The sequence below is a fragment of the Etheostoma spectabile genome, chromosome 12 (assembly GCF_008692095.1).
Source record: "Etheostoma spectabile isolate EspeVRDwgs_2016 chromosome 12, UIUC_Espe_1.0, whole genome shotgun sequence".
NCBI lineage: Eukaryota > Metazoa > Chordata > Actinopteri > Perciformes > Percidae > Etheostoma > Etheostoma spectabile.
In genome coordinates, this window is record NC_045744.1 from 16,996,355 (window position 1) to 17,140,533 (window position 144,179).

The following is a 144,179-nucleotide window of genomic DNA, read 5'->3' on the forward strand; positions in this document are numbered from 1 at the left end:
TGTTAGAGAGGAGAAAGAAACACAAAAGAGAGGGATGGATTAGTGACTGGTCTGAGAGGGAAGTGGTGCTGTGCTGCACTACATGGATCTCCCTTAATCTCTCCTTCATTTCCTCTTTCTCCTCCTCTGCCTCTATCAGTATAAGTAATCACTGTAATACAACATCATTTTTATATTTATGTTATAAAGTTAGTTAAGAGCAATGGAGATAAAATTTGGGTCGCAATTTTAATACAAACATTTGATGTCACGTTTTTAAGTTGGCTAACATGTTAGCAAACAGTTGCTTATTTACTCATGTAGCAGATACCTAGCAACATTAGCATCCATTTGGAGTTATGTTTCTGGTCCCCTGAACGATGTAAGTTCAATAAACACTCTCTTTTAGCTCTTGGTTTGTCTCCAACTTCTGAGGTAAACATCTAGCTCTTTAGCTGCTAAATGCTCCACCATGTTGCAGCTAGACGCTAACTTTCGTCTCTGCTGCTTGATGCGGGGCAATACCAGTATTTAGTACTTGTAGTTGATGATAGAATTATCTATTCTTTAGAAACTTATGAACTCCAACTTGAGCTCTAAACTCCACCTTCTTAACTACTCATTGCCTTGTTTTAATACATGGTGTCCAAACCTCTTTCTTGCAAACCATAATATAACTTATACTGAAATTAATTTCCCTTTAAACATTACATGATGTATTTAAACATAGTGAGTTACTGTGGAGCGTGTCCTATTATTTGACATAGTGGCACATGAAAGTGTGAGCATCAGCGTTAAAATGTTTAGAGAGTCGGGTTGTCATTGGGCTTATGAATGACATTATGTGCATGTTCCCTTCGCCAACCTCCACTCATGGATGTAATTGGATTTTTGGAAGTGCCGATACACGTGCATACACAGACATATTGAACAGAACAGGTGCATATGTGAGATGTTCAATAGTGGCTTAGATGAAGGAAGACTACTAGGAGTGTGATGTTATTACTCTACAGCTGCAGGATGAGAAAAACACATACTTTTCTGCTGCAGACAAAACTGCAAATGCAAATTAAACAGGATGGTTCCATGTACTTGAAAAGTAATAATGCATTAATATAAAGAGGCTTTCATGTTGGCTGTGATGTTGGGTTGAGATGATGCATATGGGTCCCACTTTATTCATATTATTTCCTTGTTGTCAATCATGTTTCTACTGCAAAAATGCATCCCACTAGGCTCCATTATATACAATTGCATTTCCTGTTATTCATTTTTGATAGACAAATAGCCAGCAGAGAACACTCACTTCGGACAAAATGTTTTAACGATAGTGGTGGAGTGTTGCTAGTTATTTTTGGGACATTAAAAATCAATTTCTAAATGCTTAAGACCTGATTTACAAAAACTATGAAACACTATGTCCCTACTTGCAAATCATATGTTGTAATTAGTATCAACAATAAGTAAAAGAGACAAAAACAGTAGTACTGGCAATGCCAACCCACTCTAAGCAGTGGGTTGGCATAGTCAAGGAATTGAAGGAAGAGGAGGCACGGTAGAGAGACAAGAAAGTGGATTGGAAGGAGAGACGAGGGACTGGAGGTATAGGAAGAGCAAGAGGGGAATGGAAGGACTTGACAGCGTAGGGACAACAGGCAGGAGAGGAGGTCAATAGCTGAGACACTGAAGTCAACTGGACCTGCAGTAAATCTGAGGCAGGATGTTACATTTACTCTTATCTTCAAATGAAGAGGCGTGGTTATCCCACCGATTCAGACCACAGCAACAAGCTCTGACTTTCCATCTCTCTCCACCGCCGAGTGACAACTTCACCATGAAGAGAGTGGATACCAGCGCCGGAGATGGACTTTCACTTCACGGCTGCCAATTCAGCCAGAGATTGCCACAGCCCCTTAATATAAGTATAAAAAATGGAAATAAGAAAGTCTCTTTAAATAAATAAATACCTTAGTGCTTGTCAAATAAAAGTCAGTGAAATGAATGAATACATTCCTACTATAAACCATTTTATTTAACTATATTGATTAAATCACATATTTATATTTCCATTTATTGATATGTTATATATTTATTTTACATTTATTTATTTCATGCGTATGTATTATTTATGATTTATTTCATAGACATATTTATTAATTTATTTAATGAAATATCAATCAAATCAAAATCCAAAATACATATTTTCCCTCTTACCTGTATTGCTATTCATCAGTCTAGAGTGTTCTGGTGGGAGTTTCCCAGAGATATTGGCTGTGGAAATGTCTGCCTTCTAGCTTCTTTCTTTGAATGTTCCTGTAGGAAACTGCTCACAACCAGGTCTGTTGTTGAATATTTTAGGAAACTTGGTTATGATTTCTAAAGTAGACATTGTTTTCAAATTGCATTTTTTGAGCACCACAAGCCAAGTACTATCTAGTTCTGTTGTATTGTTAGAAAGCAGACATCTCTAAGGTAGATACATCCAACACTGGGCAATTCACGTAAAATCAATCTATACTGAAACACAGCACAACAGGTAAGATGAAAAATATGTATTTTGGATTTTGAGGTGAACTTCTTTTTAATGTTGCTGGGCTAGTGGGTGTCTTAAAGGGTGTCTTTTACTGCCACTGAGAAAATAAATCCCTGATGAGTTAAATTTAATGCAAAAGTTGATACGTCATTGCAGAAAAACACTGGGGACCGAATAATATGTCAAGCAGCCAAAAAAGGAATATATTATACAATATAATATATAACTACTTGATCTGTAAAAAAAAAAAATCATGCTTCAAAAGCATAATACCAGCACTTTAATGACCTGTAAAAAATGTTTTATTGGCCATTTCTCGCTGACCTGATGGTTTCTTTCAATGACAGCACTGCAGTTTCGGTGGACTGGCCGCTTTTGATGGACTAGTTTGAAATAAGGTTTCTACTATACACATTCTACAGGGGTACAGTTATGTCGCAGAACATGGTTAATTAGAGGCTGGCTGTCATGGCTTTGGAGCACCAACTTGCATGGTGATGCGTGGAAACTCACTTACATGTTCCCCTGATATAAACAGTGTAGCAAAACACTAAATCCTTATTGCAAATCTTACAATTCTTTTGTATTAAAACCCCTGTTGATTTTTTAGTAGTTTCAAATGGTACACCGTTATAAACACATACTGTATATGTGTGCTCCTCTGCACTAAACTTTGATAACCTCTTTAAATCTTCTGAGAAAAAAAGATGACAAAAACTTTAGAGATACTGTACAAGCACAGAAAGGCAATTTTGGGCATGTGCCAGAAAAGCAATATAAGTTACTGCTCCTATAGGGTAAAAAGAAAAAAGAAATCTTAACTCTAGCAAGAAATTACTTCAGACCTCAGGGATATTAAACCCTGTGGTGAGTTGTGAAGCAATACATATTGGGAGCTAGAGTAAGTTGAAACTTCAGTACAAACACAAACTCCCAAGAAGTTTAAGGTTTGAGGGAGACAGCAGGTCTTACAGAAGCGATACTGTATGACTTCTGCTGTCTTGGTGTGAATATATCCAGTTTTATGACCCAATTGCCAGCTTAAATGCTTCTTCTTCCTCATAAAAAGTTTGCATGTGGCACATTTCTTGAAAGGTTGCTGCCACCAACTCTCAGTGGAATAATGTGAAACCGTTGTGGGGAATGCATGTTATGCAATCTGTGAACACATGCATCTAGATGTGCATTGAAGCATGAAATTCAAACAAAATGGGGCCCCATCTGTAAAATCTTAACCCCAGAGCAAGATCAAGTGGTCAAAAAGCATTTTAGTTGCAATAGAATAAGTTGTAATGGCTTTAGGTTCCTGTCAGAAAGGGCTGTCTGACAAAGTTTAAGTTTTAAGTTTTTTAGGTGGCTAAAATATGTGCTACTGTTTGGCCCTGTCCACAGCAGAAGCATTGCTTAGCTTCCATGTGGGTACGCCTTTCTGCTCCACCAAACTGAGGGCGTGCCGACCGCCATCTTCCGTAGGTATTACACTGAATGTGAATACGTTTACCTCAGGTCTCTAGCTACCAATCTACAGCCCTTTGCTGCATGTCATCCCCCATCTCTCTCCCCCTTTCAGGTCTATTCACTTTAATAATAATATTATATATATACATATATATATATATATAACCCCACTTCAAAATATCCAAACTATCCCTTTACAGTAATGCACTGTATACAATATGCTAACCATTAATAAACATCTTGCATATTGTTGTAAAGTGTTGACTTCTTTACTAAGGTTGCATGCTCTATTAATAAAATATAATCTAAAAGAAGAATGCTCAGACACCTAAATTATGAATCAAACTGACTCACTGATGTTGAAACATTTCAACATGATTTGTATTCCAGTGTTTGCAGGCTGCATTCAGTGCTGTCTGCCAGCAGAGGCAGGCGAGCAAACTTACTTATTGGAAGACTAAATCTGTGTGTGTGTGTGTGAGAGAGAGAGAAAGAGAGAGAGAGAGAGAGAGAGAGAGAGAGAGAGAGAGACAGAGAGAGAGCGAGAGAGAGAGAGAAAGTAACTTCTTTGAAAGAGTTCCAGATCCTGTGTTCCCTTTACTATTTCATCCTTACACTTTCATAGAATCCCTTCTTTTCCTGTCTTACCTCCCATTACTCCCCTCAACTCACATCTGCAATTACTAGTCTCCACACCATCTCTTTCTCATCTGAAAAGAAAACACAATTTAACTTTCTCAAACAATTACACTTTGGGAAACTTCTACAACAGAGCAAAGAACAGACCCCGGGGGTTTGTGCAGCATTTGTTTATCTATGCTGTGCTTATCACAGTTTATCACATTGTTGCAGTGGTATTACACTTTAGTCACCTGCAGCACACATACAGTCTGCAAAAAAATATTGCCCGCTGCAAAGATGCAATCGCTTCACAGCACTCACAGGGTAGAGCATGCACCCCTTGTTGGCTGACTTCTAAGCAGCGGACAGCGGTTCAAATGCAACCCGCGGCCCTTTGCTGGTGTCATCCCCTCTCTCTCTCCCCTCTTTTCTGTCTTATGTACTATCTACTACAAAAAATATATATGTTAAAGCCAAAAAACTAATCTTACAAAAAGATGACCAAGGGAAACTTTGCTAATTTTTAACCAGCTTTGTGTTACTGCAGTGCGGGCAGTGCAAGCTGTTTGAAAATATATAAAATGTTTCCCTTTAATGATTAGTTTTCTTACACAGAGTTAGACAAGAAGATCGATACAACTTTGATATCTGTACGCTAAATATGGAGCTGTAACCAGCTGCCATTTTTGAAACTTAGCTTTAACTGGCTCATTGCACGACATTCCTTTCTATCAGGGTTTCTACTTTTCGGGTCATTGACTGTATTGACACAATCTATATGTATGTACTGCATTAGATTGTGATTTCTTAGGAAATCACTAGTCCTTAGCAAACTGGTCTCCTCTCCCAGACAATTTCACTCCTTAATTTCAGCTGGCATCTGCATTTTATCCTACAGGCAAGAAATTATGAAATGGGATTCTTATCAGAGGGAGACACTGCAGGAGTAGACACCAGACGTTCTAACTCTGCAATCTTCATTCGTGTGGGAAATGGTTACCTTTCCAACCCATGAGGCTTTTTTGTGTGTGTGCATATTTTGCTATATTAAGGTTCCATCTTGCCTAAAGCAGTTATGACCAGGCAGGTACTCAGATTGTGCTGTCAGAATTTCAATCAAGCCAAACAGATGTGGACCTCAGGGGACACTGAGCTCAGAGACTGCAAAGTAGGTAGGCATCGCACAGACTCGCCAGTCTTTCTGTCCTCCCAGGAAAACCTTAATGCGTGATGTAAAATCTTGTGCCGCTGACATCGTATGCAATAGTCCTCCACCGACACTTGCCAGCACTTCAACCTCATAATCACAGAGGAAGGAGAGATCAAGACAGGAACGCTGAAGGCCCCAGAGGCAACACCATCAACATCTCAAGTCTTTCTTGTCCCCAAGCTTCTAGCTGGCCTCAGTTAAAATAAAGACATAGGAGCTCGACAATCTGTCTGGGGATACAGGTGATAGAAAGCTGTTCCTCAATCTCTACAATTTGCAAAAATGGCAACATTGTGAGCAAGTTTTGTAAGAGCAGACAGAGCTGTTTAATTCATTCTTTATACGTAAAGGCAGGATTAGTAATGTTGAAAAGCTAACAAGATGTGAAAGTAGCATCCCCTCAGGGCTCCGTCTAACCCTCAATTCAGTCTGCCCTCAGGGCTCCGACCCAAACACAGACGTACACAAGCACCACAGCGCCACTGCTTCAGAGCAAACTGATAAGCAAAACACCAAATATTATCATACCAAATGTTTCATAACTGTTAGCAATGTGGCTACGATGTGCATTGAGGTCAGGCTTGTATACACAGGAGGGGTAGAGTAGAGCACAGTGGAGTGGGAGGCATTTAATTGATTCTTTTTATAAGCTTATGAGTTATTTATTGCTGTTGTGGTGAAAATAGTCACCAAACCCTGCCTTTAAGCTATTGGGTTTACTGAGTAGTCTACTGTATATTACTACAGTACCACCCCACTAGTAATGCCACACACACACACACACACACACACACACACACACACACACACACACACACACACACACACAAAGTCGCAGCTGCTAAACTATGACTGTACAATCGCTGTTCAGGAAAGAGGTTTCGGGAACGGTCAGTTATTATTAGCCAGCCGTTGTGAATAATTCATGGGTGTGCATGTGCCTCTTGATGATTGCCTAAACAACTTATCATCACTGATGATGATTGAGTGGCAAAGTTGTGAAGCTAGCTAGTCAAAGGCCAGCTTTCTTGTCATTGAGGTTTTAAATTATACTTTGGTTCAGGAATCAAAGACATCCTCCTACTCCAATAACAACTGTTTGTGTGTTTGATTCTATCAACAACACAGCGGCACTGACGTACCACAAATTAGAAGTATTAAAAGGAATAAGTATTAATTAAAAGGCGTTCCTCCTTATTCAAATTATTCCTATGATCATAAGCTGCAAAACAGAAAGCTATGTTTTCAAATTCAGTTATGCCAGAGTGTGTGATAACTATGTAACATTCTTTTTTGATTTGCACTGTGGAGTCGTTTGTGTGAGTTTATGCCCCCTCTGAAAACCTAATTAGATGCTCTCTGCTCTTATCTCTGGGTAAAAGTTGAGCTGCTGAATTGTGAATTTTTGTACACAAAAAGTGTCCTTATTGCAAAAAATATTTTAAGAAGAGAAGGTTAAAGGCTTTATTGTTATTGAAAAGTACTTAAATAGACAGAAAAACTAAATGTGTCCTCAGCATTTAATCCATTGTATACATAGGAGCATATACAGTACATGTCTTCATTCTTCTTCTATGGAAAGCACATTTTTTTTACGCACGCACACATGCACGCACGCACGCACGCACGCACACTTTCGTTTTCTTCAAACTTAATGACTATTACCAAGTAATGGCCAATATAGCCCTCACTAAATAGCTCTTTTCTATTGTTAAATGTGATGTGGAAATTTTTGATAACCCCAACTGACTCTTTTAGCCATTGTATTGCAGTGAATAAAACCACCAAAATGAGAACACAGCTTATAAAGAACTTCTGTAGCTGATCTTCACTGGCCTGGTTTCTGCTCTGCCATGTGTCTATTTATTTCTTTAATGAACAAAGGAGTACAGAACAAAGCAGAACTGTGCAGACTTGCAGACCCAGGCATACCTGGGCCCAGTTTCTGATGTTTAAACCCTAAGATTATCAAAGTTGCTCCAAAATCACCAGATAAAGCAGAATTCAGCTCTCAGTAACAACTAGGGAGGGCAACAGAACAGAAAGTAGTCTTACACATGGCCTGCAGTACGATTTATGGTCATAAACTACTGAAGAGAAAAAAGTCAATGTGACACAAAATAAAAAAATAAAAACCAAGGCACTCTTCTTATCTAAAAAGCCTTTTTTTTTACTGGCTATTTCATAGCAGAAAATTTAAAAGACAAAAGGCAACCCAGGGGCAGCGGTGGCCTGAAGGTTAGAGACGCTTATGACCATTGGTTCAGTCTCCCTCATTTCCACCACTGAGGTGCTCTTGAGCAAGGCCCTTAACCTCCAACCGCTGCAGTGGAGCTGTAGACCAGCAGATCAGACTATGTTTGTACGGGGCAGCTTCCAGGTATGAATGTGGAACTGTGTGATTGTGATCAGGGCATTCCTGCAAAAGAGAGGCTGCCTCTCAGTGAACTTTCAATGAATATTTAAAGGTTCAAAAAATAAATGATTAGTAGCGGCACAGACGTGGGTTGCTTCTCCCATAAAGTTATGATAATTGACCAGTCTCATTTTCCAGTGAGCTTCCAGTGGGTTGTACTACAGCACTTACTTTTAAAATAAGTGTCTATACATACTGAACATATATACTGTATATATAGACCCACCCACCCACACGCACATGCACACACACACACACATGCACACACACACACACACACACACACACACACACACACACACACACACACACACACACACACACACACACACACACACACACACACACACACACACACACATATCTATCTATCTATCTACATCTATAGGTCCTGTAGTAATTATTCGAAATATATGAATATATTTTGAGTAATTGCTACAGGACCTATGGATTCTTTCTGGGTGAGTGAGTAGAGAAAAGTATTCCTCAGCATTGATGCAAGACCATTTATGATTAATACCTGAGTTTGTGTCCACGCGCATGCATGCTCATAATACACGTTTGATGTGTATTCACCTGATCCAAAGTTTTCACCTTTAAACGTTAATCTTTTTTAACTGATATTTCAAATGGAAATGTCCTTTTAGCATTCACTGACTTTCAAATTAAAAAATATAAAAAAACTTGAAAAGGAAATAATTAAATAAACATGACAGAAATGTTATGTCTGACAGGTTTCTTCTCACTCTTTGGCCTTTTGCGTCCTCCCAACATGAAATACTTCCATTTTACCCATGAAAGATCAACAATTTCAAAGAGATAAGGTATTAATTTCCCAATAAGTATTTCAACATTCGGTGCAGACTGCTCACCTTTCTCATCAAAGGGAAAGGGAAGCGTTCCGCCACCTTTTACAGTGTCAGAAGGTTAGTTAGACTGAACACTCAGCACCAAGGAGATATGCTGCACTGTCTGACCAGTAAGCAAAACACCTTGCTGGTTCTTTCCGTAGGGTAATATTTTGATTCCAAGTGTGTTGGCAATGTGAAAAACAAGTTTAATTTCCTTTTAAACAAGTATAATTTACTTTTTTATTTTAATTTAAATGACAAGTAGAAAATCTTGCTCTTAATGTATTAGCAAAATAACAATTCTAAGTTAGTCAGCTGTTACTTTCCTTGCAAAATGATGCCATGGTGCACATTAACATCTAAAAGCTGCAATCAGTCAATGTGGTCTGTTTTCTATGAAAAATGAAACAATAAATCTAATAAACATGTGTGCTGCTGCATTTGGAACTTCAACTGTGATGTGAATTTCACATGTGTACTTTAATTAATATTTCAGTGATTCGTGTCCAGGTGCTCTCCGGTGTAATTCAAATACAGGCAGTCCCTCCGTTAGACCGATGCACTGGAGCAGGAGATCCAGCGTTTAGAGATTTACCACTCTATTTATGTGTCAGAAGCAATACTATCGTTGTAATAATTTCGCTTTATTTAACTTTCCAGTGAGTACAATTTAGCGGTTTACCTAACAAAATATTATTGCATTGTCCTTGTTGCTCTTAAATTCATAAAAATTTAATAATGGCCTATTTAACCATAACGTTCATTAAATAATGTCATTCATAACATTTCTCCTTCCCTCCCTCCTTGAGTACAATCAATCTTTCGTTATACAGATAACTATTGTTATGTTTTATACTATAAATAAACATGAAATGAATTGTGTTGTTATTATTGTACAATAAGGGCCTTTCCATTTGAGACTATCTAAGCTCATGGGCTTTTACACAGGGAGTGTGGTAATAAAAGTAATAAATCCATTTCAGTAAAGAATCTGTTGTAAAAATTGGAAAATAAGATTTGTACTTCAACACTAAATAAGCCCTTGAAAATAAACAAGGGATTTAATTCTGACACAAGGCTGCGTGGGAAAATCTGTGTCATGTATGATCAGTTTATAATATTTCTCTTTGTGCATCAACGCTGGAATCGTTGATGCACATTTTTTTGGGAATCTATCTATCTATCTATCTATCTATCTATCTATCTATCTATCTATCTATCTATCTATCTATCTATCTATTTTTAATGGTGCCATCACATTTACTTTCCAAGTAATTATTTTCACAAAGGCTCAGTTTGTTAATGGTAATGTTTCCTCGACATCTTCAGAAGATTAGCTCTCTGGGCAACTGGACCACATTTCCTTAACTAATGGATGATGCATGGTTTTATAGATTCACACCATATGAGATGTTATTTAAAATCAAGCCATTCTTGAGGGTTATTGATCCCCCTAATGCACCTATAATAAATATATAATACAATACACATTTGGTGTGTCAAGCCATGTAAAGAAGACAATGAAATATGAAGTTTATTGCAGAAGCAGTGACAAATTGTATAATTCTAATCATGTTTCTGCCTCCAAGCATGGAGGTCCTCTTCATCTCTCTCACACACAACAATATTACACGCACACACACACACACACACACACACACACACACACACACACACACACACACACACAGACACACACACAGACACACACACACACACACACACAGTCGTGTCTGGCTATCTTTGTGGGGACCAGTCATTGACATAATGCATTCCCTAGCCCCTTACCCTAACCTTAACCATCAAACCTAAATGCCTAACCTTAACCCTCACCCTCACCCTAACCAAAACCTAACTCTAACCCTACTCCTAAAACCAAGTCCTATTCCTCAAAAAGCCCTTTAACGTTATGGGGACCAGCATTTTGTCCCCACCAAGCTGTCAGGTCCCCATAAGTATACTGTATTTACAGTTTTTGGTCCCCACAAATGTAGCTAAACCTGGTCCACACACACACACACACACACACACACTATTTATGTCAGAGGTCAACCCCTTTGTGAGTGTCTTGCTCAGGGACACATTTTGTTGATGTATCATCACCCCGATCAAGTAATCAATAAATAATAACCAGGGACACATTGGTTGATGTATCATCACAACAATCAAGTAATCAATACATAATAATAATACCTGTGATTCCCTGCTAAACAATGACAGTGGCCTCCACTCGTGCATGAATCAGAAACAAATCTGGCTTGCAGGCCTTACTGCGGCATTGAAACTCTAAGCTTCGCATTGTTAACCTCCCCCCTCCTCACATGTGAAACACTGGTTCTGTTCTTTTTGAGAAATTGTCTTTTTAGGATTGTCTACAGGAAGGACCATGCTAAGACTCAGTCTTAGCAAACAAATTTAAATTATAAAAGGAACGGGTATATGGAAAAAAAAAGAAGACATCAGCCCTTTCAGCCCCCAAACCACATTTATGTTCAGGTGACACAGCGCCCTAGTAGCCATATTAATTGTGCCCCCTGTAAATCAGACATCGTGGGCGCCAGTGCACTGAGCAGCTGAGGGCTGCTGAAATCCACATTTCGCAGCATCTGGCGGATTTTAACCGACCTCGGTGAAGGTGTCTCCCATCATCCAGTAGATTTCCTTAGATATAAACATGTGTCCCACACTGCCATGGCATTGAGCTGGATTTAAATCAATTGAACAAAGAACTTATTTCTAAACCACAATGTTATCTTAAACATAACCATAATGTTTGTGTCTACATTTAAACTAAACATGCCTTAACCTTAGTGTTCATAAAATGGTTTTGGAGGAAGGCACGGCAAATTATGTTGTTCTGTCGATAGTGGAATCATATCAGACATGCTTTTACATGTACAGTATGTATCGTTCTGACAGGCATGGACAAACAACGTGTCCAATGTCACCGTTACTAAACTATGGATCCATTGTGATTCATAATGTTATTGCTGCAATTTTTACACAGGTATATTTTAAATTAATTTCTTAGTAAGACATAACCAAAAAATAATTATTACATACATGCTCTTGGGGGAATTGTTGGGTCTTTGTAAATTTTAGAGTGTGGTCTAGACCACTCTATTTCAGCGTGTACTGAGATAACTTTAAATCCATAAGTGAAAAAGGAATTAAAATAAAATAAAATAATTTGCTTTGGGGCACTCTGCACTGTACTCACTGGTTAGATTGAAAAGGTTTCAAATGTGAGTCCATAGCATGTTCAGGTGATATTCCAATAGTGCCAACCGTAGACTAACCTTCTAGTTCTATTGTGAAGTTTAAAGAATAGCTTTGCTAAAGCTACACGCCTGTTAATTCCAGCTTGGACTGCATTATTGTGCACTTGGCACTCAAATGAATGTAAAAAAGGTACCTATTCCTAAGCTTCCAATTTCTTTTATCAATGACTGGTGATGTCTTGCTCATGCCGTATCTATTTTTGCCCTTTCAGTTGTCAGTTTGAATTGTACAGCATTTAGTTCTCCATGTACAAAACAAATTCTTCATCCAAAACAAGATACTGTATATATTTGTAAAGAGAAGTATCTACAACCTAAAAGAGTGAAAGATCATTCACAAATATAAAGTAGTCCTCTCAGTTATCTGGCTGTACACAATCAAGCCGTTGTGGGAGGAGATTCCAAACTTCTGAACAGTCGTGCATATTACAGAAATTGATCAGAATTAAAGATTCCACAAGCCCACTTCCATTCTCCAATCACAATTCTTGCCATAGCCGAGCCCACCGACCAAAGGTCACAGTGCTGTCACAGACATTTTCTCTTTCTTATCGACTTTCTTGAGATTACATAACAGCCGAGAGAACACAGTGTAAAAAATAAACCAAGTACAGTTCATTATCAATTCCATTACTGTAGGCTCTACAAAAACTATTGACTGAATTTGATCCATAGAGGCCAACATAAGACCACCTCATCAATTCACTTGTCTCAATTGCTCTAAGTGTCTCATACAGAAAAAATCTCCAATGCACTGTAGATTCATCATTGTGACCCCAGACTGTTAATATGGTGTCCATAGGGACAGCTATGCACCTCAGGTACTGTATGTGCTAAAGTGTCCCTCTGTGGCTCTACTGGACTGCATGTTGAATGCACAGCTCCCATGTAAAACCACGAATGTGTCAGCTCTTAGCCACGGCTCCTACTTTTAGGAGAGTGGCTGCAACCAATTAAAAGAAACCTTCAATAGGAGTTGCTCTTAGGGAGGAGTACAGATTAGCGGTGGACAAGGATGCCATATTGGGTTTCATTACATGTGTGTTTTATGGTGGACAATAGCATTAAAGAGAGGTTATTGTGTTGGAGTTTGCACATGGGATCCTATGCTGCATCTGTGCCAGCTATTCAGACAAAAGGAGCATGATCAAAGCCTATGTATCGGTCACTCGCTTTTTGACAGTGAGCGATGAGCTCCATTCACCTCTGCATTTAATTTCCCCCACACACAGACAGAAATGTTTCCTTTGATCATTGTACAATGGTCTTCATCTTAACAGACATTTCTCTCCTATAACGTTAAAAGTGCAAAAAAACAATTGTAATATACTAACAAGTATGTATAAGCAACAGGGTTATGTTAACATGAAAAACAGTATGATCTTAGATTTTCCTTGTCATATTCACAAGAGTAGAGCAAACTAGCCACTTCTTTGACTTAAAAGGATAATTCTCTTTTCTGTGTTGTAGTTTAGTTTTTCTCTCTACTGACAGCACTCCACATCTACAAACAACAGAGCCATGTGTTGGAATCAACCGGGATTCTCCTTTAATAGATCATCAATTTGAGAGGATGATGACTTTTTGCTTGGAACTTCTTAGCTTTAGCTGCATTCCTATAGCACAATGTGTTGTGTGTGCAGCTATAAAGTGTTTTTTTACACCCCATTTTACGGAGTTCTTGTTTTAAAATGAGTCAGCTGGAAAGATAAAAGATACGTTTTTAACCAACTACCAAACCAACTACCAAAGTTAACGTTAGCTAATTAACTACCTATAGTAGCTAAATCTGCCGTGACATTGTTGTAACTACAGGGAGCAGCAGGGCTTAGACAACAGACATACATCTAAGGCTTAGATAGTCAGTCCCATACTAATTCCAAATCCAACCAGCAGGATTTGAGTATGTAGCATTTTCATGCTGAAAATACTTACTACTTACTTACTAGTTTTCCCACTTTTCCAAAGATGTCAGTAAGCACGCTAAATGCAGCAGATGTTTTATATTGCGTGTTGCTGGACAGTCATGTTGCCCAATGCTTCTCAAAGAAAATACAGAAGCTACCAACAGCTGGGAAAAAAGGTAATTGTTGATGAGACATCTCCAGGACCATCTCAGAATACATTAAATGAAGTATTAAATCTTTAACAAAAATGTTGTAGTTGTTTTTTAGAAAAGTTTATTATTTTTCTCGTAAACAGACTTGTAAAAAGGCACTTAACTATGAAGACACTATACTATGTAGTATTAGTAGTGTAAAATAGGACACATCTACAGTGTGCAGTTCTAAAAGTCTCATTATGCTCATGGTCACGTCATGTTCATGTAAATTAGGCGGGGGACTAAATCAGTTGGTCCTCGTGGAGGGAGCTATCAGCACGGACATCCATCTAAAGTACATTATCACACTTCCCATTCCCTTCACCACACATGGATCATGTAGCCTATCAAATCCCCCCGTGACTACCTGCAACTGCCCATTTAACTGAAATATTTGATTTTTTTCCCCCTAGATGGCTAGTATTGCTGGGAGGTGATCCGTATCAGTGGCAATCAATATACTGTAGAATATTGGTCAGAAACATTGGTCCTTCATCTCCTGTTGTAAACGTCTTGTGGGTTGAGGAGTGCACCCTCTGTGGAAGTGAAGTGAAGGCATCCTGAAAGTCAAATGCTTATTATTCCTCATCAGAATTCTTCAAACATCCATATTGACACTCAAAGTAAATGATAAATTTTGTTCTAGGCGTTTAATATGTGAATGTTTTCCAATGTGGCAATGTGTGAGACAAAAAGCTGCACCTCTCTGCCCTCTCTGCTGTATCTCTGCACTACAAGAGGCTTGAGAGATCAGAAACACAAAGGGCCCTATTGTAACGATCTACTTGTTGTCTTCATTAATTAATAGGTGTGTTTTGGGCGTAACATGCAATAAACCAATCAGAGTGTAATCTCCCATTCAATTTAAAAGCCAGGCGTGTTTGTACCTTGGCGCATTGCTATTATGATGGCGGATTTGCACCGTAATATTTTTAATCTTTTGCATGTTTTCTGCGCTTCCCGTGTGTGTGTGTGTGTGTGTGTGTGTGTGTGTGTGTGTGTGTGTGTGTGTGTGTGTGTGTGTGTGTGTGTGCGTGTAACAAGCATAGTGTGTGCACACAGTGCACGAGCCAGCAATAGTTGCTGGATGTGCTAACTGAGAAAGACAAGAGGTTGGCAAGACATCTACGTACATCTACTGTATTTTCTGGAACATCTAACAGAATTCAAAATGATCTGATTGACTCAGTGGCAGACGTGCTCCTTGCGGACATTAGAAGTGACACAAATGCAGCCCCCTTTGTTGTTGTGGAGGTGGACGAGTCGACTGATGTGACACATAAAGGCCAATTATCTGTTGTTGTACGTTGTGTATGTGGAGGTACGGTATGGCTTTGATGATGTCAGCGAACAACTGGAGAGCAGAAGCTATTCCACAGTATGTACTGAGCACATTAGAAAAATACAACTGCTGCAATAAACTGGTTGTGCAACTGGTTGTGACATACGATGGAGCCTCTGTTATGGCCTCAGAGCTAAATGGGGTGCGGGCAAAGGTTAAAGAGAAGGTGCCCGAAGCTACAGTTGTGGTCAGAATAATAGCAGTGTGATTAAAAAGGTGAATGATGCTCAAAATCCTTAAAATAGCTTTTAATTCCACAATATCAATGCACTGGGAACACTCTACAATCAATTCCAAATTAAAACATGACCAACATTGATGAAATTTGTGTTATACGTTTACAGAAAGAGAAGAAAAAGTACTATAAAAGCTGTTAAAAAATATAGCAGTATTTGCATCTTTCTTTACAAACTCAAACATTTACTGTATGAACTGAAAAATGTCTTAAGGGTTTACTTTACTTTGAATCACTGCACTAATATTTAGTCACATCACCATTATTTCTGAAAACTGCTTCCCATCTGTGTTGCATGGAGCCAACCAACTTCTTGCACCTGAGAACAGGTATTTCAGCCAAGGACGATTGAACTACATTCCAAAATTCTTCTGCATTACTGGGTTTTGCCTCAGAAATAGCATTTTGGATGTCACCCTACAAGTGTTCTATGGGATTGAGGTCTGGGGATTGGGCCGACCACTCCATAACATTTATCTTGTTCATCTGGAACCAAGATTTAACTCGCTTACTGGCGTGTTTTGGGTCATTGTCTTGTTGAAAGACCCATTTTAAAGGCAGTTCCTCTTCAGCATAAGGCAACATGACCTCCTTAAGTATTCTGTTGTATTAAAACTGATCCATGATCCCTGGAATGCGATAAATAGGCCCACCACCACAGTATGAGAAATATCTCCATAACATGATTTTTGTACCACCGTGCTTTACTGTCTTCACAGTGTACAGTGGCTTGAATTTAGTGCATGTGGGGCGTTGGATAAATTGTCTGCAGGCCGCAAAATTGTTTTTTTCCCAAAAAAAATTCCTGGAGCTGATCAGTGATTAAGCTTTTTGGCTTTTCTTCGACCCGTTCGAATGGTAGTTTTTCCCATGTCGTTCAGGCTTTGGATGCCATTTCAAGGCATTTGAAGTCATTTGGCTGAGCAACCTATAATTTTCCGCACTTCTTTATATGCTTTCCCCTCTCCAATCAACTTTTTATTCAAAGTCCGCTGTTCCTCAGAGCAATGTCTGAAACGACCCATTTTGCTGAGTATTGCAGTGTGAAATGCACTATACCCAGCATGCACAACATTTGCTTCCTTCCTTAAATATGGGCTTACATACACATAGCCTGTATTGCGAATTCTTGCAATTACAAGGTAACAAATCTATATTACTGCAATAGATATGAATTTAATGAATGTGCACACTTCTAATCAAGACGAGTCACAAAGTGAAGCTGCAACATTCAATCAACACTCATCACTATTATGTTTTTGGTGTTCTTTCACAAACAATTTATTGAAGAGCACATGAAAAAATTGATGCTGATAAAATTAAATTCTAAAGGATGGCAAATGAATGCTGTTTTCCGATGAATAAATATTGGCTGAACCTCCAAGGAAGAGAGAACTGCACATTTGTAAGTCTGATACCTTTTCATTTTACATGTATGAATCAATCACATCTATGAGTCATATAGAGTATTATAGTCAGTCTTTCTCCATCTGTCTCTGACACACAGTCACACACACAGTGTCTCTCACACAGTGTCTCTCACACAGTGTCACACACACACACACACACACACACACACACACACACACACACACACACACACACACACACACACACACACACACACACACACACACACAGTTGTGAGTTGTCTGTAGGCAGCTTTTATTTTCCATGAATATGTGCAGAAAAAGGGTTAAGAAAACAGCTGCTGTGCTCTCATTCAAAACGTGAGCAAGTGTGCACAAAAAGTCTGTTTTCACGCTGAATGTATCCATCACTCAACCTCTAAAAAATGTCACCTCTTCACACATAATGATGCCACTGTAAATCTGGAGGAATGTCAATTCATATTCATATTTCTGCTACATAAACATATCTCTACTCAGCCTCCCAAACATCTCAAAGAATTTTTCTCTCCCCTTTCTCAGAAGATTCTATAGGTGGAAAAGGTGAATATACCTCCTGTTTTTACCCACATTTTCTATCAACATTTCCTTCCCTCACCATGATGCTGGTGATTGAGTTGAGAGGTTTGACATCACAAATGTTTTTTCCTTGATTACTGGTGCATTTAACTGGAGCAATCTGACCTTGCCTGGCATCGACAGGCTTTGTTGTTTTTGCATGAATCACAAGGAGAAATATTCCTGAAAAGAAAGAGGGAAGTATCTAATTATTATTGTTTGTGCACAGACACCTACAAAAAAGCCAAAACACAAAAATAAGGCTTATTTTCTTCCTTTCTAAGACGTTTATAAAAGAATGTTTACTCAAACTTGGAGTAATGGTGTGCAAAGTGGTCCCAAAGCTTTTAAGCATGCAAGTGTGATTACTGTGCAAATACTAACTTGACATAAGAGGAAAAAAATCCCTGTGGTTATCTTTCTAACCATGCATTCCAACACAAAGAAAGCGGAAGGAACTCGTCACATGCAAAAAAACATGCAATGCCGGAAGTGGAACGTTAATGATTTAGATATAATGATGTAGATGCCATTATCTGACCTTCTGTAATAGAAAAATTATGCCACTTTTACATGAAATACCTGGAGAGTGTTTGTATCAGATCACACTCTACTCTTCTTCCTTTTTTCCTGTTTTATTTATAATAATAATAATAATAATAATAATAATAATAATAATCATTTATACTGTTTATTGATCCCCAGTGGGGAAATTACAATTTACTCTGCTTTGTTATTAATCACTACACACAGGCCTGAATTTCACACACATGTTCAGGACATATTCATGCACAAATGGAAAGATGTCAGAGTGAGTGGGCTGCCAGCTGGACCAGCACAGTAAACTAGTTGGGGGGGGGGGGGGGGGTACAGTGCCTTGCTCAAGAGCACCTGGCAGTGCCAAGGAGGGGAAGGGGCTTCTCTCCAGCTACCAATCCACACTCTGTACTTTGGTCCGTGTGGTGACTTGACCTTCCTGTTCCCAACCCAACTCCTTACGAACTGAGCTACTGCCAAAAAAAAATCCAGGGGAGAGTGCAAACGTAGTCCCCCACTACCACAAATTATGCAGTTGAGATTCCCACATGTGGGGAATTCGCAGGGGTCAACATAATCGGAGTGCAATGGTTGAGCCTCGCCCTGGGTAAACCACCTTCTTGATCATGGTACCTCCCTTGCCAGGTAGGTAAAGGGTGTGCCCGATGGTTCCATCCTTTGAATTACTGCAGTGTACCTTTGATGTTGTTGCAGTCCTGTTTAACTCAAGTTAAGCTGTTGTCATAAGTAGAGAAAATACAAAGTCATGCATTTTTCAGAAGAAGATAAATTGAAATTGAGACTGAGAGTCTCAATTTATAAGTATTTAGGTATTATTATTGATAAAGAACTTGACATTCAAATTACACACTGAAAATCTTGTCCCTTAGCTGGAGTTGAAATTAGGTTTTGTCTTCAGGAATAAACCATATTTCTTCTTCCAGGGAATGAAACAACTGATATTGGAAATCTTTTTGCCTTTATTGGATTACAGTGGTCTGCTCTTTATGAATGCACCTGCCAGCCTGTGTCTGAAGATGTTGGACGCTGTATACCACTGTGTTTTGGGTTTTATTACTGGCTGTGTCTACACCATAGTACTATGTACACTACTGGTGAGCTGCTATTAATCTATGAGCCCAGAAGTTCCCATTGATTGACTTTTACATATTAATCTCTCCTCGGGCTGGTTCTTTCTTACCTGTGTACTTACATGTGTAGAAATCAAAACCAATCTGGCCTGCAAGCTTCCCATGTTCTATAGATGTTTGCACCTTTAAGTCAAATCTAAAGAATCTGGAAAATAGTACTCCTGGTTAAATACTTTTAAAAGCATCAGTCTCTTTATTTTGGGTAGTTTTGGAAAATTCTACCGGGTTATGCTTATATTAAAGTAGGTTAGGGAAAAGATTAACGTTTTAACAACTTTCCCAGTTGTAATTTTGACTTGGAAGTTGTCCCAATTTACAAGCCGGAATCTCAAAGTAATAATACTAATTACAATTATAGCTGAGATGTGAGATGAAAGTGGCATGGATGGACGTCCCTGACAGTCTTATCATTGCAAAATAACACATGCAAAGTATTCAGACATACCAACCAGCCTTTTAACATTGTAAATCCACTCCATACATCGTAACACTTGCTGGTTGGTATGTCTCAGGTTAGACCAAACATGCACTGCATTTGTATTTGTATTAGCATTGTGTATGTGTGTGGTAGTCTCTGTGTGTAGGCTTGGTGGAAAGGTAATCAATAAAGTCTATCTCATTTAAGGTGAAACATTTTTCATCCCTTTTTTCACCCTTCCTCATCTTCTTTTCTGACTCGTGAAAAGGCCTTTTGCTGCAATCATATCAAAGAGTCCATATTTGTGCAGTGGACCATGCATTCACTCTAAGCACATAGAGGAACACAAACCAGAGTGAAATAAGGCTTAAATCATGTTTTCAATCAATTATATAGAGTACATGTCCTTATACAGTAAATCTATCAACCCACCCAAACTGAGATGTGTTGTACAGCCTGTGTGCTAGATACTTCTTTCACATGGCCACACTTTTCAGCCAGACACAAATCTAATAAAGTATATATTGAATCACTTTTGAAAAAGTTAATATTTGTCAGACCACTGAAATATGATGTCAAATACAAGACAGGAAAATAAAGTGCCATTACAATTTCTGTTTTTCCTGTTCAGCATCATCGCTCGGGTGTACTCACATCTTTGAGAGAAGATCTTTGAAGTCCTACACACACTCACCACCCCATCCTAACCAAAGCCCAATGGATGATGGTGATGCAAACAGAAATAGGTTATTGATTTCCAAAACCAAACATAGCTAGATGAAGGGGATAAGGAGGATGACTATTGAGCGTGAATAAGGGTTAATAGATTACACCTCACCTCTTTGCCCAACAAGTTGGTATATGCGTTTTTATATTAGCATGACAAAAGATGGTTTTTAACAACCTTTCTACCATCCTTATTCTCGTTTGTCAGCAAACCTCATCAAAAAATCGGAACATCCTGTGAAACCATTTTGTGAAAACAACTCCCACAGTGCACAGTCCCCCTTCTTACTCTCATTTTCTTTCTCTTTCACTCCCACATCGCTTCTCTCCAGGGGAATTTCCGAGAAAGAGAGAAAGAGAGGGAGTTTGATAAATGACTGCAAGCTTCCTTGATGAACTAGGGAATTGCCTACACCAACTACATTGTCTGTATTGTATTCAGAACAGAGCAATTAGCTGACATGTATGGCCTTATCCTCTCTGTGGGAGTACAGCTGAGTGTCCTCTTACTGCTTGAGAAAAAGAGAAACAGACGGATTTGCCTGAGTCCCCTGGTTTTATCATTTGTAACCACTATTATATCCAAGCTATTTGTGAATGAGAGTCACATTCACTGATAAAAAAATCTGTTGACATGATTCACCTATATGTGCACAGCTGCACTGCTGTTACTGATGCTGGTGTTGTAAAACCTCTCACTCATACTATTTAAAAATCACACCACAGAAAAACTCCTCCCAGTGGTAATATCATAAATTTGTACAGAAAGATACAGATCTGCAAGAAGAGAGGATGCAGGTGGCCCACTGAGACCCAAACTAATTTTATAATGATGGATGTCATTCAGAAAGGCACACAGTGTCCAGGTAGGCTGCCCACAGGATGTGTGAGGGACTGATGCAATCCCCTGTATGCTGCTGCAAGCTGCACAAATATCACTATGAAAAACATGTCTTATATTAAAGTGCATTCAAAGCTCTGTATTGTATAATTAAAGTATTGGTGTTGGCGGGATTCAATTTTGGATTAAAAGTTGTAAAACTCCAAAACTGTGACACATTCTCCATCAGTCAGCGACTGCTCATTGTTTTTCTCAGCTGAAGTCTCATCAACATGTGAATGCACCTCATAAGTACTTTTCAAATCAGTCTGTGTGTTTGATGACAAAACCCCACAACAACATCAATTTGACAAACAAAAACTCCTGGCATGTTGCTCACTTAATTGGCTCTAAGGCTCTATTTCACAGTGAAAGACATTTTAGCTGAACCTCGAGTGATGCTTCAGCGTTCGTTGCCAAGGCATAAATACATGTTTACAAAGTGAGGTATGCCATGGTTGAAGAAAACATTTTTTTCTAGGTTCTTGACTTTATCTTTAAAGATGGGAATAATATTAGAAACTGGCGATAAAATCATTAACATTTCAAAGGATATTGTAACATATTATTTTTACAGATTGAAAATGGCATAAGATTCTGGCTTCTCTGTTTTCTGTCTAAGCAGGGGAGTATCAGAAAGACAGTAAATGGGAAAAATACAGGATGGAAAGAGCTCTGATCTGATGAAACAGTTTTATTGGTCTTTCACACATTTGACCAGCGCTCTGCTAGTAACTTGTGTTAATTAACCACCCTGCCACCAAATGACAATTTTTTGACATACTGTGGTCCACTTTGCCATTTGTGAATAGCTGCCACACCATTCCACATGAGAAATCATCTATCAGTTGGGCAACTTACTTTTAAACTCAAATGTGCACAGCATACTGATATCACTCAGGAATGGAAGGTGTTGAGTTTGGAAACCTATTGCCTTTTTATCTGTTTACATTTTAATCTGAGTAGGAAATTTAAACTGGAACAACCCCTAAAGTCAGACTTCCTACTCCTACCCTGGCATCACAATCCAAGATTGCTGCTCAACAGTAGTAAAAGCTGTAGTAATAATAATAATAATAATAATAATATTAATAATAAGTAAATTAGAGTGTGGTCTAGACCAACTCTATCTGTAAAGTGTCTTAAGATACCTTGTGTTATGAATTGACTCTTTAAATAAAATTGAATTGGATCTAGCAATCATAGCCCTGCAAGCAGGCAATGGTCCTGGCCTCTCTGGATTGCCTTAAAGGAGTAGTTCAATGTTTAGGGAAATATGCTTGTCAACTTTCTTTAGTGATAAGAAAAGATTAATGCCAATGTCTAGAGTAAGGGCATGGTCAGCCTAGTCGACTAATCAGTCCCTCCAGGATTTTGCAATGTCGCGATCGTGCCAATTTACGCAAATTCAACCAAACCCCATGAATTTGGTGCAACTTGCAAATTGGACCAATCACCGCAACTATTCTGCAAATGTGAACAGTAACCAGAGTTTCCAGCAACTTCACCCAAACCCAGCAGTCCCACGTGCACTCTGATAGTCACTTAAGCGGGAGTGAGAACGGATCAAATTCTTTTCCTTTTTTCTTACATGAAGATGAGACGTGTGTGACTCGAACATCCCACATTTACCAACAAAACATACTGCGAAAGACCCTCCTGCTAACCTGTACACATTTTAACTTTAACGTGATGATGTTTCACTCTAAAGTTGCTGAAAGCTGCTGCTGTTTCAATCCTGTCGGCTCTCTGCAATGGACGGGAATGATGTTCACTTATTCAATGAATATATTATATACATATTAAATTCACCAGCCATTTTCATATTATACCAACATTTGCAGCATCCTGTGCCTTTTTGGAAAGGTTACAAGGAAATCTTAGCCCAGCGTAATATTATTCTCCCCAAAACAACTTTACTTTTCATGTTTTAAATAAATACACAAAAAAACAACAACAACATACATACAAAAGACATTGCAACACTTATCACAATTATTTTGAAAAGCTCCTGCAAAATCAGGCATTTTGGGCCACAACAAAAAGGCAGCAAAATCCTGTAGGGACTGACTAATTACATGTGTCACAGCAACCACTCAAGGACTGTTCAACATATCCACATAGGAACAGCAACTATCGAGGGCAGAATGATCCCCATGTTGCTGTGGACCGAGGGCAGTCTAGCCCAGAGTCCTAGAGTTAAAGACTGTTCATGACATCAATGTTCTTGTGATGAGATGTGTATCTCAGGTCAAGAATTTTAGTTTACGCACTTTAAGGGGGAGATGTAATGATAAGTGACTGCAAGCCACGGTAGTTGCAGTCGTGACATTATCTGTGCTCGTCTAGACTGATAAAACGTGTATGCTCATCAATAAAGAAGCTGGTTAAACTCCAGTCAGACTAACAAATTCTTTCTCAGTTATTACCATTCATGACAGAGAGTGATAACTATTCCCATCAAACAAGCGTTACATACAGTATCCAATGGCAGTCGTTTAATCAATTGTATGTCTTGGACAGGCACAAGCCGCTGTCTGACCTTTCTAATGCTAGGTAGCTCAGAGAACAAAATATACTAAAGACATAAGATGAATGAAACAAAACCCAGTAATGTACCTGATATGCAGACACAACACTTATGCATGAAGATAATCATCGATTTATGCAATTTATATTTGACAGATTCTGAGTTTGGAACAGACTGTTTCCTCTTATGAAATATTATGCAGCATTGATTAGCTGCAGATGACCACTAATACATAAATATGAGCTTAGTTTGGCAATAGGTACTGTACAGTATAGTGGCATCATCAAAAAAAGATAAGCTCAGCAGTTTAGGTTCCACTGATATTAGGATAGTAATAGTATTAATAGAAATTGTGACCTCTTTCATATCTTGTGTGTGACAGATAATTGGTAAATACCTGCACATATGCAATTTATTTTACAGAAGGAAAGAAAATTGCGGAAAGTGCATATTAATGAACATTGAGTACCAGAATTAGTCAGTAGTAGTATTTATAATGGGCGTTTTAATGGGCTGTGTGCAAAACAAGAGTCATGTATACTGTACATCCCTAAAGCCAATAAACAGTGCTACCCTGGATCTAACTTTGCACTGAGCCAGCAAAACCCCCACAAGCAACTGCAATTACTATTTATGTATCACCCTGACGTGAATCAACAACATCACAACACATTCGCTTAACAACCACCACAAGACAATAAGCTTAGCATCAACAACAACAACTTAAATAACACTTATTACCAATGCAACTACTACACATAGCTATAGGCAGATAGCAGCAGCACAAGAACAGATTCTAGCCTTCAGCAATATCAGCAGTATGATATGGTATGATGTACAAGCACATCTGCAGGACAACAACTCAACAGTGAGCAGTGTTGGCAGCCTCATAGCCTACTGACAAAACAGAACCACAACATCATGTGCATGTTCATAACACAAGCAGCTAGTTCTTACCTTGCTGAAGTGAAGTAGTTCTCCGAGGAGTATCAGCGGGAATGCATCCTTGAGTTGGCTTAGGGCAACAAGAAAAATAGGGAACCAGTATTTTCCTCCATAACGCAGTAGTTTTATAGGTAAGCAGTAAAGCAACTCACATGGCAAAGTGAGCAGAAGATTGAAGGTTAAAGTTCATTTTAAAAACTGCCCAGAAAATGTTGCAGTGGTTGACTGGAAGGTGGGAAATCATCCAACACATTTCTTTTATGCTTTGGAAACGGTCCACAGCAATGTAGAATATATGCAAACTGTAGTTAATTGGCCTAAACCTGCAAAATAGCAGATATGGAGCTTTTCAGTACAATTTATTCATTTCTGTAGCCATTTTTATCGCCAACTATTGGTTGTGTGTGATTGTGATTCAGCCATTTTCAATTGAATTACAATGTTTTAGAATTACACCCAACTGGCACATTGACACTGGCATGATGATTTTTTATTTTTTTTATTTTAAGTGGGCAGGTCTGACAGCTTAACACTATTTTCCATCTTCTGAATGAGCACAATATTTACACAGTTGTTGTGAAAAAGGCCCCGCTGTCACAAAGTTTACACAGCTCCTCACCTCTTCACCTGTCTCCTCCCATCAGTCATCAGAGCTGTCAGCGCCACATTATAGAGGGGCCTGTTCTGTCACCTATCCATCTCCAATCTCTTTATCAAGTAGAAACCTGTGGGGCACAATAAGGACATAAGTCTTTTTCTAAACGCGGCAACCGGGTTGACAATGGAGGTCGCTTTTGCCTTCGGTCAAAGCGCAAGGTACATGCTCACATGTGAACGCACAATTTCACCACCACCTCGCTCCTTCCAGAGAAGCGTCCATTTATGTAATGTACATAAATACGCAAACACAAATTTAACTTGTCCTGCTTCTGTGTCATCTGTCCTGGCACAGCTGATTGGGCAAGTTAAAGCTATGGTGCGTAGTTTCTGCCCGCCTCATGAGGAATTGTAAGTAATGAAAACACTGTCGGTGCGTCCACATGATACAAGCCTTTGCTCTATTTATTTATATATATCTTAAATAAATAAGAAATTGCTCAATTAGGGCTTTCCACTCTTCTGCCCAACAACCAGATAGAAACAATTTAAGACGCCCCAGTGGGAAATTCATCAAGGCTTCCTTTTATTTATTCAGTTCAAGTATATCCAACAACATTGTGGTCCTTACTGTACTGTATATTGTGGTGTGATGGAGTAGTCACACAGACAATTTTCAACCACGTTTTAATACATTTGTTAAATATAACCCCCCCTGCAGGCACTATATATCTCGTGCTTGGTTGTGTTTGAACCACCTATTTACCTAATGGGCTTCTTCAACTTTTTCTCCACCACCGGTCTGTTATTCTTCCCCCTATCCCTATGTCTCCTTGTGTCTCTGAGGATGTGATTACATTAGAAGTGTCTGGGGTCCCAGTGGGAAATCCCTTATGTTGCAGCCGGTACGTCAATAGTAACTGATTTGGCCCAGGACTCACTGGCTGCTAAATTACTCTGCAGGGCTGACCGGGTTGTATGGAAAAGACGAGATGAGCAAGGAGGGGAGATGGATGAGAAGCGAGAGCAGAGGGAGAAGGAACATGAAGCTGATGTGTTGAAAAAGGTGTATGATCAGGGGGGGGGGGGGGAGGACTAGAGGAGTGTGGATAAGGAAAAGCAAAAGGAGATGGTAGAGGAGAGGGAAGGAAGGGGGTAACAAAAGATGTGGGAAAGTGAAATAGTAAATAGGTGTGGAACCACGGATGGGGAAAGAAGAAGCACGAAGAATATAAAAGGAAAAAGAGAAGAAGAGGGAAACGAAAGAAAAAGAAGAACAAATGATAGAAAGCTCTCAGAACCTGCACACCAATATCATAATGTTGTAGAGCAATTCATTAAAACTTCTGTTTCAAGCCTTGTCAAGACTTCTGTTCATGGCACATATGCAGTTTACAATGATGACAGGGGCCGATTAACCTTTAAAATACTGAGCAACTTTGAAAACAATGGTCCTTGAGACAGACAGGTAGACTAAACCAAACTTTATATTACTAAGGAAAAGGCTTTCAAGATAAACTGTATTAATTTTTCTTGATAATCTCATGATACTATTATATCACAGTCAGGGTATTATATGTATTGCAATATGCCTTTTTCTCCAAATCATGCAGCCATAGAATGTGTATGACTATTTTGGTCATAGGTTTTATACATTTTCTGTACTAAAACATTTAAAGGCATAAATACTATCAGATGGAGGACCCTGGGAAAATGTGTTATCAAATGGAGGTCCGTTGTCTAATTTGTGTCTGTTTAGAGTTCCTTGACATGACAAAGTTGGGAACTGGTCTAAGACAAAGGCCATGTCACTGTGGCATCCTGGTTCCACTCCGGCTGTTGACCTTTGTTACTTGTCAGCCTTCTTTCTGTCTTCCCAGGTTTCCTGTTACTCTAATTTTAATTTAAAAGGCAAAGAGTATGAAAATAAAATAGCTGTTCTCAAAGCAGCAACTGAGTAATTCTTGTGGTATCAAAACCTGGAGAAAAAAAACTAATTAGTCCTCCCAAATGATTGCAACACCGCAGAGTGGCACTCACTGCACTTCAGTTTATTACAAAGGTCCTTTTGACAGACTTTGTTTCTGTCCTTTAACAACAACAACGCTGTGTGTACCACTCTGTTATCTTATCACATCATTATTAATCTTAGCACCCAGTTGGATTCACACCTCACCCGACAAATCACTTCATTCCTTAACTGTCAAATGACAGAGCAGCACTCTGTAATTTCACACTCCCCAATAACCCTCATGTTTATAAAATGGCAAAGCAGATCCCTCAGGGAAAATGATATATAATTGCATCAGATTGATGCATCACAGATTTGTGCTTCCTAAGCATGTCACTTTGATGACTTCTGTTGATCTGTGATGTTTGCAGGCACAAACTGAGGGAGCAATCATTGTGAATTTCTTTCATCACTTTCTTGGCTTTTCACATTGCCATTGACAAAGAGTGATAACGGTCAAATGAAAAGATGACACTTCAGGGTGAGGGTGTAACTGAAACATGCTCCTACATGCCAGAAGGCTCACTTGCAAACACACACTCATACACAAGCACACAACCTTAATGAGACATTGAGAGCTGTGCGAGATTTACATCGATTCACTGGTTCCATAATAGCAACATTTCGTTGAAATGGAAAGTATGATTGTATCATTCAATTGTGGTGTGTGTAGTGCTGACTTAGCACAGACATGCAGGCCCCTTGCTGCCAGGTTATTGATGGAGACAAAAAAAGCACATCTTGTAATAATATTACAAGTTAAGTTTGAACTAGGCTGTATCAGCTACCTGTTGACCAGAAAACAATGATTTCATGTTGCAGCCTGTGTGAGGCTTTAACAAACATACACTGAAGCCCGTTCTCCCTCCTCCTGCTTTCCAAGTGAATTACTTTCTCTGAACATTTTCCACTACTTAAAAGCCACCAGGGAGCAACCAGAATCAAAAGGCCTCTTGTTCTTGAGAGATAAAAGCAAAAGCCACCAAAGTAGTATTATTCCACTTAGTACGATAAATAACCTCTAATATCTTTATTTCTTTGGATCTCTGCTGTAATTAGTGAGGATACTCACCTATATAGTAAAAAAGTGAATTGATATGTTTTTTTACATCTGCGTGCTATTCATTTAAGCATCTAGTTTTTCCTGATTTGTTATTCTTTTTTTGGGGCGGGAGACTGTTTTTGCGTTGTCAAGCATTTTTCACATTTTAAAAATGCCAGATAAGAGTAATAATTGTTTCATTTGAGTTAATTGTCCACTGCCATCCCTCCAACCCTCCCTCCCACACACCCACACATACTTAGCAATGGGTTGCAAAATGTTTTTTTTTTTTTTTTTTTTTTTTAATTTTTTGAAATGTGTTTTTTAATTTGCTCTCATTAAGCAATGTCTTACCTCTGCTCAGAGCACTACTGTGCTCCAATTAAACTCGTTCTGTTCTGGCTTCAAGCAGTCCAAGTTGCATTCATTTGCATATAGATTTGGCAGAGAATGCTTCTCTTAACACTACTCAGTTTAATATATATGGAACTGGGTGAACTGGGAGCGATCCTTTTATCTTTGAGGATTTGTTGCTACCATTTTGTCTCATGTTTTAGCAAAAAACAGTTGTCCTATTTTTACTTTAGTTGTAAAGCGAGCCTATATTAATTTTTGTGAGAAGAAAGAACACATTATTTCTCTTACAAGCGAAAAGTTGAATTCATAAGTAATAAAATGCACCATTACATCATACATTAGGGTTTTTTGTTGCTACATTCAGCACTGGACCTGAATGCATCAGAGCAGCCAACAGAAACCCATTCTTCTTCATTTCTGTTTTGGTTAGTTTTGTTTGTTTTAGGTCACTTTCACATAACCTGGTTTGTACAAATCTACAGCCGGACATGCTGCTGTTATACTGGGTTGGTGTATGATGCAGCAAAGACAGGTGCCTTTAGCTGGCAAAATGGGATTCAACTCTGATGATCCAAATTAACTTCAACCCCAAAAGCATTTAGGATTTAGCTACCCTACAGTTAAATCATATTTTTGCTTTTAGTAAGCTTCACAAAATAAAATTAGAAATAGTATGCTTATTTTTGGGTGAATACTTGCATTTTGGGTTTTTAGAATATGTCTACATGCTTAATTATTCAAAAAGCACGTCATTTTTAAGTCTGTCTCTTTAAGCTGCCCTCCCAAAAAAGCTCACTCTGCTCTGATTGGTCAGCATCTCTGGGTCTACACCTAACGGTCTATGGTCTACATTAGGCTCGTTCGAGATGAACTGCGCCTCGCCTACACTGTAGATGATACGTGATCTGCTCAGATTTAGTCTCTCTGACTGCTAGACGTGACTATCAGTCACACAACATGTGTTCTGGACAGAATAAGTCTTTAAATCAGACAAATAGCAATTAAAATCCCTCTGACTCAAAAACAATAAAAAAGTTTATATAAAACGTCATCATGTTGTAAACCAATCAGATTTTAAATCAGCTGAGAAGCCGGCGTTTCCCAGCATGCTCTGGGTCCGCCTGGGTCCGCCTGGCTCTTGCAGTTGGTGAAAAGCAACTGCGCCGTCTGCGTCTCAGAACTGCGGCCGCCTTGCTCTCGTGAGATTTCCGTTGCCCATGTGTGCATGACGTCAGAGAAAGTCGGGATAAAGTTGGACACAAATCTAACCGGCATGCAACGGGCGCCGATCGCCGGTGATCGATTCTGCGCAGACCTGGCTCATCTCGAACGAGCCTAACATCTGTGCTATTCATAGCAGCCGGGGAATAGGCTTGTGCGAGATGAGCCAGGTCTGTGCAGAATCAATCACCGGCGATCACCTCCCAATGCATACCGGTTAGATTTGTGTCCAACTTGATCCCGACTTACTCTGATGTCATGCACACATACTTTAACCACATGAGGTTAAGGCGGCCACAGGTTTAAGACACAGTTGCTTTTAACCATCTGCAAGTACCAGGCGGACCCGGGCACAACGTGAAACGCCTGGCTCTCAGTTGATTGGTTCAGAAGTGACTCAACATGACAAACTCTATAGTTTTTTTGAATTGGAGGGATTTGTCTGATTTAAAGGCATTTTCTGTACAGAACATGTGTGGCTGATAGTTACGTTTAGAATTCTAGAGACTCACTCTGTTCAGGTTACAGATCGTCTTGTCTGTTTATAAACACCGGCAACAAATTGCGTGTAGAGCATTTTGACAGCTACTCTGTCCTGATAAAAACAACTGGAGACTTGTACAAGCTGATATATGGGGCTGATAACATTTTCGACTTTCGACTTTTTGCCCCCTCTCCGGCTGCTGCCACCTGCTCTTGTCTACTTTACAGGCGAGGCGCAGTTCATCTCAGACAAGCCTAATGAGTATGACGACATGGTAGCTGCACTTTCTACATACAAATTATATACTGTTATGGTTTGGTATTTTGTTATACATTTCGTCCTTGTGTTATTTTTTTGGTCTTGTATATGTTTTAGTCCTTGGTTGCTCCCTGGTTTTATTTTGATAGTCTGGTTTTCTGTGCTGTCTTGTCTTTAGATTTACTTCCTGTGTTGTGGTCTGCTGCCTTCCCCAACCTGTTGTGTGTCTCCCCTTTTCTTCCCTATGTGTTGTCTGTTTGCCGTGAGGGCGTTTCCGGGGGATTCAGAGGCGTGGCTTCCATCAGCACTCCGTCTTCCACTCAGCTGTTTCCCATCACTCATCATCCCACTGCCATTCATAAACCCGGGCTGACCGTCTCCTCAGCGCCAGATCGTTACATGCATTACTGTGGTAACTAGGCCCCCAGTCGAATTCACTCGTGTTTTCTTCTACCAGTGTTCTCTTACTTACCTTGTGTTTCCCTCGCAGATCCGTCCGTTGTCCGTCAGTGCTGCCTACCATCCTCTCAACCACCCACCCTCAGTCCGCGTCTGTTTGTCATCTTCCGCTCTCATTAAACCACCTGAACTGTACTCAGTCTTCGTGCATTTGTTATCTCTGTGGTTCTGTCTTACTGAAACGTAACATCCTGTGATTTCCTGCTCCTGTGATTACCTGAAATCTTCCACCTGTTTCCCACCCCTTGTGTCACCTGCCTCTTGTCATCTTGTTACCCTCTGTATTTAGTCTTCTTGTTCCTGTTAGTGTTCTTGTGTTTTCTGTTTTAACTTGGGCTTTATTTTTGGCTCAAGATTTTTCCTGCTTGTTTCCAGGACTCTTTTTTTTTTTTTTTTTTTGTGCATTTCTGGATTCATTAAATCATCAAAACTACCTTCAGTTTCTGCCTCTGCATTTTGGGTCCACCATTCACCAACCTTCCATAACAAAATGTCTAAAATTATCCTACAATTCACCAATAATTGCTCTTCTTGTTATTGGATAATTTTGACAAGATTCATTATTTCTACATCCAGTATATTATAGATGCATAGATGTAGCTACCATGGATTGGCAGAGTTTATGTGAAAACTATCGTAACGAAATATAAAGTGCTCTCATAAAAAGGTGGTGCAGACATCTACGTGTCTTTTGTACGTTTAATAGTTACACAGACAAAGAACTGTTTGCTTTTGACATGGTGCCACATCGTAATGTGATTGTAGCGGTTACAAATGCACTGGAAAAAATATGTGTTGATGTAGCATGAAAAGAGGTTATCCTGTAATTACCTGGTCTCTCTCAGACTGCAAAGCCTTTTTTCATTTAGTTCTTGCGGACATGTAAGGGGATCCACAAAGATGCATTAAACACTTCATAAGGGTGATCTCTAAAAATGTTTTAATGAGAGAAAACAACGTGCTGCCTCCTGGGGTAAAATGTGAGGGGACTATAATTAAGACACCTAAAAGCACAGATTTTTGGAAATAAAAAGAAAACCAAACTTCATTTGCACCGTTAAAATTACGATTATGATGAAAAGTAAGTGTAATGTTTAAAAGCTCAGAACCTACTTTCACGCAATGCTTAAGAGTGGAATATCCTAGTAATTTGCAGTAGTTTGGAATAATAATAATACTTTATTTTCTTCCCCAAAAAGCATGTGATTAAAGACATTAGAACTTCAAATTGGACTTGGGGTATAACTAAGGGGAAATGAAATGTTTTTTTCACTGACTTAGTCCAAACAGTGACCAAGGTTCATGTTCCCGTGATACCGCCACCCATGACATGATACAGCAGCGGATCAATAGTGTGTGAATACACAATGGTCACACCAATGCCTTTATGCCAGCGTTAGGTAATGCTCTCTATGGCCCTTCATTAGTATACCTATAAATATTGGATGGATTAACCTGTCAGGTCGTTTCATAGAATGAATAATGGTGCATATACATCTAAAGCCACACTGGCCCAGCTTTATTGTGTTTGTGTCCTTGCATTTGTAGAATTAATACTCAAAGGGGCTCCTTTTATATACTGAGGAAGTAAAGCCTTTGATATTCCCTGTCCCTGAGTTCCAAGTTTTATTAAGGATAAAGATTTCTACATACTGCACTCCCTGATCCTTCAATCAAAATTATTTAACACACAGTCTTGAAACCACTGGACTGACATTGTAATAGTGCCCGTCATCGTTGTAGCAACTGTAATGTTGCAACTCAGAAACCTATTTTGTTTAAATTTGATAAAAGATATTTTAAATGGTTGGGTAATTAAGTGAAGCCCATCAATGTAATGGTTAATGGCCCTGCACATTGTTACGTTGATAGAGGTGAGCAGTTATGGTTGTGAATATGAATGTGAGTGTGCCTGTACACCCTCAACCTATCCAGGTTTTTCCTCAACTAGTAATTAGCAAGTATAGAAAATGATTAATTGAATGACATTAACACTAATTACTTAAGAAGACCTATCTGCTTATTTTCAGGTAACACTACCACTTACACGTATTACTGTTTGTTTTGTTTCGTTTTCATTCCCCAAGCCCACTTTTCAGCAACGAAGATTTTGATCCTGAATTAAAATGCTTGCTTTGTATATATATCTATATATATATATAGATATATATATATATACCACTGTTTTTTAGAAATCAAAAATTCCAATCCCTTCCTCAACTGTCAACAAGATCCAATGCACAAAAGCAATCAGTCAGTCTGAATGAAGGGAACCACTTCACATTGGGGGAAAGCCATTTCAAATGAATCCGATAGATCTTTTGGTTGGTTTAGGCTTTAAAAAAAAAAAAGAACCAACACCATCAAAGCATAGCATCAGCAATAGAAATAGACAAGAGGTAAAACCCCTTAAAATTCAGGGGAGCAGCTGGACCTGGTGACACCATTCTTCCAAAACTATGCTGGTTGTCCAAACAATACATTAATCATACAGCAAAGGGACACTCAGTTGTTAAGACTCACTGTTGTTTTCATGCTGATTGATGCAGTTAACTTAATGTTGCCCTTTACGACCATTATGAAGAGAAAAATCTAAAAGCCATCCGGCTAATTTGATCAAGACAAGGCAGTCTCATATCATCTGGGCAAATTAATATTAGGGGTGGGGAAAGAAGTGCAACAGAATTGCAGTTTCCTACCTTATGATGATTTTCTCTCAAGATTCCCTGTTTTTGAATCTCAGACATAAAACAAGACTGTCAAGACAAGCAGTTATAGCAGTGTTAAACTAGTGTTAAACTTTGTTTAATGTAATGTAAGAAGAGGGTAAAAAAGAAACGAACACAGGAGCAAAACTGTAATGTATAAGGTAAACTCACTCACTGCAGTCAGTACATTTTTTGTACAAATAATACCAGCTTTTCACAGCAAGTGAGTGTTGATACTGTATATATTTTAAGATGTTTTCAGCCAGAGTGTACAGAGTCAGTGCCATTTTGTCTCATGTTTTGGCAAAAAAACAGTTGTCCTATTTTTGTGTGACTATCAGGCTGCTGGCTGCCCCTCAGGGGTTTACCCCCTCTGGCATGTGTGACCATAGCTGCACACGATTGATTTGAACACATATCCATGTAGAAGTAGACTTGCAGAGAAGCAAACCGTAAAGTCACACAGTTTGCTTGTACACAAACTATTTATGTTTATCTTGCAATTCAGCTTATCTGGGAAGAGTTTTAAGATTGATTGATTTATTTGATCAGGACAATGCAAATTAATCTACATTTCTGTAACTGCGCAAGTGTTAGCCAGTGGGCAAATTTTCAGCTGTAGTCCTAGTTATCTAGTCTTTATGGTGGGAAGAAACCTGAGTACCCGGTGGAAACCCACGCAAACACGGGGAGAACATGCAAACTCCACACAGAAAGGCCCTGCCCGGTCAGGGGATCAAACTCTGCAGGGTCAACTTGCTGTGAGGCAGAGGTGCTAACAACTGAGCCACCGAGCTGCCTAACGTGTTTCAGCTCATTGCTTTGGTTTTACAGCTCGCTATTTTACTGTTGTGGGTTCACCTTGCTCTCAAAGCCCCTGATTTATGAAACGAGCATACGACCTAAAACAGGCGTAGGACAGGCGTCCGTCGATTCCTACGCAAAGCTCGGCATTTATCAATTTGAACGTGAGCGTAGGCTGCAAAGAAATCTCACGTCTGGTCTGACCTTGTGTACACAAGTTTTCAGTCAGTGTGGACTTGAGGTGCAGCATGCACCGGAAGAAGGAGAAGTCATCAGTTGATCACTTATCGGCAATGGCAGATCTGACTCTTTTAGAAGACCTCTATGAGCCGAGCAACAGTGCACACGTAGCCTACACACTCAAGCTACGGTGGAGGGGCCGGGGAGGGCCCCTACTATACACGCCAGAAAACGTCTGCAACATTGTTTTAGCCTGTGGGGTTCTGCACAACATCGCGCAGGAACACAGGGTGCCATAAATGTAGTGAAGGAACCAGATGACCCGACGTCCAGAGAGCAGTGTCCATCACAGCCCCAACTGGAGGCTATACAAAGGTTTCTACATTAGGTTGATACATGAGGGTCTAAGTGTCATTTTTGGTAGCAGCAGGAGGCAGGCTGATTTTTAATAAACCCACTGTACCTTATAGAAAACTGACAAAGTCGGGAACTTGTTGGTGAACATACACAAAGGATCAGATGTTTCTGTCAGGAGTTTGTGAAGACCGAAAACACAGCTAAAAAGAATGTGAATATCAGAAGGCCAAAACACACCATATATTATGTGTACAGTACATATATTTAAAATCTAAATGGGTAAAAAACAAAAGAATTATAACTCAAGGTCCACAAATGAACATTTTGTGGAGTTTTCAAATTCATCTCACAGTCTTACCTCGCGGGAGAAGACACATTTTTCATCATTGTCACAGTTAAATCTTTTAAACCTGAAGTTGGGGACGGACGTGCGGGGACATGCACTGGATTTGACACCTGTCAGTTTACCAAAAGATGATGTGTGGCATCATGAATTCCCTCACAACAGCCTCTCACAATGTATTCTCAGACAGCTTTTCCTGGCTACCCCTCTCCACGCCTCATCTAAGATATATTCTCCTCTCCTTTAACATGTCATGACAGGCTGTGTGCGGAGCATTTAAAGCATTGGCTCGAGTGACACTCGTGTCCAGATAAACTAGGGGGCCGTGGCAGACCTGCGTATTAGACCCGTGGACAATAAATCTATATGATGCATGGCACTGCACCTCATCTCCTCAAAGCCACAGGCGTATTAAGTTGCAGAGCAACAGTGGCCACTCTCCCAAGGTCAATGTGAGAGGGGAGGGCAGCAGTAATGGAGTAGGGGTTGGGGGAGGAGGGTGAGTGAGAGGGCCAGAGTGGAGGAAAGGGAGAAAGGTAGAACAAAATGTGATGAGGGGTTTAAAATACACTTTCACGAGAGAAAAATGTTGAGCATCAAAAACATGCTATAGCAAACCCTTTGACACAGCAGCAAACTCCCTTGTGCTGCTGACCTTTTACTCCTCACGCTACATCCGCTCTCTCCGCTACTTCTTTTGTTTTCTCTCCATTTCCTCTCCTTGACTCCATGACATGTCATTATGTTTTCTATCTGACAATATGGCGTTGGTTGGAGCACCTGCATACAAAGATCTACTGTATATCTACTCTCTCCTTGTGGATTGATTTAATGCACTGCAGCAATACCTGGTGACACCTCAACCTTGAGTTGTGCAACCTTTGGGCCAACATAATAACAACAGAAACAAAGCATCAAAGCCTCCATAATCTGTCTGCAAAGCAGGATGAACAAATCAAATGAACTGATTCCAGACTGGATACTGAAACACTGGCAGTCTGGAAGAGGAAATACAACGAATTAATGAACAACACAAAGATACAAAACCAAATTGAAATTGGCAGTAGTTGTATATTGTTTGAAACTTGCAGCTTTGCTTTAAACTTACCAACCTCAGCCTATTCATTGTCACTTATGTAACCACCAGTATCACAGAATGTTATATGAGGCTGACTATACTTAACAGTCGTTGTCCACATGTACTGTGCATTAAAGCATAGACATTTAGCTGGTCTGGCCCACGTTCATGTAGTTTTATGTTTTTAACATGTCAGCGGTATGTTGCTTATGTATATTCTTAAATCTATTGATGCTACTGTGTGCATCTTTAGTAGATGTCCCTGTCCCTGGGTTATATTTACCTAGGGGTAAGTGATATTCCCAACAGAGAAACAATTAGCGGCATTGCCTATTGTCCTTTGAGAGGCTTAATGAAATGTAATTGGAGCCTGGCTCTGCAGCTGTTTTCTTACTTAAAAGCAGCAGCATCTAGCTGCAAGGTTGCAGACTGCAGCTAACCAAATATCCCACCGCTCAGCCCTCCCTGACAGAACCCATGGTGGCTTTCAGTTAAAGAAAAAACCTGAAAGGCCTTCTCTAGACCTAGTTTTGGTTTGTCGTTCTGGGCCACTATAGAAACATGGAGGGGCAACATGGGGGGTTCAGTGGAAGAGGACTCGCTCCTTAAATAAATATGAAAGGCTCAGTATTATCTAATGAAAATACAACAATTCTAAGTTTCAGGTGATTATGCACTAATGAAAACATAGATATGAATATTGTATACCACCTGCCAAATATATCCTTTTAAAACCTACAAGTTGATCTGTAATTGCTTTGGAAAAAGCACTGGAGAATACATATTCACAATAAACAGGGCAAGAAAAACAGAAACAGTATGCCCTTTAGTTAAAGAAATTGCAAACTTTAGCAAATGTAAGATGGTAACATGGGACCTCTCTGTGTGCACATTTTGACAGGACAGCTCTGGAGGATTGAAAAAATAACCTTTCACTGGTGGTTATTAAGAAGTGCAACAATTGTTCCATCTCAGATTCAGGAAAAGAGAAAGACAGAACAATACCATAACATTATGACAAGAGTCCATAACAAATCAAACACATGGGATAATAACCAATAAACCTCCCTTTTTCTAATTTACATGCAACATACTGTAGGCGGTCTGTCTTGCACTGCTAACAACAATTGTACCTAATTTTCCCAAACATCTCCCTAGAGTCGGCCACCGAGTTGACCTAGAAATCCAACTAAATACCAACTGCCCAGTCCCACTGAGATGATTAGATGGGGGTGGTATTCACAATAGAACCCAAGTGTCTTAATTCAGCCCAATTACAGGTAAGACTGTAGATGGGGAAGATGTCAGAGTAAATGTCACTGTATATTTTTTCACGGGTAATTACCTTGCTTCAGTGTGACAAGGGGGCTGTTTAGTGGGAAGGGATTAGAACAGATCAAGAAGCGGAAGAGTAAGTTTCCCATCTGATTCTGTAACTTTCCAGGGGGCATATTTTTACCCGACGATGTGTAACTAAGAACACTGCTCTAACACCAAATACCAGCACTTGACCATAAAGAATTGCATTTAATGACCAACTAATTGCTGACATTTTGCACCTGTGCTTGACTTTGTCAGTGGATCATATTGTTGGTGTCTGTGCTGTATTTTACAAGTATGGCAGCAACAGAAATGTGAACAGAAAGCATCCAAAAGAGACTTGAACCTCTGTTTTACCTGCTGCCAGACACAAACTGTTCTCTTAGGAAGTAATTAGAGCCTGCATCTGCAAACAGCTACTAACAAGATATTCTTTTTTTTTTAACTTTCCCCAATTAAGATTTGGACACGCTGTCCTTTCACCACCAAAATAAAAAAAAACATATAAATTTGTTGAAACATAGGTTGCCACTTCTCTTAGCCAGTGCTAGAATATATGGACAACATTTGGGTAGATGCCTGACACTTATTGTTTTAGCATTTTGCTGCTGCTCATTATTCCAGTCTGAATCTGCCAAACCCAGAGTATGTGCTTTTAGTGCTGGCAGATGGAAAGAATGATGATTCACAGATAGAATCAACCAAAGCAGAAAAGAAAAAAAAAGTTATTGGACAGCAGAAAATATGCCTGAATTGATTTCCTCTGAGGAGAAAAAGCAGCTCACATGTGAAGGATCCCAAACTCTGGATATCTATGACAGCCCAGAGTCATGCTGAGTTTACTTCTGCTTCACCAAGTATTACACAATTCTCCAAAGTGACCTTCTCACTATCTTCTGGTCTAAAACAACACCAAATGGAGTGGCCTGTAAATCTCGTCTTTGACACAGAAGTGACTGTGTGTGTGAGTAAATCTAGACAATAAGTCAGCGCCTTATTTCCTGGAGCCAAATAATGAAAAATACATTTCATTTTAAAATAAACTGAAGACAAGTGTGGACGCAATGAATTAAAAAAATATCAAGATTTCTAGTTTGACCTGTGAGTCACCTACACATTTTATTAATTAGACTTACTTGTCATTTGTATTGTAAATGATGCTGAGCTAATGTTTTAATAATACATTTATGGCCTGAATCAAATAAGTTACTGCTCACAGCTTTGTACTCTTCAATTAAATAATTAATTTCAAAACTGCAATTAAAATGCAGTCAGACTAGAATAAACAGTAAACAGCTGATCAGTGGAGAAGCCGCTGCTGTTGATTGGCTCTTAGTTCAGCACCACGGACAGCGTCGCGCATCAATACGTGCCCAGGGGACGTTTAAGCAGCACCAGAGGAGAAAGAACAGCTCCTGAATCTTCAAGGTTCACTTTCTCTGAATCGAGCTCTGAGCGGCTTGACTCGAGCGCAGCACTGTCTTTGAGCCGCGTGATGTTCGTCTGATTGGTCTGCCGCTAGATATCCATGCTGCCCTCTTCTCCACTGAACCACCAGCGTGCTCCGCCCCTGCCCTTTACCCAGATGTCAGCTGCTGGAGAGCGGCCAACAGTGATTTAAATACGGTCAGAGAGGAAAGCTGTCTGTGTGAGAGACAGGAGCGTCTCAGGGAAGAGTGAAGTGGGCCACGCGTTTTAGTTGTTTGTTTTTTTAATTTTCGAACACCCCCCTTTCCCCTTGAACTGAACAAAGTGTTGCTATCCCCAACAAAAACACTTTTTGTTGTCCAACATTTCTATTTGGCTCTACTTTTTCCACTTGGCATTTTGTTACAGCAACAAGTGTTGCTGGCTACCAGCGACAGTTTATCTATTTTTACAAACAGAAAAAAAACAGAAATGCCAACGACATATTAGCAGTCTCTCAGTGCGCCTCGGCCACCCAGTGAAGGCTATCACTGCCGTGACACCAGGCTGCGATGATCGTGTCCAACGTGAGCCTGAGCGGCTGCGCAGGGGTCAACAGCGCTCTGTGTGCCGCAGCTGCGGAAGGGCACTTCGAGGGAGGCTCACACCGGACCACCCTCACACCGACAGGGAACCTGATCGTGGCTGTGTGCCTGGGCTTCATCGGCATTTTCGGATTTATGAACAACCTGTTAGTGCTCGTGCTCTACTGCCGCTACAAGATGCTGCGGTCGCCCATCAACCTGCTCCTGATTAACATTGCCATCAGCGACCTGCTGGTGTGCGTACTGGGGACTCCGTTCAGCTTCGCCGCCAGCATGCAGGGAAGGTGGCTCATAGGTGAAGGCGGCTGCGTATGGTACGGCTTCGCCAACTCCCTCTTTGGTGAGTAGAAATGCAGAATCTAAGAGGCAATGTTCATTTGGACGTTTAGATTTTGTGTTTCGGTTGCATTTGTGAACTACTGTATTCTGGTTTTATTTCAGATGTTAGTGGTGGCACGCTTGGATCCTTCGCAGAGCACTGTAATTGTTAGGATGTTTAGCTCAATTCATGGGGTCGCAATTAAGGATCCAGACACATTTGAAAGTTATATGGCTGTTTGCGAAAAACCGTTATTCAGCACTGCACGTAGGAGCGATGTTGCGGATCATAGCCCACTTCGATAGGATGTACATCCACTATCGCGGTCCCGGATGATGCCTGAACATGGGCAGGCTTAGTGTCTAGGTGATGAACTGTAAAAAGTCTTGTGTGGCTCTTCCTGGTGCTGTATTGGTCATTTACTCCGGCTAGGGCTGCATGGCAGACTGTTGAATCACTTCCAGCCAGTTCCTAAGCTGCACGTGCATGCATTGTCATACAACAAGATAGCTGGGGATGTTCGGGAAGCATATGGTGTGCTTAGCACTCCCTTCACAGACTTTTAGTAATTTGTTCAAATGTCATTAGGAACTCTGAAAACCTGTCACACAGGACTGTCAGTAGGTGATTTGGCTGCTGCATGTACTGTTTATGAAGCAATGTGCAATGGCAGCTGAATGCCTGTTCCCATACAGTAGAGTGTCTGAAGCGGAGGTTCATTTAGCTGCCCGTGCAGGTCTGTGGTGGGCTGTGGGGACACGGGCTTGTGAGCAGGCTATGGCAGATGCATCAGCATTTGTTGCAGAAGAAAATCACCCAGGGGTAATCTTTAATGAGAAAAGGGGACTCATGGTCTATTTTTGCTCAGGAGTGCTGTTATTGATGCAAATGGGGCACAATGAAGCAATTGAGAACAATGGACTCACTCTCTCACCTGGAATTGGGCCAGGCTGGGATTCTGAGGGGTGTGTGTGGTGGTGGGGAGGGTGTGGGGGGGGGGGGAGCTTTGTGTTAATTTTTGGAGAGACAGGGGTGCTATGTTAAAGTTGCAAATATACAGAATAATACCCATTTCCCTGAGCAGTCTATCAATCAACGCTTCAAATTGAGTAATTTGAATAAATTAGTTGGATGCAAAATTTGAGAGAAAACTGATTGCCAAATTGAATGCTTTAAACAACAAGGCTCTTCTATCATCAGGAGTTAATAATAATAATAATAATAATAATAATAATAATAATAAATTGTATTTAACAGCACCTTGCTGAGCACTCAAGGTCGTTTCACAGACAATAAAAGACAGATACAGGGAACAAAAAAGTGTAAGCAGTTATAACAAAACAAACAAAAACAAAAACCATAGCCTGACTGAAAGTTATTTAAAGCTTTTTTTGTACATAAATTAACCTGTTACTGGTAAACACAGTTGGTTTCTTTAAAAAAGGAGTTCCTACATTCATTGGTCATTGGAATAAAAATATATCAGCATTGTGAGTGGCTTTCAACAACATAAAAATTAAAGAAGTAGAGCATTTCAGAAACCGAGATATTCCTTTACAAATGCACAATAACTGCACATTGCATGCTGAACGCCCGTAGTCAGCACCCATAGCTTTATTCTGACAAAAGTTAATATAAATGGCTCATAAATCTCACACACAAAAGTTCTCTCTCACTCACTTCAGTGCATCCAATCTCCAGATGTTTAAAACCTAGCTCAGAAGGGGAGCTCCTATTGGTAGCCTGCACCCACAAGTTAAACAACACACAAGTCAACCGTTGCAGCTTCTGATGCAAGTAACTAAACGTTTTGAGTAGGGCTGGACAACTAAGATTTATTGTTATAAAACTAAAATATGACTTTTTTCACAAGACATTTTCATTTCAAGCAATGTGTGCTTTCCTTTCAATTCTAATTCTAATTTTCAATAATTAGCCTTAATAGCTCCCGATTTGTGTGTTTCCTAAATACTAAATCTAAATCTTTAATATTTTAGTGTATTTAGAGTACAAACCTTGCCAATGAACTATGAGGACAAAAAAACTTGAGTTATCGTTGATGTATTGTTATCAAGGTAAAATATGCAATTAATCGTGATTTTGATTTTAGGTCATATCGTGCAGCCCTTGTTTGGAACAATTTGTCCTTATCTAGAGTAGAATTACATGTTGAGCCACCTCCAGCTTATGTTAAAAACTGTGAAAAAGAGGTAAAAACAAAAAGGGTCAAAAGAAGAAAGCTGGGTGTGTTGCTTTCCTTCACCTCTTTGACTCTGGGACTGTGCATTTGCACATCTGACAGCAGAGTATGGGCGGATTGGGAGACAATGTAAGACATGTAAACTGTCCCCCACCTCCTAAGGAGAAGACAACCAGACTGTAAAAGACTCCCTCTTTGTGTCCATTTGTGGTGGTTTCACATCTCGTTAATGTCATTTTATCTTTGTGGTAGTTTTTTGTTTCTTTCCTGGCTCTTCTTACATAGTTGCCCTGTTGCTTTTCTGCTACAATTTTCAGTTCGTTCATCTTGATTAAACTGAATTTTCCTTTGCTTAAGAGCCTCTTGAAACTGTCAAACTTTTAAATTGAAAACAGACTCACAAACGCCACTTCCTCTGGGATAAATTGGCAAATTTCAAAACAGAATTACTTCATTTCAGTCATGTCGCATAGAGTGAAGTGAGCCCCTGACGTTTCTCAATATCTGAAATGTACTCTGATTTTATCTGCTGTCTCGCTAACCCGAGAGCTATGTTGAGATTTAACAGCATCGAAAGATGTGTAACACTGTCATCCACAAGGACCCAATTTATTAAAATCTGTCTGACAGGACTATGGTTTCTACAAGCTAAAACAGAGCAGGGAGTGAGTGAGTGAGTGAGTGAGTGAGTGAGTGAGTGAGTGAGTGTGTGTGTGTGTGTGTGTGTGTGTGTGAGAGAGAAAGAGAGAGAGAGGACTCAAAGACGTCATTAAAACCTCCATTGGTTATGAATGAGTAATTACTCAATGGGCTCAAAACAACAGAGTGAAAGAAAGATAAAGAGGGGGGTTTGGAATAAGGAAAAGTGAAATTGATTGTTTAGATGATAAATCCTGTGTGCTGCCTTGAAAAAGTGACAGTGTCGGTCTTCACCAAAATTCTAAAAAGCATTTCTGAATGATCAATGTTCCTTCAAATTAGAGGGCATCACTGTCAATGACAAAAGACAGTGTTACCTTGGTGTTAACACATTGTATTCTTGCTCCCTTGTGACATGGATTTCTGTTTTCCTCCTGCTTTTAGCCTATAAAGCGTTAAATTTTTGATTAACTAAAAAATAGAAGATGCACCGCTTTGTCTTTTTGCTGAGAGTGCAAACTCAAGACATTTTGTGAACATGTGTGTGTCTCACAAAGTGCATGTAGATCCATTTAGCCGCTTCACCTCTTCTGCCCACCTCCTTGCATTTCCCTCTCTATTTTACTGAACCTCTATTGTCTTCCATTATACTGTGGAGGAACAGGAGAGGATCTTTATTTGTCACCAGGTCGGCATGTTTCTGCATACTGCTGGCTGCCTCCTCCTGCCTCAAGTGGACTCTGCACACAGTCACTGGATTAACCTTGTACCACTGGGCCCACTTACTGCATACTGAAGTTACATTTCCATGCTGCATGCATGCTCCCACATGAACCAGCACAGATGCGGGCATTGACATGGATGAACATGTACTGTAAAGGGGAGAGGAAGCGCATGTACATCACGCAGGCACAGGCAACACCTGGCCTGAGTGATGTTAATTTATTGCGACGGTTCTCAGCGGGGAGAAAGAAAGCAGAACAAAGCTGCTCCTTCATAAAGGTCAGAGTGAGACAGCCAACTAATGAGCCTGTGTAATTAACAGAGTATTAAAGCTGAGAGAACCTTACAGCATACAAAAATATGTTGTGGGTGATGGGTGTCCGGTTTGACATTAGTGTGAAGGATCATCTTTGTACACGCAGAGAGTGATTTGCAAAGGCAGTCATCCTTAATGTAATCCAGACATTTGCAATCCAATCTCTTTTTACCCCTTAGTGCTGTTCCAGCAGTTCTGGTAGTTAATATTTCTGGTTGTTAACATAACACCTGTGATGACTGAAGGAAAACACACTGGGATTTATAGAGCAAACAGCTTTATTTGAACCTGTGTTTTTGATTCAAACTGTCTTTTCCTGGATATATCAGACAAGGGATACTGAACCAGATGCTTTCTAAAAGACAAATGAAACAGAAACAGTGCGGGAACATCACAAAGACGGCAGAACAAAGATGTTCCTTTTTTGTTTCAGACATTATCAGATCATAAGATGTTTCACTGTTAGGTATTAGATTCAGCTGCTGCTTTGATTCTGATGGAGGACGAGAAGACGGGTGGTACTGGTATCTTTCACTATGACATTACATTGCCTCGAGTAAAGATTTTCTTGTCACTCACACTGTGTCACGAGAGAAAGAGCTGTTCTCATCAGGACATGTGATGGGATCAGCTGATATAATCAAATTTTCATAGCAAAAGTGATAAATCATAATCAACTACAACACATTAGTAGAGCTTCAGGGTTTGAAGGTTGCTGTCTGTTGGTGCAGCAACATGATCATTGCCAGAATCAAATATTGATTCCTTGGGAATGTGTCATGGAGGAGAGCTGCTAATCAGCTGCAGTTTTGAGAAATGGTGATTGGATTTGGCTCCATTTATTCCAGATGTTATCAGTCTCTTCTTAAAGATGTGTTACACCACAAGCTCCCAGACTGGATGTTGGGAAGAAATGCCTCACAGAAGTACTCATTACCGTTACATTCTCTTCCTGTTAGTTATTTGATATTTCAGGAAATCTCGGACTGTATTATCCTGGTCATACCATTAGGGATGCACCGATACAATATACTGGATTGGTGAATCCAATACTGGCCTTATTTTTGAAAATACATTAGACTGGTGTAGCCATATACTGTATACGACGGCCATCCATCACAAGAAAACAGACCCGCCTTGTTCAAAGCGTCATCCTTTATTTATGAGATTTTGACACCTTTGAACTAGTAACAAAATAGGTTATTTGTCAATGCCATTCAAAGCAACCCCTTGACTTTGGAACGACCTGCCCGAGGAGATAAGGCTCGCAGAATCAATGACTCTTTTAGCTCACTTCTAAAAATCCATTTTTATAGACTTGCTTTCACGTGATGTTGTTTCTTTCTATTGTCTCTTCTGATCTATCTATAGGTATTTGAGACCAGGCTATTTCCAAGGAAAAAAGGCATTCATTCTGAAAGTTACGTCGATGATGCTTTAAATGTTTGAGTTTGAATTTACTGTAGCGAGTGACGAAGAGTGAGCTGTAACAAGCATACTGTTCTGCAGTGTAAATATATGTCCCCTCTCAGTACACTACACAGTGTGTACATACTGTAAAGCAAAAATAATAGACGTGTCCTGTAGATCTCAAGATCTCCAATCTTGCACTCAACACTGCACTTCCTTGGGTCCTCGGCAATACACAAGCCAAGAGAGAAACTTTAATCTCAGAGCTAAGTTTGTTCCCATCTTGTTTTCTTACGTTTCCCTCTGTTCATTCATTGTCCTGAGTTGTTGTTGCATGGACCACCTATTTAAAGGAATGTCCAGTTCAGCTTTGCTGCATTGCCGCTGATAATAGATGGGCATGAAGGATGGCCTTGTGGATAACAATGGCTTTAAAAAATAACAATAGAAAAAAGGCCGAGGGGTTAGCATGAACTGTGAGCTCCAGGGTCTTGTGCCTCTGTAATACTGAGAAAGAAAAGCAGTGAGAAAAAGTGAGAGAGAGATAAGAAAGCTTCTAAAAAAACAACAACTTCTGTTTCACCGCATTGCTTCTGTCAAGCAGAGACACTACAGGTAGTGCTGCAGTTTATGATATACAGCATTGTGTATCTGCTGCATGTGAACCAAAAGATTTGACGGTTCCACAACCACGTTTGGTATGGTCTAAGGTCAATTTTTTAAAAGTGGTAAACACAAAATGACAATGTTTTTTTTTTTTTTTTAATCAAAACCCATTCTATCTTCAAAGCTAAAAAATAATAAAATAATAAAAATAAATATACTTTCAGCTGCACTTTGGATTTCAGAAAGAGCTTTACATCAATGTGACTGTGCATGTTTTTCCTCACCACAGTAGATAAAAATGTCTGTCTCTATTTGATGGCCCCATTAAATGTGACGTGCAAAAGTCAGGGTAAAAAAAGTATAATCACCCCTGTGCATGCTTTCTACAATGTTACCTCTGTATGTGTGTCCACCCTGTAGGCATCGTCTCTCTGATCTCCCTGGCTGTCCTCTCCTATGAGCGCTACAGCACCATGGTGGCGCCCACCGAGGCGGACTCCTCCAACTACCGTAACATCTCCCTGGGCATCACCCTCTCCTGGGTCTACTCCCTCATCTGGACCATGCCGCCACTTTTCGGCTGGAGCCACTATGGTCTCGAGGGTCCTGGGACCACCTGTTCTGTCAACTGGACGGCCAAGACAGCAAACAACATATCTTACATCATCTGCCTGTTTGTCTTCTGCCTCATTGTGCCGTTCTTGGTGATCGTGTTCTGCTATGGGAAGCTGCTGTGCGCCATCAGACAGGTGAGGAAATATGGGGACGGGGAAGGCTTCCACTTAACCAGCAATACCTGCACAAAGCCTAGGTGCTCCTTCAACATTGGCTGCTGTGTTAAAGGTTGCACATGGTGAGAATTTCAACACTAAAACCATATACTCCACATCCCATTAACCCCGTTACTTAAGGAGACAAAATATATTCCCATAATGTCCTTTACAGCTTCAAAACAGATGGTACCCATTACTGCCAGAAACTGCCAAAAACTAAGCAGATATGCTAAATAAATTGGCTGAATTTATATATTGTTTTTTTTTCCAAAGTGCTTTACAATTTGTCTCTGAATCACCTATTCAAACCCACCCAGTGACACAATACAGTTTGTGTGGTGCTAATGGTAATGATATCTTAAATGTCTCAATACTAGTGGTCTATTGAGGTTAAAATGTGACACATTGCAATTTTATATTTGACAAGCTGGTACACTTTTACCCAGCTCTACATTTCCGCCTTAGCCATAGAGCATTAAGGCATCTTTCAGCTCATTGTTTTGCTTTTACATCCAGCAAATATACATTTTTTTTTATTCACTCTTGCTGCTCCCAATAAACTCATTACCAGCATCAGCTGGTTTTAGTGGATTATATCCACATATTCTACCTGCAAAGCCCCACACTGCAGAGAGACACATTAATCAATTAGCTGGTGAACACAGTGGAGCATTTAGCAGCTGAAGGTCCAGATATTTCTCTCAGGAGTGGGAAGAGACCAAAACAGAGCTAAAAAGAAAGCCAGAGACATAACCCTTATAAATGCTAATGTTAACATAAGTTCTGTGTCTGCTGGAATTGTAAAGCAACTGTTAGCAAACTGCTTTTCCATATCAACCAACAACGTTGCAATAATTATGTTTACAGCCTATTTCTGCTGACCCCAAAACAGTGAATGAAGAATTTACAATTTCCAATTACCCAAAACAGTTTTCATAGTGGGACTGTCAATCTAGAGCAATGGGAGTTTTCCCAGTGCACCTCTCAACTTAAGAACAAAAGCCAGGACAGTGGAAGTTAAATGTAATTCTATTAAAGCCTCTATATGCTGGATACAGCAGTGAATAAATAACCAAAATACATAGAAGTTAAAAACAATATTGACTCCTGCAATTTAACTGTCACAAGAGACAATGTTCTTGTCCTTATTAGGACAGGTGTTTCAGACACCTACCTAACAATGTGTGCCTGTGCAGTGCAGAATGTGTGTCTTGAAACATCTTTTATTAAATCCAAGCACGTCTTAACAGAAACATTAAGTTCAAACAAGAAAAGCAGACCATAATAGTTGTGTGCAAGCGTGCATCCTGATGAGTATTATGTTATACAATTGGATTATTGAATTCTTCAGCTTTAATTGAAATAGATCTGCTGTTGTTATGTCAGTGAATTACAGCTCATAGATTAATTTGCAGAGCTGACTCTTTTGTTGCTGAGTAACTAAATCTAAAAACGTTATCTCGCTGATCTGACATTTTTCAGTTAAAACTACTTTTCTCCCAAAGCTGTGAACTAGTGAACCAAAACCTGCAGCTGCATTTCAAACGGTTGTTTTATCGCAAAGCTAATTGCTGTTATGAATCATAACCTGTGGTTTCATGCACTAAAATGACTAAAATGGGTGCAGTCAGTTTCTGGGTCTTTGTCAGGGGAGCTAAATTCTGATTGGTCACACCACACACGCTATTTGTTTCACACATTTAACTAAATGGATTGATGTATTGAATACACCGGCCTCATATTCAGAATGAGTTATGCCAGGGCCGGAATTTATCAAGCAATATGTAGGGTTATCTTGCTATTTCTCTATTATTCTGCATCAATGGTTTTCACTTTGTTCTTTTTCTTTTGTCCCCTCTCATATTATACAGTATCTATTTGCTGTGTTTCCTCAACGCACACTGCTCTTTGTGTAGATTAGGAAAGAGGCAAAGGAAAGTAATAGCATTTAGTTCTCTCTCTCTGTCTTATTCAGCCCTTTTTTCCCTCTTTTTCATCCTCAAGAACTCTCTCTTATACATCTATAACATGTTGGCTTCAGCTTCATTGCCCTGTTTTCCTGTCCCTTTTTTGTACAAGGTTAAATTTATCTTTGCTCGTTTGGCTCACCGTGCTGTTTGGGCTTGTTAATGATGTGCTGCTCAATGAAGCAGGGTCACATGTGGGAAGACTGAATCAAGTCTGGGTTAGTTCCAAGTTGTTGTAAATTCGCTAGTCAACCAACCATCAGATGTGAGGGAGGACGCAGAGGGGCTAGGACGTCTAGTTTAATAGGATGTGGTTTGCTACATGTATGAAGGACATGATTGGCCTACATACAGTACATCACTTAACTTTAGTTAAATGCTTCATCTTAATAATGTGACGTAATGTGAATATGTGCTCCTTGCTCACTTAATCTATGCATCATCCTCCCAAATAAAATGCTTGCTGGTGGGTTTTTAGTAAAATAAAATGGACACAGACAGGAAAAGAGAAGACAGGTACAGACAGCAATATAGGCAAAGCTAATGCCTGCTTGCTTGAATATGCGTTTTTAGTGTCTGACATCTCTTTTTTTTCCTGTGATGGGAAATTAAAGTTTTTTTTTAGGCAGAAGACAGGAGCTGTGTGAAAGAGAGTAGTTTGTCCTTTCACAGGCACTTCAATCAGGGGACATCTTAAAACAGATGCATGCTTGCGAGCTCTGCTTTGGGTTATTTGTTTGGGAACAAATGAACCCTGTGCCATGTTGGCAATGTCTACACTTCACTACAGTGCTGGTAAGTTAATATGACTTTGAATGATGACAGAAATATTGACTCCATGACGGTAATGCATTTAACTACATGAGTGTATAAGGCTATTTGCTTCACATATACTACGTAAAATGTGTTTTAGTTAATTAAAGTCAGTCTGTACAAATATGCAACATGCCTATATTATGTAATTTACAACTATAGTGCTTATAACTTTCACTGCACTACTGTCGGCAGGGGATCTCACGATACAATAAAATTAAATTGGATTCAACAAATGTATCCATTTTACCACATCTATAGCTTTATTCAACAAATTACACACACAATATCAACATTGAAGTTGAATACATTCATAAAATCAATTAAAAAAAAACTGATTAAATTAGGCCCAATTTGCCAATGTGCTCCCCCTTTTTTTACCTTACTTCACGTGTTGTTTTGTGCACCCAATATAATAAAAATATAGGCATGAACCAATCCATCCAAAACAAGTAAATCAATTACAGCACACTCACATGCTGTGTGTAGGCATTCTATTGCTCCAAATGTAGCAGACTGTGACTTTATTGTTCTTGCAAGCACTTCTGGGCACCTTCACCCTTCACATACTGTCTTACTGATATTGCACAAGTCACTCACAGACTTCCCAAACTGCTTACTGAAGGTGTGAAATCACGTAAAAAAAAAAGTGAGTTTCTGGTTCTATTGATTTCACAAATGCATATTTCATTGTTTTTTTTGGCACTTGCACTGCAACATGCAAATGCGGCAAGAAATCTGGACTGACTGACTGACTAACAGTGACTAATGGGTTGGCATTTTCATCCCTAATAGCTACAAACACAATCCAGAATTGCTACATGTTATCTGGCTAATGAACGATGAATTAATTAAACAACAGCTGTTATCTCCGATTGCCAGAAAAAATTGGCAAAACCTTGAATGCCATTACCAGTACTCTGTGCTCAGTTTAATAAAACTGCAGGACATGGGGACAGCGTTTTGGCATTTTGGTATCAGGGACAGCAGTGTTATGATATTATGCCACAAATGCAGTGCAAAATGATTTTAAGACAGAAAGGGATTGGTTTTTCACCACAAAGTTACTTTTACATAATTTGGTGTCTCACTTGATATTTCAGATTAAATAAAGACAATAATCATCAAATTAGATTATTTTGATTTGGTTAACCACTAATTATTTTGCCTGAGTACAGAAGGCATAACCAAATGGTTGAAGTGATGCCCTTTGGCTCTGTTAAACAGAGTTGGGTTGAATCATCAGAGCCATTAAATTTCCTGATCCAAAGACCATCTGTCCAGATTATTTCCTTCAGTTAGCCTCAGCAACAAAAATGTCATCAAAGTAATAGTAGAAAGCAGCATCTGGTGGATTACTGCTTTGACAGAGGGACATGGATAAACTACAATAACGAAACTTGAAATAATTTGCATTATTTAAGTTCAAGAAAAAAAGACGGCAAAATATGTACATGAACACATACACACACATCTACACGAGTCTTTGGTTAGATCACCAATGGCTTCCCGCCTTGTCCCAACATCTTTACCCTTGGCCTGAATTCATCGTGTGACTCATATGGCCCTGTGTATATCAAGCGACACTCAAGTGCTACAATATTTCTCCAACATGCTGTAGGCTATGTGGCACAGAGGCAGAGCTGGAGAGAGGGAGGGAGATGAAGATATCAAGAGGAAGTGAAGGAGGCAGACATGAAAGGAAGATAAGGAGGGGAGGAAGGGGAGAGCAACAGACTGTGACTGCTGGGGTCCACATTTTGTGCTGGCCCACATCCAATGCACTGACCTTGCACTGGTCAGGAGGTAATTTCATTGGCCACACATTTCTTTCCACTTTTGTGTTTATTTCTTTGTTCACATTAAGGCCCCTGATGTTCCTCACCACAAACACTAGAGTGATGGTACAACTTGACTTGCTCTTTTTTGGTTTTCCATTAGCAAAGGTTGTGCAAAGTAGGCTACCTGGTACTTTTTTTTTTTTTTTTTCACCTGTTCTCACTCACAACTCGTAAAATACAGACACTTGATCAGTGGGTCTCAGCGTCGGACACCGACGCAAAAATCACCCTTTGTATGGAATGCACCGGGTTATAGCAGCAGCATTGGATGACATTGTAATAAGGCGGACAACAGGTGCAAGTAGTATGAAAGACCGAAAATCCACTTAAGGAGTTTAGTTAAAATTCTGCAGACCACATATGGTCAGAGAGAATCTTCACTAGCGCCACGCGGACATCCTGCACAAACCCAGAACCTTCAAAACAACCCTCAATGGCAACTACACATTTCTGTAAACTAGATTTTAGTTCCTCTCTTTGGTTGCTGATGAAAGGATTCAGCAAGTGTCACATTAAAGATGATGTCACAGCATTTTTGCGCTGCATTGCTATGGTGATAATCCCACCTACACTAAGGGGATATAAGTGGAAAACAAAAAGAAAAAAGTTCTGATATTTAAAAAAAGTGAGTTGAGCAGAGCCAAAGCATGCAGTGAGAAAAAAAGGACAGACAGACAGAAAGGCAGAAAGGCAGACAGACAGACAGACAGATGCACAGCTGTGAAAACGCTTCTCAGCGACTCTTGTGGGGGAGTGGCGAGATGCCTGAGGCTGGTGCTCGGCAGAGTACACTGCATGCTTGAAACGTAAATTAATTCTCCATCAGTTTGGCTCCAAGATGAAGCTCTAGTTCTCTTTGTATTACAAATGCCTTGTATCGACTCATTGTCTTGTTGGGTCCTTGATTTTTCACTTGTATTTCTTCTTCTCAGCATTTCCTTTGCCATAATGTAGTATTTTCTCCAACTCGTTCACATCAGTTTTTGGACTTTTCTGTTTTCTTGCTTGTTCTCAGTTACATCTCCACACATTAGGGCTGCAACTAATGATTATTTTGGTAGTCAACTAATCTGTTCTCTCACTCACTCACACACTCACACACTCACACACACACACACACACACACACACACACACACACACACACACACACACACACACACACACACACACACACACACAGACTCATACATACATACCCAGCTTTCTCATTTTCCTTTTTACCATTTTCAAAGCTCTCTTTCAATCTCTTTCTCTGAATCCTCTGCCCTCTTCACGTATTCTTTCCCTTTCGGTGTGCCATCATTATCCATCTCTGTCACCTTGGTTGTCTTGGTTGCTATTATTGCATCCATTCCTTCTCTAGCCCTCATCACCTCTCCACAAAACAAACCAAAGTATGGAATTTTTGTATGGCAAAAAGAAAGATGTTAACACCTGAAAGCAATTTCAGATATGGGTGTGTTTATTTGTGCTTTAGAAGTAACCACTTTTTAACAGGACTAAGAGTCTACAGGGCTCACAGCTCTGTGAGGCTGCACTTAGGCACAGCTGCGCTTTGAGCTAAATGCTAATTGTAGGATGCCAAGGCTTGGTAATTAACACTAAACACCAAGTACAGTTGGTAGCTGATGGGAATATTAGTTTCCAGGTAATTAAATAAACCAAAGTATTGGACACATTTACATTTGAATTGATGATGGCACTAGACGAAAGTCAAGGAATCACCAAGGTTATTATAATTATCGTTAGAGGTTTCAGGTACATTACAGGTAAATTTTACAACAATCCACAACAACATGCACATTCCCAGAGCCAAGTTGCTAGCATGGCTAAACAGGCTCCCAAAAACTTTGAAGCAGTTCAATTGAAGCTAATGTTCATTAGTCATTAGTGTTGCTATTACATAGTAACACATTTTAATACTTTAATTAAATCTCTTTTTTTTTTTAAATAAGTGAATGAAAATTAAAACGTGTCACAAAACACCACTGTTTATTTACCAAATGCCATGCTGGCTGCTCCTACATCCAAGCTGGGAAACTCTATTTGATAACCTTATGAGGAACACATCCTTTTAAATGATGGTCAAAAGTGCAGCCAACCTCCAAAATCCACTAGGAAACCTGAGAGAAAGATTGAATCTAGTGTGACAGAGCTGTAATCTGGTTTGAGCTTTAAAATTGATAATGTGTTCATCAGCAGCTGCAGTCCAGTTGTATTTGTCTAGTTTTAAAGCAGTCTAGTGTGACACTGTTTATGTGGCAGTAAAACCACGAGGAGCCTCTGTACATCAGCAGATGTTAATTGATGTTCAGTTTCACAGTAGCCATCGCACTGATCAAAGTGTCAGTTATAGTGTCCTCAGAGACAAGAGCGGCTCCAATGTCAGACCTTTACCAGTACACGGTCAATCCAGCTCTTACACAGAGGTCATACAGGCCACTCCCATCAAATCCCAAAGCCACCGGAGTCAGTTGTGACCATTTTAACTATTAATCAGGTGGTTTTCTAACACTATGTTGATCTTAGTCAAGGACACGTGTCAGGCACATGATTAATAGTAAATGTAGGAACAAGTTTTATCTAATAACACATCATGTTTGCTCTGTATTTACTCAGACAAATCACAAATAACAAAGTGTGCAAAAGTGTGTTGCACTCGAGTAATTTACACTAAAAGCATGCACAACCTTTTTGTGAGCGAGACTTTCAAAGCGTGGCTATGATATGAAACTCCCGAGTAGCAAGACCCCTTTTAAAGCCGGCAGGAGGATGTATCATTAGTTTAAGACCCACCTGAGATTTTCTCATTTGATGCCAGCCCTTGAACAATTTAGTTTACTTCACTTATTAAGACTGATTAGAATAATCCATTTTATTTTAAAGGCGCCTTTAATAGAATAGATTTGTGAGAGCTAATGTTTCTTGTGTCTGGCAGAATCATAAAGAATAGAATAGACAGTAAAATGGAGGGTTATTTGAGGTGGGTGGTATTAAAGAGTAGTAGTAATATACCATTAACTTTATTTATCTCCAGTCTAATGTCAATGTCCCTCATTGACCTTCTACTGAAACAGTAGCAAAAATAGCAATCGTAGTGGTGTTATTTAAGAATACCGCATTATGAAACGGGTGCTAGGGTTTAAAAAGGTTTTGTATAATTCAACATTGTTTTCACCAGCACTTCACATTGACCGTACAAGACACACGAAAAGCATAGTTTTTGTTATATTAACATACAAACGCTTTCCTGTTTGTATTATTAACCCAGTAACTCAAACCACATCTACCACATGAGCAACACATAAAATAATTAATTATTACCATGTTAATTATTGATATTTGAGCCATCAATCATGCACTTTACAGTGAATTTGCGTCCTCTAATTCCCATTGCATTTGCTTTCAGAGCAAACTGGGCCAAAAAGATCTGAAATTATCATCCCAGGTTTTTGTGCAGACATGAATGTTACTAACTGTAAATCACAGGGAAAACATACTGGCAATCAATGCAACGTGTGGTTGGGTCATACATCTAAAATAGAGCTCTGAAAATGTTTTACACAAAGACCTTGAGTTGTGTTCCACAGCACTATAGTGTTGTAAATGTTATTGATTATTGGATCAGCAGGCCACATCTAGGCAACATTCTTCTTGCAACATTTATAGAGCCAATATGACTTTGCTAACTGAAGTATTTTTTCTCTCATGGAGTTGACAGGGGCTTCCAAAACACACATGAAGCAAGACAGAAAAGAGAAAAGTAAGGCTATGTATGTTGGGGGTAGTGAATTGGCCTGGGTTTGTGCCTAATCAATTACCTTTAATGGATGAAAAAAACAAAAAACGTTTTTACGTTTTTACCATAACCACAATCCTACTTACAGTATCCTTAACAGCCATACCATTGTTGTCATGTGCACATTTTTCAGGAGCAAAGAATTTGGAATAATGTTCCCAGAGTTTTCAGAGGAATTCAATTTATCAACATTCTTGTCTGGTGACAGGAATGGGGTTTACCGGTTTTGTTGGCAAATTGCATTTGAAAGGACCTTTGAGATGGGAAAGCCTTGCCAAACCCATTAAAATTGATCCAATCATGGCATGTGGACTTTAAAGGGTGAAGCCCTGAAATGGGACACAGCTCAAAGCCGTCTTGCAATAGTTGTGTCCGAAAATGAAGATATGAAATGTCATTTACTTGAGTAGCTCTAAAGCAGAGCCAAAGGCTCATCACTCCATTGATCTTTTTAAAAACACAAATGTCTCCTTAAGGAGCCACCTTTACTGAACCTAGATGGTACCGATACACGTGCAGAGCACATTTAGATTTAATTTGGCGGACTAAAGGAATTAATTCAATATAGGTGATAAAAAACCCTGAGGCAATGGTTTTCTTCTGACAAAACTAATAGTTGCCAATAAATAGCTTAAAGCAAGAAGCCTCTATTTGTTTCTTTGGTGTGTGTGTGTGTGTGTGTGTGTGTTTTTGTGTGTGTAAAAAGGTACTGTATAAACGGTGGCCATTGTTTCTCTCTTTACTTATATCCTTGGCTCTTCACCCATCCTGACCCAATAAGCAATGTCCTAATTGGGGCATTTGAGTGTGACACAGTCTCTCATCTAGCACTGCCAGCCTCTGCAGTTGTCTGTCTGTAGGATGCAACAGCATTTCAGTGTTGGTTGACATGCATTCACAATGATTCATCCCGCAAAGCGGTGATGTAAAGTGATGTGTTCCTTAAAAATATAGCAGTAATTCTTTACTATATGGACACATGTTTATTGAGGATGGCCGCTGTTATGACAGTGTGTGCTTGCGCCGGCTACGCCCCATCTGTGTTTCTCCTAAGGATAATCTAATACACCTCTTGAGGATTCTGTATTGGAAATGGGGCAGCAGCCACAGATATTTTAATCGTTTTGAGTGGGTTCCTCCTGACCTATTTACAAGTGTGGACTTTTAACCCAGGCCTCCCTAATACACGCTGTAGGCTTATGGAAAATATTTCTTTTTAAATCAAAAGGTTTGTAATTTGAAGCTCTGTAATTTACCCTCTGCTTCTTCTCGTGTCCTGTAACCAAATTGTTTTCCTCTGCGTGACACTTTAGTCCTCTATTTTAATAGTTCTGCACAATTAATCACTATTTTATTGAAATCGCATTATGGAGTAATGCAATATCCAAATTGCGGGGGGGGGGGGGGGGGGGGGGGGGGGGGCGCAATATCGCAGGTGGGGCCCCATTTTGTTAAAGGCAAAACATGTATCAAACCATTCTGAATGAAGTATTGTGACGCTGCAGATATCCCAGCCTACAAAATGTATTCCACAGACTAAAGAAAAAAAATTTTCAGTACATATCCTCGCAGAAATCACAATTTAAATCATTTTCTTTTTTGGGATTTTAATATTTTTCAATGAAAATGAGGATAATGATAAAAAACGATCATTCCCTCCAATATTGTGAATTATATCGCAATCGCAATATCAGTCAAAAATAATTGCAATCAGATCATTTCTTCATATCATGCAACCCTAATTTGTAACATTTCTATTTCTCATAGAATCTCTTTTTTTTCATAACATCACACCCTTGAGCTTCATTCCAGATGGTTAACTTTAATGTTTCCCATCTGAATGCTAAAGGCTGGAGAACGCGTCCACACGTAGCTGACAATAAACTCTAAAAACATTTCCCTCAGCCTCAGGTTGGGATTGCAGTGCAATGACCTGCATAATCAGGGTTCACATTGGATTTCTCTCCATCTTTTCAGCTCGTACTCTGTAACCAATCCGTTACCTTTTCTGCAGTTCCACATACTGCAGCAAAGTATTAAAAAGGATTTTTCTAACAAATTGTAGTGTTCTCAGTTCAATCAGGAGCTTTGTGAATACGTCTTAAGAGGAATCTCTGTAACTCTTCGTCATTCAGGAGGACTCTTAGTGTAAGATAAGACACTGTGTAAATACGGCCCCGTTGTGATTATCACCCTAACAGCATTCTTCAAATACTTCAACTTTAAAAACATTGTCCACCTTTTTTTCACTCTTTGCATGTTGTACCTCATTATTGATGATAACCAGGTGGTACAGGAGCAGGGGATTGGCATATTACAATACAGACTAAATGGAACCCATGTTTGCACTAGAGAGGCCATTAAATTAAAATACACCATTGAAACATTTTTTGTAAAATTGAAGCTGGATAAAATGTAAATCTTCACATCTGTAGCATTGCATCATGGCTAAATGCTTTTTTCCTCCTCTACCACTGATTAAATATTTAGATTAGATTAGATTAGATTCAACTTTATTGTCATTACACATGTACAGGTACAAGGCAACGAAATGCAGTTTAGGTCTAACCAGAAGTGCAATAGCAGTAAGTGCAGGATATACAATGGTTCCGTAAGTGCAAGACATGGATATGTAATGGATAAATATAGAAAAGAATACTATTATAAACAGAGTTTTACAGATGGACAGAGTTTTACAGATGGTTTTACAAATATTCAGATGGTTTTACAAATATTCATATGGATAAGGAATTTGCTGTTAGAATGTTAAACTGGAGCCATACTGGGACAATCAATAATCTTGAATGTGTTTCAAACCACACAGAGGGAAATCCTAAGGGTCGTGGTTGTGTGTGTGTGTGTGTGTGTGTGTGTGTGTGTGTGTGTGTGTGTGTGTGTGTGTGTGTGTGTGTGGGTGTGTGTGTTTGTGTATGCACGTGTGCTGTTTTTTTAGGCAGATCCAGGCCACAGCTGAGTGATGAACCATTAATTGATGAAACACATAACAGTTTTACTCTGTGTGTATGTGGTTAAATATGCACAGGTGAGGGAATAAAAATCATACATGTGGTAGATGAAAGTCTGTAAGAGTTACACTGTACAGAAAGCATTTTGTGATTATGTCATCAGGGTCTAACAAAAGATGCTGCCGAGTTGCATTATGGGAATTGTACGTGTCCAGTGTTCTGTCTCTTGTGAGCTCCTCAGAGTAATGATATTGCCAAGCTAAATCCCTAAAATGTCCCTTATTTCCTTCTGTGTTTTACAACCACACTTAAAGAATATAATTGTTATATTCCAGTAAAATCCTAATAGTATAAGCTTCTTCCTGCCATTTTGGTTTTGTTCTCAATGCATGCATGGAACATGGAACTGGACTCCTTGGAAGCTCACTGAGGTCGTTAAGTCTCCTCTCTTTGCAGGCTGCTGCAAAACTTCTCTGTGTTCTGTGTCTTCGGAAGTTTGGGTGGGAATATATATGGAACACATAATGAAGAGATGCGTCTGCACTGTCAAAAAAAGCCTGAAGTTTACAAAAAGCCTAAATTTATTCCTCACTGGAGCCAGTTTTCTCAATACACACCACAGTGTATAACAAAGGGCAACATTCAAGATGCACTAGCTCTTTAATAATTTCTGTAGTTCATTCAATTTACTGGTGAAGCTCAGAGTGAGTGAGTATGTCCATTATGCATGATTGTAAATCTGTCTTTGTGTCAGTCCACTTGTGACTAGGGATGTAACGGTATGAACATGTAACCTTGCGGTTATAGTGATCAAAATTATTGTTTTTGGTATTATCACAGTATTTTTAAAAGTGTGTTCAATGTGTTCAGAAAGCACCGATAGGCCTACACAAGCTGAAATAGCTTCAAAAAGTGTTCATTATATTACAAAAATATAGGCAGTAGGCTTGTACAAAATCCTAAAAGCAAATAATAATGCACATTAATAAGCATATGACAAGAAACATTACTAAGAATTACATTAATTTCTTTTTAATAATTAATATAAATTTAACATATTGCTCAGTAACACAAACTGAGAATAAGCCACATCTATTACAGCACACACATATCCATAACAGAGCAAAGTGTACACCTTTCATAGCTGAGCACATGGCTCCACAGCACTGGTCTGTTTACTGGCGATTGCACGTTGATAGCAAACACAACCTGAATATAAACATGTGGTTGCACAAGTAATATTAAACAATGTGCACATCTATCAGCTTTGCAAGAAGAAACACAGAAACAGAAATATTATCAAGACAATATCTCTCTCTCTCACACAGGCTAATTTCCACATCGTCGCAGAACACTTACATTGCAGAACACAAATATTGAGGCTGTAAAACCCATGACAGTTTAGCGAGCTACAGAATAGTTTTAACTTATGTATTGGGTTACCCACATCACTTCAACAAGTCCAAAATGGAAAAGAAAAGAAGAAAGATAAAGAAAACCGTCCGCTACATTCTGTCCCTTTCTCCTGTGAGTGCAGTGCGCCTGCACAGCAACTTCAAGAGCCTCATAAACTGGGAAGGATTAAACACAAGGTTGCCACACCTTGGTAATCCACCGCAATAATAAGGATATAATAAATAAAAACGGTAAATGTTACGTCAACATTTCTACTGTGGTTTACCGTTACACCAGTAATCGTTACATCCCTACTTGTGACAGTGAGTTTGATTGAGCGTAACTCAAACCCTTCAAATGAGCAATGGAATTGGAATTTAACACTCACTCTTTCAAAACATAAAAGCCATTGAGGGCTCAATTTAGTTCAGTGTAGTGAAATTTTGCCCAAAGATCTCCTCCTATAAATTAAATGTACATTCTGCTGGGGTTAGTTTCTTTAATTTAGAGATTCACACTGAAGATTTTAGAATCAGGATGTGAGGCTTCCTTGATGTCAAATATATCACTTGTGTTTGCCAAAAGCAGGCATGTGTTAGGGCTGCCATGAACTCTTCTTCAACACCTCACTCATAGCCAGCAAATACAATTCATTTGTTCTTTGTATTTGATGAACTCCATAAAGACTGCTTCATAGAGTTCCCCCACCTCTCAGTCTCGAGTCCCCTTAGAACTCCAGTGGCAGGATCTTCAGACGTAACCAAAAGCAATCTAACTGAGAAAAAAAGCCCTTTAGGTCTACAGTTCAACAAGTCAATTCCATGTTGCCTTCACAGTGTTCCCCTCTCCCTTAGGTAGAGTGTTATTCCAAATGAAAACGAATGTCCTGGCACATCTCAAACCCAAACACACACCAACCCGCACCAACCTTGCATTTACAACATCTGTTCCTGAATTCCCCCAGCAGCCCGACACAGCCTCACCCTGAATTAGATTTCCAATTCCCTCCTTTACAAGTTGTTTGTCTGTTGAAAGCAGCTGGTGATGCTTATTCCCCAGTGCTCGACACATTTACTTGACTCTCCCTCATCCAATAAAAGTTACAATCATGCTCCTTTTCTGCGCAACGAGGGGAAGAGATGGAGCAGGTGGAGGGAAACGAGCATGGAGCTATGGAGAGGTGTGTGTGTGTGTGTGGGGGGGGGTGGTGGTGTTTTGAGGGTCAGTGAGTGTTTGTAAAGAGACTCAGCAGAGCGTTGGGGATTCTTGCTGAGAGAGGCCCTTTGATGGGGGATAGGCAGGCCACAGGAGGCTGGTGGAGTCTAGGACTACTGCGGCAGACACATATCCTGTGATCAATCATGTTGAGTGGCCAACAACTGCGCTGGCAGAACAACAAGGCCGACTCAGGAGCTGGAAAGCTCAGGAAAAACAAGCTGGTCGAAAGTGCAGTGCCTACTGTATGTCTTTTCCCTTCTGGGCGGTGTGTGTGTTTGTGTGTGTGTGTGTTTGTGTGTGTGTTACTGTTTGACTAGTTGTCTGGGTGCCCAGGTGTGTTCAAATATAAAAATCATGTGTTTGAGTTGAATGATGTTTGTGTTTTTATATAACGGTTCTTGAGACTATATTGCATGCAGAGTGGATGTATACATCTGATTATATTTCTGTATCAGTGTGTGTGTGTGTGTGTGTGTGTGTGTGTGTGTGTGTGTGTGCATCTGTGTACTTGTGTGCAAGCCCCAAAGCACCAGTGTGTGTGTGTGTGTGTGTACTTGTGTGCAAGCCCCAAAGCGCCATCAGCAGACTGGAGTTGTGTACAGCTGATTGCCCCCCCCCCTTAACCACTTCAAGTAAGTAACTTCTGAGATCTGTCACTTATACAAATCGCTGACATGTTTTGATGTGACTTTTAGCATTAGTTTAACCTTTGTTCTTGGTGACTGCACTCCCCCCCCCTTCTGACAGAACGGGTGGAGTGGAGAGGTTTTGTGATGGAAGGGTGAAAAGTGAGGATGTAGTTTTCTGAGGCCATCATGTTCTGGTGCCAGGATCTGACTTCGCTTTGATATTGTAGCGTAGTTTCAGCTGTCACAGCCCTGCCGACGGCAGAAAGATCATATCGAGGACTCTTCCTAACAAGCCAACAAAGATTTACTTTTACTTTTTTGTGTGAATATTCTGCAATTATGGTGACGCCTGAAACAAAATGAGCAACTTTTAATACATTTACAATCCCTGTATTGTGGAGCCCTGGTTTTCAGCCAGAAGCCAGAAGTAAGGGGTGTTTGGAGAGTGACATATGTCGAGATGTTCCGATACCATTTTTTGCTTCCCAATACCGATTCTGATACCAGAACTTGCGTATCGGCTGATACGGAATACTGATCCGAAACCAGTGTGTCATATATTTTATTATGTTTTAACAATTGTATACTACTATCCATGTATGGATGTGATATGCTTTCTATATTTGTTGTCGGTCTGGCTTAAGTTAAACTCTTTGTGAAACATGAACAAACACAAACAATTAATTCCACAGAACTTTCTTTTATTATCCAGTTTGGCAGTCAGTTATAACGGAAAAAGAACAAATAAACTACTTTAATTTAGATTTACTTTAGTTCTTTTTTAATGTGGTTTTGGATCAGTGTATAAACTCCAGTACTTCCCGATACCAGCATTTTAGGCAGTATCGGATGCAACACTGATACTGGTATCGGAACATCTCTAGACAAATGATGTTTTCATGTTTACCGAATGATCAGATGAAGAAACAGTTATGATCAATCAGTTTTTAAGGAGGATGAGTTTCCAAAACTCAAGAGCCGTGGCATAAGTTCCGAAGTTTCTTCCTCATCAAATTACTTTTAAAAAGGATCTTCTATTTTGTTCCTTTCTAACCCTAACCCTCTTCATAACTTTATTTATGTCAATTGTCACCAGATACATTTTTGGCTCTCAGCTTTTCAAAGTTAGATGCAGCTGACTTACAGACTTGGAAATGGGGAAAAGGTTTTTGTGAAAGATAGGAGATACAAAGTCCGAATTTACATTAAGTGCACTCAGAAAGCTGCATCTAATCTTTCTTTTCTGGTTGAGGTGGTGTAGTGTTGCAAAGCTGCTCCAGCTCACCTCTCCAAAGAGTTTCACAAGTGTTGACGGTGCATTCTCACAAAAATATACTAATTGCTTCGAATAATTTACCTTGAGTCTCCGAGTCTCTAGGTGCGCATAAAGAAGACAGTCGGAGAAGGTTATTTGTTCAGCTTGCTTAGCTGAGTGCACTTACATGACACCATCTTTTAATGTGGTGTGTGCATGTTTGTCAAACTAGCAAGGCAAACATGGCTGCAGCTGCCACACAGTTCTTTCCAGCGAGGTGACCGTTGGCCAAGCTGGAAGGCTCACTTGCTGATTACAGCATGGGGCAAACTCCCACAACAACTGGCCAACATGTAAGAGGGGAACTTTAGTATTCGGATTGCAATTAATAATTGGACTCACACGAGTCTCCATCAACAGAAATCAGTAACAAATCTACCTTCATGCAGCTCTACATGCCCCCATTTCTCCGCCTTTGTGATTTTCAATCTCCCACCTCTCTTCTTTCTGTTCTCTCTGCTGCACTATTCCCTCCCATACGCTTTCACCTCCCAAACAACCTCTCTCAATTATATCTCACTATATCCACACCCTCTCCATCTTCCTTTGGCTATCGCCACCACCATCAATCTGACAGTCTAATAGACAGTGTCTGATGCTGCTGAGGGCAGGCAGCAGCTGGGGAAGGCGCAGGAGTTACTGACTGACTTCAACCTCTTACGGCTGAGGTGATTTTCAGCAGCCGGTCTGGCAGCTGCCCACTACATCCCTATAATCCAGATAGCCGGCCTGAAGACTCCAAATTAACTGATTATGTGGATTAATTAGGATTACAATTATAGAGATCAGTGAATAAACACAAAGAAAAGACAGGAAATATGTTGATGAAGTGAGAGAAGTTTTGACATCTGGAGGAGCATCTGGATAAATAAACTTGGATAAATAAAACAAAAAAGGGAAGAGCTGATGACAAAGCAGAAATATAGAGTGAGTATTAGAGTGTGTGGAAACAAAGTTTAGTATATGATGACTTTTCAGTTCTTGTCAGAGCGGTTTCTAAAATTTAAGGAGTCAGAGTTGTGAGTTACAGTGGGGCACAAAAGTTTGGGAACCCCAGGTAAAAAATTGTTTTAATGTGTGTAAAGAAGCCAAGAAAAGATAGAAAAATCTCCCAAAGGCATCAAATGACAGATTAGACATTCGTGTAATATGTCTCAAAAAGTTAGATTTTATTTCCATCATTTACACTTTCAAAATAATAGAAAAACCAAAAAATGGCGTCTGCAAAAGTTTGGGCACTCTGCAGAGTTAATACCTTGTACTGCCTCCTTGCCCTGGAAACACTTCTTGTAACCAGCCAAGAGTCTTTCCAATCTTGTTTGAGGTATTTTCGCCCTATTCTTCCTTAAAAAAAGTCTTCCAATTCTTTGAGAATTCTGGGCTGTCTGTCACGCACTGCTCTTATAAGGTCTATCCATAGATTTTCAATTATGTTGAGGTCAGAAGATTGTGAAGGCCATGGCAAAACCTTCAGTTTACGCCTCTTGATGTAATCCACCGTGGATTTTGAGGTGTGTTTAGGATCATTATCCATTTGTAGAAGCCATCCTCTCTTTAACTTCAGCTTTTTCACAGATGGCATCAAGTTAGCGTCCAAAATTAAAACCTACAATCCACAGGACTGTTAATGGTCAAGTTATTGTTGAGGATAAGTTCCTTAATTTTCTTGCAGTGAAAATTAAAATTATGACTCAGGATGAGTTTGTTACTGCGCTCATACTGCAGTAGATCTGATGTACTTTGAGCAATATTTCTCTGCCGAAGGATGCTATTTTGTGTTCTGATGTAAATTGTAACATTAGTTCTTACCGTGACGACCTTTGAACTATGTATGAACGTATTGTGGTATCTGTGTACGAGGCCAGCAGGTCATTATTTATTTATCCTTATAAAAAACAGAGCATCAAGCCAGGGTGGAATAAATATGTGGCAATTTATCATGCTGAAGCTAAGGTTGCATTTGAGGCCTGGGTTCAGGCACGCAGGCTGAGAGAGTGGCCAGTCTTGGAACTCAAAAAGCGTACTGATGCAACTAATAAATATGCACTACGTTATCTCAACGAACATGAGCAAGAAATAAGAGCAGACTCTATGGCTGAAAAGCTCATTGGTAGTGATGTTACTGGCTTCAGGAAGGAGGTGAGAGCTCTGAACAGGGACAGTACATCATCACCATGCAACGTAGAGAGTCTTTGGGGCTGATAACATAGCCGAGTTGTGGAGGCAACATTACTTTGACCTATTTAATTGTGTTAAAAGCGAACAGTATGAAGTTGACCATGTCGTCAATAGTAAAACAGTTGGAGTTACAGCCAATGAAATCTATCTAGCTTTTACACAGCTAGTATATAATAAAGCGAGCGGATCAGATCATATTACTACAGAGCACCTGAAATGGGCCAGCCCGAAGGTTGCAGTTGTCCTTGCCATTTGTTTTACTGGCTTTACGTCTCATGGGGTGTTACCAGACTCTCTGTTGTCCATTGCTTTGGTGCCTGTCATTAAGGACAAAGCGGGAAAGGTGGGGTGTGTGGATAATTATAGACCTATTGCTTGAGGTAGTGTATTATCAAAAGTTCTGGAAAGAATATTAGATAGGTTGTCTGTTTATTTGTATAGTTCAGATAACCAGTGGTTTCAAGGCCAGGCATGGTCTATGTATCTATGCACTTAAGTAAATGGTAGACACCTACAGAAGACAAAAATGTTGTTTTTTTTCATTGGTTTTATTGATGATAATTAGAATCCTGGCTTTTTGGTATTCCAATCAGAGCATACAGATCAAATGGGGCGATGTATTCTCTATTTTGTGTGGTGTTGGTAATGGCGTCCGTCAGGGGGGGGGATACTATCACCTGCCCTCTTTAATATTTACATGGATGACCTGTCTGACCAGCTGAGACAGTGTAAGACAGGACGAATGATTGGTAACGTGCTAATGAACCATCTCATGTATGCAGATGACTTGGCTGTTGTCTCTCCCTGCAGTGTGGGGTTTCAGAAGCTGTTGAATAAATGTTTCAATCATGGTGTTGAATATGATTTGAGATAAAATACCAAAAAGAGTTTGGCTATGATCTGTAGAGTGAAAGAGGATAAGGACCTTCTTTTTCCATCTTTCCATCTGGCAGGGCAAGTGCTAACTGTTGGTTGTAAAATTATGTATTTGGGTCACATCTTAACAGATCAAATGTCAGATGATGAGAACATGTATAGGCAACGTCACATGTTATATATATAGGCTGACATGCTTGCCAGAAAGTTCTCCTGGTGTTCTGACACTGTCAAGATAAACCTATTTAAAGCATATCGGACTGCTTTTTACACTGCCCCCTTGTGGGTCAAGTTCAAAAAGGCAAGCTTCAATGAGCTTCTGGTCGCTTAGAATGATTGTTTGCGCATTCTACTCAGGAAACCTAGGTGGTGTGGTGCAAGTGAATTGTTCTGTCAAGCAGGAGTTATTGCATTCTCTGCTTTAGTGAGGAATTTGATGTATAAATGTATTGGTCGCCTGGATTCTTCTTGTAACTCTGTCATTTCATATCTGATTGACCCGAGGTTCAGTGCTTTGCGACACCAGTCACCCTTATGGGATTATTGGTGTAGCTGTCTTGTTTAAATGGTGTCTGTCTTGTGTATCTGTATCATTTTTTTTTATGGACCATGAGTCTAATAATAAAGACTATCTATCTATCTATCTATCTATCTATCTATCTATCTATCTATCTATCTATCTATGGCAGACCAATTTCATGTGTATTTGGAACTGCTGGAGGACACTGGGGACCTTACACATGCCTGCTGGCCAAGTATCAAATAAAGAATTACCCTGATCCTGCTACAAAAAACAAAACACTCAACTTGAGCTAAGAAAGTTGAAAAGTGACTCCCTCAACTAAGGTTAGATTAGGACCTAATCTAACTTTAGTTGAGGGAATCACCTAATCATTAGGTCATAAGATTACTGCAAGGTGATAATAATAGCATAATTTGCATTCGTTGCATTCTTAAAATCAATCTTGGAAGAAGTCAGACTACAGTATTTGACTTGAAGAAAAGAATGATGTCTATTTAGCTGCTTGATACAGTAAAGAGCAATATTAAGCTAACGAGTATTTGATTACACTGATGCTGAGCATGAAGGTCCACACTGCTTATTAGAGAGCTGCAACAGCGACACTAGTCTTGTTTTCACCTTACATGCAAGCGTACGTACGTGGTCCGAACAAGGGCACCAGACTTTAAAATAATTGCCTTGCTACATGACGCAATGCTACATTGCTTGTAAGGAAATAACGGGAGTAACAGGTGAACAAGTTGTAAGAGTGACATATTTATGCTTACAGTATGTGAAACGTTCATGTGGTTTTCAAAAAGTTGGTGTGGTGGCATCAGCACAATTAGAATGTACCTAAATCAAATTAAATTTTTTATAATTAGATTTTTGCTACATGTGTCCATCAGCTACAGCTCAGGAAATTAAAACACATTTAAATTTCAGATAAATGTGTGCCATTCAGAGACTGCTGAATTAAGCAAGAACAATTGTTTCAATTTTGGCTGGCAAACAAAGCATTTCATTTCTCCTTTTCAACTTCAGCCAGTGTGTAAATCAATATGCTGTATATAGACTACAGATTATGCCACATATGGGGGTTGAACTATTCTCCTTGAAAACTAACAACACTTGTAAAAAATGATAGGATGGTCGTAAGGAGTCTGTGGGACATTTCCCCCTCCAATAGACTTTTCTATCCCAGACAAGGCTATAACAAGATCTGTCTGAAGCCTGCAGGGGCCCTGACTTGATTCTAGACGAGGAACTGTCATACAAATCCCACAATGCAGCCCCAACCAAAGCCAAAGAATCCATCCAATCTGAGCTTTCCCCACCCAAGCCTCTGCTTAGCTCTTTGCTCAAACTTTAATCATCCCCTGCCTTGACCAGTGCAGCACCAACTGCAGACTGCTGAAATATTCTTTTTAACTGATCAATCATTTCCCCAATTTTAGCATGTCCCTCAACTATTCCCTCCTTGAACAAAGCTAATAATAATGAAGTTGCGTCCCGAAGCAGATGCAGCCCATCCAGTGCTCTAAGTTCTGCCACTACAGTACCTGCTACATTTTCTTCTGTGTGACCTGGTCAGCACTTCTTTTGGCTCTGCTTCTATCTGCCTCTCCAAGGTGGGAGAACCTTCCTTCTTCATTTATTTTTTATTTTTTTTAATCTCTTCAAAAAGTACAGTGTATGGCTCAATAAGTGCTCACTTCACATCTGTCCAGTTAAGTTAGGTATGTACAGGAACTGATTGCACCATTCACTCAGGGTTGGGACATGTTTGTTGGGACATGTCCCTACCAATATTCAGCAACTACTGATTGTCCCCAACAATCATTTTGAGCACCAAAATTGTCTGATGAAGAGCAGCGCACAGTCACTTAAACTTTGCTTCAAAATGTGTTCTGTCGGTCAGAGGGTCTGAAGGGGATACTACCATATCAGCAAAGTTATAATGTAGATCACAGCAGACTATAGGGAGGGTGGATTATTTCTTCAAATATTGCGACTTTATTCTCATTTAATTGCGACTTTATTTACAACATTGTTTCTTGAAATATAACTTTATTCTCCAAGTCTCAAAGAACATAGATATTTGGGATATGTTTTGAATGTGCAAAGAGTTTTGAACATCAGAGCAATTAAAGGGGTTCAAAAACTAAAATTGACACATGCCACATGCACACATGCAAAAATGATTACTTCCCAAAAGAAAGACAAGAAAAGTAAATCATGCCTACATGTGTGTTGATAACAATAAATGAAACATGTTAATCCACAGGAGAATGTACATTTGAAAACAATACAGGATGCCTGAGAGCCTCACTGCAATATATTTTTATATTTTGAATTGTCACCAGCCAACTGAATTTTTATTTTTTACATAAGTTAAATTTCCACCATAAAGTTAAAAATCACTAGAATGCAGAAGAATATTAGGTTGACGCTTAAAATTGGACATGAACAGCAAATTGTCTACAGTAAAAGGGTTCTGTCAAATTTCTGACAGAATTTACCCGTCTCCCTCACTTCTCACACCATTAATTATCCTCTTACAAGTGACATGCTGTGATTAGAATAGATGGCTTTGCTCACAGACCAGACAGTTCTACAGTAGATGACATTGTAACAGCACAAGACCCCAGAGTGACTGTCTTCTCCCACAGACACAACATGACAGACATATTGAAAGCAGGTTCTTAATGTCAACTTTAGTGTCATCTGGAAGAGAAAAAAGGCTGTAGCAGTAAACATGGTCATTCAAGCGTTTAGGCAGAACATAATCTTTGTGTAGTGCATTGTGTAGCACTGTAGTTTTTTGATCCTGTTCTCCAAACTCACTATTGTTTTATGATAAAAACGTTGTCCCAGAACACCCAAACTGCACCAGAATTACAGTGCATACGGAAAGTCAACGCTTCACTTTTTCCACATTTTGTTATGTTATGGCCTTTTTCCAAAATGGATTAAATTCATTTTTTTTATGTTTGCAGAACGAAAATATAATATGTACATACAGTTGTGTTCAAATTAATAGCAGTCCAACATCAATAACCTCATGTCATATTTTTTTTTACATGGCAGATAATTTACTAGTAAGTCATAGAAAACGAACAGACCCAAAAGTCATGACATGCATGCTGCTCATTCTGTGTATTTGAATCTTTAATTGAAAGGAGCATGTTCAAAATAATAGCAGTTGTGTGTTCAATTAGTGAGGTGATTGATTATGTGAAGAAACAGGTGTCAATTATGAGCCTTATTTAAGGAAGAAAGGAAGTAAATGTTGTGTATGTTGGTTATAGTGCATTTCGTATTGAAATACTCAGCAAAAAGGGTCGTTCCAGACATTGCTCTGAGGAACAGCGGACTTGGATTAAAAAGTTGATTGGAGAGGGGAAAGCATATAAAGAAGTGCAGAAGATTATAGTCTGCTCAGCCAAAATGATTTCAAATGCCTTGAAATGGCATCCAAAGCCTGAACGACATGGGAAAAAACAGTCAACTACCATTTGAATGGATCGAAGAATAGCCAAAATGGCAAAGGCTTTTTTTCAGTTCATACAGTAAATGTTTGAGTTTGTAAAGAAAAATGCAAAGACTATTTTTCTGAACAGTCTAATGCTCCTTTTTCTTCACGTTCTGTAAAGGTAGGACACAAACCTGATCAATTTTGGTCATGTTTTGATTTGCAATTTATTGTGCGGTGTTCCCAATGCATTGATATTATGGAATTAAAAGCTATTCTAAAGGATTTTGAGCCATATTCACTTTTCTTTTTATTAAACACACTGCTATTATTCTGAACACAACTGTAAGTGTTCACAGCCTTTGCTCAATACATTGTTGTGGCACCTTCTGCAGCAATAACAGCCTCAAGTATTTTGGAAAATGAAGCCACAAGCATGGCACACCTATCACTCTTTACCTATCTTTATCTCTCTTTACCATTCCTCTTTACAGAACCTCTCGAGCTCCATCAGGTTGGATAGGGAGCGTCGGTGCAAAGCCATTTTCAGATCCCTCCAGTGATGTTCAATGGGATTTAAGTCTGGCCTCTGGCTGGGCCACTCTAGGAAATTTACAGTATGTCCTGAAGCCACTCCTTTGATTTCTTGGCTGTGTGCTCAGGGTCATGGTCCCCTTATCACCACTCGTAAATGTATTATGGACTGCAACATCATGATTTTCCCAGATACATGGTAACAGCAGCACTGTGCAACAGCACGTGCGGCCGATGAGTGTGACGCCACGAAAGTGATTCAAGTGTTGATCATATATTAATATATTTAATATATATAATAAAAAAGAGGGTTTATAAGTGTTTGTGTATGTATGCATCTGTGTCTAGGATGTGTAAATAATAATGTGTAAATAACTGAAGAATAAGATTTACTAAAGGATAAAAGTAGAGAAAGGGGGTCGGACTTGATAAGTTGTTTATCAACTTCTTCCTACTCCTTTTGAACATGGAAAAAATTTTGTTGCGTTTGAATGACTTTCAATATTGGAAGACTGTGCTAAAAAGTACATGACCTTATTTATGTCATTTTAATTATATATGTATGCAGGAATGCATGTATATAAATCTTTTATTTTAATGTTGTTGTTTTTTTTTTATGTTCAAATAAACTATTAAACTAACGTTATGCGGTTGATTAAAAACTCACAGACCATCCCCCTCTGACACACATTGGCCAACTATGGCAAACTTGTTCTTGCCTCCTTTTTCAACAAGAAAGCAAAAATGTAAAACGTCATCAAATTTGCACGTCATACATACGTGAGTATACTACCAAAATCTTTTGTGCACATTTGTAACTGTATACTTAAGGACCTCATGTGGTTGCAGAGATTCACTTTTTTTAACATAGGTTATTTATGATATTTAAATCAAGCTTTATTGTCATTGCATGAATACAGTGTATTAAAACAACGTAATTCAATGTGTTGCTCCAGACGAGTGCTTTTAAAATAAATAAACAATTAAATAAGTAACATACCAACACCCCCCACCCCTACATACATTTAATCTGTTTCTCTTTCCCACACACACTCACCCACCCACATGTACAACACATGTATTATGGGATACAGGCAATTGACTGACACCCTGCCATCCATACCAGACAACACCTACCCTCCTGCAAACATACTGTATTTGTAAAATAGCAGCAGGTTTCAGCAGAAGAAAGTGAAATAATGTCCAGAAGTAGTGTGGTTGGTCATGACAAGAGATGGGAGATGGGTTGGGAAATGGCCATTTGTACAGGGTTATTGTATGTTGAACAATAATGAAACATGAACGTATGGCCCAGGGGAAACCTTCCTTGTTAATCTGGCAGTGTGTGCTGTCATTGCCCTGTAGCGCCTACCAGAGGGAAGCAGAAAGAACAGGTTCAAAGTCAAAGTCAAAGTCTGCTTTGTTGTCAATTTCTTCACATGTCAAGACATACAAAGAGATCGAAATTACGTTTCTCTCTATCCCACGGTGTAGACAAGACATATTTTACCAATTAGGTCCACATACAAACATAACATTCAAGTAAACAAAATAAAAAGTGAAAATAAGAATGTACATACAATGAAGAAAATAAGAGCAGCAAAATTTGAGTTGAGAATGTGCAATTGTGCATACAGTAGACAGTCAATATAATAGTGCAAAAGTCAGGCCAATAAATGGCTGAGGTAGTTCTGTTTTACCTAAGTAAGCAAGTGGCATAATGGTGCAAGTTATGTAAGAGCAGCAGAAGTGTGTTCAGAAGTGTTTTCAGGACAACAGGACAACAAGTTGCAAAGTGTGCATGTATACAAGTGGAGTAGTGCATGTGGAGTAGTGCAAGTGGTGAGCACGGTGGTGAGTGAGAGTGGTGAGCACGGTGGGTGGTGTCTTTGAGAATGGATCTGGTTCTGTTTTAGCCGGTGAGCTCTTTCAGGGAGGGCAGGGGGCAGCCTATGGTCTTTTGGGCTGTGCCTCTGCAGAGCCCTCCTGTCTGCCGCCGAACACCCCGCACACCTGAGTCAATTAAGTGCTGTGAAGATATTCTCTCCTGACAAACATTTCCCGTCAAACAGTTTTTGACAAACTATTTTACACTTGTCTATCCACATTCTGAGCATCAGTGTCGCATTGGACTTTGCCCATGATTTACAACTCAATTTCAAACTATCAAGATGCAGAGCTGAACAGAGAGGGGCTGCTGCTCTCAGTTAACCACCTGCTTAGTGCAACATCATGTTGTCCATCATTAAAAAAACATTTTGATGCTCATTACTGAGCTTGTAATCTTGTTGTTTTGACAATAGGCTGCAACAGATATGTGCCGTCACAGAGACAACACATTAATATTAATTTTGGCTTTGGGGAGTGCGGTTTAGCATATGAAACAATTTCTCTGCAAGGGCAATCAATCAGTTAGCTCTATTCAGCAACCAAACAGCTTTTGATTGAAAACATTTAGCACTTACTCTCCATTTTCTCAATTTGTCTGTGATATCTGCCACTTCATTTATTTAAATCAGAGCCAAGATTTAAGCTATTAGCCACGTATTCTCCAGAGCTGACAAAGTGAGAAAGTCTACAGGGTGGGAACACAGCCAAACTGGAAGTAAAATAGAAACATTTATAAGCCAAAATGATGGGTGACATTTTCAGTTAAACAAGTATGAATTAAAAAAACTAACAACTTAACATTAGAAGGCAGTAAAAAGACAATATGTCTAAGCGTACCCTATTTATCAGGGCTATATACAGATGCCACTGAACTGTCACTCAGCTCTTGGCAGGATAGGTGTCAGTTTATGGGAATATTGGCTGTTGAATTCTAAAGTAATTTTTGCATTTGGTTTGTTTGTAGTTTACACAGGACTCTTTCAAGCAAACCCACCAAAATCAAATCATTTCCTCAGGACGTTGTTTATTGGACTTTGTCCAGCCAAGTTAGAGATTTGACAGCAGACGGAGTCAAAACAATTCCCCAAAAAGTCTCACTGGCATCAGTGTGATGGACTTATTTCCGCTCTTTGCTGTAATTCACAAACTAATCAAATAATAATTTAATTCACTAGGCACAGCTGTTCTTTCAAGCTTTAGTTTTTTCCTAATGTTTGAGCTTTGTGCCTGGGGGTATCAGAGATAACTTTAAATAAACAGTTTCTTTACAAATCCAAAAACAAAAGAGCAAAAGTTCAAGGAACAGATTAAACGGGCTCAAACACAAGGCTCAAACACAAGATGCAAATGTAAGCATGTCTAGCTAACCCGCCTACTACTCACAGTAGTAATGCTAGTGAAGTTTTATTTCCAGAGCCAAAGAGCATTTTATATCAAATTATTTTGTAGGGAAACAGGTCAGATTAAAAAAGCCCTGTCCAAGATACTACACCCATTGTGTAGTATTTCCCCACTGTGTGTAAACTAAACATCAGAGCTTAGCCCAAAGTTTAGTGGCTCTGTCCTGCTCTTTCTTGGTGTGCTCCTCATCCTAAACACTGTTTCTCCTGTAACATTAAAGCGAAACATATTTGACAATACAAATAACTAGAGATAATCTTGTGATGGGATGACTTCAGCCACAACGCCAAATCGGGTCAGGGGCATAAAGTGGGGGGACCAATGGACCCTACTTCCTTCCCCCCTTACAGCCCCCTTGCTCGGACCACAATGGTTTTTTAACGGTGCTTCATTTTGATCTCAACTACACACTTTAAAGTTTCTTGCATAGTTGCTACACTATCACATTGGCAAAATCTGGCCACAGACAGACATTTATTCACCTGGCAAAGTACTCAATTACACACACACACACACACACACACACACACACACACATCACTGTTGTGACTGGTAATTAAGCATAAATCTCATAACCGCCATACCTCTGTCTTGTCTGAGAAAACTAAGCAGCCCAACTTGGTTATCTTATGGCTTTTTTCCACTGCATGGTACCTACTCGACTCTACTCGCCTTTTTTAGTTTTTCATTACGAAAAACGGACCTGGTACTTTTTTTAGTGCCACCTCAGTAGAGGTTCCAAGAGAGCTGAGGCAACATTGAACATCACGACATTTGAAAATAATTTGTCTTCTGGTTGTGGCAGCAGCCACATGCAGAGAATCAAAAACAACACCTTCTACATTCTGTGTGTGAAGCGTTACGTCTCGGCAGTTTCCTGCCATGACGACTAGCCACGCTCGCCTCAGGCTTGAGGCGGGACTAATCTGCAATGGAAAAAGAAGGATGGGGCACCACGGCTGAGTCAAGCCGAGGCGAGGCGAACAGAGCAGGTACCATTAATGGAAAAATGCCAGTAGAACGAAACAGTCTGATCTTACATTTTTGTTATTAAGAAAAAAATCAGCTAGTTGTCATTTCAGCCAGCAAAAAACAGTTTGTTGACTACCTTTGTCTGAAATTAAGGACTAAAAAAAATAAATACAAAATGACACAGTTTGCATGAAAGAAACTCAACTAAAGAGTTAAAAAGTTTAATAAAAATAATCTAAACTTGTTTTGTATGAATGAACCATAGACCTTACAAAATATGTATGAACACAAGCCTTCTGGGGGTAAAAGAACTAAAGTTTAGTCTGTCAATCACTGACATAGCTCAATCAGCCCCAATGGAAAGGCAATCATTTGTTTTACGGTTATATTGTGGCAGTAATGCAAACCCTCTGCTTGTCCAGGTAAAACTGAGTACTCTATTAATGTGCATATTCATACACATGCCGTAGGGTGAGTGACAGCACAGGAGCCTAAAGGAATGCATGAGTTTATGCATGTTGTGCATAATGTGAAATGGACAATGCAGAAAAAAGAGCACTTACAGTAAAAACATCGCATTTCCAATTTAGCATAGTGAAGCAAGTGCTAAAATGGAATTATCTATTTATAGAGGAGACTTAAACAAATATAGGCGTTTCATTAAGAAGTAAGCAGGGAGAGATAAAAACATTCAATTCATGCCATTTTTGTGCTTAAGTGATTTACACGTATGTGTTCCACTATGTGGACAGAATATCTACTTTCTGAGAACACCTTCCCTTCACCTCGCTTAAAAAAAAGAAAACTTGCCACAGCAGGAGCCTCTTTTGAAAGTGGCTCCCTGTCAGTGTGTCTCTCCATGGCGATGACGTTGAGTGACAGCCGCCAACATGGCCTTCAGGCAGAGGTGCACATGGAGAGACTGCTTAAGTTTGTGGAGGGTGAAGCTGTTTTTTCAGTTAACAAGTTAGTCCATGTGTAGGTCACTTAATAAGAATAGTATCAACCTTCACATCTAAGTTAGCACAAGGATGCTAATAAGGTGTCTTTTCTACAAATTTACATCTTTTGCTTTGACTTCTTGATTATGATGTTATTACTGATGTGGATGGCAGAAAATACCAAAATAAAACCCAGGTTTACAGTAATACATTTGTTTTGCACCACTTCATATTTGTTTGAGATTTCCAGGAAAATCATGTATAATTTTTTTCTTCCACTGCCTCTGTCTCCTCACTGATGAAACCTTCTGAAGAAGTAGAAATGCTTTTTCCTGCCTCCTCCCCGGTTTCCTGCTCTCTTTGCCTCTCTATAGAGCTTTCAATCTCCTATTCCAACTTGTCTGACCTGCAATCTATTCTGTCACACCTGTATTTTATTTCCTTTCCTTCTATCCTCCACTTCCAACTTATCTCTCCTACAGGGGACATTTGGATGCCGTGTAGCAGCAAAAGTCAAACCCCCATATATCTGAGCACACTGTGTCAATGCTCACTAATTGTCCTAGTGATAATCCTCTTCTTGCTCTTTCCCTCGCTGTCTCCAGGTGCACGGGATCAATTCATCGTTGAGCAGGAAACGTGAGCAGCGTGTGTTATTCATGGTGGCAATCATGGTGATCTGCTACCTCTTGTGCTGGCTGCCGTACGGCATCATGGCCCTGATGGCCACCTTTGGGTCGCCGGGCCTAGTCACACCCGTGGCAAGCATCATCCCCTCACTACTGGCCAAGACAAGCACGTTCATCAACCCAGTCATCTATGTCTTCATGAATAAACAGGTGAGAGTGTGTGTGTGTGTGTGTGTGTGTGTGTTTGGGGGGGGGTATGGGGGGGTTGCTGTTACAAAGCAGCAGGCAAAGGTCATCTTTGGGTAGGGTACCGTTCCGTTCACTTTTATTCCTAGCACCGATACTTATACCTCAAATTCGGTTCTGGTAACCAACTGTACCTTTTTTCGGTACTCTTTCTCTACAATAAAAAAAACAAGTGATTCCAAACCTCTTTATCCTACTTAGACCATCATATTTATTAAGAAGATTTTGCACACCACACAAAGTAAAACACCTTCCTCTCTCCTCCCAAACCTGTCACTACAACCTATCAAAGGAAATATTTGTTGAGTTCTTACGCTACACTGAAACTTTTATTCTTGTATTTTTATCTTACTATAATTTAGCCTGTTTTTCTTTTTTATCTCTTTTGAATTGCTCTTTAATGTTTTATTTAAAAGCATTTTGAATTGCCTTGTTGCTGAAATGTGCTATAAAAATAAAGTTGCCTTGCTTTTCAATCTCCAGCCTGTCAGTCAAAGGGACATGCAAAAGAGCTGTTCACTACGCCCAGGTAAATGTGACTGTACAAAGCTTACATCAGAGGTATTCACCGACAATGTTGAGGGGGACACATTTCAAAAAGGCCAATATTGAGTGAATAAAGAATGCAGACCTCACAGGTATGGTCCGATATTGTCATTCACACGCATATTAAATAGCCATGAGGTTAACCACTTCAGTGGGGAGGGGCTGGTTTGTCTTCTGCAGCAGCTACGTTTACAAGAATTTGTCCAAATTTGTCCACTTTTAAGATTAGTAGCAACCTTATAAATCATTAGACTACAAACCTGACAGCTTTTGTTTTAGCTTGTTTGTAAAGCATTGCTTTTTGCAGAGTGGCATATTTTAGGCTGATTTTGTAAAACTCTGCGGTGGACGAGAGCAGCAAACGTTAGTTACCTTGTATCGATTTTGCTCCGTGGAATTGAGCAGTAGACTGAATGTTTTCGACTGAGATGATTGTAGCAGCATGTTAGCAGCTTAAAATGATCCCAAACCTTGTCCTTTTCTCTTGCCTGTATTTTCTCTATTTTCGCTGTCCTTCATTTTGTGATGAATGAAGCTTTGAGGAAAATCATTTTGCATCAAGGATTTTTAGCTATTGAATTATTCAAGTTACTCGAGGAATCCTACAATCTCCAGCCTGTCAGTCAGTCAAAAGGGCATACAGAGAACACTCCCTGTCTGTCTAGAAGTTTTAAGACTTCATGCTTTTAAATCTTGCCATCATATTGCAGCGAAGGTACTACAACGTCTACATGGAGTTTTGAAACATGCTTTTTTGGCATTGCCGTGACTCACTGTGACTTAACGTTAAGAAACTGAGGCAATGTTAAGTTGTTCCATCCGCACCTCTGTGTGTGTCAGATCAGAGCTCAACATGCAGAGAGAACAGGTAAGCAGTAGTACCAACGTAATTAAAAGTATTAAAGAAAGTATTAAAAGTAATCAATGTGGAAAATCCTCACATTTTAGAAACTGGAAACAATCAAAACAGTTCTGTCAATCAACTAAGGCCGTTATGATGTTGGGTAGTTAAAGTTTTTAATAAAACGTGTTTTATAAACTGTGTTTTGTGTGAAAAAAGCTAAAGTAAAGTAACTAAAGCTGTCAGGTGAATGTAGTGGAGTGAAAAGTACAATATTTCTCTCTGAAATGTAGTAGAGTTGTAGAAAGTGGCATTAAAAAAAGACTCAAGTAAAGTAAAAGTACCTCAAATTTGTACTTAAGTACAGACTGTATGTCACTGAGTACAGTACTTGAGTACCGTTAACTGTACGTGTATGTAAGTTATTGTCCACCACTGGTTTCACAGTGGTTTGATTAACCTTGGCCAAGTCCTACTTTAGACAATATGATGAATCACTTAGGGAGGTATTATCTTTAATTGGGATATCCTATTTTGAGCTTGTTGTTATAAATGGCTTGGGACTATTACATCTACTAGCTCTACTACTTTGTTAAGTTTAATTTGCCTGTGTGGAGGTAATTAAAGGCTGACACAAAGACTGCATGTCACATGCCCCTCTTAGGGGGATTCTATTCATCACTATTTTATCACTATCACTGCTGGATGTTTTTAAGTTGTGTGCTCTCCTAATACAGTAGGGAGAACAAGTATTTGATACACTGCTGATTTTGCAGGTTTTCCTACTTACAAAGCATGTAAAGGTCTGTAATTTTTTTATCATAGATAGACTGGAGACTGGCTAGGCCACTCCAGGACCTTGAGATGCTTCTTACGGAGCCACTCCTTAGTTTTCCTAGCTGTGTGTTTGTGTGTTCTGTGTGTTGTTTCCACCTCCATGCTTCACGGTTGGGATGGTGTTATTGGGGTTGTCCTCATCCTTCTTCTTCCTCCAAACACGGCGAGTGGAGTTTAGACTAAAAAGCTCTATTTCTGTCTCATCAGACCACATGACCTTCTCCCATTCCTCCTCTGGATCCTCCAGATGGTCATTGGCAAACTTCAGACGGGCCTGGACATGCGCTGGCTTGAGCAGGGGAACATTGCGTGCGCTGCAGAATTTTAATCCATGACAGTTACTAATGGTTTTATTTGAGACTGTGGTCCTAGCTCTCTTCAGGTCATTGGCCAGGTCCTGCTGTGTAGTTCTGGGCTGATCCCTCACCTTCCTCATGATCACTGATGTCCCACGAGGTGAGACCTAGCATGGAGCCCCAGACCGAGGGAAATTGATTGTCATCTTGAACTTCTTCCATTTTCTAATAATTGCACCAAGAGTTGTTGCCTTCTCACCAAGCTGCTTGCCTATTGTCCAACTAAAATATTAAAAACACTAAGAGCAACCAAACGGCATTGACAAGAGCAGATTTTTTTACCGATTAAACAAATGCAATGTAACCGTGTTAATGAGCTTTAGAGATTCATGTGTCAGATTTTGTTACCTTCAAACAGAACCAGGATAGTCGTTTACCCTTTGTGCTATACTAATATGCCTTATGATTAACAAATATCTAACTGGCTCATCTATTGAATTATCCGCCAGAAAGAGAATAAGTATATTTCTTAAAATGATGACCTATTCCTAAATAAATATCAATTTAAATAAACTACGGTTAAAACTAAAAAGAAAAAACACTGACACATGTGACATCACCTTGTTCCCACTGAGTCACGGTCACTTCAAAACCAATTCAAAATGCAATAAAAAGAAAAATCTCAAAAGTGAAATTACCTATGTTCTAACTTGCACAGAATGTGTAGTAGCCCATTTTTTACAGTAAGAAGCTAATTAGGAAAATACTTTTTCAGGCCTTTAAAAAAGGTCTCATATTCTCATTTTCAGGTTCATAGTTGTCTTTTTAGTTTCTACTAGAAAATGTTTACATGCTTTAATGTTAAAAAAAAACATTGATTTCGCACTGAATAGCCTACACCTGTAGTGACACTCTAACATACTCAGTTTAAGCGCCTGTCTCTTTTAGTCCCCCTCACAAAAAAACCTATTCCTCTCCGATTGGTTAAGCTTTTCCACCGTCATTGCAGCAGGGGAATGACTGTAACAACACTGTAGCAGCACTTTCTACCTATGTAGAGAAAAGTTGTGAGAACCTTTCACATTACAACCATACTGACGGCTCGTTTGCACACATGGTTTTGGAATACCGGCTGTTTGCATTTCTCTTTGGGTTGACCGTTTATATACTTTCACAGTTTTTATATAGCACCTAGACCTGCTTTATAATAAAGAATACATGGACATTAACTTTTTACAATATGGTACCTTTACATTTTTGGACACAAATGCTTGAAAGTTCAATAGCGCAGTCGATGAAATGCTGCAAACACGTGACTGTATATCTGTCACAAGTTAAAAGAAAGACGTAATACTTTTTGGGCCATCAGCTTCTAAACAAGAACAAGGCAGAGCTGGCCCCACTCTGGAGGGCCAGAGAGACAGGAGACAGAATGAAAGCCAGAAGGCAGTCAGGCTTGGGAAGTGAACTCCAACATCTGACATGTTTCATCAGTCATTCTTCGTGTTATGCCACTAGTGGCCAAAATGTGGAGAACCACATCTGATTATAAACAAGATGTACATAAATACTAAATTATCAATTGAGGTTTGGGGGGGAAACAAAGGCTTTTTATGCAAAGTCAATGCATAAGTTAATTTAAAATTGAATGTGCAATGCTGGCTTGTGTTATCTAATTTAATCTACATAATGATGGAAACAAACATGTTTTTGTTGAATCATTCAATCTAAGACGTTTTATTTAGATATTTCATTTTCGGCAAAGACAGAGCTTGGAGTCTAGAACATTAGTTGGCATTGGATCCGAGATTCTCTTCCCTGAATTAGATTACGTTATTTCTAACAAAGGTCTTTGGTTAATTCAAATCAGATTTAATGAGACAATTTGCTATACCAGTAGTACAAATTCAGTTGTCAACAGGATTTGCTTAGAGGTCAGGTATTGTTAAATGTATAATAGAAATGTTTTAATGGAGTTGATAAAACATTTCTGTTACATACCGGAGTTAAGTGCTTACCGGGCTGGCTGTTAGCTGGCTGACTGTGGATGTGTCCGCGGACCGGGCTGTTGTCAGCTCTTGTCCTGACCGAAGCCTCGCAGCGCCGGGAGACTGACGCAGAAGACAGAGGTGTGCTAGCTAGCTAAATTACCGATTAGATTAGTCGTCTATCTATACAGTTAACGTTACTGATGAATTTGTGGGTTAGTCCGGAGTTGTTTACTGTGGTCAAAACAAGCATACTAAAAATCACCGAGCGTTTTGAACAGTTTTGTAATCTTACATCACCCACCAAGAATTAGCTAACGTTATAGACCTAGCATTAGCTACTTGCTTGTCAACCAGCACCTTTACAGTAGGCACCAAAGCACTTTTCCTCTTTGTTCCCCCTACAGGCTGGGAGGGGAATTGTCCATGACTGTTACATTACCATTACCATATTCTTTTATTAGTCTCAGTAGTCTCATTCCAAAGAGTTAATGAACCACTGAAACCATTTTGGATAAATTGTTTTAAGGTAAAAAAGAATCTTTGGTGTTGTATTGATCGATATTGAAATCAATCAATAAAAAAGGTATCTGTTTTTATGATAATGATAATAACAATAATAATAATAATAATGCATACTTTATTAATCCCGCAAGTGTAAATTACAATTTACACTCTGTTATTAAGCACATTACACACAGGCCTAAATTACACACATGCTCAGTACCTTTACATGCACTAAATGGAGAGATGTCACAGTGGGGGGAGGCTGCCCATGGAGAGGTGCCCCGAGCAGTTGTTGGTTTGGTGCCTTGTTCAAGAGCACCTTGGCAGTGCCCAGGAGGTGAACTGGCACCTCTCCAGCTATCAGTCCACCACCATACTTTGGTCCATATGTGGAATCAGCGACCCTCCGGTTCCCTACCCATCTCCCTAAGGACTGAAAAAGAACTAAAAAAATAAAGATTTGTATCGAATTGCGGGTTAAAAATTGTGATACGAACCAAACCCTGGGTTTGGTGTACCGTTACAGCCCTATTATTTAGTAAGTCGTACATAATGCAGGGATGGAAGAAATGGAGAGGCATACAGCTCATTTGTTCTTGCGGGGTAATCTGCCCTTTTTTGTTTACACACTTCCTCATTATCTTGCTGCCGTTGTGTTGTATTCAGGTTTGTTTTGTTTTGCTGTTATTAAAGCATGTGTTAGTCACTGGGACATTGTTATCCACAAATATTTATGAATATTAAGCCAAACAAATTCACCGCAGCAATTATTTCTGTGATGACTTGCCATCCTCAGTGACTATACACGTTTTCTGCCTGTGTTTATACAGCCACTTTCCCTGGTGTGTGATAACAGCAGCTGCAAAAATGTCCACAGACAGAACTTATTATTCCCACAGGGAACCATCTCCCCTGTCAATGGATTGTCAGCTCCCTCACGCTGCAACATTTTAAGCAATGGCCAATCAGAAACTGGATTAAGAGTTTGACTGCTGGAGATTGTCCTGGCTGTCCTGGCTCTCTGGGTGTGTTTTAAAGAGCAGCACTACACTACAGTGAGGAACTGAAACTTGAACAGAATCCATCCACCTCCTAAAATAAATTGGAAAAATAGGGGCCTGAAATTAGAGTTTGTGTCCCTTTGAATGAATTTACTCAACTTATAAAAGAGTACATAAGCTAATGATTGCATTAACTCACATCTCTAATTTGTTGTGTGTATCTTGTGTATTACATTTTTCAGCTGGCACTCAACTTGCATGGGTAACCTCTCTCTCTTTGAACAACTCAAATAGTCCTATTTACATATTAGAAAATTATTAATAACACTAGGTAATTGCAGGTGAGTTTTGCCCTTGGTTGACAGATATTACTTTTACAGAGGGAACGCCTTTTTGTTAATGCCCATTACTTGAATTTAGGGTTTATATTTTGGATGTACAATGGTCTGAAACTTAACTGCTCAAACTTTGTACTTTAGGCTTATCAAGGTCCTCTAGTTAAACTTGTTGTACAAAACAATACATTCACACTTAAGATGCTTTGTTCCTTTTTGAAACGCAGTTTATCATGGTGAGTAAAAGGAACAGCAGATAACCAGCGAATTGTCATTCTCTCCCACTGGGGCAGAATGATACAACTTTTCTCCTCAATGTAATCTTTATAATCTCATTCTGTTATTTTAAGTGAAGTACAAAATGCTGTGTAAGGTTTTAGAAAATATTCTCTTCAGATTCAGTCAGAAGGATTTCACGTACTATACAGAGAATTACATACAGTACTGTATACGGCTCAGTACATCTTATCACATTTAAGCTATTGAAGTGTTATGCTTTGCCATAAAGTTCAAACTTTCCTCACAGTTACTTTCAAAAATTATTTATTTGTGAAGTTGGAAACCAACACAAAACTACACACTGTTGTGGATGTTGCTCCGTCATTATGCTCCTGTATTTTCTGTCTCACACTTCCTTCCTACTTGATCCCCTGCTGACTGACCTCACGGGGACATTTTAACCGACACGTCCATGACCTTAAAACAGCGTGAGAGCAAAAGTGGGAGAAAGGGACACAGAATTTCCTGTATGTCATTTTCAGTCTTCAATTCCTCCCAGCCCGTTACTATGGAAACTGTGAGTTGAGGCGAGTTGAAGACTAAAAATGCTGTACAGATACAAGTAGCAGCGGGTGTGTGTTTGTCCCATCAACGATGAACGGCCCTCACAGCCAAGAGTCCTGATGTTGTCTTCAGGGACCTACACCAAGAAACCTAGAAATGATTGGTAAGTTAACACTAACTCATCTTTTTATATCATGTGAATAAATGGTTCTCTATGTGGTTTGTCCGCTGAGAGTAGGCAACAGCTTTGCTGCCAAAACTGTCGCCAGAGTGAAAACTTAAGCACATGTCAAAATAATGCAAATGGAAGAGGACTTGAACATTAAAAGGAATAGTTCAACAGTTTTCATATTTTTTGCTTTCCTTTGAGAGTTAGATCAGAAAATTGATATGGCCCCCACTAAGTATCTCCAACCACGGGTTAAGAACTTTGCTTTGCAAGGGTGTCCATATTTTTCTCGCAAAACAATCAGAGCAGACTGAGCATTTCAAGTGGTGAGCTCAAACAGACAGGAGCTCAAACCGAGCGTTTCAGACAGAGGGTGAATACAGGTATACTGACACAGTGACATATTGAACAGAATTAAACAGGTTCTAGTAGAAACCCAAAATACAAGTATGAACCTGCAAATAAGCATGATAGGTCTTATTTAACACAATTTAAGTGTTTTACGTCATTTTAAGAATTTTACAACACAGAATGAGCTATGGTTGGGTACCGTTCCCTTTTTTACCGGTACCTATATCTGGAACAGCAACCTCAACCTGTCAGTCTCTGAATAGGGCATAGTAAACACTATGGTGCCTCCCTGTCACAGAGGAAGTCTATTGTTAACCACACCACAACCCCTTTCGCCTTGCCATTATATACGCTTTCTATGTGGAGTTCTGAAAAGTGTAAATACACTTGCAACCACTTTACAGGAATTGCAGTGACTTTAACAAACCGCAGACTAGAGTCAACGTTGTTTTGCTACGTCCGCACCACAGCTCTGCATGTGTGTTGGAGCTCCGCTCTCTGTCAACCTGCAGAGGACAAATATGCTCACGCTTATGCACTCTCTGGTAGCAAAATGAAAATGGAACTAAAAAATGGGGACTGGTTTTATTTATACTTATTTATTTAAGTATCCGGCTGCACTGTGGCCCTCCTTTATGGGATTACCTGCCTGGCTTGACACATTCACTCGCAGTTTTGCGGAAGAAATGGACTATTCACAGTACTTGCTTTGTTGGATCAATAATGCAAGTAAAAAAAAAAGTAGTGGGTTATGTGCTGATGTAAAAGAAGCCTTATTCCTCTTGCCATTGACTCACTTCATTTAGATCACCTAACCTGCATGTGAATTAAGTAATTGTCTGCAATTGATCTCTTCCCAGACTGTGGTGAGAACACTGCAACGTTTGGGATATTAATATCAAAAGGAAGTATTTTAAAGGACCACAACTTATTAATTTTGCATTAACAAAACCAATGATTGAATATGAGAATACTGCCTACTGAATACATAATTTTGGATTCATTTGGACTTTTAAACAACAAAAATGTCTCCTATTGTAAAGCCAACGTGTGAGAACTGCTAATGATAGTATATTTGTGTGAAATAGATGAGCAGCTTACTTCCTGAGATGATGCTTGATATTTGTCCCTCTTACTGTCATCCTCTACCCGTAGAGCATCAGCCAAGATCATAGAAAGCATCAGCCAAACCTGATGTGAGCAGTCAGGGATGACCCTTCCTGAGTCATCGCCAACCCTCTCTCTTTAAAATACTCTGTCAGTGCATCTTCCTCTTTCCATCTCCCTGTCATGCTTTATTTATTCATCCGCCGTTGCCTTCACCTTACTCTTGACCTTAGCCTTGACGCCCCTGTGTCTCGACTAACTTCATCCTCTACCATCTGTCTGTTGTCTCTATCTCTCTCTCTCTCTTCCATCTGTCTAACACTCTTCAGTGTGTTGTTAGGACAGCTGAGGGGAGCAAGGAGTGTGCAATAGCACCACAGAGAGGCACTGACTGTTTCTTTTCTATGCATCTACGTACTAGCCCTCACTGTTAGATGACCTATAGTTCACGGACAGACTGACAAAGGGAAGGTACAGTATGTGTTGCTCATAGATACATTGTGACGAGAATTTGTCATGAGGCATTTTTCTCTCCGTATTTACCTCTCTGCACCTCATCATACCCAGCAAGCATTTGACAGCGTTATGCAGAAGTTCAATGTCGAGTCCAATGACCACTGAATTCTCACAAGATGAGTTTATGGCGAGGTAAAAAAAAATCTTATTTGAGATACGTTTTTGTCTGAAAAGTACATTTAAAGGATATAATTACTATTATTTTTCAAAATAATCCAATGAAAAGACCAAAACCAAAAATGCGTCCGTTTATCAATACTAAACTTTGCCCAGGCTCAGTCTCAGACCCCATCCCATTGTTTTTTACTGAAGATGTAAATCTTTAAAACTAGGTTGTAAGTACGTACTTTTTTTTTCTATAGGAGAGAAGGTGTTCATGGTGTGAGTTGTATGTTCTTTTTTTCTCTTACAAATCAAAATAAAAACTTTTCAAAAATAAGGCCAAATTATCCAAAAGAGCTGGACACTGTTGTTTTTAGCAAACATTTCTCAAACAGGAGTAAATAGTGTATTACTTGAGGACTGTTTTCAGCTGCAGATTTGGTGCATATTGAAGTACCACATCACCTGGCAAAGCAGCGTGGCTCATTTTTTTAATAAGATATAAACACTGTATTTATATGCTTTTAATGTGTACATTTGACTTATGCCTACCCCAACCAGGTGCTGTGAAAGAGTATCAAAATATTTTGTGCTCATGAGAAAATGTAGTAGACTATAAGTATACCTGAAACTGTAAGTATACTAAGTACACTACGTTTACTCAAGAGTGGCGTCTTCAGACTCCACATTAACAGGAGTTGAGGAAGAGGACTTGTGAATTGTCTAAATTGTGGTCCAGTACTTGTGTGCTGAAAATATGTCTTGAATGGGGTTGGAAACGCCTGGAATATAAAGTATAGCTGAATACATTGTTATGCTTTCGACCTACTGTTGGGATCGTCAATTATTCAGAATCTTCCTATCTGTCCATCAGCAGATACCCAGACTTTGACACAGGGGATCTGTGATGTGCAGAGGTTGGTGTAGAACAGGAAGAGTCACATAAAATCATAATCCTAAGACTTCCAGATCAATTTCTTGGATTGAAAAATATATTCACAGGTTTCTGGGTTGACAGCAGGACCTGACAGTATCACCGGGCAGGTCCCTGAAACTGTGTGCTGACCAACTAGCACCAGCATCAACAATATTATTCTACCTGTCACTTGCTCAGTCTGTCCACCATCATTCCTGTGCTCAAGAAAACAAGACTAGTCTGCCTGAATGACTCGCGCCCAGTGGCAACAACCTCTGTAGTAATGAAATGATTTAAACTGGTCAAGGATTACATCTGCTCCTCACTACCCAGCACAGTGGACCCATTACAGTCTACTCAGTCTGGATAAACAGAGGGATAAGATTATGGATTTAAAAAAAAGCAAATATTAATAATGTAGGAGTGTGATGTGAGGCGAGCTCCAGTCTCCTGAATTTAAGTCAGATATGCCCATTTACAACCCAGACCCTCTCCCCCAACTAAAGGGTTGTTACACTAGCAAAGCTGCCTCATTGCAGTTTGAAGAACCATGGAGAGACCTGCCTACTACTTTCCGACTAACCACTAGGAGGATATTCGGAAGAGAACTCCCATTTCACTGGTCAAGGGTGCTTCATTTTCAGTATCTAGTCTGACATTTTATTGCTTCGTTAGGGTTCAACAGACCAAGAAGAAAAGAGGTTAGTGGCATCTTTGACATGTGAAAGACACATTAATTTTACAGCAATTGCTTGCAGATCAAGGGGAAACCAGGCAGTAGGGTTGCACAATATTGTCAAAATTTGATATTGCGATATTGATTAGGAATATTGCAATATATTCATTTTGATATTTTTAAACATGTAAAGTTACAAAAGTTATGGAGAAAATGCATCAAAATAGATTTATAACAAATTAAACAACACAAGGTAGTCATATTGGACTGGTACAACATGAATAAATAAATAACGACCATGTCTACAGAACCTGTTTTACGTGTTTTGTACAGTATAACATAAAGAGAACAGGACAACTTTTCTTTTGCTTCTGATTCGTTCTGTTTTGTCATCTCCATATTTTTCTTCACTTACCCTGTCACTGTCGAAATACGTTACAAATACATTTCTGATCACGTTCGTATTTTATGCTTTCCCCAGTTTTACAGATGTTTCCATGCCCTGCTGCGTTGTGAGGCGGCTCCTCGACGAGGCTCGAGCATAAAGAGCTCCTCCAAGGTCGCCACCAAGGTCATGAGAGCAGCAGTCACTGGTACACGTCGCAACAACTTTCTATTATTGGTAGCCTCCCTGGGTCAACCGACCCCCACCTTGCCCCGACCAGACCCCTCAGTGGAAGTGACCATTGATAATACCAAAGGCCCCTCTTCAGACATCAACAAACCTGTCGTATCACTAGTGGCTGATGATTGGCTATAACCATAAAATTACTGAGGCTTGGAAAGCAGCAGCCTGCCAATCCAGGTGGAGTTAACGCTGCGGTTGCATCAGCTTTACCCCAGCTGGTAGACACGATTGACCATTAAGACAGACACCTCTTGAACTGCTTCTGGACAATTTACTATCAGAAGCTGTGAGTCTGTGTTTCTCTGCAGATGATGATGTTCTAATGATTTTTAGAGAAACAGCCATCAGACTGTTATGTTAATAGAATAATTTAGGGGATCATTCATCTTGTGCAATATATAATGTTTGTAAGTATTCACTTGTGAAAGAAATGTGTTCAGAGTGCAAGAACGTTGCATTGATTGGTTACTGACTGTAGTTACAGAGTGGAGTTCAAGTCTTTTCTAGCGTAGACAAGCTTAAACAGATAAGAGAGTAGAGTGATAGTGGTTATGACATTAAAATGTCTTCTTGGCTTTTTTCCATTGTCAGTAATTTGTATGTAACTGATCACTTGTCACTTCAAAATGCATCAGTAGTTTTCAATTCTGTTGTTTAATAAGTCTTTTGATGGAAGTAGCATTGCTAGCAGCACAAACATTTTGTCAGAAATAGTTACTTAGGAATAGTGATGTAGGTGCATGTTGGAGAGTTGCTGTATAATTCCTTTAGAATGTGCATGTGCACTTTTTCAGTATATCATGCAAATGAGACTGAGAAATACAATATCTGGATATATTTAGTGGATAGCACAGAGAATATTGGTACTGGCACAAATCCTGAAAAAGTATGTCTTTCTGGACCGTTTTTTCCATGTGCACACAATTTGTACAGAAACAGATTTCACAGCAGTAAAATAAAAAGGTGCAGTTAGCAATGCTACGCAAAGATTGTTGATATTTAAAATCAACTGCCAAACGAATACAATCTCCCCTTCAGAAGCTCCACCCCCTATATTCACAGATTATTATGACTGGCCGGCCACATTTTCATATGCTGCTTCCCCCCCACTAAATGTCGCTGCCTGTTGCCAATTGGCTGGAAAAGTGTTTTGTGGCTTGTGCACTCCATTCTGTTTGTTTTCCATGATACAGTCAGGGATGTGAATTAACACCACATTTGTTTTCAGCTCACACAGACAATAGAGAGCTAGGTGATGGTGAGGAGATATTTGCTGAATTTGACAAAAACAGCATTGGGTTAACATTTTTCACTATCTATAAATTGCAGGAACGTCCGTCCGTCATACTCATCTCTCTCAAACCGTTTGTCCGATAGATTTTAAACTTGACAGGCGTCTTGCTATGGGGACGAGCAAACGCATTGCCAAGTTTGACATTGTTTGAATTAGAAATGCAAAAGATATTGTTTAATATATTTTTTCCGCCCGCCACTCCCCTTTCACACTGAGTGAGCACAGCGAGGACCAGACTCACAGAGAGTTGAAGAAAGCAGCGGAGGTTTGGCAGCAAAAATGTAAAATACAACTCAGACCCACAAAAATTTGCAAATTAGCAGTACTACCTACTACCGTATTTGACTCTTTTCCCGGTTCCAACATTAGCTACATGATTGCTGGATATACCAAACATGTGTTTCTTCCCTTTCCTGCAGCACTGGTGGATAGCTGAAAGAAACATTGCAACTGTTTATGGAATAAAGGTTTTTTCGAAAAAAAAAGGCAAACCCCCTTTTCCCCCTTTTCTATTTTTTCATTAAAAAGGGAAACCCCAAAGAAAACCTTTTCCCCAAAAACTAAAAATGAAAAAAAAGCCAGACACCCACAATTATAGCTTAAGTTTCTGTGAGCTTGGGAGCCTACATTCACCCCCTTCCCAACCAGAGGCAAATATAAAGGGGGGAATTTTGTTTGGATGATGGGGATTGGGGCCAAATGCCGAGTGAGGCAGCGGGGGGCAGGGGGGTGTAACCCCGGGGTTTTATTTGTCCAAAAAACCCCAAAGGGAAGGGGGTCAACAAAATGAACCCCCCAGAATCAAAAGGGAAAAAACCAAAAACCAAAAAAAAGGGAAAAAGTATAATCACCAGGGCCAAGGGGGAAACCAGGGGGCAAATCAGGGGGCACGGACAAAGCCGTGCTGACAGGCGAACAAAAAATGGGATTTCCCAAAGACAAAAGGGGCACTGGGGGGTTTAAAAACCGAGGTAAAGAGGTAACGGGGGCCCCGAGACTTCGGTTTGGTCACATTAGGGGGGGGCAAAACAATTTAGACAAACAAATTTAAAAATAACCCGACCCAAAACACGACAAGACAGAAAACGACCGCCAAAATAAAACAACATAAAAAAAACACACAAAGGGGGAAAATAAGACAGGAAAACTATGCCCCCAAAAGGGAGAAAACCCCGGGCCCAAAAAAACACATAAGGGCCCCAAAAGGGAAAATTTAAACCCCCCAAAAAAAAACCCCCCCCACAACTTTAAACTTGGAGATTATTCCTTTCAAAGTGTGCTGTGCAATGTGAGAAAATCCCAGAGCTGAACTGGGCAGACGCAGCACCTTTCAGACTCACCCCGGGTTAATTAAGTAGGCTATAAGCCCACTGTTAGCTAATAACATTACCATCACCACAATACCCCCGTGAATTTAATCTCCTACTTCACCGTTACCTGTCAAGCCACTCAACCTGTATGGAAATTAACACCTTGGCTGAAATGTGACACCCACACCCACACGTCAGTTAAATAAGTAAGTTAATGGTAGGGGAGTTGCATATGAAGTGGTTTGGGGTCCTTCTGTAAGTAATTTTGGGGTACAATTTGGTTTTGATGAATTGTACAAGCAGCAATACGGCCAAGCAATCGGCCCGTTCCAAATAGGCACATTTTCAACGGGCACAGCACTAGTCCCTTTAAGCTGTGCCAGAGTCAGTCAACCCCAAAGTGCAGGGAGTACTACAGTATCTGTAAGAAACTGATGTCAATCAACTCCTTTAATGAGTGATCTATAAACATCACTATTTATTAGCAGTTCAGTTCCTTTCTCATAGACATCAGACTCTACTTAAAATTTCCACAACATTCAAAGTTTTTGCTTCCACAAAAGTCATGGTCTTTGAATAATTGGTCTAAAAGTAAATCCAGACAAGAAACTAAAATTACTTACAGAACATAACAAAAAAAAGGACTTGAGGCAACAAATATCTCTTGGATGGAATAGGTTTGTTCTGTAAACACTGTTTGTCACGTGCTTATCTGCATCTTGTTATATTTTTCTGATAACTGATTTTGACTTTTTTTGCTTCTTGCCATACAAGAAGATAACTGGAGTTTCTCAAAGCAGTGCACCATTGCTGTGTTGTCAGTGGATGTCACTATAAGTGGTGTGGTACTTTTTGCTAGGATTAGTGTGTATTTGTTTTGTAATTCACTTTTTGTATGCTGTTTTCTATGTGCTGTCAAGCTTGTGTATATATTGTAAATACGTTGATACCAAAGCTAAAGAAATTTGAAATATTTTTTGAGGGGAGCTGTTCAATTAAAGGTTTTTTAATCTCATCAATGTGCCATGCTTTCTTTTGATGAAAAGTTGTTTAAAAAGTGGGGTTGTTGATAATAAGGAGGCTTAAAGTGTGTATGGTATAGATATATAATATGAACAAAGTAACAGAACAGTCATATGTAATTGACCCTTTGCTTAGCTGTGATTGGGCAATCGCTGTTTGGGGGAGGGATATGTCGAACAGTTTGCATGGGGCTATAGTAAGAGTGATGCTCCATAAATAAAGCGTTGGGGGTGGAAAGGTCGATCAAGTGGTGCATTTGTTTGCTCAACAGCTTCAAAGGTTAGCATGTCCAATTAACTATGTTAGAATGAATTACCGATATAAGTCAGATTTGAGTAATTTCCTATTTATTCTTATAATAGAAGGACTACGCAGCAATTGAATACCATTGGGTCTCATTTAACCATTTCTGCTTAAAACACAGTTTTCATTAAGATTCTGACATTCACCAATGTTTTCTTAAGTGGGATTTGTTCTTGGGTAAGAAAGGAATCTATGTGCACTCATGAGCAAACTTACGCAAATTTGGTTATTGCTTTTTAAATCCTACAGTTTTTTTATATATATATATATATATATATATATATATGTGCAGTATCTATTATAATTTTTAATAGTTTTTTTATAATTATTTTCCCTAGTTTACCAAACATTATGGTCTTTTACAATAAATGACACACTAACACTTCAATTAACATTTATAATGTTGCCTTCTTTGGTATGTGTAGTGCACTTTTCTGTATATTGTCATCTAGACCAAAGTTTTGCACTTTTGCTTAAATAAAAAAAACAAAATTGACCGCAAAAAAAAACAATGTCAATTGGGAACCATGCTATCCAAAAATTAGTGATTGATCATGCTGTTTTAAAGCTATTTCTGCACCGTAGGCCTACTCGCACAACGGCATGTTTACTGATACTGCAAAATGTTGCAGATCACAGCCTGAAGAGGGAATGCATCTTCCAGGACCATGTTCATCTTTACGCAGAGTGTGAGACGCTAATATAACCGCTTGTTTGGCAAGAAGTACCTCCACATCAGAACTATTGACATTTTTTTTTCCTTCTATTTGGAGTTCAATGCTCACTTCAGACTTTCGTTTGGGGATATTGAAGAATTTTGATTGGTAAATCTGCCACCACTGTAGTTGTAAAGTGCATCGTGTGCCATCCAAAAGGCAAAGAAATGTAATTAAGAAGATTGGGGAATTGCAAATGGTTGGGCCTAAATGTCACCATTCAGAATGCATTTGAACGTTAACAAAATGTACAAAGAGGGAACAATTCCATAGACAAAATGACAAACAGGCTGAACTTAGTACGCAGTGGTTTTCTGTGGGGAATATTACATTTCCAACCTGGTCACAAGATATGTTGGAGTTCCTGTCAAGTTGGAATTACCACCAAGCCGTCCAATGTTTTAAATACACACAGAATCAAAAGGAGGAATCTTCTGACTATCTACAGTAAAGAACCAAATCAATGTAGTAAATTAAACGTGCAGACTTTGAAAATAAAAAAATGACAATCTCCTTTTTAAATCATTTAAACCTGGTTAAAAAATCTTTTGTCTGGATATAGCCAGTGTGAGAAAAGGTCATAGCTCAATACAAAGATGAGAGCAGCCCAGCATGAATACAGTTTGGTGATTTTTTTTAATCACTGAGTAATTCATCTGGAATAGATAGGGTCTCATTTGTCTCAAAGTGTACGTACGCTCAAAAGCCAAAAATGGCGTACGCCAAAAAAATCATATTACACGCACATCTGTAAGCAATGTTCCCTTTATAATTCACAGATTACCAACAAGTGTTCTTACGTGAATCAACCTCTTATCCCACCCTTACACGCCCATTTATAACCATACATAGTCAATGCAAAGCACCTTGTGAATGCTGATAAGTATGTTAATGAACTTGGCAGTTCTTTCGTGACGCCAAATCATGCCAAATCATGACAACTGGGGGAGAAAAAACAAAAAAAACTTTCAGATGCTCGGAAATTGATGCATATCGAATTATAATTTTGGCCTGTTTTCGAACAGTGTAGGTACACCTGACTACACAGGCATTACAGCATTCAGGGACAGCTTGGATACAAACCAGACCTACAGATATGTGATAAGATATAACAGAACTATATATTATATCCACATAAGTATTAGTGATAAAGTTGAAAATTATAATATTTATTTAAAACACTTTTTTCTTCATGCAGGTTTTCTCCCCAACAGTATTAAAGTTCGGACTAATAACGAGCACATTAAGTGTAATGATTGTGCGAGAGCTTAACGGCTGTATTTTCACATTTGATGATATACTACTAAAGACAGACAGTTATTTACACTGTGTTCTGCCGTTATCTAATGGTAGGGTATTTGATATCATGTATTCCATGGAGTCCAGCCATCTCATCCTCCTGGGCTCCATAATTTGACAGTGAGACAGAACAGATTAAACAATAAGAACACATTTTGATTTTAAGATTTGAGTTGGATTTCACAACCTTTGCGTTGTGGCGAACACACATTTTCAGCCCCGTTTTGTGCGTACAACACGTTTATAAATGAGACCCCTGGAGACTAAGTGCCCAAAGGGCAACTGACAAGACATACTTACTGAAACATGTATGAAGGACATCTTGAAATCAATCTGTGTGTACTAGAATAACTGGAAATAATGAATTGTTTACTATAAAATTGTACAATTGTCATCACAGTGGGGGAATTAAGTATTACTATAATATGACCCAGTTATATAATTGATTTATGGATTTACTCTGTGTTGGCCAACAGTCTTCGCAGTGAACACAAAGTTGATGTATAGTAGAACCTATTTGGCATGTGTATAAAGCTATAAAACTGAAACTAAAGAAAAATGTATGTTACACTGTTAAATGTAATCATAACGTGATGCAAAATAAATTAAAAAAATACGTAAGAGAAAACTGCTAGCAGCAAACAGTGCAGATTCTATGCAGGTACTGTGGCAAAACCACCATGTGGTTGATTAGCTTAGTGCTATTTAGTTTTAGCCTTTTAACAATAAGCTAGTTTAAATTATTAGGCAATTCAAATAAACTAGTACAGTGCCCGTTCAAAATGTCTGACTGCTTTGCCTGTGGTATTGCTGCTTGTAGAATTCTCCAAAACCAAATTGTACCCCAAACAAAAGGACCACAAACCACTTCATATGCAGCTCCACTGTATAGCCAACTTACAGTGTAGGCTACTTCTACATTAGAGGAAGACATTGTCTGACCTGACAGAGAACGGGGAAGATTCAGAATTCAATGACAAAACATCCCTTTACATTAAAATGTGGAGTAATCAAACATTTGCCTCACAGAGTAATGGCAGTACCCACCCAGCCCGTTATAAGTAATCAGCACATATCTGCGTTAATCAACCACCAGAAATAGACAGAGTAGCCTACAGAGACAATCTCACATTTAGCCGGGCTCCAGACAGTTTGTGATTGATTGATTGATTGATTGATTGATTGATTGATTGATTGATTGATTGATTGTGTTAGAGTGTGTGTGTGTGTGTGTGTGCTTGTGCACGTAATGGTATTAGTGTTAGAAATTAGCAGTAGACTCAATTAACCTAGGGTGAGTCTGATGAAAACTGCTGTCTTTGCCTGGTCAGCTCTGAGATAGTCTGCATTGCATAGCACTGTGGAGGAAGCTCCAAGAGTAGGTTATGTTCTGCCTCTGTTTGGGAGTAGTGAATGTACAGATGTAGTGTCTGGATTTTAGGGCTGAAACGATTCCTCAAGTAACTCAAATAACTTGATAACTAAAAATCTTCGATGCAAAATGATTTGCCTCAAAGCTTTGTTTAATTAATGTTGCCAACGTTGCATCGCTCACGGCATCGCTCGCTGACGCTGCTTGCGACACATGCAATTAAGACTAAGATTACAAATTCAGAAAGCACGTATGGGGCTAAGAGAAGAGACAGGCTGGAGAAAACAACAGAAAGTGTCCAAAGTTTGCAATCAGTTCTAACGTAATTAAAACGAAAACTCTGGACAGTGTGTCTAATTGCAAAATCAAACTAGCTTAGCACAAAAATAGCACAACATCAATGCTTTAGCATCTCAAGAGAAAACATCAGGTCTAACTTGATTCGTATGGACAATGAATCTACACCAAACAACTACCAAAATCAAAGACAAGAAAACGTAGTGGTGACCACAGTAAAATGTTAGTAATATCAACTGCTCATGGAAAACTACTGCATCTAAAATGCAATTGTTGTTTAACATTAATCTCAAAGAATGTCAGGAATGGGCAGGCCATAAAGTGCATGTCCATGTACTACCTGGCAAAATAGTTTATTTATGCTGCGAATGTATAGTTATGCACCAGAGGGGCAGTAGAAGCACATTATCTTTATTTAATAACTTCTATTTATATAGCACCTTTCATGAAACCCAAGGACACTTTAAAGAATTACAGCGGAAGGAAGGTTGTAGGCTGTGGTAAACAAGCAGTGGGTGTTTCTCAATGTCAAGGATCCTTCCTTGGTAGGACTCGTCCTTCCAAGGAAGGATCCTTCAGGAGAGGTCAGAGTCCTCCTTAGCATTTGGAGAACATGTACAATGGAACAGGCTATCAAGTGCACGTCATTGCGGGCTGACGTCACTTAATTTTTTTGCTGCATTTCAAAACACTGGATGAAATGATTGTGGAAAGTGTTAACTGTGCTGTAAATTATGCTGTTGGGATGTAGAAAATGAACAGCAGCCATTTCTTAATGTCACGGAAGGATCCTCCAAAGCCAGGAGGAGGACGCTACGTCATCAACGTCCGTCGAAGGACCGTTCCAATTTCGAGCATCCTCCGAATTCCTCCGAGGACGGAGTCCTTCATTCAGAAAATTTCCCATTGACGGAGAAGGATGCATATGTGTATCCTTCGCGGTCCCAAATCACCCACAATCCTATGCGCGAGCTTGACGGCTCGTTTAAAAAAAAACAGCTGATATAAGCGGGAGTTCGAGCGGCATCGCTGACGGTGAAGTTATAATTTAAATGTAAGTATCTTTAGTGTGTGCGTACATTTGTTATCACCGTTAATGTTTTACATTAATGTCAAGCTTAACGCTTTAAAGCTTGTACAAATTGCTATAAAATAGGTAGATACACCCCGAGCTGACGAACTAACTGAACCTGTCAGTTAACATTCGGCTGTTAGCTAGCTAGGTTGCCGTCTTTGTAAAGTTTAATGTGGCAAGTTCATCTCTTTATATGCCGTTACCGTATATGCGTAACGTTAGCAATAGCAGAGATTTAGAAAGTTGGTGTTTATCACTGGTTGTATCTGTAGACGGGAATATCACTGCACCATGTTAACTTCACTAGCCCCGTTCAACGAAGGCTGACATGTATGAGCACTCCCGTGTAATAACGGTATGTTATAGCATTCATAACGTAGTTAAACATCTTTATGTTGTGTTAACTGTCTTTTAACAGGGACTAACGGAGGCGGTCACCAAGGACGGCAAGCCACGACCAGCAGGGAGACAGAGGCCAAAGAGAGATGTTGAATACATATTTGCTATATTAAAGATGTCTTTCTAACAATAAATGCTTTAAATTAATGGTTTGTCCGTGTCATTAAGTTCTTGGGCTTGTGTATATAATATTAAGTTTTTCAAGGTCTATTTTCCCATCAAATTGACCTGGACAGAGGAAACTTCAATTATTACTATAAGTCAACAATTATATTCAGATGCTATCTGTATACATGTTTAAAAAAAGAAAAGTAGCTGTTAAAATTAGCTTGCAGTTTACTGCATACATGTAAGATAGCTTATTTACAGGTCAAGAAATGAAAATATGATCAGCAACTACAAGGTTAACCAGCTAATGAGCACCACAGGCAGTATGACATGCAGAAACTGTAAGTGAGAAAGATTAAATAATACTGTTGACAGTGTCAAACATGAAAAGTCATACCATTGATAAAAATCCGCCAACACAGTAAAGGTAGGTGTGTGTAATGGTCAAGGGTTGTTACGTTCATGATGAAGAAAACTACACAGTGGACTTCACTGTATAATATACTTGTGATGCAAATGTAACAGGACAGGTTGACTAACCTAAAACCTTCTCCTTGTCTGCAAGCAACACCTCATCGGCAGCTGTCTGATCGCCCTTCATGTGAATAATATACTTGTGTGTACAGATATAGTAATGTTTGAACATGTACACCTTACGAGTTGTTCAAACAGCATCAGAACAATTCCACGTCAAAATTTAACGGAAATAACAGTAACAATAATAGTTATTACATAAACACACCCAAGAACTTAATGACACGGACAAACCAGTTAATTTAAAGCATTTATTGTTAGAAAAGACAATCTTAATATAGCAAATAATGTATTCAACATCTTTCTTTGGCCTCTGTCTCCCTGCTGGTCGTGGCTTTTGCCGTCCTTGGTGACCGCCTCCGTTAGTCCCTGTTAACAGACGTTAACACAACATAAAGATGTTTACGTTATGAATGCTATAACATACCGTTATTACACGGGAGTGCTCTACTGTTAGCCTTCGTTAAACGTTGTTAGTGAAGTTAACATGGTGCAGTGTTACCTCCCGTCTACAGATACAACCAGTGATAAAACACAAACTTCTAAATCTCTGCTAACGTTACGCATATACGGTAACGGCATATAAAGAGAGATGAATATGCCACCGTGCATTAAACTTTACAAAGACAGCAACCTAGCTAGCTAACAGCAGAATATTATATAATAGGTTCAGTTAGCTAACTTAGCTCGGGGTGTATCTACCTAATTATTATAGGAATTTGTACAAGCATTAAAGCGTTAAGCTTACATTAATGTAAAACATTAACGGTGATAACAAATTGTCGCACACACTAAAGATTTAAATTATAACTTCACCGTCAGCCATGCCGCTCGACTCCCGCTGAGGTCCGCTATTATATTTTTAACGAGCCGGCAAAGGCCCGCGCATAGGATGTGGGTGATTTGGGACCGCGAAGGATACACATATTGCATCCTTCTCTGTCTATGGGAAATTTTTATGAATGAAGGACTGCGTCCTTGGAGGAATCGGAGGATTCTTGACATTGGAACGGTCCTTCGGCGGGCGTTGATGACGTGATGACGTGGCATCCTCAAATTCTGGCTTTTGAGGATCCTTCTTGACATTGGGAACACCCAGTGTTTCAGGAGAGGGATGGACTTGCAACACTAAAGGCTCTGTATGTATGCATGTATGTATGTGTGTATGTATGTATGTACGACGTACGTACGTACGTACAGTGGCTTGCATAAGTTTACACACCCATGCTCACGTTGATTAAAAAGAGGAATAAAAAAAACTATCAACTTTAGCATGGGTGCGTAGACTTATGGAAGCCACTGTATGCATGTATGTATGTATGCATGTACTGTGTGTACTGTATGTTCACGCTACATCATAATGTGTGCCAGGCCAGCTCTTGTATTTTTTTCATTAAATAATGATAATGTTCTTAATGTTTTGTCCATGTATGCATCAAACAAAAATTTCTAAAGAATTAACTACCACATGTTCTATAAGCAGTGTAGCAACAAAGAAAGGGGTTCCTCTGGTACTAATAGCTATGGTTCCAGCAGCACAGGTGGCAAAGTGTTTGTTTTTGACTCCTACTAAACAAGCTATACAAAAGCGATAATATCTGGCAGTCTGCCCTGTGACCAGTGGGCCCAGCCAGCACTCTGATGATGGAAACACATTATAAATGAGACCTGGCACATCTCGAACGATCCAACTTTCTCCAGGTTATTTTGACTGACCCCAAACTCCTTCAGTTTCCTAACTAAAAACAGTCTGACTGGCTTTCTTACATATGAATCAACATTTTATGTGAAACTCAATTTGTAATCCATGTGCATACCTAGATAATTAAAACAATTGTACACTTTCCAATGATTGACAACAGAGTACAAGTAACAGGGGCAGTTCTGCATGATTAAAAAAAACAAGCTCCTTTGTTTTTACAACATTGATTGACAGACAACTGGACTAACTTTTACCTGTAATGTAATGCTGGATAGTTAGAATAATAATGCATCTTAATAAGAAGAATAGTGAAACATTTTAATTGCATTTTGTGAATGAAATCTTAATCGCAAACATAACCAGTAACCTTTCTCTGTCAGGTAAATGTAGTCGTACAATGGTTTCCTCTGCAGTAGAAGTACACAGTAAGTCAGTAGCACACAATCTGGTTGCTTTGGGGTCCTTCTGTAAATGGGGTACAATTAGTCTGACAAGACAGACCCACATCTCACCATTGGCAGGGCTCAATCTGAGGGGGGATAAACGATTGTCTTTCAAATTCCCTCGGCACGCAGTAGGATAGCACTACAACCAACCAACAAAACTCCGAACACATCTCCTTTTTTTAAGAATGACTTCAGTGCCATTCTTCATTCTTTTCTCAAAGAAAAGCTTAACTCCAAGTCTTCCAGAGTCACGGCCAAAGCCGATTTGAAAGACTTCTGTTTCCAGCACCAGCGGCCACCTTAGTTTTCAAGAAGCAGGGAATTCCCGCGGAACCATCACAACTCTGCCGTCATTATGTTAAGCCCGCCCACTGTCTATACACATTGTGATTGGCCTGACTAGACCTTGGTTTTTCCAGCTCGCTAGCCTACAGAAAGCTGCTAGACTGATCCTGGCTGCAAGTTACATTTGCTGCCTCTAGGGCGCGTCTAGATTTCAAGGCTAGGATACAATGGTTCTGGAGAAAGCACAAGCCAAGCAATCGGCCCATTCCAATCAGGCATGTTTTGAATGGGCACTGCACTAGCTCCATTTTCAAAAGACAATGCAGTGCATTTTTAAATGTTCTGCTGGTCCCTGAAGGCTCCACTCTGTTGGCGTCCCTGCCTGACCTGACATTGTCAAGGTTAATTACTGTATCCAACGTTAAAACTCAGGTAACAGTTTGGTCCAAATGAGATTTATCATTACAATATAATATTACCGAGGGAACAGTGGGAATTTCTCTGCCAAGGTGGCCTTAGAACTGCAGTCCAGGGCGCATACTATTTGGAGCTGCAGTCAAATCAATGATTGTTAAATACTGTCATCACTGCAGTGTGCATTGAAAAACACCTTTGTGAAAATGTAAAGCTCCAAAGGTGCCATATCATTTATCTTTCAGACGCACCACACATCGCTTTCACACTCAATGGATCATTTCTCTGTTTTCCTTTCCCATTCATAGCTCATGGGAATAATCTGAGCCAGTTTTGGATACTCTTACCATTGATGAGGGCCTATTCCCTCTATGGAGATGCCTTTTCAAACTGTCACACGAACTTTCCCTTGTTGCCAAAAGCTCACACGTCTTTTCCTGCATAGAGAAAGTTTTTTTTGCCACCCAAAAAAGGTTTACAGCCAGCGCCAAAGAAAACTCTGCAGCACCAAAACGTTTGATTCTCAACAGAGAGCCTCCCGCTAATCCACAGCTGATATTTTACACATGCAGCTGGTGCTGATAAGACCGCTAAACTGAATCGTTTTGATTGGAACTAAAAGCTCTGGAGGGAAGCTAGTGCTAACGAGATCTAGAGCTGGGAAATATATCAATATATTGATATCGTGATATGAGCCTATATTGTCTTAGATTTTGGATATCGTAAAAAAACATACCATAAGTATTGTCTTTTCCTAGTTTTAAAGGCTGCATTACACTAAATTTATGTCATTTTCTGAACTTACTGGACTGTTGTAACTGTTCTGTTTTTTGCCTTTACCCACTAGTCATCAGTAAAGTGGCTATAATGACTATTTATCAAAAATCTCATTGTGTAAACATTTTGTGAAAGCACCACTAGTCAACACAACAATTATGTTGCGGTATTCGATATCAAGACATTTAGTCAAAAATGTAGGGTTATTTGATTTTCTCAATATTGCCCAGCCCTAACAAGATCTCCGTTGGCAGAGTTCAGGCTGTACCAGACTCTCCCGGTGATCATGCTGCTCTGGGGACGACGAAAATGACAAAAAAGGACATTTTTAACTTCTTGACAGTGGATCAGTTTGAATATTGCAGAGAGTAATTGAACAATAAGTAATAGCCACAGTGAGTTGTTAGAAATTAGCCATCAGCCAATCAAGGTGCCACCAAATCAACCAGGACTAAAACCTTGCGGGTTCCAACTGTTGCTCTATAAATCCATCTCTTATGTAAGGCCTAAATTTCATTACGGGATTGCTCATACTTAAATCGTGTCCCACAAATCTAACACTTCTAATGTTGGTAATTCCTGCACAAATTCACAGCGATGTCTCATAATGTTCAGCCACTGTTTGAAGATTAATGTGCAGATTGTTGGACGACTGCCCGGAGTTCAGCACACAAAATGGGATTAAAACTAAATTCATAAATTCACAGAGATTTTTGTTACTAAGTGATAAAGCAGAGGAAACCGAGAGGGCAGGGACAGAATAGAGCATGAAGACGAAAGAACAGGGAGCCATCTAAAGAAAGACAAAGGACACTGATGCAGCTCAAAGAGTTGACCAGTAGTATCCCCCCCAAAGTATTAATCAGTCATGCCTAATTTCTTCTTTTCTTTAAATCATTGGATTTATAGAAAAAACACATGCCCTCTATCACAACTAACAAAAAACAGTTTGTAAGAAAATCAATATAATGTATGTCTGAAAGAATAAACAGCAACACAGCTATTCACATTAAATAATATTTGAATGTATGTCTTCTTGATTAGTGCCGTTTTTAACAATACAGACAGAAGAAATGTTAGTGACAAAATCATTTAGAGTGTTAAAGGGAAACTAAGTGAGTTTTTGTGCATGCCAGAGTGATTTATGTTGAGGTTGCACAGTCTCTGTAATCATCCACAAGCACAGGCCAAGCTCGGTTAAAGAATTTAATTACTCAAAAGTCAGCTGATGGGGATTAACTGTGGACATGTGACAAAAATGGAAGGTTGTAAGCCCGGGCCTTGGTAATTGTCCCATCTGGTATTATAGGAATCCATGAGTTAATCCAAGACTAAGGAGGGAATTAAAACTCCAAATAAACTCTCAACTTTGTGGCTGGGTTAGCTCAGTTTGTAGAGCAGACGCAGATATGTAGAGGTTTATTCCTCGATGCAGAAGGTCCAGGGTTTGAGTCCGACCTGTGACGATATCCTAGTTGTCTTCTCACCCTCTCTCCCCTTTCATATCTCAGCTTTACTATCCACTAAATGCCTTAAAAAATAAACATCTTTAACAAAAAAACTCTCCTCCTGATAAAAGTAGTGGTTGGACAGATGAAGAAAATCAATTTTCATTGCAACTCCTCCTGAAGAGATTGTTCAATACGTTGTAGCTTAAAACATCTTGCAACACACACACACGGCTGGTGTAGAAAGTCGAGCATGTCATAAGCTGAGGTGACACTAAACGATACACGATAGGACATTGTAGCTGCCCAGTGGTGCAGTATAAGTGACACAATGCACAACTAATTCTCTGACACGACCGCCTTGAATTAATTTTACACGCCAATTAAGCAGAGAGAATTGACCAGCACCTTGGGAGCCTCCCTCTCTGAAGCTTTAATATCCACTGCTGTAGATCTCTTTCGCAGGGATACAGCTCAGGGTTACACGGTAAAGAAAGAAAGAAAGAAAGAAAGAAAGAAGAAAGAGAGAGAGAGAGAGAGAGAGAGAGAGAGCTATATATATATATATATATATATATATATATATATATATATATATATATATATGTCTGTCTTTCATGCACCCATGTTCAGCCATGAGGGAGTTATGAAACTAGATCCATGGTGCATTAGAGCAATTATTTTGTGGCTTTATCTGCTGACCGCCAGTTTACTGCCATCAAAACGACAAGCAGCTGAATTTCCCCCTTGTGCAGAAAATGTGCAATATTAATAAAAGATTGCTCTGCCATTTCTTAATTGCCTTGTCTGTTGTGCTGCCACACCTCCAGAGGAATGAGCCTGCAAAGCAGATGGCAGTCCCTGCCCTGCTGCACAAACGGCAGTGGGGTTTCTTTTATGTTCTCATTGGACAGAAATGCTCTGCTGAAACAAAGGAAGTCTGATGAAATGCAGAGAGCTGGAAGGCCAAACCGAGCTCATCCCTGGAAAGCTCAGGGTGCAATAAAACAACAGTTCCAACTTTTCCAAAGAATATACAAGATAGATGAACAGAAAGTGCATTAAGTTCATTTGATAAACTCATCCAATCCGATGGCAAGCAGTACAGTAGCAATTTAATCCCATCATTTCCTGTTGTGATTCTAACAGGGGATCGCACATTGCCTCCAGCAGTGGCATACCCCAGGATTGGACTTTATGAAATAATACAGCAGAGGTATGCCACATTATCAGACAAAACTGTGACATTATGACATCCTATCAGAAAAAAGAAAGAAAGAAAGAAAGAAAGAAAGAGTCCTGGTGGTTGGGATGAAAGTTGCGCTTAGTGATTTTAGGTGCAAAATGCTCCACAAACTCTGTGAGGCTGGCAGGATGCATATTCCCCTACTTGTCTGTGTCAGAAACCCCTGATATATTAACAGTCTTGAGAGAGCAGAGATATTAGAAAATAAAAAGCTATACGGAGAAAAATGTGAGAAAATAAAAAGACTAGCTGTCAGGAGGATAATCAGTTGAGATTGTGTGTGCGTCCTTGAGAACTGTATGTTGTATAAGTTATGTTGTCAGTTCATTTAAGCCTGTTGTTGTATTGGTCTATAGTTCTTGAAATTTAAAGTAAGCTAAATTGTGATTTTGTTGTGTTTTTCACCTGTTAGCTAGGTTACACCCAGCTGTTGATTCATAATGGCGATTGTCATAATGGCGACATCCTTACTCACGTTTGTATTTTAGGTGCATTATTTACATGCTACAATTAAACTGCCTTAAGATAATGTAATTGTTAGTGGGTTTGTTGTTATTTGCTAGCAAATATAATTCCTATGCATTGTGTATGGTAGCCTTTACAACGTTATTTATTTCTTTGAAGAATCACACACAAACACAGCCATAGCAGAGCTACCCAAGCCCATGTTTGTACTGTTTGATTGTTGTAAAGCATCAAAAGAGAGACGTTGTCTCCGTCCGTGTTTTAACAGACACACCTCTGGCAAAGTTGGAAACCAGAATCAACTTTAAATACAGTCCTAATCTAGTCCTCAATAACACGTTTCAAATAATTTCACTGGAGTTCCCATTATTGTTTGCGTCATCAAAACCAAATTCAATCTAATTGGATGGGAATATACAGTATAACGTTGCACTCGACCTACCACTACAAGATGACTCAACAGATTTGGCAGCATTCATTTGTGGCAAATCAGCTTGATGGCGTTAGCGCATAGTAGTAAGGACTACGACATGATTGAAAATTAAGAAAACAGATTCCAGAGATTTGGCGGACAAGAAGCAAGACATTCTTAATCATCCTCGGCTTATCTGAGAGAGATGTTTGAGATAGTAGGCATCAAGATTGACTCCTGGCCAATGTGCTGGGGAACTCTTAAAGTATGGAGAACTTCTTAATTAATGTCTGTTTTGCAATTCATATTTCATCCTTTATTTTCTTTCCTGAAGCCATATTTGAGCACACACACCACTCCTTTCAATGTCAAGGGGAAGATTAAAAAAGGAAAACTGGATCTGTGAATTCTCACAGAATCACAATTGAATTCATATGTTGCAACTCCATCAGAATCGTATTAACATGGAGTCCCAGTCTCTGTCACAATAATCATATATGGGATGTGTAGTCAATTTTAGATGTTTAATTTTCCAGGTCCCTGCGGCTGAAGCAGTGGGATTTAGAGTAAGAGCAGAAGTGAGTGGGGGATTAGTGATATGTATCAAGAACCAGTACCAGTCTGCCAACACCACACCAAAATTCTATTCTCAGTGGTTTTTATTTTACTTTTACAGAGATAGTTCACAGTTTGCTCTCGTGATTTTCTTCTTCCAAAAACAGCCAGGAGTTAGGGCTGCACAGTATGAGGAAAACATCTCTTTTAATCCTCTGAAGTTTCATTCACCTCTGTTTCATTAGATTGTTAGGAGAGTTTCAAGAACTACTGTATCTGTATGGTGGGAAACCACAAGGGGACAGTGAGAAAACTGACCCTTTAAATGCTGCAATACCTAATGCTCAAATATCAAATATAGTCAAAAATTATCATTCCCAATGTATTTATTATTCATTTTATTGTGTATTTTGTTTGATTAATTCTCTTTTTTTATACATTACCAGTTTTCCCCCCCACAAACATAAAATCTGAATATATACAAAAACCTGAATAACACTCTGACTCTTTGCCTTTTATTCTCCTGATTGAATTACAAGAACTTCAAATTAAACGTGACCAATACTTTCACATAATGGAAGCTTCTGTCTACTAATTATTTTAAGACATTGAAATTAAGTGTATTAATTGAGTATGTAGCAGTCTAAATAATACCCCTACAGCAACACTGTGTGGACATTGGCACAATAATCCATCTACAATGAATAGATCAAGGAATAGCAATAAACATGGCCGCATTTTTACATTACTGTAAATAATTTCCCCCTCACAAAGACCCATCATTATGCTGCCGCAGCTGCTGCATAATCTTGTTAGTAGCCTACATCGCACTCCCTTGCTTCCTTTTATAGAGGGAAAATAAGTTAAATAGGTTTTACACATTTTACGTTGTTTTTTTTAAATAAAAGATTCATTAACATTGATGTTATTAAGTCATGCATGCTGACCTTTTTTGTTACAGACTTTAATCCATGTTGCTGCATATACAGTAGGACAACTTCACATTACTGTATAAATACACATATAAAGTACATATGTACACACGTATTTATACATATAGACACACATATATAGTCTTTCATGCACCCATATGCATATACATGTACATATGTACACATATGCATAAAAAACATACACACAGACATAAAGACAGAAAACTGGTGCTGCATTCATTCTGGTTGTGAAACTGTGAAAAGGGTCAGGACACGCTTCACGCACATAATGAAGCCCTTTTCCAAGTTTACATTCCAGTGCCCTGGAAGGGATCTATATGGATTCTGAGAAGAGCACCTGCAGCGTGCTTAATTCATCTTCTAATCAAAGTAACGACTAAATCGATGCATTGAACCACTGGAATCGGGTAATTACACAGTTCTCAACAGTGCAACCAGCACAGAGATTTATCAACACTGAAGTCCAATGAGTCTATGAAAGCACTAGAGAGTGACTGACTGGCTACATAATATAGTGGTAATATGCTTCAATGCCTTCTAGCCAATGCATGTTGCCAAGGGATGTAGTGATTCAGAAATCTGAAATAAGGAGGCAATATAGAGCAGGATGAGTTATCTGCAGTGCTGAATGGCTAATAATGACACAAAAGCACAAGCACTGTTTGTGTCTGTGCATTTTAGCATATGTGGGGGTTTACAGTACATGAGTGATTGTGTGAGCTACGTGGATGTGTAAAAATGCTTGCAGGCATGTGTGAGTGTGAGGTGTAGGTGGTGCAGGGGCACGTAGTGGCCCAGCGATAACAGCAATGAATGGCCTCGCCAAGTATCTGATGACGCTTAAGTGACAGACTGAGGGAGGACACTCTTCGCCTCCTCTGCAGCCGATGCACTTGTTCTCATATTTCATCCAGCGTGCGGAGGGACTGGGATGAAGATAAAGGGATAAATAAAAGGTGTAGAGAGCGCATAGAGGAGACGCTTCTGACAAGCTCTCACCTAATAACAGGCAGTGATGTCAGCTCAGTGAAAGCATGAAAAGGGGCAAATATTTGGCATCTCATTTGTTACAATTGTTAGGAGTATTTGCTGAATACATGCAAAATCCAGGATGTCTCCATGTATCAGGAGTGCCATTATTGGGTGTGTCACCTGCATATAAAAATAGAGGTTATTGTAAAAACATGGGATGTCACCTACTGGTAAAGCAGTAATAAAACACCAGAGATAGGTCCAGAAAGGAGGTGGGAGGGGAGCCCTGAGTTTCTCAATTCATTCTCCTCGTCCTACATCACAACAAACAATGGTAAGACTGGGGTCTCACCTGCCCTGTTAATCAACACACTGCTTCCATAGTACTGAAGCAACAGCAAGGATTTGTCATTTTATGACCACTGACAAGGATTTTCATATCCCAGGAAGGTATGTAACTGCTAGTATTGGAAGCACCCTAACATTTGTAATAACTGTGTGGTATGGCAACGTATAAGCACAGGACATGGAACCTCTGAACAAACTGCTTCAAAACTGTTACGTAACCCCACCTTCCGTTTTGTTTGTGTTGGAATTTTAAACTCAGGTGGATTTATGAAGACTATGGTTACCTGCTCCTCAGATCTCTGCAGGCTATTTCCAGACAGCTAGCCAGACTGTCCAATCTGAGTTTTCTGTTGCTCAACTAAAACAACTTTTACACATGTGCACATGTTCCACTAAAACAAGTTTCTTCTTGAGGCTATTTTGCAGCGGCACAGCAATTGTAATTGGTTTAAAGAATTGCCAGTAAATCTATAGACAGTTAAACAAATGGACCAAGAGGCCCCGTTGTTCTGGACGGAGACCAGTGAAGGATATAAAGAAATACTTTGCAGGCGATAGGTGAGCGCCACTGCGCAGCCTCCAACTGAGCTTGACGACGTAGACATGACGTGAGCAACGTGTCTGAAAGTTGTAAGTCTTCTGGTAGCTGTGCCAAGAGAAAACGTAATCATTCCCAATCAGCAGAGACGGAGAGCACAGGTACATGTTAGGAGACATCACAGGTGCATGCTTATTTTTGCTGACTAAAATGCTAGTTAAAATTAGTAATTAACCCTAAACAGCCAATGTAAGCCCAAACTGTCTGCGATCTTACCCTGTACTATACAGTGATTCCTCTACTGTGCGACAGTAAGTCGCGTGGTTATGACACAACTGTTAGCCTATTTTTACAAAAACGTCTGCTACGGAGCCATAATGTGAGCAACAATGTAATGGAGCCTTATACACATCGTCGTGTTTCTTTAGAAAGAAACAACAGACAAATAGAGTCTTTAACCGCTTCAGATGTAAAGTTATTCGCTGTCAAAGTGACGCCAAAATGAGTGGCAGTCAATAGAATAATAACGGCGGGTGATGGCTTGGTGGCATCAAAATGGCGCCATAGGGAGCATCGCTTAGAGAGAAGAGGCTTACCCCCTTGAGTAAACCAGAGCACGTTTTTTCACCCATCCCAGAATGCTGTGTGGACTAGCAGGACCCTCCCCTGCAGTGCTGTGAAGGAAGGTCTGGCAAAGCGAGACTATCAGTGGCAAGGTACGGGAAAAGACACATTTAAAAAAAATGTTTTTATTAAAAAATACATGGTGATCACCAAGTACCTGCTGGTATTACTGACAAGCGTAAAACCAGGTATAATTTGTTATTTAAACAGCTAAATATCACTAATACTCATAAAGTAGGCTACTGTACAAATTATTGCAGTATTTATAGAACTGCAGCCAATTCACTACAGTTGACTTTCCCTCATTCACATTAAAAGGTATCACTGCATTTGTACGATTCCTTATCTAGCCTTTTGATACAATACAAAATATTCTTACAGCAACTATATGCATGTACAAGCTCTCATTTATAGAGCATCTTAGAAGTCCATGAAGCAACAACCAGTCCTACTGTATGAATTAATACCTTTATTATACTAACATTTTAACCCAAACAAAAAAGGATGACACACAAGAGGTATTTATCACAACACCTGCGCAATAACCATACACTGCCACGGCGGGCCACGTACAGAGCAAGCAAAGAGGAGAAGGGAGAAGAAGAGGAGGAAGATGTACTTAGGTCACCACCTACCGGTTTCTGAAGAGAAAGACCCTTTAGCCTGGTCCTTAATTGACGCAAATAATCCAATAACCACATTCCCACTGTAGGCTACTTTGTGTCTTCCACAAAATAATACTCAGCTAATATTTCGGCAACGTATTTTCTGTCAAACTGCACCTTTTCTTCCAACGTTACATAGTTTTGAAGTCTTTCCTGTTGATTCTTTTTCAGTATGCGGTAACTTTGGGAAGCCGCTTTTCACCCAAACTCCAGATGTCCATGTTACATTACTGCTAGCTTACTCAACCCTGGAAAAAATAGCTAACGCTCCTGGTTGTTTTATTTGAATATGGGCTTGTTGACGTCCTACACCTGACCATTGAGACCATAGTAGTTTTAAGATGTGATTGGATAAAAGTTAGTAGTTTGTTAATTGCTGGATAATTTCACCTGGCTTCCCCTAGCCACACACCTGACATGATTGCCTCCATCCGCCAGGTGGTTTTACCACACATATTGATTGCAATCCAGGGGACGCTGTTAACCCAAGTTGAAAGGATCCAATGACAAATGAGAAAGAAATGGTCATGGCAATGCAATAAAAAATTAGTCATGTGGCAAAGAAAATCATTAAAGCTCTCGAATTAAAAACAGTTTTTAAGCTTTATGAAAATGACAACAATAACTTAGACAATCGCCTATCGCTTCTTCACTTGTAGTAAGCTACAAACAAACTGTGTCAATATTGCTACTGCAAACGATTATTCTGCAGCTGCTCTGTGCGGAGTTTAGCACCGCCCATGATGATTCTGATTGGTTTAAAGAAATGCCATTAAACCAGGGCACGTTTTCCTCCCATCCTGTGTGGAGTAGCCAGACTCTTCTTCAGCACACGTTGGAGGAGGGTCTGGAAAAGCAAGACTACTAGTGCTATAAGAAGGACAATCTCTCAGGGCAAGGGCCAAACGGTCAGTGAATCAGGGCCCTTACTTTGACTTTAAAGATGCCATAACATGGAGGCCATTGTGCCACTTTTATTTTTCATTACGAGTTTGAGATTCAGTCCATTTTACTTGATTTACCAGGTTAATTCCCTCAGTATTTGTAATGGTTTTTAGAGCGTCAACATGTTAAAAACAAACAAAACAACAGTGGTTTTGCCCTGCTCTACTCAGGTGGCTTGTTGTCAGTACAAAAATGTTGTTCTCCTAAGGCTGAACATGTCATTTTGAGCATCACTTCACATAAGTATCTTTGGAAGAAAAGGTCACAACATATAAGGTATGAAAAGATATGTATGTATAACTGACAGCAAGTCAGGGTGAAATGATTGCTACTTTTGAAGATGTCACCTTTCAAGAACTCAGGGTGATATGTGTGCTTTGGAGGCTCACCTCCTCTCACAATTCAATCCACATTAGTCTCAAAGAGGTGTCTGTGCTCCTCAGCTCAAGTGACCTTTGGATCCATCAAAGAAGTCAGAGCAAAGTGTAAACTTTAATGGTGAATATTAAGGTTTTTACTGAGGGGGGGGGGGGTATTTTGTTTTTCTCTTTGAACGACAAACAATAGACAATAAAACATTTTGAATAACTTGAAACTTGTATTGCTGACATCATTGCATCCACACGTAATTGGTATGTGGCCAATTGTGTCCAGTGTTAACCCCTCACCTTTTATGATCAATTGGACCCAGATCATGAACCGGAGGTTTCTCTTACCCTACCTAAGCATTTGATTCCATTTTACAAAGTATATCTTTCATCCAATTGATTTTTCCTCTGTTGCTGCAGAAAGGTAGATTCACTGGAGAAGGAGTGGTAAATAGATTGACTGTGCTTTGTCTCCATTTCCGACCTTTTCTTTTTCTACCTGCTCATGCTTCTCTGGTTCCTGCTTCAACTCTTTAGCTTCTCCAGAATGCAAACCAGTCAGCTGAAATTAGTAACGGTTGGCTGTTTCTGCTAGATCGACATACTTTACCAAACCATCTGTCAACCTGCTGACAGCTCTCCGATGCTCTCTCCAGAGGAAGAGCCCATACCCATATGCACAATGTACATGTGCACACACACACACTCACACTCAACCACAAACCTGCAAAACCTCTCAAAATCCCCCACCAGCCATTTGGAATTCCCTTACCCAGCATTAAACTGGGAGGGTTGGGTCTGAGGGAAGGAGAGAGTTGGATAAAAAGCTGTAGGACAAACTCAATGGAACAGGGGTGGATAAGGCTCAAATTGTAGTATATTCTCTGTTGATGTTGTTATGCCAAGGAATCAAATGGGAGTTGTATGTGTCCACCATCTTTGATGATGGGAAAAACAGTCTTAATATTTCTCTCTAAATTGGCTCAGCTGTGAGGTTCAGCTCAGAAGGCAGCAGAATTGCCAGGTTCAAAACCACTGTGGCCGCAGAGTTGTTATACTACTATAACATCTTATATTGCACCGTCCTAAGCAAATATATCTATTGGATCACCGTGCACCCAGGGTCGGGTCTAAAAGGGGGGGGACAAGTGCCACCCCGGGCCCCCCCCTCTAGACACGCCCCTGGGTACAGGGTGAAATATGACTTGCTCCACCAATCCATTCGGCTAGAGTGCTGTCAATCTGACTAATTGGATTTCCCTTGGATCAGAGTTTCACTTTGCTGCCTGTTCTGCCAATCGCTGCCTTTCCATTTGGTACATGGATATATACTTTGAAAACACATTGTATGGCAACTGTGTGCTTTGTTAAAATTATGAGGAGTTTAGAAGAAGAAACATATTGAACTCATATATTTAAAAAAAAATTGTGCATTGCACTTTTTTCTGTTCTGTTTATTATTATCAGTCCCTCCAGGATTTCACGATGTTGTTATCTCGCCAATTCATTTAAATTCAGGGTCTGCATCCTGAGTCCCACATGTGGTAGTTTAGGCAACAAAAGCATTTTGGTTCAGTTTAGGGAAAGTTAGTGGTTTCAGTTAAATGTCTCATGTTTCAAATAATGTGGATTACATGTTTGCTTGTGACATCAGCATAGAAAGCCCAGGCAATCCTGGCCCAGACACTGAATGTCAAAGCAACTCCAAGGTCTTGATGAAGACTGCCTGACACGGATGAAAGCTCTGGAAAAAGCTATTAAGAGAGACATGAGGTAAGATTTAACTATGTTTACTGGACCTTTGATCCACTAATCTTTAGCAAGGCAGGGGGCCGAGACATCTCAAATAATCCCAAATTAATAGAGTTGTATTACATTATATGTATTGTCCGGTATGACTCATAGGTTCTGCTCAAAAACCAAAGCAAACAGTAGGGAACAACCAAGACAAATTGTACATTCTAAACTGGCTGAAGTTAACTGAAAGGATATTAGCTGGTTTCTTCTTCCAACAGTGCTCTGACGCACAATTGGAATCACTAACCATGAAACAGAGGGGAGCGACATGTTTTGATTAATGTTATTGTAGAACTTGCATCACTTTAACAAAACCAAATTAAGATTCATGTTGAGATCAATTATGGAGCTCCAGCATTTTTCAAATCTGTGTGGGAAATGTTTTTCATTGCTGTAAAATATGAATAAAGTGCTGGAGAGCACTTCTCTCTTCCAGTCTCTTAAAGGCTTTCAAAGACAACTGCTACGACATAGCTGTCTCTCGCTCCTGCCTTTCATGTGGGATGTTCCTCTTTAAGTAGCTAATTGTATTGTTTACCAAACAATTATTATTGTGCGGTGTTGGTGGTGAACAAATTAATAAATGTCTCATCTATTGTAGTTTCCTTCTGTTTTGCCTTTTGTTTTCTGTTTTGCTTTGTTTATTCAGCTTCTTCATTTTGGCTCTTTTACTGTTGCCATTTGTTTTCTCCTAAGTATTCTTTCATTCTCCTAGCTTGTCTGTTCAAAGCAGATGGCTTTTTTCTATTCATATTCTGCATCCCTTTCCTTTTTTTTTTCTTTTGTATTAATCTGTGTGTTATGTCTCTTCAGCTCTATTTGTTTAGAGAAGCCGTTTGCATGGGAAATCAACCTTGAAATTCTCTCACTGCACATTTTGGTTGAAGAGCAATAAGAACTATTACATCTGTTTGTAGTTGGGTTGTGTGGTGTGTGTGTGTGTGTGTGTGTGTGTGTGTGTGTGTGTGTGTGTGTGTGTGTGTGTGTGTGTGTGTGTGTGTGTGTGTGTGTGTGTGGTGTGTGTGAGAGAGAGTAAATAGTGTAAAACCCGTTTTATTTTTTAAACACTTTTAACTGTAAAACATTCTGACTTGATTTTACAAGTAATGCATTTGTTTATGTCAGTCATTATGTAACAGAGACGTTTTTTAAATCTTATTTCTTATTTCTTTGGGCTTGTGGCCTTTAATCAACAGAACAGCTTAATGAGAGGAAAGGGGAGAGAGAGGGGGGGCGACATGCAGCAAAGGGTCGCGGGTCGGACTCAAACCCTCGGCCGCTGTCAAGGACTCAGCCTCCTTGGGGCACACACTCTACTGGGTGAACTAGCCCTTGTGTTGTCTTCCCGTCAACCATGGAAAAAAAAACATTTTGGTCAACATTATTATTGCTTTTCCAACATTTTCGTTATTTTTTTCAATGTTGTGAGTGTTTTTTTTATGTTTTTGGTGGTTTTCCAAAGTTTTTTGATATTTTAAACGTTGACATTTTCAGCTTATTTTGATGGCCCATTTTTGTGACAATTAGTTTTTTTAATGAAAATGGGTCAATTTGACCCAAGGACAACATGAGGTTTAATGGTCGCCCCAAACAGACGTTTTCTTTTCTTTTTTAATGGGCTCTGTAGAACCTTTTCTGTATTTCTTCTTTTACAAAACCCTAATTTCATCCTGGTGTGAAGTTTACATTTAATATCTAGATCAATATCTAGTCTGGAGTCTGGACGTACTTTGTGTTGAAACTTCAATGCAGGGGAAGGTCTTTGTACCCACATCTTTTCTAGCTCCAAATTGATTGATGTGTCCAATCCACTTTCAACTCAAGAAAAGACAAACTAATTATTCTGTATGTATCTCCAACATAAGAATGTGGTCCTAAAAATATAAATATCCATACTCGGCTACCAAACAAATCCCCCAGCCGAAAGCACCTTGGAGTCCAAACTGTTTGGGCCTGATCCAGCTCATGAAATAACTTCTTCCACTCTGCACTTAAAACTAATGCTAGGGTTTTGAGTAAAAAATAGATTAAGGTACAGAATAATACATGAGGCCACAACAACTTCATTCATGTTCACAAAATTAATAATACATCCATTTTTTGTGAGTTGTATAAATATAAGAAATGTACAGTAAACATCGCTGCTCAATATCCTCTTGAATTATCAGTACATATTTTTGTTAAACACACTGTACAAATACACAGACCATGCATTGCAGACATGATAGTGAGAGGCAATGTGACGTATAGCTAATTCATGGGGCTAAAGCATCCCAGTGTTGCAGCATATACAAGTGTTGTTAGGTATTTTACACTGTCCAAGTTTTCCAATGCGGTTTTTTTATTTTGACTAAGATCTTAAAACTTAAACACAGTTTATAAAATAAATGAATGCAGAAATAAATAATAAATATTAAAAAATTGGAAAATATATCTACGCATGTCAAGGTTTTCAGATAGCATTGGCTGACCACAGACTGAATGGATTCAGAGCTGCAGGGCAGCTGCTTGAGAAGAAGGAGTGCTCTCAGTAAAAGGTTTGTTCTCTCTGGTCCTATGGTGTTCGTGGGGGGTGGGGGTGGGGGGGGGGGGGGGGGGGGGGGGGGGGGTTAGAAACACATGGTTAGCAGGATGTGTAGGTTCAACTATAATCCTTCCTTGCTCTTGGTTTTCTTTTCTTACACACAAAAAGCCCAACCAATCCTACCCCGACTGGACCAAATAAGATAGTATTAACAATACAGACAACTATAAAGCAAATACATACGTAGAATCTTATATTAAAGAAGCTTTAATATAGAGGGGGGCAGTCATTCCTCTGGAGTCAGCCAGGAGGGTCACTTACTACCCCGGTAGGGCTTGGAGGTTACTTTAAAATGACAGTAGAGATTCCTACACTGAGAGGAATTTGTTAGAAGCTCTCATTGTGAAATCAAAGTCTTTTTAGAGTAACACGACTATTGATATTTTGCATTAGCCCTGTAGATTTTGTTATTTGGGATCAAATCTATATGTTGCAGGTGGCTGTTTTTGACTCAAACCAACTCCTTAGGTGGTGTATAAATGTAAGAAATTTGTTTTAAATTATTATTTTATTTTTTATTTTTGGGGAAGGACCCACAGGCTCTCTGACAATTATTTATCTTTCTAAGTTTGCTCCCTAAAACATAGCCAGGCGCTCATGGGGCAACACATTGCAGCATAATTATATTTTACCTTAAGGCTGAGAAACCAACCTGTACTCCTGTGCTGGTTATATGTGTCAGTTAGTTTGTGCTAATTTGATTAGACACACTTGGGAATATAGACCACCGGTTGCTGTGGCAGCAGGCTAAACAAGGTAGCGCAGACATCCTTTTCCTGAACCACGTCTTCCAGTTCTTCCTTGGGGATCTCAAGATGCTCCCAGTACAGCTGTGATTTGTAATCCTAAGGCAACTGTACCAGACACTTTTGGCCTCAATATTCTGTTCAGGAAAATCCCAAACAAAAGACCAACCTCTTAACTTTGTCACACTCTGAACCTGGGGCCATCAGAATCCCCTGGCGGTCTTAGGGCCAGAACAGCAGCCTACTTTCTCCACTTTATAGTTGAGTCTCGATTCTGAGAGAACCAAAGAGTTCATGTAGGGGACCCAAAATGCTCACCTTAATCATCCCTTTAAGTATTCAGTCCATGTTTCTGTTGTTACCTTAGGCTGACTTGTCTTGGAGAGCCGCCAGTGTAATCAAGAAACTCTTTAATCTTATTCTTCTATTTCCCCACTATCTAATCCAAGAGGAACGGGAGGAACCAACCTGGTCTCTGTGACTGTGCAATATTTAAAAGTTGACACTGCTCTCACAACCTTATATTAGTTTGAAAACTTGTCTTTGGTTCTTTGGAGGATTTAGGAAACCCACAGAGAAGTGTCTGTTTGTCACCACCTAAATGAACCTAAGCACAGCGTGTTTGTAATTGACAGTGTGTTGAAGAGCTGTCAAGCAGTAATATGAAAACTGCTGTCTAATGCAGGGGGGTAATTTGGAGCTGCAGCAGTATATATGCATCCTTGGAGAGTGGGAGTTTGTGTTGGTCACATAGCCTGCATTACAGGGGAGACGTGAGATAAATGATGTTTTTTTACGCTCAGAGAAAGTCAGTGAAGGCTGTGGTTATTGGCAGAGGGATTCAAGGTCCCAGAGTTCTTTTACATGTCAAAGGTGAGATAAGACTTGGGATATAAAGTAAGAAATATTTATAAATCAACTTTGGAGTGTGTACTATGGACAACTGTAACTTACAGTAAATGGGCACTACAACAGATTTCATTGCTAAAAGGCATAAGTGCACAGAATTCATCCTATGTTGTTTATTTTACCTGATGTAGCAAAGTCAGTCTGTCTTAAAAAAAGATACAAAGGGGACAGAAATGTACCACCATGACAAAGTGATTAACACCGTCACCTCTCAGCACACAGTACGAGGGGCTGTTGTCAGCCCCTGCCGTGCTCTGTAGAGTTTGCTTGTTGTCCTTTGTGCTCTTCACTTCACTATCTTCCGAAAATGAAATTGCCCGCAGGTTTGAATATGAGCCTAAGTGATGATGTCTGTCTACCTATATTATCGTTATTGTGTCGTGAAGTTTTATTGTGGTTTTCAATTTGTTACTGCTGACTTTCAGCCTCATGGGAATAGTGTGCAAGATAGATAGACATACAATGGTTCTAATAAGTTTATGAACCTGTGCTGAACTTGACTAAAAAGAGAAATTAAAAAAACATCTTTTGGAAATTGATCTTAATGCCTTATTTAAAAAAAGAGGAAAAATCCAACCTTTAAGGACACCAATTGTCTTTGTGAATGAATAATGTATGATAAATAAATGTTCTTTCTTTCAAATACAGGGGGCATAATTATACACACCCCCATGTTAAATTACCATATTATGTTACCAGCTATTAGGTTAACTGAAATAAAACCATGCCAATCAATAAGGTATGGTGGTATGGTGATACATTATTCATTAGCAAAGAATATTTGTGTCCTTAAAGGTTGGATTTTCCCAAATTATTTTCAATTAAGGCATTAAGATCAATTTCCAAAAGATGATTTTTTTCACCTCTTTTTAGTCAACTTTAGCATGGGTTCATAAACTTGAGCACCACTGTAGCCAGCAGACAGACAGACAGACAGACAGACAGAAAGATAGATAGATAGTCCTTACTTGCATGCATACATAGGCACAGTAGGTGTACAATTACATAACAGATATGCCACATGAGTTAGCTTCTCAGGTGAATTATCCTGTGATGCATACACTTTCCAACTTCACAACAGGTAATGACAGTGAATGCCTGGGTGAAACATTGTGTTGCTGTGTCATTTGTCAGTGTGACAAATCCTACTGCATTAATCAGCATGATAGCATCCTTGTCTAAGGGAAGTATTTGCTGCTGGGCGGCACCAACGCATCAAAAGACATTAAGCTCAGACCTCTGGCATCTATCTTCTCCACCATATGAACTCTAAAAATCAGTGCAGTTTATTTGCCATTGCTAAATGATTGTATCATAGCTGTGGTTCCCTTTTCTGAATTATTTGTTTAATCAGAAATTAAACTATAAAACATTTTAGTCCCTTCTCATCCCATGACGCCAAACTGCTGTTTTATGAAACATGGCACCGTGCCCTTACAGCTGAATTGAAACAACCTGAAAGGCAGTGTAACTCAGAAGTTAACTCCTGCAGATTCCCTGCCGTCCTCGAAACACTGTGCCAGGGGAATTGTGGCTGTGGGATTTAGCTGTTAATAAAGACCTCTGGATGTGTGAAGGTAATATATCCTGCAGCTGATGAGGAGATTGGTGTCAGGAAGAGGCACTTTCCTGGGATTTATACACAGGCTGCCTGGCACATGAAGGCTAACTGAGGACAGCAGTGTTGTTTTAGATATCAAAGGTGTGTGTTCTCACTGGTTCAAGATGTGAGTTATGTAAGTCTTTCCTCCTTGACAGGCCTGATTGTTGTAAACTAAGATACTGTAGATGCTCCTACAAAGTCTCGTACACCCATGCATTTCTGCTCTCAGGAGGATCTTCCTTTACATCACACCATTTACAACTGCAATGAAAAACAATTCATTGTGGGTTATCCGTATTCTGATCAAGGGACATAATCTCAACTTCCTTGTCTACACTGCCACATTTTAGTTGTGTTTGCAATTATTTTATATATAATAGTGTAAGATGAGAGTCTATTATCAGTGGGTACTCAAAGAATAAATAGCGCTCAGTTTATTTTCTTTTACTTCATCGTGGAAGTCAGGTTGATGAATGATGATGAAATCATGAACCTTAACTCATGGAGTTTATACATCAATTTTGATGGCAACCAAATATCAACTGACATTGTATTTGGTCCCACATAATGGGTATTCCTCTGTGTTCTTGCAGACGGTCATTCATCTTTGATAAATAAAAGAACACAAAGAAGCTATCTGGCCTTTCTATTTGGCATTATGTATTTTGTTCTGAGGGCTTAGGATGTGAAGACAATAATTAGTATTAGTAGTAATTTGAAATCCGTCAACAACATAATGTGTATATCAAGGCAAACGTAAAGCTGCATTAGTCTTTTTTCTTTTTTTAATACTACAACTGATTCAATTGGCTACATGTTTATGTAAAATGAGTCATTTTTAATGAGAAACTCAAAGGGAATCTTTTAGAAAACAGCTTATTTACACATCCAGCAGACACGGAACATAAGCATTTATTTGGATTGGGGTTTCTGTATACCTCATTAATGGAAAGCCAATATTCACTCTCTTTTTTGGTCTCAATCAATCTATTAATTAATTTATTTGTCATGTGAAATCATATACAATACAATTCCAGTGAAATGTATTCCTGTCACTGCATACAATGTATGCATTAAAAAAACAAAAAAACAACACAATTAAATAGTGTTCTATTGTGTATTCTTGTAGCATTGTAACAAAGTTAAGTGGATGGACATACCACCACAATTATATACGGTTTTGAATCAGTTATTCTTTCAGGATAGAGACAATGATGTAAAAGTCTACTGGACAATGAATGTGATGCCAGATCGAGCAGCAATAGCTACGCTAATTAGAAAACCAATAATCCTGTATAATATGAATATTACTTACAGTATGTAGTTAATTCAGATACACACACAGATTAACAGATACACTGATTGTATATTAGATGTCCCACACACATAGCAAAGTACTCTAAATACAAACATGAAAAGAAAAATATACTGTAAGACATTGAGTTTTGATTTTATATTTCACTAGACAGCTGTGGCTGCTCACAGATGAGAGGCTTACCAGTTCAATAGTTCTAACTCAGAGTGTTTGTGCGAGTTTTGTGAGAAAACACACGTACTCTCTGGGTTTTGGGGAGCACAAGGATATTGAGATGTTTTTAAGGTCTGTTGATGGAAGAACTTGGAAATCAATGGGAGGTAGTGCAGCAGAGAGCTGCTCACCATGTTACAACCACAGTACCCAAATGAATATCACACAATTACTTGGAGAAAATATGAGCTCCTCCAACGGTGCATGCTGCACAAATGTGAAGTAGTATTAACTACACAGGAGGAAAGTATGGACAGCACTGGATCTCTGGTCTGCAGGGCTTCAAACTATGACAGGTAATGAAGCTCTGAGTCAAATAAAGGTCAAGGGAGTGAATTCCAAATTTGGCAGTTGCAGAGGTTGAGTTGCTTTAGAAGCAAATGCCGCCCAATTCACGTATCTTCACAAAAATGGCAATTAGAGCTGATTGTTTGTAAGGCCTACAACAAGTTACATTCATTTTAATTACTGCAGGTCTTTCTCTGTGGTGTCTCATTCCTCCCTCTCCCTCATTGTCCACCTTGGTCTGTTTGTTTCTCTTTGATCAACTCACTCTGTCTCCCTCTCCCTCCCTTCCTTCCTACCTGTCCAGTCTGTACTGGATGAATGAAAGCCCATCAAGAAGATATCAAGATAAACATAAAAGTAGTCTGAGATTGACAAGAAAATAAGAGTCATCCATCAAAGGGCTTGGCTACTTACACAACATGTCAGAGAAACCCTTGGGTTCTCAACAAACTGACTGGCTCTCTTAGATTCAGGACACCAAACCGGAACATTGCCATCAGACAGCCGGACAACAGGCTAAAAGGTAGAAAAAAAAGTCTTGAATGTGGTGTTTTTTGTTAACATTGCGGACCAGTTTGAGGTCCTGGAGAGCATCGTACCTTTCAGGGAGATGATATAGGAGAAAGTCACTATCTTCAAATCAGACCTCTGAAATCAGCATTAACCTTCTTTCTCCAGGTTTCTCCTGACATATCTGGCGTCAGAGGTTATTTTTCTAAAAACCAACAACTTAATGGTCCATTTTGCTTGCACAGGTAAATGAAAATCAGTGAGCTACATCATTTCTTGTCCATTCCATTGTCACAGATAAGCCAGTGTTTATACAGTTCTGTCCTCCCTTCTAACCAACACCATAGTCCAGATGACACAGAAATGAAACCTAATCTCACTTTTTACCTGGTTGTTAATCATTTATTGTACTGTGGAAGGCTACTGTACCATGTGGTTGACACCACTGGCCATGATGAATTATACAACTTCCCACAAATCAATTCAAGGGCAATACACAAATGTATTATGAGGGTAATGATGTGGTATATTACAATTGGCGACTTGCAGATTCATTGTGCTTGAGAAAGTCATTTAGGATTTAATATGTAATATTCCTGCATTAAAATGTATTATAATGACTAGACCTTTGTTAAACACTAAACAAAATTATAAATGCAACACTTTCGTTTTTGCCACCATTTTTCATGAGCTAAATTCAAAGATTTTTTCACTTTTCACTGACTTTTCACTGTAAACAAAAAAGCTTATTTCTCTCAAACGTTGTTCACAAAACTGTTTAAATCTTTGTTAGTGAGCACTTCTCCTTTGCCGAGATAATCCAGCCACCTTGTGTGGTGTGGCATATCAAGATGCTGATTAGACAGCATAATTATTGCACAGGTGTGCCTTAGGCTGGCCACAATAAAAGGCCACTCTGAAATTTGCAGTTTTACTGTATTGGGGGGTCCAAAAATCAGTCAGTATCTGGTGTTAACCCTTACCCTTACCATAAAACCAGATACTGACAGGTTTTCGGACCCCTCCAATACAGTAAAACTGCACATTGTGTGTCCATTTCCTGATGTGCGTGACAAATTTATTGATACAATATTTCAGTATTGATCCAACTTACTATAATGGGCTGCATTCACAAGTGGCTCATGCTAACGCTTGGTGGCTAAACCAAGCATACAGGTAACGTTACAAAGCTCATAACACGTTTTTTTTAGTATGATTGTTTTGACCACGGTCAACAGCGCTGGATAACCCTTCTTATTAATTTGCCATGTCAGCTGTATGGATAGTTGACTAATAAAATGCTAACTAAGAAACATTTAACAATGAAGACAACAACTCCCATGATTCCACGCAACTTCACAATGTCATCAAAGGTCTGTGATTACATTCATGGCTTTAAAAGAGAACCCTGGCTGCAGAAAATTACATATTTTACGTTTTAAGGGGGATGACTTTACCCCAAGTCACATTTATCAATCATTTCCTTCAGGTCAATAGTTCATCTTTATAAAGTGTCAAGGCTGTCACTGTGGACAAGATATGCATGTAGTGTCAGTAACCAGAGATGAGCTTCAGTTCCTGATTAAATTACAGGTACAGTAAAGTGCAGCACAGGGTCTATTGCTGCTACAGTGGGCTGATATATCATGACCAAACAAAAATAGATTCATATGGATGGGGCTGTCACCTGTTTTTAGTAAACAAATCACATCTGGCTGTGAATTAAAAATATCTCAAATTATTCAATTTTCAGTGCTGTGTCTGGCAAAACAAAACTTTGTGTAAGGAGCAGAACTGCCGTGTCCCAATATATTTGAATATGATGCATACTATTTATGGCTTAATGTAATGTAATATTTTATTGGGGGGGGGGGGGGGATAGTTGTGTTGTAGTAATTTGGAATCAAATCTGGTCAGAATAACTTCATTGCAGTGTACAAACATTATAGGTGTATGTTTGTTTTAGTGCACAAGTGCAATTGCACTTTTATTTATTTTATATCTTTTCTCAATTATACTACTTTCTTTTTGTTTTATGTAGTTTTATATTTTATTGCATTTTTAATTGTTTGTTTTTGTAGTTGGGTAGTTTATATGTAGTGGAATGGAAGCATAAATTAAAATAAAATTGTACAAATGTCCACATACAGTGTATATACAGCATATATACAGTATATATGCAGTGCATGTGTATATATATACATATATACATACACATATACAGTATATAATGTAATACTCAAGTTAAGTAGAAGATACTGAAGTACAGTAAAGTTCCATTTTACCATTGAGTATAAGATGAGGGAGGTGAGATCTGCAGCATGTCAATAACATTATATCCAGTGTCACGGATGGCTTTCCCGTCTGAATGTACACAAGGTGAAGCAGACTTGAGGCCTGTAATTGACCGCTCAGCAATGTTCAGCACTACAGAACCAGTTCATGTGTCAATGGAACGTATACATCTATATTGGGGCAGGAACGATGGCCAAGGAACAAAAGATGAAACCTGGTTAATGAGTCCAAAGCACAAATAAAAGCAGTACCTGAATCTCTAAAAAGGTTTCTGGTTTTCTGGAAAGGTTATTGTGGTTGGAAAATGTAATTATATCAGAATGTCAGCATAAGCTAACAGTTTGTCAGCATAAGTAAACCCCTTGTATAACATTTATTTAATTGGTATCTATGATATCCATTTCTGTTTTTCTCTGGGTCAAAGTGTAAGAAGTTGTGCAGAATGAAGGTTTATAAGAGATGCAACAGAAGGCTGCTTCTCTAATTGGACTGCTTAAGGTTACAAATCCTGTGACAGACAGGTCAGGATAATGAGCACAAACAGAAAGAAGGAACAGAGCAAGGATATTCACATGTCTCTTTGGCAGTGAACAAAAGGCTGCTCCCACTGGCTGGAAGGGATCCTACAGCACTACACAGGATTTGCTGGCTGAGCACATGCTTGATTGAGCCCCCCAATCCTCCAACTACATCATGATAATCCTAAAACCACAGCAAGGATCTACAGCACCATTCATCACTGCCAGGTTGTGGGCCACAACCCATTAGTTAGAAAGCGTTTGTGCTTCCACACCAATACTCACCACTGGGAACAGCACAAGCAGTAGGCTTTGGTAGGCAAACTCCTGTTTTTGAGGGTAAACAACCTGCAAACAAAGGTACCAAAAGGGGCAGAGGTAACGTGTTGCTTTCTCTACTTCAATCATGCTCAAAAATAATAAAAACTACAGCTTTTCTTACACATTGTAGCCACAACAGCATTAAAATCCCAGGATTACATCATGCCAGGAGAAACAATTGATTAGTGAGCGAGCCATGTGTTCACATGTAATTAAAGATCCAACACAATCAGTCAAGAGGCAAGTAGAATTAATTAGGGCCAATAATCAACTGTTCCCTTATCTGTCTGTTTGCTACAAAAGAGGTTTGGGCGTGTAAGCTTAATTCAGGCAGCCAAGCAAATGAGATTTTTGCTTCCAGTAAGCTTTTCTATCTATTTTGCTGTCGAGACAAAAGAGCTGGCGTAGAAAGAATGAAGATGTATGGCTTCTATTAGCTGTTGTGATTTGAGATACTTTAAATTAAGAGGGGGGTCAAAGGTGGTATTGTGTAACTACAGCATTCATTAAATGAGGTGGAAGCTGCACTACTTTTTCTTCACGGCTTTGTGAGCAGTGATCCGAGTGTCGCCCCAGAAAAGTGGAGTGTATGGGAGGAGGGGGGGATGATTTGCAGAGGCCTCTTTTCCGCTCAATATCGGTTCAGTTCTTTTCTACTCTCTTTGCCATAGTTAATTAGCTTCGGTAAATTGTGTGGAAAAAGAGGCGATTGAGAAGGAAACAGTGTGTTGGGATCTCCTTTCTGCTTTCATCCGTAACTATGATGATTTAAACAAAGTTGACCAATTACTGAGTAAAATGACACAGACACTAAAATCTTGTTTCATGCAATCCTGATCACATGTACATTCACCTAATCCCAATCTCAGCGTTGTTTCTATGAAACCAATGAAGAGAAAATGCTTCCATGCCAGCAGCTCTGCGTGGCTTGTTCATCCAAGCAATACATACAGTGTAAGTGATTACCCATAATGCACTGCTTACCAACTATTAAATCACCATTAAAGCAAAGTGAGGCAGAGTTGTTAATACATCATCTCAAGTGCATGTCAATCTATACTGGGCAATATAGCATGCGGCACCTGTGTAATAATATCTAATTACCTTGATTATAATTGACTGACAATTACTCCTTTAACTCTCATAGTCCAAGAGTCATGTCAGCTTTCAGTGTCTACAATTTCAGTAAATTCCTTAATCACTACAGTTATTTTCCATTCAAATGACAAGTGTACTAACTGATACTTTGTCAGTCTTACTATATCTGGATGGTAGACTGTTTGGAATTGAAAAAATGTCATGTGGCAGTTTGCCAGAACGGATCACGGTTCAGACACCAGCACGTAATTACGCGCAGCATGTAATCATCACGTTAAACATAACCATGAACAGGCCTATAGGTCTATGTTGCCTACAGCTTACACCACATAACATAGAAGCAATGTTATGATTTCCATAAAACACTTGACTATACAACGTATTAAATGTAATGCCAGAAACATCTCTCAAACATTGCATTTTAAAGCAGTGTATAGAGTGCATTGCATTGCCATGAGACACACACACACACACACACACATGCGTGCACATACACACGCAGACACTTTGAACCTAACCGTACTTTGAGTGGAGGCAGCGCTGTCCTTTCTGCTGGAGAGCCTAGAGTGCACCGTTCAATGTGCTGAGGATGTTGGCTATTGTCCATTTTCCATCTTCGGGGGAAACCGGAGTGTAAGTCATTTACTGAAGCCGGTGAAACTCATCCAGCTTTCAAAAATGCACGGTAACTGGTGAGCAGCTACACTGACATAGGCTACATCACGTACATAGCCTGACTAAAGGCTGTGATAGGTTGTTGCAGTGTAGATTCCCAAAATAACAATATATCTTTAAAATCTTATCCTCAAACCCCTGTTACTGTCACTGTCACTTGTGTGCATGTTACTTTAAAATCAGAAGACCAGACTGAACATCTCCCCAAATTCTCGCTACAGTTGGTAAGTTGATAGGGTGAACTAAGGGTATATTTAGGCACACCTCCTCATTTAGAAAAATCAACCATTTTCAAGACCAGGAAACTGCCACGAACAACAAAGTGAAAACAGCAGTGTAAAACTTAGTATTAGCACTTGACTCTACATTTACATTTTAGACACTTTTGCATGTTTTTCCATTTTATGTAATGCACCATAAGTGTCTCATAATTGCAGAGTTTTAAACCGATTGTAGCAGGTTGATTGGTTGCAATGTCTTCAGTCGCACTCACTTTCTGGACCAATCAGGAAGTAACTGCATGCTATACAGGCAGAGGGTTTGCCCTCTTGACCCTCTTTGCTCTTTGTCATCAGAGACACAGTTCCGCTCTGTGTCCCCACGCGTCCGTGGCGCGGTCATGGTAATTCGACACTGTCTCCCTGTCAAGAAACAGACCTCTAGTGCAATGGAAGCTGGTTGAGTTTTGCTGCTGGCGCCATGTATCTGTACTATCGGCATTATCAGTGTTGTACTGGTGCGAAGCTCTCTGACGGGATTGTAAATTGCTTTGCTGGCGCTGGTTTCTGATCTAGCCCCTCCCTTCCCTGCCACGCTGCTGTTTTGTCTCAACCAGCTCCGTTTCAACCATAGACTGTATATTTATTAATAATAAGGGTCTATGGTTTCAACGGGCTGGACATAACTCACTCCAGCCTCCACGCGCCTTTTAGCATGAGGAGCTGTTGCCCAACTGGATTAGGTTGACTGACTGACTGTGTCACAGGCATAGTTTTACCTTTCTTTGGCCTGCCCGTGTTTATTAATGTGTGTGGAGATTGCTAATAGCCCCCCCCCCAATAATCAAGTCCTTTGTTTTTCCCAGTAGCTGAGTGCTGACGGTGTCGGTGTCCCCGGTGGTGGTGTCTCCCTCCTGTGTGCAGTGTTTCCCCCTTTTGGTTTATTTTGAGTTTTCGTGTGTGTGTGTGTATGTGTGTGTGTGGGTGTGTTGGTGTGTGTGTGTGTGGTGTGTGTGTGTGTGTGTGTGTGTGTTGTGTGTGTGTGTGTGTGTGATCCTTTCCTGAGCTCCCACACAACTTGACCTGTTCCCTTCACTGGTAAGGCTTTAGCACTCATCTCCCACATTTTGAGATTTTAATAATAATAATAATAAATTGAATTGGTATAGCGCTTTTCCCAAGCTCAAAGTCGCTTTACAGAGCAGAAACAGTGTAAAAAAAAAAAACTAAGGATAGGCAGAACAGAAAAGATGGGTCTTCAGACGGGACTGAAAATAGTGTTTAATACTTGAGGATTTTAATAATTGTGATAATAACATCATTGATTTTAATGGAATCACGTTTCTGGCTTCATGCATAAGTCGAACCTGTGTGCTTTGTTTTGTAAATTTGGAGGTGTAACGATCAAGCTAGTAAATTCTGTTCTCGAGGTGAAATTCCCCAGTTGGAGTTGTCCTTGGGTCTTGTCGTTAAGTGTGACAGAAAGGCGCTCCACACCGATAAAGTCCCACTTTCCACACTATCATTCTCAGGCTTTTTTCCTCTGTCATTACTACTCCATTGTAAGCCATACTTATTTAGGATGTGCTTCATAATAACATTTTAATTTAGGACAGAAATCAAAAACATTACCCATAAACCTATTCAATGTATACATTAGAATGCTCTTATTCCCTTCTCAGTCATTTTGTTCTCAACAAACAACTTTCCCTATATGGCCCTGCATTGCTTTTATAGGTATTGATGTACGTTTGACAGAAAGACAGAAGTGGCCCCAGTGCAATTAAGCACTAAGAATGTTTTGTTTTCTTCTAACAAAACATCCCAGACATTTTGCCAACAAATGCCTGTAAGGGGATTCTGCTGATTGGACTGCACATTGCACAACTCAATGATATTTATTTATGTGAGGACATAAAGACTTGATGGAAAATCCATTTTTAAGACATTCATTCATTGCACGGAAACACAAGGTTGTCTGGTATAAATGGGAGACACAATCCTTCTCCTGCAAATGAGAAGTTGAATTCATAGTTAATTAAACACTTTTTCAAATGTCCTTACTTCTCCACTTAAAAATATATTGATTTTGGAAACAATGGATCCTTAATGTTGGACAAAGGTTAACAAAAGCAGTTTCTCATTCCTCGCCTGGGACTTGCAAAATGACAACTGCCGATTTTATTACCTGCAGCTAGTTAATTAATTAAGCTAACATTATTTGCATGATTTATCCCACTGACTTTTTTTAATGTTTCCATGTTTCCAGCAAATTCGTTTTAAAAGAAGAATCTTGTAAAATAGGTCTTAAATATGCACTTGACTGCTACATACATGACATCATGCTAAAAGACTAAATCTACATCTGCACGTAACCCTAAATGAAACAGTACTGCCATGGTTATTAGCAAGTTATTAAGAAAATTGTTAGATTTTCTTTTCACTTTTAACATTACAAGACAAAAATTATTTTAGGATAAACACACAACGTTGGGTAAAGTTGGCAGGGGTTGCTTGAGTGTTAGTCTATATCCTTCACGTTCCACTTCCGGGATTGCTCCGGTGCGGCAGGAAATTCCTCTGAATGCTCACATATTATGTGTTGGAATTTTTAAATTCAGTGGATTTATGAGGACTATTGTTATTTGCTCCTCAGATCTCTGCAGGGTAAGCTGAGACAGACTATCTGTCCAATCTGAGTTTTCTCTTGCGCGACTATGTTGCAGTGGCTCTGTGTGACGTTAAGCACCACACATGATGATTCTGATTGGTTTATAGAAATGTCTTTAAACCAGAGCATGTTTTCCTCCCATCGACGAATGCTGTGTGGAGGAGCCAGACTCTTCTTCAGTGCGCTTTGGAGGAGGGTCTGGCAAAGCGAGACTACTTGAGTGCAAACTTTCCCATTGACACACAATGTGGAAATAGTGAATACAACACAGTGGATGTGCTATTCACACAGGACTCTTCAAACTGTAAACACTGTAAATTATTACTCTATCTATTTCTATCATGAATTTTTATCTCTGAATGTTTTACATTTGTATTACTAGTCTAGCTAGAAAACACTTGCGTGCATGGCCAGTGGGCCAGGCAACGCATTGAGCAATCTCTGAAGCTAGAAACCCATTTGGGGTTTGGGGGCGCTTTTGGCTAGAAAATTGCTTTTTTTGTATTGCCTCGTGCTGTATCACACATGTCTATTTGAATTAAAAACATTAAGTGACGGCTCCATCTTTCACCAGATTTATTCTAAATAATCCAGGGTACGGTAGCTATGAGTCTAATTTTAGCGTAGGTTAAGAAATTAAGCAGATATATGTTACGGGGAAGGACGGACCAACGCACACTCAAGAAGGTATTTTAAGGGGAAAGAGGGGGGGGGGGAGGGGAGGACGGGGAGCGAGACCGGGAGGACCAGGAACCAGTGAGGGCAGATGGATGGTGCGGGAATCCGGGGTTGAGTCCGGGGCCGGGACGAGGCAGGGAAGGAGGTGGCGAAACGGGAGAGGCAGGAGGGCGACCGGGAGTAGGTGGTGAGGGAAGCAGTGGGGCGGAGCTGAGCGTTGCGCATAGGATGGTGAGGGGCGCGAGGAGAGGCCAGGGGAGCCGGGGAGCCAGCCCCGGAGGGGAACTGAGGATGGAAAAGACAAGGAGGTAAGTACAGGGAGTTAACCTTGCAAACAACAAGTTTACGCCTAAAGCAGCGGTACTGGAGCCCCCAGGTATACGACGAGATCAGGTGAAGACTGGAGTAAACGGGCCGGAGTAGATAACTGTGGTATGATGATGCGGACAGGTGGGAAGGGGGGAGCGAGAGCAGGTTGGCGGGTGTGGAGAATGAGCCGGTTGATTGTAAAAAGAGGTGTGGGGGGTCAGCGGCATTGGGGAGGAGAGGGAAAAAACAAAACCACAACAGCAGCAGAGAAGCGGGGACAAAAGGCAGAAAGAAAAACAAAAACACAAAATAAAATAAAGGAAGACCCCGGGTCAGCCGGCCACCACAACAGTACCCCTCTCAACGGACGCCCCAAGGCGGACCCAGTTGCCAGGATGGCCTGTAGAAATCACCGGAGAGTGCGGCCAGGATTTGCTGGCGGGATCCAGGACGTTCCTCCGTCCGTAGCCGCCCAGTCACCAAGTCGAAAACCCGACCCCTACCGCACGTGAGGACGGCGTACCTTGGCCGGGGGGGCCGCGATCGACCGCGAGGTGCTGGAGCGCCATGGAGGAGAGCAGCGGGGGGGGGAGACGGGTTTAATCCGGGAGACGTGGAAGCAGGTGGCCCTTGAGATGGGACGGAAAATGTGAGCCCCAGCAGTGGGGTTAAGCACCCCCCGACGTGTAGGGACCCACGAATCGGCGTGGCTCTTGAGTGTTTGCAGGTGGGGGCCCTGGGGGAGCACACCTTGGCCGGGCTGGGCCGGGGTGGTTTTCGGTGGCGGTCGGCCCAGGCGTCTGTTGCGGGAGGACGTCCGTGCAGCGCGGCCTGGCCTCCCCCAAATACGCGTCTAACACCCGGGTGTGCCTGGACTGACGGGACCGCTATTCCTCTCCAGGCGGGAAAGAGCGGGGTTAAACCCCAGAGCGAAATTAAGGGGGACATCCAGTGGCGCGCTGGGCAGGGAATGTGGGCGTTTTCGATCCAGGGAGGGGGGCACCCCAGGAAGAGGGGACCGGTAGGGCCACCACTGGGGCTCCAGGTCGGGTTGGCCCGCTCGGTCTGCCTTTGGTTGCGGGTGTCGGAGACGGGTGGCCGTAGCCCCAGGCTGACAAAGGATTCCCAGGTTTGGGAGGTGAACGGTCCGGTCAGACACGATGTCTTGGGGTATGCCAGGACCCGGGGAAGACGTGGAGGACGAGAATCTGCGGTCTCCAACGCCGTGGAAGTTTCCCCGGGGTATGAAGTGGACTGATTTGGGGAAAGCGGTCCCCCATGTCAGGATAACGGGTGTTGCCCTGGGATTCGGAACCGGGTACGAAGTCCAGGGCGATGTGGGCCCAAAGGGCCGACCGGGGAATGGGGAGGGGGCGGAGTAGACGGCGGGCCGTTGGGGATGGTTACCCCGGGCCAACTCGCAGGCGGCCCACGAAGTCCCGGCAGTCTTCTCCGCTGTGCCCCCACAAGCTTTGGCGGAGCAGGACCAGCGTGCGGGGCCCGGCGGGATGCAGCTAAAAGGGGAGGCGGTGCCCACTGCAGGACCGGGGAAAGGGGCTCCGGGGGAGTAGAGTCGGTCTCCCGGTCGGTACCAGGTCGGGTCGGTGGTTGGGCACGGCGCGGGGACCTCCACTTCCCAAACCAGGGGGGGCCGCCAGGCAGGACGAGAAGGATGAAGTCGGGCGGGCTTCAGGTCAGGGGCGTGGGGGAACAAGGCGTCCGTTGGTGTTTCCCTGGGCCGGGACGAAGGACAAGGAATTCAAAGGGAAAAAAAGGGGCCCACCTGGCTGCCGGAATTGAGTCTCTGGGCGGAGTGAAGGTAGGAAAGGTTCTTGGTGGTCGTCCAGATGTGAAAGGCTGCTGGGAAACCCTCCACCAGTGCCTCCATTCCTCCAAGCCAGCTTGACGGCCAGGAGCTCCCGTCCCCCCCCGTAATTCTGTTCTGTGGAGAGAGGCGTTTGGAAAAAAAGGCACAGGGTGAAGCTTATGGTCGGAGGGTTGAACGCTGGGACAGAGTGGCTCCCCCCCCGAAAATAGGGGGCGTCTACTCACCCGAACTGGAGGAGGGTTTGGGGTTGAGAGGACAGGGCGGTGGTGAAAAGGACTTAAGACCCTCGAGCTGCAGCGGCTCGGGGGACCAAACAAACGAAGACGGGGGGGTGAGGGCGAGTGAGGGGGGGGGGGTACGAGCTTAGTGGCGGAACGCCTGTAGAAATTGGCGAACCCAGGAAAAAAGCTGCAATGCTTTAAAAGAGGGGGGACGGGCCAGTCCACTCCGCTTTGATTTGTCGGGTCGGCAGTAGCCGCCCCCCTCACATGATAAAACCCAGAAGTGAAGGGGGGACCGGGTCACACTTTCTGCTTGACGTATACCGATTTCCGGGGCCCGCAGCACTAACCGACATGTTCGGTGTGTTGGACTGGGTGCGGGAGAAATCAGAATATCGTCCAGGTAACAAACCCGAAGCGGTGGAGGTAAGTCACGGAGCACATCGTTGACCAGGCCTGAAAAACACAGCAGGGGCGTTTGTGAGACCCAAAAGGCATAACCAATACTGTAGGGACCTAACGGGTGTAAACGCCGTTTTCCAATCGTCCCCTCCCGGATCCGGACTAAAGGGGGTAGGCGTTTCTGAGATCGAGTTAGTAAAGACGGGGACCGGGAGAGGGACTCGTTTTACGGAATCCCTAAGGGGCAACGGGTACTTGTTTCTGCGGTTTTGGCGTTGAGCCCCGGTAATCGATGAGGGGGCGGAGGGTCTTGTCCTTTTGGCTACAAAGAAGAAGCCGGCGCCCAAGGGGGAGTGGTACGGCTGCCAGAGCACCCACCGTATGGCGAGCTGGTCTTTGGCGCACTGGGCAGGTGGAGAGGAAGGGCCCGATAAGCCACAGTATAGACACAAACCAGAGCGGCGGCGGCGTTCGCGTTCCTCTGGGGTCAGGGGGCTTTACCTAGCTGCATGGGTTTGGACGGTGGCGGGGAAACCCGGGCCCTGCCGGAAAGGAGCGGTGGGGCGTAGCGGGGGAAAGGCGAGGGAGCAGAGAACCCCAGGGGGTGGCGGACTAGGCCGGGCAGGTCGAGCCGCGATGGTGGCGTTCTCGGTCCCTCTCCGGAGGCGGTTATCCAGGTCGGTGGCTACACCGATCAGGTATCCAGGTCTTCCGGCCGTCCCTGGTGGCCAAAAGGTCCTTCAGCCGGTCACTGAGGCCCACCAGGAACAAGCTGCGAGAGCCCTGTTGTTCCACCCGACCCTGCGGCCAGGATGCGGAAGTCAAAGGAGTACTCCGCGACGCTACGGTTTTCCTGACGGAGAGACACTCAGGAGGCTTTTCTCCAAACCCTGTACGGGCTGGTCAAACACCCTCCTCACTCCTCCTCAAGGAGGGAATGAGACAAGGAGCCGGGCCCGCCTGTCTCACCGCCGTGAACCAAGAGAGGGGGCGCGGTCACGGAGCAGCCCAGCCACAAAACACACCCTGGCCTCGTCGGAGTGGAAAGTTAGGCTGTTGCTGAACCCCCAGGGAGCACTGCACTAGGAAAACCTCGCACGTCCCAGCACACCGGAGAACTTTTCGGGTGGAGAGACCCGGGGTTTCAAAAGGGGGTGACGGAAACTGAATTACCCGAGGTGGAGGTGTAGGGGGTACGGGCGGAGAAGACGGGCTAACTGGTGCTGGGTCAAAAGCGAGAGTTGAAGGTCAGGGGAAGTGATCTGCCTGGCCCAGCGCTGTACCTCCTCAGTAAGGGGCGAAGCGCCTCGGCCATAGCCGTAAGGGCAGAGGCATGATGGCGAGCATAGCCCCCTGGGGGCCACGCGAAGGATAAATCGGGCGGGGAAGGCGAAAAGGGTTGGGTTGGGGAAGACCGGTGGGGCCATAGCTGACCTGATCGTACGTTACGGGGAAGGACGGGACCCAAAACCAGCTCAAGTAAGGTTATTATTAAGGGGAAAGAGAGGGAAAGGGGAGGGGAGGACGGAGGAGCGAGACCCGGGGATGGGAGCCCGGGAACCAGTGAGGGCAGATGGATGGTGCAGGGAATGCCCGGGGTGAGTCCTGGAGGGGGCCGGGAGCGAAGGCAGGGAAGGAGGATGGCGAAAACGGGAGAGGCAGGAGGGCGAGTCCGGGGGAGTAGTGGGGTGAGGAGAAGGCAGTGGGGGTCGGAAGATGACGCGTTGCAGCAGATAGGATGGGTGAAGGGGGGCGCCGAGGGAGGGGACCAGGAGGGGAGCCAGGAGCCAGCTGACCGGAGGGAACTGAGGATGGAAAGACAAGAGAGGTAAGTACAGGGAGTTAACATGCAAACAGACAAGTTTTCACGCCTTTAAAAGCCGTCGGTACTAGGAGTTCACCCAGTAGTAGCGACGACGATCAGGTGAAGACTGGAGTGAAGAGCCGGAGTAGATATACTGGTGGTGATGATGATGGCAGACAGGTGGGGAAGGCGGGGAGCGAGAGCAGGCTGGCAGGTGTGGAGAATGAGCCGGTTGATTGTACACAGGAAGCAGGTGTGGGCGGTCAGCTGCATTGGAGATGAGGGAGAGGGAAAAAACAAAAACAACAAACAGCAGGCAGAGAAGCGGGAACAAAAGGCAAGAAAGAAAAAACAAAAACACAAAATCAAAAAAAGGACAGACTCACGGTCAGCCGTGCCCACCACCAACAGATATAGTTGTAAATGAAATTCCTGACTTAGTCTTTTGACTTTCTGCTTCTTTATTTTTTTACTACGCTACTGTATTATTACTGTATATATATATTATATTATATTATATATATATATATATATATATATATATATATATATAATATATATTATCCTGTTATAGCCACATTGATCCCTGTTCACACTTTAAGGTAGAAACAGGCCCACTGGGAGTCAGCATTTCGGCTATTGAAGCACTTATTTACACTTCTTCTTCTTCTTAAAAAAAAAAGAACTTGCCTTTGGCACATTAAGCGACTTGGAGCCCCATGAGCTGTACAAAAGTGATGTAAGTATTCTAAACAATAACGGTTTGGCCATGCAATTATCCCCAAGGCCATTGTTCTCGGAAGGCTAATTTGTCCAGTCGAACGTTACTCCAAGGATTGGATTGTTATTAAGCATTTATGGTCCAGCTGAGGGGTACAATGTCGGGGCATTTTCAGTTCCATTAATGCATTTCTGTTGAATATTGTCAGCTCAGCGCGTTTTAAAATGAGTTGAACACATTCTCTTGGCTTGGGGTGGAATGAGTTTATTGGGCCTTGGTGGTTTTTGGATGGGCCAGTGGTAATTTAAAACAAGGTTTTACAGTATAGCTGATGCTTTAAGCCACATACTTCTAGTAGTTGACTAGGTTCTGAGTTTACAGGGAAATTACAATAAAGGAAGAAAAAAAAAGTTCCTTTAGGATTATATAGACATTTCACGAGGCGCATTAGAAATTAACAAATAATAAAAAATAAAAAAAATAAAAAAAATACACATGACCTTTCTATAAAACCCTATTTTGAAAGGTTAGGGAAATGCCACATATCTCGCCTACAATTAATCACACTAATATGCTGCACTGCAAGTGGCCCTATACCTTGAATAAATGCCTGTCTTAACTCTGTGGATGTGCACACTGTTATACTCTTAGTGGCTTTCCTGTGTACATGACTATAAAGGTGGGTCCTTTATTAATGCTTGGCTGTGGGAAACCATGCAAATCTATAAAGACCCAACTCTATCCTTCCTAGCTTAGATTTATGGCTTACCAGGATAGTCAATTTAAGTAAAGAATGGCTTGCTGAGGCAAATGAAAAATATCGAGCACAAGACAGAAGTATAATCCTTTCTGAAAAAATGAGATGTTGCAATACCTGCAACATCTTTTGACTGATTTTGCTGTGTTATCAGAGTTATACAAACACTGTAAGAAGAGGAAGAGTATCATGACATTTGTTAAGCAGGACAAGTAAGATTTATGTCAAATCCAGTGACTACATAGGTCATTATAATGCTCTCTTCCAAACCCACACTACAGTTCAAGCCAGTAAACTACTAGCCTGGCTCCCCCCTCCTACATACTTACGCTCAATTTTCATTTCCCTTCAGTACTGCATCCGGGTTTGCGGTACAGAGCTCAACAGTCCCGTCCACAACAGGTTCCACAAGTAAAAATACAATGCAATTTCTCTATTGACAATTGGAGTATAAGCCGTTAGCTGTTAGCTAAACAAACGTTAGCTTCCTTCATTCAGTGGTGCGCGGTGGTTTATGGGATATGTCAATCCTTTGCTCGATAGTGAAAGTATGTACACAGTCTTGTACTTTTGGATTTTCAGTTGTATTTTTTACTTAAAATGATATGTTCTATGTTTATGATTCACGCTTTAGTTGGTTAGCCTAAGGCATGGTCTAAAACTCTTGATATGCAGATTTTTACAGACGTCCATGGGAGAATTGAATGGGAAATTTACTTCCGGAACCCAGGGTCTCTCGGAGGAGGGGTGGGACTGTTGAGCTCTATAGAGTTAAATATAATTTTTTTGTCTAGTAGACAAGTAAGACAATACCCTGCTGGGTGTTAGATTTTTTTAAAGTGGCTTTTTGGCTCTAAAAAGCTATTTAAAATCTGTATGACGTCATACACATCATACGCTCGAAAATACTGCTTTACGGCAAGCTATGAGTCACTTCTTTTTTTTCTCTCGAGGCATCAACAACACAGCGGACAGGTTAGTCTCTCCCTGTCAATACAAGTGCTAGAAAGAAGTTTGTTATTGTTTTTAAGATCACGTCAAAATATTCATTCAGACATTCTCTCCTGAATCTCCTATCATAACCAATCTTCACTGTCCAATCAGCATTCATTAGGGAAATGCTCGGTTTTATGGGAAACAACCTAAACCTGTAAAAAATTTGAAAAGAAAAAAGGGACTCTTTCCCAATCACTTTCGACCTAAATTCATGTTAAAATTGAAAAAACTCAATCAAATCGGAGAATCTTGCGCCCAATCGGGAAAAAGGGTGGAACCCCCGGGAAAACCTATGGTGCAACTGAAAACCAAATTCTGTTAAAAGGGGGTTAAATAGGGGGTTAAAGGGAGGTTTGGGCCTTCTTTCCTCTTTTTTGAAAAGGTGCTTTAATACTGTACGTCAAAAAACCAAAACTTTTAGCGATTGGTTTGGCGGGAAAAGGTGGCTCGGGGCGACCCAATTTTTTTAAAAAAACATAAAACCCAAAATTTACCTTAAAGGGAATTTTTAACATTCACAGTCTCTGTACAATAAAATGAAAAGGGTTTCTGTAGGGACCAAGCTATTTACGCTACACGACACTTCAAAAATTGACTTACAAATAGGTAGTATATAATTAGTAAAAGTATGTTTTAATAGAAATTGATGTCCCGGGGTACACCCCCTTACTTTAAACCAAAAACATTTTTTATTTCCCATTGCGGGCACCCCACCCCAGCAATAAATAAAGAAAGCTTGAAAACAGAAAAAAAGGGATACCAAAAAAAAAAAAATTATCCCAAAAACTGTACAATTGGCAAGAAAAAAATTTTTTAAATTTCTCAGGGGTCCCCCCAATCCCCTCCTCTCTGTCGGGCCAGAACTTTTTTTAGACTCACACTGATCCCCTCTCTTGCAATGCAAAAAAGGGAAATCGTTTCCCCTCCCCCCGGGAACCTCACCCTCTTTTTTATTCAACGGGATCTCAGTATCCTCTTAATCCCCCCCCATCCCCCCCCCCACCCCCAGGTCAGCCCTCCATCAGGCGGGTTACCTACATCCCCCACCCTTCCTTTCCGGCCCGCTGGAAATTTTCACAGGAAAATTTGATGAGGTCACGAGGGGGTTCCCCCCCCAAAGACTACCCATTTATCATTACAAATAAAAATTCTTTTGGGTTTTTTTTGGGGGAAAAAAAAAACTCGGGAAAACCAAATGTTCATCTGTCTCTTTGAGTCAAAACCACTGGTGGCTGTTTTTGACTGCTTCAGTAATTACCTTAATGGTCTTAATTTGTAAATGTTGCTGGGCTGCCTGCCATAAGCCTGTACCATAATCATCTGATGGAAATGAGGTGGTAATTGGTTTGATTCAGATCCTCAGCAACATACGGCACCTGCCGAAAGCACCCGACTTTCCATCCTGAGTGTTGTCTGGTTTATGTAAATCCAATCTCTTTCCATCCACTTTAATATATTTGCCAAAAACAGGAATTAAATATGTTACAATTAAAGCAAGTTTAAAAAAAAAAAAAGTATTGTTAAAATGTCCTATTTAGAAAACTTTAAGATGCTTACCCTTAGGCGAAATACCAAGAAAGCATCTGATAAATGCCTAAATAGATCCATGTTGTTGGCTTTTATGGTTTAAGCCCTAATTTGCTCCCTGGATAAATGGCAGATAGTTATCACACTTGGAACAAAGCAGCCTATGAGGAGTTTGTTTTCAATAAAAATTCATCAGTGGGACTGACCACTGACTAACAGCACTGCCCTGTGGTGAGTCTGTATTGTTACAATTTTTGACAGTCTAATGAGACTGTGGAGACCAATGTCCTGCCCAGGTGTAGCCTTCATCCATTTACACATGTTCCTATGTGGTTTGTATTTATATTATCTGTATCCTTTATTTTGTACACAACCAGAACTAAGGCAAATGTATAAATAAGGTGAGCAGGTTCATGTGAGGTATTATTTTTATCTGACTGGCAGGTAAGAAATCCACTGCTACTCTAAATTGCACACCTCTGCTTTATTATCCTGAGATGTCTTTGCCCTTGTGATTTCTACACAAGCTATTTATAGTATCAAGAATCATAACAGAATCCTTCTGTGCAATTTTGGTTTGGGGCAAAAAGTCATCAAGTCTCAAAAAGAATGTCATGTTTTTTTATGGATTCTGTGTGAAAGAAATCACAAAAAAATAATCCATCAATATTTAGATGGACAGATTTCAGAAGTCCCCGGGGTGGAAAATGTACATTTGTCTGGGAAATAAATGAAAACAAATGAAAGACGCATACAGGCACTCTTACAAAGGCAATACCAACGGCAAGTTCAATTTATTGTAATTTTAAGGTGCTTTACTCCTGCACGGAGAGTGAGCTGTGATGTGAAAAGTTTAGAAAACTATTTTTCTATTCTCTCATGGTAGCCCACTGCACAGATTGATTGGTGCTTAAAAACGGACTTTCCCAGATATGAGCGAGTTACATTTAAAGGTGCTGTGGGAAGGATTGTGAAGCTCCAGGATTTAACCAGAGAATTTGAACATTGACAACTTCTCAGTCCCCCACCCACAAGGGAGAAGGAATGCGTGTACCTGTGCGGTGATTGACATGCCCCCTTCTTGGCCCTGATTGGAGGATCTGAACAGGGAACGGCAGATTTTTGCAAATCGCACTATACAGGCTGTAAGGGGTGACAAAGCAGCCAAATTGTTTTTTTTTAAATTACCTGCTTTACATATTCTACTTGAACGTAGGTTCAGTTTCAGCAAATATGACAGAAAATTAGATTTATAAGTTTTACCTACTACATCTGTTTGGAAATATGTGACAATGAATTGACTGCCATACCTCTTTCTTGCTACTTTCATGAATCAATGCAACTTTTAAGTCCTTAATATTTTATAGTAAAGCCCTTGAAAACTTGGTTTATATCTCCAGTATTAGGCAACATTTTTTTAATATCACCTTTTAAGTTGATATTGCAAACTTTCTAGCACACAGTGGCTTATTTGCACGTCCAGCAGACACAAAGCAACATTAACATTCATTGGGAGTTTTGTCACTGCATGGCCACCTGATAAATGTAAGTTTGAATAAAGAACTGAATGTTCCCCACAACTTCTGAGGGAAATGTCTGGTACATTATATTGCAGTATATTTAATTGCTTCTTTCTGTTTGGTGCTGGACAGGTGTCATCCTGTGGGGTTTTAAAGCTTCTTCTCTAAACAAAGCTGACAACATTGAAAGTAAAACAAAACCTTAAAATGGGCTTAAAGATGCTAAAAATTCTCCCTAGAGCTGAGGGGAACTGCAGAGTCAGATGATAATTCTGCTAAATTTTTAGTGGTGCACAGAAACATGTGAGTGATGTCACATTGTTTCATCAGAGCCCCGCCTACTTCAAACCAGCAAGAAAATCTAAAATAGCCCAAATTTGGGCTCATGAATGAACTAAAGGCTCATGGAGAAACCTTTAGTAATGGCAGTATTCTTAATGAACAAGATGACGGGAGAAGGTATTTCATAGGAGCTTTTGCTGCATATGCCTCTGTTACATCACAGTTAAGGTGGCCCACAGGTTTTCAGTAGGCCTGAGATATTAAACCACAACATGTGATTTATAGCTCACCAACGTATTTGTAATGATCGTGACCATCAATTCACAAGTGTGACCATTCTAGTGTAGAAATTAAAGGTACAGTGTGCAGTAAAACATGTGCTACATTTAGAGAGTGTGCATACCTTTATGACACATGACTGTTTGACACCCAGCCTCACCTCCCACCTAGCAAGTCGGACCGATGTGAGCTCTAAAATGCAGCTAGTCTGCTCTGTCATTTATCAAAAGTTTTAGAAAGTCAAGCAAAGCTTACCCCCCCTCAATGTGAAGTTGATTTTGAGTAGACATCAGTCAATTTAATGTAACCCCTCTGGCAGTGACGATGGGAGAGGAGTGAGCAGGGAGTCTACGAGATGTCAGGGGCGGAAATGGTCAGTGGAAGGGTGAAGAAGATGACAAGGACAGAGGGAAAGAGTGGGCCATAGAGAGAAAAACAAGGAGAAAAGAGTGAGATGAGGGGGAAAAACCAGGAGGGTGAGATTTCTTATCTCAGAGAGATGGGTAAGGTGGGGTGGAGAGGGAAAAGGGGTAATTGAAGAGAGGAGGAAAGGGATGGTGAATGGAAAAACAAGGCTAACGGCCAGGGTCCACAGCTGGCTCACTGGGTTAGTGTGGACCCATAAATAGACGTTTGGCAGTGATAAATATAGAACGACAGGTCATCAGCACATTCACCATGTCCCCCAAGGACACTGCTGGCGAAAGGGGCCATATAAGACGTAGTGACTGCCCAGTGTTTCACACAGCGTGACTGATGAGCGGCTGATTGAGGATCAGCATTACAAAAATCCACAGAGGAGAACAAACTGATCACAGAGAAGGTAATAGTGGATGAGGACGACCTTTGACCTAAGCTGTGTGAGGCGAACACTGAGGGATCGATGGTGCAGTGATTGGATCTATCAATCACCTTGTGTGGAGATATATTGGTTGTTTTACAGGGTGACAGTGATCAGGTCTGATCAGGGTTTAAGGGATGATATAAAGTGCAATGTTCCGAAGGTATCATGGGCAAAAAAGACAATAGTTTGTCCAGTCTGCCTTTGACAGAACTTTAAAATCATGCTGACATTGGAAAAATAGTTGTGCTATAGAATGATGAAACGGGTTGGGAAAAGTTCAGATGAACAAAAATATATTACATATAAATAAATAATTACTGAAATGACAACACACTTTACTATCCCATTTAACTGCGTTTTACTATCTTGTCATACACAATGAAGTAATGTACATATACAAAAGAAACTAACTCAAACAGTGAATACCTCCACAATGTTGTGATCAGCCAGGTTCTCAGACACCATGATGTGGCTGCACTGTGTTTACTAAAATAATGGTGTTGCTGCTGGAAGAAGCAGTAAAGATAAATAGAAGATGAAAAGAAAGCTGTGGCTAAGGAAGCAAAGGAAAATGCACAAAGAGCCTATAAGAGGCTTTTAGTAGAATGGCAGAAGAAGAAGACTCTTGGACTGAAGTATGCTCTCACCCAAGCACTGACTAACTTAGTTATCTAAAAAATAATAAGTTGATTTCCATTTCACAAACAAGTATACCTATAAAAGACATTGTGTCATGACAGCTTGCAATATCCAATGCATAGATCCATCCATGCATTTAGGCAAAATCTGTAATATAATAGGCTAACACTGCAGAATGAATCATGATCTGTAAAACGCTTTAGGGGTAAGATAGAGAGGGGGGAACCAGTCACAGAGGGTCACTATGACCCACCATGCCCTCCTGATGTTAAGGGAAACCCAGGTTTGAAAAGCATAAAGCTTGGGCGATAATCTGTTCCAGCTAATGCATACTGTAAACTGTCATCTGCTACCAAGTCCTGCCGCACCTATTTCTTTTCTTTTTAAATCAGTTTACCCGCTGTTAAGGTATGACAGAGCTGTGTTAATGACCTAAAACCAGTACTATATATACATTATGGTAACTTGGCTTCAGGCATTGGCATCAGTGATGCAGACGCTGCAGACTGGGGGTGACATTTGGCTGCGGAAGAAATGAAGAAGCTGGGTTAACTTTCCTCCTCCATTAATCTGGTAAAAGAGCATTGGAATGTATCACACAGCTTGAGATTTGTTATCAGCTGTGAGTTAGGAGGAAAGTATCAATATATTTGACTTTAGACAAATTCGTCACTGTTGTAAATGGACCAGAAGATATCTATGACTCCAAACCCAAAATAAAAAAAAAAAATTTAGACAACTGACTCTCTCAGTGATAGTTTGGGGAGGCCTTGTCAGTCGGAGGTATTATGTCAGCACATTTCACTCAGATAAAGATAAATAAACAAGATGAATAAAGTCTTTATTATCTTAGGCCAGACTGATCCGAAAATTAATGGGTCCCTTCAGAGCCATAGATCACATAATAAAACAGATTTGTTTATATGTGTTTAATGCTGGTGATGAAGCTGAAGCTAGAGACTGTTGCAGATTGGTTTGCAATGAGAGAAGCACACTGTACGTTCTCTGCCATGCTGCGTTTCATCTGATAATACTGCATAAGAGGGCAAATGAAGCAGCTAGTAGACACATTTGGTGATTTCTGCACATATAGCTGCTGACACACAACTGGGAAAAAGTCTCAGGTGCTACGAATAAATGATTATAAAAGAAATTGAAGCTAAACGTTGAACACACCATAAGCAGTTTAAGAGTATAAATAGGATTAATTGGAAGTATAGTAACACAAACACTGCTCATGCTCATTCTTGCAATTTATTAAAAACCTTCACTTCCTTTTTGAACATCTGGAAACACCTACGCTCACATCCTTTTTACAGCCTTTACCTCTGCTTTTAATGTCACTCTCCAGACTATTAAATAAGGTGTGATTAAAACTTTGTTTCACATGGGCTTCCCACATGAAAAGCAAAAACAAAAACTCTGAAAGAGGGGCTGGAAGCACCTGTACTCTTTTTCTATCAGTGAGATATTCTCGATATGACCTCGCCTCCCCATTATCACCGCTCACGCTAGTTGACACCATAGACAGTATCAAATATAGACGTAGCATCTGTGATGTCACCCATAGGTTTTTGGAGAGCCATAATGAAGCTGAAGCGGTGTTTCTGTTCAAGCTTGCTTGGGATTGGTTAAATCTCAGACTTCAGGGAAGTGCACAGACATCTCCCCCTTCAAGAATCTTTAATATTATCTTTAATATTGGTATTTATATTATTTTATTACAAGTACTTACTTTTCAATATTTATGGTCTCAGGTTAATATAATTTAAATTATGCTACCGACTCTTGCTTCTTTGCTCTAATTACACATTCAACTTAATTTTTAACGTCACTTACACCGCAATATTGTTTCTCTTATCATGGCAACCGCACTTTAAAATTCCTTTTGTTTGACGGCATTTTACTTACTCAGTCTACCATATTTTCATTGTCTATTTCTTGCCTGTATTTCTTGCCTTGTATTTCTTTCGTGCTTACTTGTTTGTGTGTTATTGTTTTGTTTTTTTGTTTTTTGCTGTTGCTGCTATGCTGCTACTTGTAACGACAGAATTTCCCCGTCGTGGGATAAATAAAGTATAATCTAATCTAATCTAAGAAAGGAATGTGGAGACACCTTGCTAGTGACACAG

At 40.1% G+C, this 144,179-nt stretch overlaps 1 protein-coding gene, 1 long non-coding RNA gene and 1 other non-coding gene across 3 annotated transcripts; 2 read left to right on the forward strand and 1 right to left on the reverse strand.

Annotated features, from left to right (window-relative positions):
• Positions 1–19,020: 19,020 nt before the first annotated feature.
• LOC116699856 (U1 spliceosomal RNA) lies at positions 19,021–19,184 on the reverse strand. The gene has a single exon (XR_004334533.1). It is a non-coding gene; the product is annotated as a U1 spliceosomal RNA (small nuclear RNA).
• Positions 19,185–40,082: 20,898 nt separating this feature from the next.
• On the forward strand, positions 40,083–90,454 carry LOC116699614 (pinopsin). Its single transcript, XM_032532273.1, has 4 exons — positions 40,083–40,752; positions 47,046–47,374; positions 76,718–76,951; positions 88,440–90,454. The coding sequence occupies exons 1-4, from the start codon at positions 40,380–40,382 to the stop codon at positions 88,716–88,718; spliced, it is 1,215 nt and encodes a 404-aa protein (XP_032388164.1). The 5' UTR covers positions 40,083–40,379; the 3' UTR covers positions 88,719–90,454.
• Positions 90,455–91,157: 703 nt separating this feature from the next.
• On the forward strand, positions 91,158–106,034 carry LOC116699749 (uncharacterized). The gene is made up of 3 exons (XR_004334495.1): positions 91,158–91,553; positions 98,214–98,219; positions 106,022–106,034. It is a non-coding gene; the product is annotated as an uncharacterized LOC116699749 (long non-coding RNA).
• Positions 106,035–144,179: the final 38,145 nt, after the last annotated feature.

Bases quoted from the DNA above. Each gene is read 5' to 3' on its own strand.
- LOC116699614 (XM_032532273.1), top strand. From the start codon at position 40,380: ATGATCGTGTCCAACGTGAGCCTGAGCGGCTGCGCAGGGGTCAACAGC. The intron at 40,753-47,045 runs GTGAGTAGAAAT...TCCACCCTGTAG, and splicing joins CTTCGCCAACTCCCTCTTTG to GCATCGTCTCTCTGATCTCC. The intron at 76,952-88,439 runs GTGAGAGTGTGT...TGCTTTCCCCAG, and splicing joins ATGTCTTCATGAATAAACAG to TTTTACAGATGTTTCCATGC.